This window comes from Equus asinus, chromosome 15, assembly GCF_041296235.1.
Source record: "Equus asinus isolate D_3611 breed Donkey chromosome 15, EquAss-T2T_v2, whole genome shotgun sequence".
In the NCBI taxonomy this organism is placed as follows: domain Eukaryota; kingdom Metazoa; phylum Chordata; class Mammalia; order Perissodactyla; family Equidae; genus Equus; species Equus asinus.
In genome coordinates this window covers 34,871,332-35,014,963 of record NC_091804.1, presented here as the reverse complement: position 1 = coordinate 35,014,963, position 143,632 = coordinate 34,871,332, and the positions used below count along the sequence as shown (strand labels likewise).

The following is a 143,632-nucleotide window of genomic DNA, read 5'->3' as shown; positions in this document are numbered from 1 at the left end:
ACAAATGGAAACATCCCTCATACACTGTTCTCCTCTTGGTTTTTATTACTCATTATGTCTTGAATATTCTTTCTCAACTTTCCTTATAGGCATCTCACTTTTAAAAGATTTTTAATTTCAGTAAAATACGAATAACATCAAATTTACCATTTTTAAGTGCGCAGTTCCGTGGTTTGAAGTACATTCATGTCGCTGTGCCGCCAGCACCACCATCCGTCTCCAGAATGCTTTTCCTTTGCCCAAACTGAACGTCGGCACCCATCTAACAAGAATTCCCCATGCACCCTCCTCCCCGGCCCCGGGCAACACCCTTCTGCCTCTGTCTCCGTGAATTTGCCTGCTCTGGGGACCTGGTACGAGCAGAATCCCGCAGTGTTGGTCCTTTTGTGACTTGCTTATTTCACTTAGCATAATGTCCTCAAAGTCTATCCAGGTTGTAACATGCGTCAGAATTTCCTTCCTTTTTAGGGCTAGATAACATTCCATTATTATACAAACGTTTCGTTGATCATTTCCTCTGTTGATGGACGCTTGAGCTGCTTCCACCTTTTGGCTACTGTGAATAACGCTGCTGTGAACATGGGTGGACAAATATCTGTTCAAGATCCTGCTTTCAAGTCTTTGGGTCGTATGCCCAGAAGCAGAAGTGCTGAATAATACGGTAGCCCTAGCTTTCAGTTTTTGAGGAACTGTCATTCTGTTTTCCATAGCGGTTGCACCGCTTCATAATCCCATCAACAGCGGAGGATGGTTCCGGTTTCTCCCCATCCTCATCAGCACTTTTTACTCTAGTTTTTTGGATAGCAGCCATCCTGATGGGTGTGAGGTGGTGTGTTTCCAATTTTTTGCTGTGATGAAAACTGCAGTGGATAACCTTGTACACACTTCACACACATGAAAATGTACTTATAGTTTAATTAATTAAGTGGACTCGCTGGATCAAAGGGTATCTGCATTTGAGGAGAACTTTTTCTGGTAGCCCAATGTTTATACAAAACTGAGCACAAATCCTGAGTGTTTAGTGTGATGAAGTTTCACGACGTGGGCACACTCCTGAAGACAGTGCCAGATCCATAGAACGTTGTCGGTCCTCAGAAGGCCCCTGCTGGCCCCCAGAGAGAGCCATCATCCTGACTTCTAGCATCACAGCTTAGCTGTGCCCCTTTTGAACTTAGTGTAAGTGGAATTGACGTGGGCTCGGTGAGCCGAGGAGTCGAAAGAAAGATTTCTTGGACTCTCAAGATCTGGTGCTAGTGCTCCTTTATTCAGAGAATATCTTGGGGACAGGACCCATGGGCAGGGAAGGGCTGCAACGTGTTGAGGGTTACGGCTAAATTTATAAGGCATGGGTGCATGACTTATTTTTACTAGACAAAGGAAAGATGATGTAAAAAGTCCTTAAAATGGCATCAGTGCAGGTGGGTCTGGTTATTGTGTGGTCATACAACTTTAGATATGAATCGAGTCATATAGATCAGCATGTAGGCCAGGACGCCTTGGGCTTCTCTCTGGGGCAACCTTGATCCCCATCAGAATTGCACCATGGGTGCTGTTTTGAATGTGGCTTCTTCTGCTCCACACTACGTGGGGGCTTCCTCCACTCTGCTGCGTGTAACTGTTCATCATTCTCACTGAAGGGCTCCCTGGAATGGACCACAGTCTGTTTATCGTTCTACCGTTGATGGGCATTTGTGTAGTTCCCAGTTTCAGATATATTTCAAATAGTGCTGCTGTGGAACTTACTAGCACAGTGCTGTCCAAAGAAATATACTATAACATATACAAAGGACTTGAAAGCAGGACTCGAACAGATATTTCATACAAATGTTCACAGCAGCATTATTCACAGCAAGCCAAAAGGTGGAAGCAACCCAAGCGTCCATCAACTGACGAGTGGATAAACAAAACGTGGTCTACATACATATATATATCCACACACAAACACAGACACACAATGGAATATCTTTCAACCCTCACAAGAAATGAAATTCTGACACACGCTACAACATGGATGAAAATTGAGGACAGCATGCTAAATGAAACAAGCCAGAGACAAAAGGACAAATACTGTATGATTCACTTATATGAGGTACCCAGAGCAGTCAGATTCACAGAAACAGAAAGTAGAATGGTGTTTCCTGGGGCCTGGGAGAAGGAGGGAGCAGAGAGTCACTGTCTAATGGTGCAGAGTTTCTGTTTGGGATGACGAGAAAGTTCTGGAGATGGATTGTGGTGATGGTTGCACCGCAGCGTGAATGTACTTAATGCCACTGAGCTGTACAGTTAAAAAAAATGGTTAAAATGGGGCTGGTCAGTGGCTGCTGTATTGGACAGTGCCAATACACGCCTTTCATTAGCGCATGCTGTGTTTCTGTTAGAGGCACGTGCATTTTAATTTTGACAGATATTACCAGATTGCCTTCCATGGGTGTTAAACCAAGTTTTAATCCCGCTAGCCATGTGTGAGTGTGTTTCTCCACACCCTCATCTGGATGACCACTGCAAGGGAGGAAGACATTTCCTCTACCCACTGGGTCCTTCTGGCTGGGCTACGAATTAGATTGACACGAGACAGAATAGCAAGAGAAAATCAAACAAAGCTTTATAACACATGTACATGGGAGAGACCCAGGAAAAGGGAGTAACTCACCAAAATGGTGGAAGCTGCTCCCTGAAATACCATCTTCAGCTAAAGACAGCGGAGGGTGTTGGGGGTAGTGGTTTGGGGCTTCAAAGGGGAGGAAGGCATCTCACACGGAGATGGAAAAGAAAATGTTTGGTAGAAAAGAACGGGCTTAGCAAGGACCCTCTGCAGTCTCCCGGCTGCCCAGAGTCATCTACAGTGATGGCCTTTCCCGGGGACCAGGCTTTATCTTAAATTTCTTTTAGGCAGTTAGGGGGAAGGTCAGAGTTTCTTTCAGTCTTTTCTTCTTAAAAATAATCAAGGCAAAGAGATGCATTTTAGGGTGGCCAGTTCTGATCCCCCACACTGCCGATATGACAGATAAAAAGTGCCTGCTCGCTGTGGATTTCACACAGTTTTCTCTTGTTAAGAGTGAAACTAGGCATCTTTTTACATGTTAAAAGCCATTGCAGTTCCTTTTCTGTGAGCCATGGGCTCACCTCATTTGAGGGCTGTGTTTCAGATTCCTTGACATACCTCTCCATGCTCCCCAGGCTCCTCCAGAACCCGGGACTCAGTGGGCGCTCAAGGCCGGACCGTTCAGCATTGTGCAGTAACGGGGCGCAGGGCTGCTCTCAGCTGGGAGAATTCTGGCAGCTGGAGTTCCAGGGATCAGGGCTTATCTCTGGGGCAATAGCACCCTCTGCAGGCAAAGCTGAGTTTCTCCGGTCAGCCTGGACCAGGAAAGAAGGCCAGGCAGCTGGCGACCAAGGGGGCTGCCTCTGGAGTCTGGGTTTGATCTCACTTCTGCCATTTACTGCTGGGTGACCTGGGGTAAGCAACTTCACCCCTCTGGGCTCTCCACCTCCTCATCTGTAAAATGGGAATAATAACCATTCTTCTGGGGCTGGCCTGGTGGCACAGTGGTTAAGTGCGCGTGTTCCACTTCTTGGCAGCCCAGGGTTCATAGGTTCGGATCCCAGGTGCAGACATGGCACCGCTTGGCAAAAGCCATGCTGTGGTAGGCGTCCCACATATAAAGTAGAGGAAGATGGGCACAGATGTTAGCTCAGGACCAGTCTTCCTCAGCAAAAAGAGGAGAATTGGCAGTAGTTAGCTCAGGGCTAATCTTCCTCAAAAAAAAAAAAACAACATTCTTCTAACTCACAAGGTTGCTGGAGGAACAGGCAGGTGCCGGAACATGACAGTGCCTAACAGAGGGTGTAGCACAAAATAAGTGCTAAATAAATGTTAGCTGGGGTTCTTTTGTCTTTCCTTTCTTTTCTTTTTTTTTTTTGGTGGCTGGAATTCTTGCCATTCACAAAGACCTAGGGAAGAGAGAAAGGATGGCCTGAGCCTAGCAAAGGAGGCAGCTGGCACCGCTGGATGTTCACGGGTGCAGCGCTGCCAAGCCAGCTTCGAGACCTCAGTTTCCTCTTCTGCGAATGGCCACCTCGCTTCACAGCAAGGGGCTGGGACGTGCTGCCCTGCCTGGGACCCTCGTGGCCGTGTGACCCCCGCCTATCCTGGGCAGGCTCCAGCCCTTCCCCCACCTTGGGCTGGGCGCACAGGCTGTTGAGCAAATCCAGGCTTAACACCGTGGAGGTATTTGGACTCTCCTGGCCTGGACTCCCCCTCTCGGGGACTGCAGACACCCTGGCAAGGGCCTTCCGGAGACATTTCTCCCTGAGGAGCACCCCAATGGAGGGTGCCCCTGTGATCGCCTCACCTGAGCACCAGCTCTTCGGCGAAGCTGGGTTAGGGCAGTTTTATCTGGTCTGGGCCGCCCCCACCATCCACACCATAGGATCCTGTCCTCTTATCTGACGTTCAACTCTGCCTCAAATCTTTCCTCTGCTCTCAAACCTCCCATGGCTCCCTACTGCCTGCCAAATAAGTTCAGATTCCTCGGCCTGGCATTCAAGGCCACCCATGGCCTAAGTTCAGTCTGTCTCTGCAGGGCACCCCTAGACTTGCATGAGAACTACATACTAAAATCCTCCCCTTCCTTCACAGTTTCCTTTTTTTTTTTTTTTTTGGTGAGGAAGATGGGCCCTGAGCTAACGTCTGTTGCCAATCTTCCTCTTTTTTTTCTTCCCCAAATCCTCAGTACATAGTTGTATATCCTAGTTGTAAGTCCTTCTAGATCTTCCATGTGGGATGCCACCAGAGCATGGCTTGACAAGTGGTGCTAGGTTCACGCCCAGGATCCAAACCAGCGAACCCTGGGCTGCTGAAATGGAGCGTGTGAACTGAACCACTACACCACCAGGCTGGCCCCTTCCCCTTCCTTCAAAATTGAACTAAAGCCCACTTCATTCATTCATGCCTCTATCATCCATCCATTTATTTAACACAATTTATTAAACATTATTTATTTATTAATAGGTATTTATCACCTCCTATGTGAAGACATTATTCTAGGCACTGGAGCAGAAAGAGACAAGGATCTTAACCAATTGCAAAGTCTTAGTTTTGCAAATTTTTAAAAAACATATGGCCATGTGAATGCATCGTAGGGCCCTCCCAAAGGTCTTGGAGGGGACATGCAGGTGAGGCGTCCCGAGGCGTCATGAGCCTCGGGGTAAATCCACCTTGTGTCCAACCACATGAGCTTGTCTCCTGGTGCAGGAAGCTCTCCTTGACGATGCTGCCTTCCTCCTCTGAGCTCCAAGGGCTTGACTCCCGGCTCTGCCACCGACCAGCTATGTGTCCTTGAAAAGTCATTTTCCCGAGTCTCAGATTATTTATATCAAGTGGTGATGATGACTCCTACTTTGCAGGAGTTATTTCAGGACTTCTATTAGATTCGGTGTAAAAGCACCTGCACGTGGTAAGTATTCCCTGCCTGGCAACCCTCATTAGCAGCAGGAGCAGCTGACTTCAAGGCTGGCTCCCAGCTCCCGAGGGATCCGGAGGTTTGCTCTCTTTGCCCACTAGAGGGCACCAGAATTCACCAACGACGACCAGCACTCTGGACCGACTAAGCAGCCCTCCCAAGCTCCCAAGGGGACAAGAGAGAGGGGCTTCCGCACTCCAAAGAGACCCCCAAGGCCAGCCAAGAGCCCAAAGGTTTCCTGTGTTCCTACGTCCGGCTACCAGTGGTGGGGGCGGGCTGCACTGGCCCACAAGGGCTCCCCAAACCCTGAGCTCCAGGGGATGGAGCAGCAGCCAGGTCATCCTGCCAGAGCCCCACTGTCCATCCCTCGCTGCAGCCCACCCCACCCCCCAGCGCAGGACAGAGTGGGCAAAAGAGCCCTGGCTTCCAGAGCCGGCTCTTCACAGTTCTGTCCGTGCGACCTTGGGCAAGTGATTTGCCCTCTCTGAGCCTGTTTCCTTTCCTATAAAATGGAAATGTTACTGGTCCCAAAGAAGCGAAAAGCCTCAGGGTGCAGAGGGAGGGCCGTGACTGCTTGTGTCGCTCTCCATCAAGTAAATGTGCTGCAGGGGGACGAGCTGTCTCCTGCTGGTCACACATGTCATCTGTCCATCAACTCCAATGTTTTATTGAGCACCTTACCATGAGCCAAGCCCTGTCCCAGCTTATGCAACCTGCAGAAATGAAGCTAGTAGTTTTGTTCGGGGTGGTGGGATTCTGGGTAACAGGTTTCCCTCGCTCAGCCCCCATCGATTCTCCAAACTCTCTATATGTGGGTGCATCGCCTTTACCATGGTGAAAGAGAGGAAGCACGACTGGGCACCTCCCATGTACCAGATGTTGCCCCCTCATCCTCCCTCTGACTCTATAGGCTCCATGCAGGTGGGGACCGTCTGGCTTGCTCACCGCTGTATTCTCTGTGTCTAGCACTGTGCCTGGCACGTAGTAGGTCCTCAAGAGATATGTGTTTAATGATCAAGAATGATTTGTGCAAAGTTTACAAATGAGGAATTGAGGTACAGAGAGGTTGTGTGACTCCTCCAAGGTTACCCAGCTAGTGGGATACAAGGCCAGAATCCTGAGGGAGTTCTTTCTGCTCAGTGTCTGTCCCTCCTCCCCATATGCCTACACCCCCTTTACCCAAAACAGCTTAGTGTACAAATATGTGCAGTCATGCGTCACTTAACGACAGGGGTGTGTTCTGAGAAACGAGTCATTAGTCGATTTCGTTGTTGTGTGAACACCACGGAGTGCACTTACACAAACCTAGATGGTAGCACCTCCTACACACCTGGGCTGTATGGGACCATCGCCCGATATGCGGTCCATCGTTGATAGAAATGTCATTATGCAGTGTGTGACTGTACTTATTTAGTACTTGTTAAGCAGTGATCCTAAGAGGCAGGTGTTAGAATTTTCCCCATTTTCCAGACCACTTGGGAACCCTGGAGGCCTGGATCGTGGCTTCTTTTGCGAGCCCCGGAAGCCCCTGGCACAAGCTGGGGCACAGTTCAGGCCATCCAGCTGGCAGTTTGTCCAGCAGACGAGGCCCCTTAGTTGCTGTCGCTCTGTCTGGAAGTCAGTGGGTGGCCCTGGGTTTCTAGTGCAAGATCATCTCTGCCCTTTGAGCCTAGAGCCACCCGCCCATGCCCCACCTCATCCTGTGCACACCTGCCAGCAGTGGACAGCACTTTGAGGATACGGGGAGGGGGCCGCTTTGTCTGCACCGCTTTCCCCACTCTTAGACAGACATGTGTCCAAAAGCACACGGCCTGTCTGCACGTGGGTATATACAGATGCACGCGAGCCCACACGGACTCACGTGTCCCCATGCACATACCTGCGGGTACGAACCGTCCTGTACGTGAGCACACATGTGGGTCTGTGTGTGCTATGTGCGCTCCCGTGTGTGTCTGAGAGTGCAGATGTGGACCTGAGTGTGAACACCAGCTTGTGTGCAGCTCTGCACACGTGTGAGTAATGTGAAAAGACAGACACCGAAGCGGAAGGGTGTCTCCTTGCCCAACCTCAGTTTCCTCATCTGTAAAATGGGGACAGTAATGGTACCTCACAGGTGGGGCAGCCCCAGACACACAGTAAGTGCCATAATATTAGCTATTATTATTATTATTAACCTTCCGAGGGTTGTGTGGAGATTCCATGAAATAACAGCTTTCAGGATCTGGCTCAAGAAAGGTCTCTCCCATCATCCTTAGATCAATCATTTTTCCTTCTTTCTCTCGGTTTTATCACTGCAGAGACAATATAACAGTAGTCGAGAGAGTTTGGAAAATAGAGGTGGGGAAGAGTGGGGCATCTCACCCAGAACCCACCACCTCCACCACTAGTGGTATTTTCATTGTTGCTCTTCTTTTCCAGACTTTGTCCATAAGTAAGCTAGCTCGGGACTTGCCACGTAGTGCATTGGTCAATATACATTTGGGTGAAATAACATATCTTTTTCGGCTGTCATGACTAAACTGAGTATTTTTTTTTCCTGCTTTTGTTCACTTATCATGGGCATTTTCCACATGACAACCAGTCTTTATAATTATTAGAGATAACAGAAGAAAATTAGAAACTTACCAATGCCCCCAAACTGGGAACTAGTTAATTCATTTATGGAAAAGTCACTTTAAGAAATGTTGTGAGTCAATAAGGGACATCTTTTTCCGTATAGATTCTTTTCTTTCTTTGGGACAAGTTAGTGTTTCCATATTGGGAATGGGGTGTCCCAGGATTTATCTGTCCCTGGACATGAAGTCGATTCCATGAAAAAGATGGAGACACTAGCCATCAAGGAAATACACATCAAGACATCAATCAAGCAATGAGACACGTCTACACACCCACTAGGATGGTTACAATCAAAAAGACAAGAACAAGGGTTGGAGGATGTGGAGAAATGAGAACACTTATACATTGCTGGTGGGAATGTAAAATGGTGCAGCTGCTTTAGAAAACATTTTGACAATTCCTCAAAAGATTAAAAATAGAGGGGCAAGCCCAGTGGCACAGTGGTTAAGTTTGCACGTTGAGCTTCAGCGGCCTGGGGTTCACCAGTTTGGATCCCGGGTGCGGACATGGCACCACTTGTCAAGCCATGCTGTGGCAGACGTCCCACAAGCAAAGTAGAGGAAGATGGGCATGGATGTTGGCTAAGGGCCAGTCTTCCTCAGCGAAAAAGAGGAGGATTGGCAGCAGATGTTACATCAGGGCTAATCTTCCTCAAAAGAAAAAAAAAGATTCAAAATAGAGTCACCACATGATCCAGCAATTCCACTCCTAGGTATATACACAAGAGAAATGAAAACATATCCACACACAAATGTTCACAGCTGCATTATTCATAAAAGCCGAAAGGTGGAAAGAACCCAGATGTCCATCAACTGAAGAACAGATATATTTAATGTGGTACATCCCTACAATGGAATATTATCTGGCAACATAAAGGAATGAAGGACTGACACATGCTACAACATGGACAGACCTTGAAAACATTGTGCTAAGTGAAACAAGCCAGTCACAAAAGATTTTGTATGATTTCCATTTTGTATGATTTCATTTATATGTAATGTCCAGAATAGGCGATCCATAGAGACAGAAAGAAAATTGGTGGTTGCCCAGGGCTGGGAGGGGAGGGGCATGAGCAGGGCGTGGGGGAGTGGCTGGGGAATGACTACTAATGGGTGCACGGTTTCTTTTGGGGAATGAAGAGAAAATTCCAAAACTGATTGTGATAAATATAGTAAAAACTAGTGAACTGTATATTTTAAATGGGTAAATTGTATGGTATGTGAATTTTATCTCAATAAAGCTGTCATAATAATGATTTTTTTTAAGAAATATGGAGACCCAGGATGACAATGAAAAGACATCCCATGAGGAGCATGGACTATGGGCCAAGTACTTGTTAATCTCATTTCACTTGCACAATAACCCTGTTAGATTATTTTCCCCATGGTACAGATGAGGACACTGAGATTCAGAGAGTTTGAGTAAGTGGCCCGAGGTCACTCAGCTCTTTAGTGGTAGAGCTGTGCTTTGAACCAATGCTCATTTTGAAGGTCCACGCTCAATTTGAAGCACTTTTGCTGGAGTTCAGGTTCAAGATGGTGGTGCAGGAGGATCCTGAACTCACCTCCTCCCACAGTCGCACCGAATCTACAGCTGCATACGGAACAACTAGCTGAACGTCTTGTACACATCAGATGAATAGAAAAAACCCACATCAAAGCCAGTAGGAGAGGCTGAGACCATCGCGCCATAAACCCCACCCTTGGCACCGTGACCCACAGTCGGGAGGGAACTCAAAACCCTGAGCTTCTCCCTGAGGATCAAAGGTTTGAAGCCCCCATCTGGCACCCCAGCTTTTAAAACCTGCGCCTGAAATACTTTTGTTACCTCCCTGGAGGGGGCCAGGAGCTGGTGCACCAGGTCGGCTGGACAGACAAACACACAGCCGACAGGCCGTGTGGGGCCCCAGATCTGAGCTGCTCCCTGCCCCTTATCTCACCTGGGCAGCCCGGGCTCCTGGTCAGGGCTCTTTATCGCTCCCTCAGGCCTTCCCCCCGCATCTCCCTGTTTAGGGCCCCTTTAATGGACACCCAGCAAAGGGCTCCCAAAAGGCCCCGGTGTTACTGGCTCTTAATGCCAGCCCTGATATCGCTTCCCCTACAGTGAACCCAGCATGTATGGGGTTAAAACTAAAAGCACACGTTCCCACTTCCCTGGGTCTTTAGCTACACTCTTATGTGAATGTTTGTTTCTTTAGCCTCTGACTCCCTGAGCTTTACAACCAAGTGGGAGTTAGAAACCCTCAAAGCCCAGCTGGCCTGGCAATGGGCTCGCATTAAACTTTCAGCTAGTCCCGTGTCCTTGAACTCCGCCACAGGGAAACCGAGGTCCAGAGAATATCAGAAAGCTGACGCTCCCCAGGCCCAGCTCCTCCACTTCCTGGCGCCAGAGTCCACCACGGAGCCTGGAGCCGACAGCCAAGGAGGAAATGCCTTCTCTCCGCCTCCCCACATTCCTCGAAAACCTTTAAAACCCTTCACCCATTTCTTGACGGGCAGCGAGCAGTTCTTGAGGCACCAGCTTTGCTCCCTCTGCCTGGCAAAGTAAAGTTGTCTTTCCTTTTCACTCAAGACTCTGTTCTTGCTATTTGGATTGGCATTCGGTTCAGAGACTGAACTTTCGGTGACACCGGGACTGGTGTGGCAAACGTCCGACTCAGGCCCCTCCCAGGCAGTGCTCAAGCTTGTCCACCGGGCAGCCCCCCAGACTTCCCGTCTTTAGCAGACAGAGATAATCATACATGTGGCAAAGATGTTGGGATACAGATGTTCATCACAGCACTGTTGAGAATAGGGAAAAACCAGAAAGAACCTAAATGCCCAACACCTGGGGACTGGTTACTATGCAACAGAAGGTCCAGTGGAAAGACGTGATGCAGCCCTCAGAGCTGCTACAGCAGAAGCGTGCTTACCGGCACAGGAAAGGTTCACAATACATCAAGTGAGAGAAGCAGACCCCTGCTGGCCACCCCAACCCTCTGCCACCACCCAGGCCAGCCCCCACTTGCATCCCACCCTCTGGCCACATTCAACTTCTTATGGTCCCCAAATGCCCCAGGCTTTCTCTCTTCTCAGGGTTTGTATTTGCTGCTCCTGGCAGGCCACTCCTGTCCCCTCCCTTGTAATTCTCTTTCACACCAGCTCTGCTTCCGCCTTCAGGTCTCTTCCTCTGGGAAGTGCTCTTGGGCTCTGGGGCTGGGGCAAGGCCCCTCCCTTGTGCTCTTGCAGCCCCAGTGGGTCCCCGATCATGGCATGGGTCACACTGTGACAGCAGAAGATAAGGAGAGTCATGTCTTACTATTTTCTTCTCAGTGTCTGGTCTCGGAGTAGGCACCTTCCAGTGACTTCCTCTGCCACTGGAACGAAAGGTCTGCAAGGTCTTACGTGATCTGGTGACGCCTGCTTCTCCAGCTCATGCCCTGTGGTTCTCACTCCCTCTGCTCCCTGACCTATACGGTCTCCAACACGCCGCCGAATGCACTCCTGCCTCAGGCCTGTTGCATTCGCTGTTTCCTTGCCTGGAAGGAATGACCGAATGACCAAGACCTAACCCTTCACCTCAAGTTGCTTATAGTCCAGTGGGGGAGCCAGACACATAAACAGGCCCTCCTCGGGCCTGATCTCCTCGCCTATAAAACGGAGGTGGTCATCTGCCCAGCCTCTCTCTCTTTCTCTCTCTCTCTCTCTCTCTTTCTCTCTCTCGCCTCCCCGCCCCTCCCTTGCAGGCTATTAGGAGGGTTTCCTGAGGCCCAGTGTGGAGCATGTTTATTGAACCGCACAGGGCAGAGCAAGTGTGAATGGATGTCATTATAACAGGGCTGAGAGCTGGGGGCCCAGCTTCTGATGGATCAGGAGGGGTAGGGGCTGGGAGGAGGGAACACAAAGGCAGGCTGTTTCCCACTTTGCCCCACGCTGCACCTGGCTAGGGTCCACAGACCCTGCTCTGAGATCTTTGCCACCAGGTGCAGCCCGGCCTGGAGCAGGGACCAGCTGAGGCTGGCCGGGCCCTCTATGGGGTCAGGTAATGATTGCCGATCTGCCTTCCTGAGCCAGGAGGGCCTGCAGCAGGCTGCAGGCTACACCAGCCCCAGCGCCTGTCCCATCGTGAGTGTCTCTGCCGCCCATTGGACTCCTCTCCTCCCAGGAGGAGCTCCAGGGAGCCATAGGATGCCAGAGGCCCCTCAGAATCGGTTCTCAGGTGCTCCCCTCTGCCCTTTTGGCCCATTCCTGGCCCCCTAGTGCTCAAGGGAGCGGAGTGTGTATCCTTCACCTAGCCTCATCTACTGCCCTCCAGAATCCTTCTATTCTTGTTCCCCCAGCGGGAAAGACATTCCTGGCCTTTCCATTTGTCCAGCAGGGAGTTTGCAGTGACCTAAAGCAGTATGTGACATTGTTAAGACTGTAATGAGTAGGGTTCCTTGTTCCCACTTGATCTGTGAGGAAGCAGAAGCTTTGAAAGATTGTGGCCACATGGATTCAGGGAGAAAAGAAGCTGAAAAACTCATCCGACACCTAAGATGTGATGGGCACTTTCCAGTGAGGATCTCATTTGATCCTCACTGCAGTCCTCTGAGGTAGGGACAGCTGTCTTCATTTAGCAGATAAGGAAACTGAGGCTGAGGGAGGTGAGTGCATGGCCCAGGGTGTCCACATAGCTAAACAGTGTGGGGTTGGGGCTCAAAGTCAAGTGTGGCCAACTGCTAAGGCTGGTGCCCTTCATCACGGTGATTCCCGCCTCTGGTTGCCATTCAGCTGCACGGCAGTGCTAACGTGAGGAAGGCTATTAGCTCTGTTTCTCAAGGAAGAAAACTGAGGATAAGAGCGATTAAGAGACCGGTCAATTCCGCGTTGGCAAGACATGGAGTTCTGACTATTTATAAAAGCTCAGGATTAGAAGGAATGATAGAGGCTCTGAAGGTCCTCGTACCTAGCCCTCTCATCTTACAGATGAGAAAGCAGAGATCTGGAGAAGGAAAGGGACTGACCAACATCATATGGTTGCAAAGTCATACTCAGGCTCTTTCTCCTCATCTGGAGTAGCTCGATTTCCTTGGCAGGGTCAGCAGCTCAGCTTCACCACCACCACCTTCCTTCAATCCAAGGTCAGTCCCTCGGCCCTGTGTGACCATCTCACCATCCCACATGTATCATAGTGGACCGATTTATTGATGACATCATGCTCATAGGAATTGACGATCAGGAAATATTAGGCATCTTAGGTGCCTCACTAAGACACACGCAGGCTAGATATGGGGAGACAAGACCCTTGTATCAGCCAGGTTTCTCCAGAGAAACAGGACCAATGGCAGACATACATACACACACATACGCACACATATGTGTGTATATATCTATATGTGTGTATGTACATGGGGTGGAGGGGAGAAGGAGAAGAAAGAGATTGATTTTAAGGTTTGGCTCACACAATTGTGGGAGGTGGCAGGTCCACCCACAGTCCACAGGACAGGTCAGCAGACTAGAAACTCAGGATGTCTATGTTGCCGTCTTGAAGCAGAGTTAATCTCATATACACGGACCGGAATCCCCTACTTCCAGCTATTGAATGCAGTGATTAAAATCATGAGCTCTAAAGTCAGGGAGTCCGATTACACCACCCGTGTGCTATGTAACCCAGGCAGGTTATTTAATCTCTTTAAACCTTGGTTTCCTCGTATGTAAAATAGGCTTCGTAATTGTTCCTGTTTCCTACGATTGCCATACAGGTCAAGCATAAACAGCACCCAGCACGGAGCCTAGTATACAGTAATCACTCAGTGTGTGTTAGCTATTATCATCACCATCATCATCATCACCATCATCATCATCATCATCATCATCATCGTCATCATCATATGTACGGGTGGGTGAGACATCTTTGAGATGATGGGTGAGGAAGACTTTGGAAGTCAAGTCATAAGAGGAATCTCGGAAGGAGGCCAGGTTATTCTGGGCAAGGACAGAACTTGAGCACTGCTCTCAAATCCACAGAGCTATAATGAGACGGGAAGACGCAGCCAATTATTTCCAAGACCCCTAGAGAAGATCAGGACCCCAGGGGAACCACAGACAGTTAGTGGTCAGCTTGACAGAGGAATTTCCCAAACCACAGTTTTGACCTATGATAGTGTAGGATTTGGAAGACAGAGCAAGCTCCCCCCTGAGGAGGTATGCAAAGCCAAGGCTCAGTGGGCAGCTATCAGGGAGAGGGTTCCCGCACTGGTGGGAGGTTGAGGAAATGCTTTATGAGGTCCTTTCTTTTGCTTTGGTCTCTCTGGATAAGGGTCCCAAGATTCCCTCCCCTGTTTGGCCACACAGCCAGTGCGAGGTCAAGTCAGGATTATGGGCAATACCCTCCCCTCCTCCTCTGCCTGTCCTCTCTGTGCTTCTGGTCCTCGAATACGGCCAAGCTCTCACCCACTACCACTGGGCCTTTGCACATGCCGTATCCTCTCCATAGAGGTGCATCCAGCTTTTGGGGGCCTGAAACGTAAAAGCTGGGAGGTCTTCTTTAAGAAAAAAGAATACAAAATCAGATAAGACTGTGAATATTTAGAATAAGACACAAAACCACAATAAACTTTTGAAAGCTGATAAACACTATACCATGTCCAGAAAAATGACATAATATTTACATTTACCACCTGATACACCTCTATAATACTTTTATTTCTACACTTTGGTTGTGTATTTTAGGATAGTCTCTTCATGTGACATTGATTCTATAATGTCATTTTCTTCAGAGAGAATAAGAAGATAATTTAATCTTTTCTCTAGCACAGTGGACCAGAGGTTTTTTTTTTATTGTTGATAGTTTAGAAAAGTTTCTTTCAACTTCACAACTCATTATTGGTAGTGTCATAAGATTTTAGGATTCTGGTCAAATTTAGAAACACCTCTATCAACTTTCTTTCATATAGGAGCTGTAAGATTTCAGGACTTTTCACGTCTCCTTAATCACTCATCTTAAAAATTCTTCAAGAGGCCGGCCCAGTGGTGCAGTGGTTAAGTTTGAAAGTTCTGCTTCAGCAGCCCGAGGTTTGTCGGTTTGGATCCCAGCTGCGGACCCGCACACTGCTTGGCAAGCCATGCTGTGGCAGGCGTCCCACACATAAAGTAGAGGATGATGGGCACGGATATTAGCTCAGAGCCAGTCTTCTTCAGCAAAAAGAGGAGGATTGGCATCAGTTAGCTCAGGGCTAATCTTCCTCAAAAAAAAAAAAATTCTTCAAATTGCTGCCACCTATTAATCAGTTTATGTTAATGTCCTCTTTGCAACGACGTATTTCGAGTTTTGTTATTTTCATCGATGGCAGTATTCCATGACAACGTCCTCCTAGCTAGATCCCCCAAAATGTCCCAGTCACCCCAGCGATATCTGAAGTGAGAGGAAGTGTGACGGAAGGGGAAGTCACAAAGGAAAGAGGCAGCATTCTTAATCAATTGCTGGGAAAATAGCTTACTATGGCAAACTCTCCAACAGCATGCAATGCTGAGTGTGCATCTCAAGGGCCCCTCCCAGGTCAGGGGAGCCTGGCCAATGACGCGCTCCATAACTTAAGCTTCTGGAGCTCCACGGTGAGCCAGGTAAATCTGCTTCTGCCTCTCCCCGGAATGACAACCCTGCCCCACCCACCCTCCCATGAATGTGGTTCACAGCTCCCCATTTTGTCTACCTCCCTGCAGATGTCGCTTCTTCCAGGAAGCCTCCAGAATCGGTTAGCTGCCCATGATGCTGGAGGCCACGTCTGTCTGTCCAGCTCAACTTGTACCCTCAGTACACTTTGAGCAGTGCCTGGTACAGAGTAGAATTGTAGGCTCAGAAGGCTGAAGCCACCTGCCAAGGTCACCCAGACAGTAATCGCCAGGGCTGGGAATCAACCTGGAAGGGAGGCAGGAAGAAAGGAGGGAAGGAAGAATGGGAGGCAAGGAGGGAGGGACAAGGCGGGGGAGGGAGGGAGGGAGGAATGCCAGACAGGATGCGAGCCTCAGATAGAGAAATTCGTTTCTCGCCAGACCCCTCCTTCAGAGCCCTAAGCTGGCCTGCTTCCCTCTCTCCGCCCTGGACGCCTGGCCAGGAAGCCCTGGAGGAGATCTTCTGAGCCTGAGTAGGAATCTCCGTCCCAGGCACGGCGGTGAGGCATAGGAACGAGTGTGGACCTGTGTTTGAATCTCCAGGCCACTCTGGCAGCCACGTAGCTTTGGGCGAGCTGGCGTCACGTCTCTGCTCCTCGATGTCTTCATCTCTCACGTGGCTGCTCCACGGGGTTGGAGCACCGCAGACAGTGCTGGATCAGAGGAAGCCTCTGGCCCTCAAATCAGCGTCAAGCGGCAGCACTATCTTTGTGAACTGGGGCCTAAGCAGAAGCCCTTTCTTCCTCTCTATAGTCTGAGCCTGTCTCTACCCCCCACCCCGACCCCCACCTCAGTCATCCGGGGTGCCCCCCAGGCTTCCGCTGATGCTTCTTTGTTGATGTCAACCAAGAGGACGGACGTGTTATGGTAAAGTAACTGTGGAGTGAGCATGCATTCCTCCCTCCCGCCTCTTGCTTTGAGGGATGAAGGGCACACTTCCATCACGGCCGGTGAGGACCAGCCTCACACTCACTGAGGTCAGAATGCAGCTGCCCCCAGACTGTGAGTTCCCCTCAGCGGGCCAGACCGTTCTCAGCATGCGTCGCCAGCATCAGCGTGGCCCAGGGTTACACTCAGGAAATGTGGATGGGAATTAAAGGAGATGTTGAGACACTGCCTGTCCCAAAGCAATCACCTCAGGTCCACCACTGTGGCCACTGGGGAAAAGGAGCTGTGCACCTGCTGGGTGCCAGGCACGGTGCTCAGCATTCCCGCACGCTGCTCTGGTTTCCCAGCAGCCCATCATCCTCGCTTCTCAGAGGTGGAGACCCAGGCTGAGCCAGGACGAGCCACTTGCCTGGGCCACCCACACGCTGACTGTAAAGCTTGGAGGGGGCGTGCAGCCAGGGCTCCTGACGGTCCACTGCTCTTCCCACTAGTCCTTACACCCAGAATTTCCCCCTTAGGAAGTCATTCTTTCAGTTAGGGAATTCTCCCCTCTTAAAATGTAACACTATGGCAAATAACTCTAAAACTTAGTTTCAAAAACTGAACACTCTTTTCTACCCAGGGGTAAAAACAGCTGTGAGCTCTTCAAGAGAAGCAATGGATTTTTGTTCTTCTTATGTCCTCGCTGCCTGTCACAGGGCCTGGCATGGAGTAGGATTTCAATAGATGTTTCTTGAATGACTATGTGAATGACTATGTCACCTGGCCAATCATCGTCCCTGTAGAATCATGGCTCATTTGGACAGGAAGAGACCTCTAACCCAGAGGTCACACACAGACTGATAGCATGTGGACGGTATGGCTCACAAGCACGTTTTGTTTAATCCACACAATGTCTTTTTAAAATTTGAATTATTTGCCAATATTTAAAAATTAGAAGGTTTCACATAAAATCCACATTCCCAGCTTGTGGCAGAGTCTGGCTAGCTTTCCCCAAACCCATATCCTTTTCCTCCCGGTACATAGCCTCACTTGCAGTTGGGTGGGACCACGTGACCACATTCTAACCAGTGGAGTGTAGGCAGAAGTAATACGCACCACTTCCTGCCTGGTCCCTCAAACCTCCCTCCCATCCTCCTCGCTCTCTTCCCTGACTGCTGGCCAGAAGCAGAAGATCCAGGCGAGGACTCCTAGGCCCTAGGAGACGGCAGAGCCGCAAGACCAAAGGAGTGGGGCCCCTCCATGCCATGCAGAGGCTCCTGCGGGGCCACACTGGACTGTGGTGGGATCAGGAAATAATCCTTTACTGTATTAAGGCCCTGAGCTTTGGGTTTGTTTGTTATAGCAGCCTCTCCTGCCAATACAGCTTCTCTGGAAAAATCAGAAATCTGGCAACACTTTTCCACGTGGCGATGGAAGTTTGTAACTGCCGCCCCCTTCAGCCCGGCTGGCATTTTCTAGTTCCCCCGATCCCTGAACTTAATCTCCCTGGCTCCTAGAGTTATTTGATTTTGCAGCTCCTGATCAAATTCAATCTCTTCCTCAAAGATATGGGGAAATTGAGGCACAGAGAGGACAGGGGACCAGCCCAAGGTCACAGTGTGTTGGGGGCAGAGCTGGAACTTGGACTGGAGTCTCCTGACTCCTCCCCAGGGTTCCTTCTTGGGATCTTTCTTTCCTGTGAGCAGAGAGGAGATTGGATTACGGGGTGAGGATCACACCAGCCCTGACAGTGGTTCCCCCACATGGAACCCAGCATATGTGGGGCTCAAACCAAAGTGCTCATCCCCTTTCCCGCTTACTCCCTGACTTCCTGGCACCAGAACCCACCATCCCCGCCACAGAGGCCGACAACCAAGGACAGCCGCCTGGATTTCATTATCATCTCCTCCTCCTCCCTGTAAGAAGCCTCCCAAAGCCAGATGCAGGCTGGTGGGGAGGCTCCGACCAGCCAGGCCACAGGCTCCCCTCCACTCCCACACTCCCCTCCACCCCTGCCCCCACCCCCACACAAGCAGACACATTCCTTGCAACCTTTGAACCCCCTGGCTTCTCATCTTTCCAGGAGATGAGACGAATTTGAGGGCTCACTCTCATCTCCTGGCTGGCATCACCCGAAATCGAAACCCTTTCCTGGCCATAGCCTAGCGTTCCAGTTGTTATTCGACCCCTTTTGTGTGGCAGGTAAAGAACCAACGTTTGTAGCCCGTAACAATCAAAAGAGGGAGATGTTCAAAGTCTAGGGCCCTTTTGAGGTGGTGGGGTCAAGAGGGGAAGGGGACACCCAGATGGCGGAGGGGATGAAAAGAGGAGGGGGAAGCCATGGCTTCTGGGTGATTCTACAGTTTGCATAAGGCTTGGAAATGCCTGACAGGCAAAATAAGGTTCCCTCCCCAAGGGGGTAGAGCCACGCGTCTGGTGTGGAAGCCCGACCCCAATCCTCCCCTTCTCTCTCGGTTTGGGGAAAGGCCCATGTCCTTGATGGCTGAAGCTCCACTGACAAGAAGCAGGAGTCCATTTTCCCTCCCAGACAATTGAATCCTGAAAGAAATGAACTTGCAAGATAATCCCATGTTGAGGTGGCTGCGACAGGAATGTCCCTGTCCGGAGGGCTGGGAGGAGCCCTGTGAGGCCAGTGAGGGGTTCCAGGTGACCCTCTCCCCATGGCTATGCTGGGGCCTTCTCCTTCCCCTCTCGTAGTGCTGTAACTCCCCAATACCTTGAGTACCTGTCAGCCATGCTTCGCCTGGAGTGCTCAGAGAAAACGCACCCCAACTGAGGACACTTCTAGATTCCCCTCCGACGCTTTTCTGTAGATGCCGCCGTGGAGATGTTTGTAGACACCCAGGAGCTGCTGAGAGGCTCCTCTTGGGCTCCACTATCTCGTCTGCCCAGACCAGACCACTGCCTGGAACCATGGCGGCTTTGCCAGAAACGCAGCTTCTTGGTCATTTCTCCACTGCGTACGTCCCCTCTCCCATTGGGAGCCAGCTGGCTCCCCCAGCTCAGACTGGGAAAGGCTCCTGGAGACTTGAGTTTGCCATCACCCCCACCCCCACCACCACCTGCCAACTACCAACTACCGCCACCCCACCCCCACCCCCACCCACCACCCACCAACTACCACCACCACTATCACCACCATCACCACCACCACCCCACCACCCACCACCCACCATCAACAACGACCACCACCACCACCGCCACTACCATCAGCATATTGGAAGGAACAGAGAGAAATCACTAAATTGAGGGCCTGGGTAGAGAAAGAAGAAAAGAGTGTCGCCTCAGCCTTCACAAAGCTATTGGTACACAGAGGCCCTGCTAAGAAACTCCTTGAACCCACAGGGGCCATGGGCACAAAAGTTCTGAGTTGTCCTCAAGAAGAGAGTCCACGGTGGTTACACCAGATGTCCTCAGACAATAATGACAGCAAATCTTACACAGGCCTACATGCCTCACTTATGCCCCTGAGAACCGAAAAGTTCTGAACAAAATACTTTACGTTTAGCACCAAAACTCATTTGGTGGCAAAAACCTAAATTGAACAGATATATGAATATTCATACATTATTCTCTGCAGAAATATTAATGTGTTTAATTATGGGATGCTAACCCCGACCCCACTGGTATGTTATATAACATATGGCATGTGCTTTTTTATTTTAAAGATCGGCACCTGAGCTAACATCTGTTGCCAATCTTTTTTTTCCTCTCTCCCCAAAGCCCCCCACTACATAGTTGTATAATTTTAGTTGTGGGTCCTTCTAGTCGTGGCATGTGGGACGCCGTTCTGGCGTGGCCTGATGAGCGGTTCCATGACCGCGCCCGGGATTCGAACCGGCAAAAGCCTGGGTCGCTGAGGGGGCTGGCCCCGTGGCCGAGTGGTTAAGTTCGCGCGCTCCGCTGCAGGCGGCTAGTGTTTTGTTGGTTCGAATCCTGGGCGCGGACATGGCACTGCTCATCAAACCACGCTGAGGCAGCATCCCACATGCCACAACTAGAAGGATCCACAACTAAAATATACAACTATGTACCGGGGGGCTTTGGGGAAAAAAAGGAAAAAATAAAATCTTTAAAAAAAAAATAAAAGCCTGGGTCGCTGAAGCGGAGCATGCGAACTTAACCACTCAGCCATGGGGCTGGCCCTGGTATGTGCTTTGTAAAACCCAAAAACGCCCCAAATCCCAAAGCTCATGAGGGCCCTGAGACATCAGGTTTTAGATAAGGGACCTGTGTGTGTTCCAAGTGTTCCACATCTATTAACTCACTTAATCCTTGCAACAACCCTATGGGGTAGAACTTGTTCTTATGATTCCCATTTTATAGAAACTGAGGCAGAGAGAGGTGAAGTGACTTACTTCACAGCCAGCAAGTGTTGGAGCTGGGGTTTGGACGCAGGCATCCTGGTCTCTCTGAACCCCTCCATCACCTGCCTTGCTAGGCAAGGTGGGGTGGGGCGGGGTGGGGCAGGTGGGGTGGTAAACAGCAGGGAATAACTATTCGAAGCTGCATGTGCAATAAGTACCTGCCACGGAGGGTGTACGAGGAGCGAACTGCTGTTACAGGTGTTCTCACAGGGGGACCAACCATCCCGGTTTCCCCAGAACTGTCTTGGTTTTAGCACTGAAAGTCCTGCATCCCAGGAAACTCCTCAGTCCCACCAAACCAGGATGCTGCTCCCCCTAGTTCTTGGGGATCATGTGCCTCTTATGAGCATCATGAGGGGGATTCTAGGGTCTCAAGATGTCTGTTGTTCATACAACATGGCTTCTCAACCCAAACCAGGATCTCCTGCAGGCACTTAACCAAGACACGGGGAGGAAACCTGGAGGAAGTGCAGGTTGTGTCAGAGTCACCAAGAGCCAGTGTGTCTGTGTCCAACCCGACACCTTCCTCAGGGGTTTGCAAGGACAAGTGCGACTCCATCCAGCTTTTCTCTTGAGCATTGACTTTGGACGCCGTTGTAAACACAGTGGGAGTATGCCTTTGGGCGTCGATTTGCTCTGAGATTCCAATTTAGAAATGACTGGCTGTCATCCCCAGCTTTGAATTTTAACTCATTAAAGCCCACACCTAACTTCTCAGTAATGAGTCACACCAAGGACTCATAGCCACCTGCCACAGGCCTGCCCAGTCCCGTCTGGGTGCAGAGAAGAGGGAGGCAGGACCCCTGGGGCTGTGGAGGTGGGAGAGAAACAGGCCTGTGCTCAGAGAGGGAGAAAGAGGGCCCCATGCGCTGCGAGTCCCGGGGCCTGTGGGGCTGAGTGAGGGAGGAGGAGGCGGGATGTGAATGCTGTACCATCCTCCTGATGGCTGAGGGCTCCCCCCCATCAAGAATGCAGGCTGGAGGCTGCCAGTTCAACACGGCAGCCTGAATACATTTATTTACCTCCACTGTTCTCTGAAATGCCAATAAGATGACATAAAGGCAATGTGAAAAAAAGCACACCTATTCACTGGGAGAAAGAGACCACGTGAGCAGATAACAGCAGATAAGAGGAGTTGACTGAATTCTGGAAGCTGGGAAGCAGATGGTGAGTGGGAACTGACTTAAGAAACCCGAGAAGCTGAAAGCTTACTGTTCATGGGGAGCCATCAGGACTCAAGGCAATTTATAGATCCTCAGAAAGCCTCAGGACTGGAGGGACCAGGACTCTCCAAAGACCAAGGTGCAGAGCAGAACTAAAACAGAAGGGCTGGCTGGTTACCCGTCTGGGGGACAACTGGGTTTCTAGTCTCCTACTCCAGCTGGCACAGGCAGGACATGACCCCTCCCAGCCACAGCAGGAGGCTCCCATGCGGGAGAGACGGGAAGAAGATAATCTGAGATGGTGTTCACACAGGGCGCAGCACCGGGCCTGGGACGCAGCAGGTCCTTGGTAAGTTGCTGTTTCCATTCTTATGTTCAGCTGGCATCTTTCTGTCTTGTCCTCCTCTTTTCGTCTCTTGGTCAGACAGAGGCTCAAAGACACATGAGGCAGGAGAGGTGAAGTGGACGGCAGAGTCCGGCTGCCTGGTAACACCTATCCACACACACTCCCCACTCACCAGGCTCTTTTATGTGGCAGAAATGGCCAGTTGCCTTCCAGGATCCATTATCGTCCTCTTCTTTAGTAACAGGACCTCCCCTTTTAACTAGCTACCTTGCCTCCCAGCTACAAGCCATTTCCCAGTCTCTTTTGTCATTACACGTGGCCATGTGACTATATAAGTGGAAACATTATGAGGAAATCAGGAAGTATCTTTAAAAGAAGAAGGCTCTTCTTCCATGCTGCTCATTGAAACAGTGATGTGATGGCCAATGCTCCAGCAGCCAGCCTGGACAATGAGGATAAGGGTCACATGCCGGAGATGACAGAGCAGAGAGATGGAAGAAGCCATCTTCAAAGAGTTGCCATGCCAGCCCTGCATTGCCCACCTTTGGACTTCTTTTACATGACAGAGAAATCAACTTTTTTCTTGTTTTTGGCCACTGTTATTTTATGGTTTTCTGTTGTATGCAGCTGATCCTAATGCTGTCTGATAAATTCAAGTTGTGTACAACCCCTCACTTTTCCTCTTTCTATTTGGAGATACTAGAAGATCAGAATCTGCAGAGACCTTAGCTATTATGGAGTCCACAGGGCTGGGGCAAAATCTGGCCCACAGATGTTGTCTTTAGCTCATACCAAGTTTTAAAAATTCAAACATGTTTTAAACATTAAAATTGAGGTTTCTGGCTGTTCTTGAGTAATTGGAGGATCTGACAACACTGGATTCATGCTTCAGGATGGCAGCATTCAAATAGGGCATCTGCTCCCCTACTTCACCGTCTCTGAGCTAGGTATGTATATACAGGTTATCCTATGATCTAGGTATATAAATGGGGTATCCTATGAGCTAGGTATATATATGGGTTATTCCAGGAGCTGGATATGGATGTGTATTATCCTGTGAGCTTGCTCTCATGGTTATCCGCACTCAGCAGGTGAGGAAGTCAAGGCTCAGAGAGGACTTGCCCAACGTCACGGAACTTGGATGGAGCGCAAACTCCAGACTCTCTGCATCCCGTGCTTGCTCTGTCAGCATTTGAGTTTGCAACTGTTGACTTCCCAATCCCTTGCTTGAAGTTTCACAGAGGAAGTCAGTAGAGCCAAGGAGGAAGAAATACTTCATGACCCTTGTCATACTGTATCAAGTTGACGGCCGGGCTCTGTCCGACCTAACCCGCTTTCTCCTGGAGACCGACAGAAGTCAAGAGCACAGGCTCCGAGGTCTAGCATAGTCACACCCAAATCTAGTTTCACCTCTCACCAGTGATCACTTGGAGCCTTGGTTTCCTCACTAGCAAATGAGATTAATCACAGTACCCAGCTCACAGGGCCACTGGGAGGACTAGATGACATCACACACGTGAATCCCTTCTCATGGTGATCAGCACATAATTGGTGCTCAATAAATGATAGCCTTTATTGTGACACATATTTTGTATAAGTGTGTGGGGTGAGGAGGGATTAATTTGCTTTGTGGTCAAATCCTTTCCCTGAGACATCCACTCGCCCTCCCTCAGCCCAAGGCAGCCTGAGCCTGCACAGCGCTGTACACAAGGTCGTGCTCAGGTGAGGGCTTCCCATATATCTCAGGAGCTCGAGAACAACGACCTGAATTGCCCACTTACATTTCATCATTCCACCAACACGTAAGAAGCTCCTCCTCTCCACCAGGCCCTGGGCCAGGACTGGAGATCCAGGAGCAGTGGAACCTGTCCTGCCTTTGAAGACCATCCAGTTGGCCGGTAAAATTAGACAACGCCACGTGACTCTCCGATATAGGGAAGATGATGACAAGTATTGTGGGAAGGGGAGCAAAAGGGCTTCCTCGAGTGAGATGCACTCCTGCTCCAGCAGAAACTGCCAGAAGCTCACCCACATCCCTACTCTCCCCTCCTTCCCCGGCAGCTGCTGGACTACATTTCCCAGTCTCCTCCGTGATTCAGTGGGCCATACGACCCGGCTGTGCCGTGACTGAGAGTGGGCTCAAGGGGCCTTCTGAGCCTGGGCCCTTGAACCCCAAACACTCCTTAACCCTCTCTTCCCCCTCTGAATGGCGGAATAAAGATGAACTCCAGGGTGACCTTGAGACCCACACGTTATAGATTCAGCCTGAGTCCCAGAAAGAATAGAGAGTTGCCATCCACCCAGAATTGTTACAGAAGCAAGAACTCTATTTCTAGCTTATTTGCCAGGTATTTGTAACATTCTATGTGTTACAGTAGCTAAGGTTACCCCAGCTAATGCATCTACCTTGAAAGCCTGATTTTTTTTCATTATGTAACCTTTCCCCTTCACAACTTTAACAATTACATTTATGCTGTTGTCCTAAGTTATCAATGTTATTGTCACAACCTAATTCTTTGTTTAACTGGAGATAATCCCTCCGACCAGTATTCTTTCAGATTGGGATATTCTTATTCATGAGTTCTCTGTTTTCATTTATTTCTCGTTGTTGGCCGGAATTAGATCTTGAGCTAGATTTTTCAGGAATGATGAGAGTTAGAACTCCTGCATGTTTGAGAATGTAGCTCTCTTGTCTTCACACACGAACGACGTGCTGTGTGGATAATGAATTTGGGGGAGGGTATCTCTCTCCATCCCTCCTCCAACTCTGTCGACATTGACTCACTGTGTATTGATGCGGAGAAGTTCAAGACCAGCCTGGATCACCCAGGGTCCTGGCAGGAACCGGGTGACCCCCTCAAATTGAGTGAGTTTAATAAAGGAATTATTTACATTCTGTTATTAGATGAATAAGGAATGAGGATCTGATGCATAAAAAGGTGACTATAGTTGATAACACTGTTGTACAACTGAAATATGCTAAGAAAGTAGAACTTAAATGTTCTCACCAAAAAAAAACCAGAGGTAAATATGTGACATGATGGGTGTGTTAATTAACTCAATGGGAGGAATCCTTTCACGATGAATATGTATATCAAATCATCACATTGTACATTTTAAATATCCTACAATTTTGTCAGTGATACCTCAATAGGGCTGAAAAATAAAAAACAAAGCATTATTTACAAAGGTGTGGGCAGGTGTAGCTGTCAGTGCCCCACCCACGTGCCTGCAGCATCACCTCTATGCAACAGCTGCTTACTGCTAATTCCTGCGTCAGTCTCTTGAGCTGTTTCTGCCGCAGGGGTTTGCCAGCCAGGGGAGCAAGCTTAGCAGTGGGTTGAGCACAGGAAGTTAACATCCCGGAAGCAGCCCTCAATGTCAGAGGGCAGGGGGTGGATAAACCCCCTCAGCGTCCTCACTCCTCAATTGGGTTAACTCTGAGACAGATGCTACATCACCTCCCAGAGTCCCCCTGAGGGACTGAGCTCCAGGTGTCTGTCTGGCCACCCACTCATAGCGGCTTCTCTCACTTCCTGTCCTACTTCCGCATTCCCCTTCCGGTGTTTCCTGGGATCTCTCCCCACAAAAACTACTTGCACTCAAATCTTGATCTCAGGCTCTGCTGCTGGGGGAACTCTAACTCAGAGCAGGGTTTAGGGAAAGGGCAGTGCAGTGGCCCGAGGCTAGTAACAAAAGGAATCATTGCCTTTCAAGAAAGGGGTAGGAGGGAAGAGTATGGTAAGGAGAGGACCTGCCAGGAGCTGTTGCCTTGGTAGAGAGGCCCTGTTGACCCAGTAATTGTGCAAGAAGAAGAGAGGGAATAAACTTCCTAACTTCTCCATCCTCCCACTTTCTGATCTCCTGCTGGTGCCCTCTATCTGCCAAACCCAACCAGAAGCCAGAGGGCAACAGAGCCCATTGGCGTTTCCACCGTGGTCAGGCTGCTTGACACAGAGCAGCGTGGAAGAGGGTAGAGAGTGCATCTGGTGAGGCAACTAGGAGATCTGCAGCACACGGCCTGATCATTTTCCTTTGGGTTTGACCTGCTTGGAAAGCACAAGTCCAGGAACAGGGAAGAGGCTTTTCCAGTGTCAGGATGGAGCAAACTAAGGTGCAGAGACTGGAGGGGTTGGGGTGGGGATGAGCTAGCATCCCTGTTATTTGCTGCTGCATAACAATCCACCCCGAGACTTAGTGGCTTCAAATAACAACCATTGTCTTTTCTGTCACAATTTTGTAGGTCAAGATTCGGGCTGGGCTCACCTAGGTAATTCTTCTGTTCCTCACGGCATGACTGAAGTCACGTATTCAGCAGGCAGCTGTTCTGGTCTGGAGGGTTCACTAACATGCTTGGTTTCCTGGTAGGGATGGCAGACAGGCTGCACTGAGCTGGACTGTCGACTAGAGTGACTGCGTGGATTCTCCAGGGTGACGGCCTCCAGGTAGTCGGACTTTCCACATAGCGACTCAGGGTTTCTGGAGAGAATGTTCAAGAGGCCTCGATGGAAGCTGCAAGGCTTCTTATGACCTAGGCTCCAAGTCCAGGAATATAATTTCCACTACATTCCATCAATCAGATAAGTCATTCAGTCCAGCCCAGGTACAAAAGGAGGAACATTAAACTCCATCTCACAATGGGAGAAATAGCAAAGAACTTGTGTCACCTTTAATCAACCAGCAAGTCATCCAGGTTGACTTGCCTTTGAGGAACGTGCTGGGAATCGGTGGGACTGATGTTGGAGAGGGACTTGAATGTCACGACAGGGGCTGAGGAGATAGTAACAAGGTGGGGAGTGAAGGTTCTGGAGTCAGATTCAAATTGGAATCCCAGCTCTGCCACTTACAACACATGCACCAAGCAGGCTGTTCCTTTCTCTGAGCCTCAGTGTTCTCATCTGTAAAACGAGGAGCTCAGTTCCTATTTCACAGCATTGCTGTAAAGAGTAAATGGGATGGTGCTTATAAAGTGCTTCTCAGAGTACCTGGCTCTGAGTATGTCTCAATAAATGGAGCCGTTATTATTCATCCTGAGTAACATGGAGAGCCAGGCAAGGGTCTTACAAAAAAACCCTTTGAAGAATCATTTTTGACCCACTCTCTCCCCCACTCCCACTACAACCCAACCCAAGTCCAGCTGATTTCACCTCTTAAATGTAGCCTGAATCCAGTGTTCCCCGTCTCCCCCACCGTCACCAGCATCTCCACCTGGACCACTGGGTTGCCTCCTTCCTGCTTCATCTGGCCCCTCTGTCAGGCCTTCCCCTCACAGCAGCGAGCCCAGGCTTAACCTGCAACGTGCACACAAGCCACCTGGGGTGCTTGGTAAAATACAGATTCCAGTTCAGTAGGTCTATGGTGGGGTCTGAGAGTCTGCGGGTCTAGCGGGCTCCCAGATGATCTCAATGCTGATGATTCCTGGACCACACTTCGAGTAGCTGGAGAGTATTTTTCCAAATAAAAGTTTGACTCTATCATGCCTCTCTTTTCTCTTTATTTATGGACTTGTTAATTTCTTTATAATATAATGAAATGAAATAAAACCACCATCCCATCCAAGTACTGGAAGAGGATCAACAACCCGAGTGCACCTGTGTGTGCCTCCTCCCCCACTCCATTCCCCTGAGATAACCATTCTTCTCAAACTGGTGTTTAACTTTCCCTTGCTTTAAATTTTTCTACTGATGTATGTGTCTAAACATGCATATTTTTGATTTTGCTTTTATTATACATTCTCAAAGTTGCGTGATAATCTATAGTTTCCTGTGACTTATTTTTTCACCCAACATTTTTTTCTGAGCCAGATCTGCGTCGTTGTCTACAGCTGAAGTTCAGTCAATTTCGCTGCTGTGTAATAGTCCATGGTGTGAAATGCCCACTCGCCTGTGGATCGGCATTTGGGGTGTCTCCATTGTTTTTGTTAACAAAAACAGCATTGCGTGAACATTCTCCAAGATGCTCTCTGGCTGCAGGGGCTCAGGTTTCTCGAGGGTAAATGCCTAGGAGGGGATTTGCTGTGCCCCCGTCCCCTGCTTGCATTCCCCATCTCCTGGGGTCTCACATAGGATGGCCTCTCCACCCGGGCTGCCCTCTTCCACTCCACCCCCACCCGCCCCAACCCCCTTCGCCGGGAAACTCCTTCAAGTCCTCAGAGAAGCCTTCCCCCGATCTGCAGGCCCCGGCTGGTCCCCATTAAAGCTCCCTAATTACACATTTGTGTTGTGTGATTAGGTGTGGAGCGTGTGACTCGCCCAGTAGAGTGCAAGCCCCACGAGGTTTGTGATGCGCGCAGGTTCCCAGCGCGGGCCTGGCACGCAGCAGGCGCGGGGGCAGCAGCGTGAGCGGGCTTCAGGGGCCAGGCCGGAGGCAGGGCCCGGCCGGACGGCTGCAGCCTGAGCTCACAGGTGGCTGCAAGTCCGCGTCCCGGGCCGGGGTTTTCGGGCTGACCACGGCCCGGAGAGAACTTGGGTTTGTCCCGGGTGCTGGGCGGGAATTGCAGGAAAGCGCAGCTGGGCACGGCGGGGCGGGGGCTTCGGGAGGGGCGGGCCCGGGGCGGGCCCGGGGGCGGGGCCGGGCCCGGTTAAGAGGAGCGTGGCGGGCCGCCCGGGAAGCGTTCCGGCCACCCACCGTGCAGGGACCTTCGGCCTCCGGCGGAGAGCGCAGCGCCGCCGCGCACACCTGGCACCATGACCCCGACGCCGGCTTTCGACAAGCCCAAAGTGAGCGGGGGCGGGGCCTCGGGGTCCGGGGGTCTGCTTCCTTGTCTGGCTGGCGGGCCCAGGGGTGAAGTGGGCCCCTGCAGGCGCTTCCTTCCGTTAGTTCAGGCCCTTGCCCGCCTCCAGGCTGTCGAACGAGAGCCAACGAGGCAGGGAGGGTCCTGAATCCGGGGCGCCCCTAGCTGGCCTCCGAGTTCTGCTTCTGCCCCTGACTTAGACCATGTGGGTTTCAGTTTCACTAGATAGATCTCTCAAATGGGCTTCCAGCCCTGCCCTGAGCAGCTGTGTGAGCCTAGGCATGGGGCTTGACTTCTCTGAACCGCACCTGTAAAATGGGGCCCAGTGTCCACACCTCTAGGCACTTAGTGTTGTAGACAAGGCATCCTGAGCGCTCAGTGAACAGTAACAGGTTTAGACTCCAACACTGTGATTGCTTCATAAGCGGGGAAGAGCCCACACTGTTGGATGTGCCCAAGAATCATGAGCCATGCCGGGGAGGGGAGGGTGGGGAGCAGGGCCCCCTCTCTCCACGCTAGGGGCAGAGGGGCTGGGTGGGCCCTGGGCCCTGGTAGAGTTCACTTGGGGCTAAGCCACAGCTGCTGGCTCTGGGGGATAACTTCCTGTCCCTCCTCCCACCAGCTGTGGTGCCTTGGGAATGGTGCAGTCAGGGAGGGTCCGGGCCCACTTGGCGAGCTTGGGAGCACTGGGATTCAGCCCAGGGAGGGGGGGGACCCAGGAATCCACCCAGCAGAGTGAATCAGCTAGTGGGGTTTGAGACAGCTGGGGGGCTTGGGAAGGAGTGAGCTTCAGTCGGCCTCAGCTTCCCTCTCCGAGAGACAGATGTGAGGGATGATGATGGCTACTACAAAGTGTTGGTGACAAGCCTGTGTGTGAGTTGGAGGGGAAGAGAGGGGACGCTCTGTGGAGTAAGCCCTGGCCCCCACTGCTGATGCCCCCACCACAGGGCAGATGTTCAGCTACTCCCTGCCAGATGTTTCAAGTGTGAGGGCAGCACTCCTGCCCCGACCTCATGCCTCCTCCACACCCCGTCTGGATGCCCCGTGCCCGGACATTAGTGCCTCTTCGCTTTGAAGGCTTTTTTTTTTTTTTTAATGCTTTTGAATTCTCTCTGCCTTTGGGCTGGGGAAGCATCTTACCCTGATATGAATCCTAAGACAGCAGACAAAGCCCCTTGATTGGGAATGAAATGGGAGTTATGAAGGTAAAAAGCAACACTTCTGTAGAACTTGCTGTATACGCCAATTTGATCCTTGCAACACGTTTATAATAGCCCCACGAGGGAGGGACTATTATCCCCATTTTTTTGGCTTCACCCAATCTTCTCCTCTGACTCAAGGTGGCAGATGCTTCTGCTCTCTGGGCCTCAGCTCCCACCCCTGGGAAATGAGCCCCACCTGCTTGTGGGAGGGTCTGGAAGTTATGGTTGATGCTTGCCAGGATACCCGCTGTGCACGTGAGGTGTGATAACTTTTATATTATCATGAGGCAGGAACGTGCCTGAGCTGGTAGGGGAAGCCAGCAGGAGCATGAATCTCGGAGCCCCTGTAACCAGAGCCAGCTCCTTGCCCTCCCGTGGGTGGAGCAGATAATAATGAGGATATTAGTATTGATAGCTGGGGCTTACCGAGTTATTGCTCTGTGCCAGGCACCATTCTGAACACGTTACCTGCATTAATTCACTTGATCCTAGCAGTGACTCTGCAAGGTAACTGATGTCATCTCATTTTATAGATGAAGAAACAGAGGCACAGAGAGGTTAACTAGACCCAAGATCACAGCTAGGAAGTGGCCCAGCTGAGCCCAGGGAGGCTGGCTTCAGAAATGCCGTGCCCCTAACCAGCTTCCCTGAACTGCCTCTGCAGAAGCCTTTGGGGCCGTGGAGATGCCAGAGCCCCAGGTGCAGGCCTCTGGGACAGGAGCCTCTGCTGGGCTCTCTGGCTTCTCATACTGACCACCAGGTGAGGCCCAGGACCTGGCCAGCTTTAAGAAGGCAGAGCGGGGCCGTGCTTTCCGGACCTTATGTGTACTCAAATCACCTGACTTCTGTTACTGTTCACACTGTGAGTCAGGAGGTCTGGGTGGGGCCTAAGATGCTGCACTTCTAACAAGCTCCCAGAGGATGCTGATGCTGCTGGTTCATGGACCACGCTTGGAGTAGCAAGCCCCTAGGCAGCTGCCTACCTGGTTTGATTGTGTCATTCCATCAAATGCTTCCTGAGCACCTGTTGGGCCTTGGAGGAAGCACAAAGAGGGACAGAGGGATGGCCCTTATCAGCGTGTTTCCACAGGAGGGAAGGCTGGAAAACTCCGCAGGCATCAGGAGTTCTTTGTCACGGAGGGCAGTGCTTGTCGCGTGTCTGTTATTGTAACAGTACTAACAGTGGCTGTCATCTGAGTGTTTGTGGGTACCAGGCACCTTCCGTGACTTATCTCACGGATTCCTCTGGACAGCTCAACAAGGCAGATGTCTTCATCTCATCTACAGATGAGGGAACTGAGCTGGAGAAGCGAAGTGACCTGCCCAAGGCTGCTCAAAAGCTGAGAGCCTCGAAGCTGTGGACTGGCGAGTGAGCTGGCTCGGGTCAGAACCGCAGGGTCTCAAAACTGCCCCTTCCTGATGCAGAGGCGAGTGGGAGCTAAGTCCCAGTGTACTTGCTTCTTTCTCATGTTTGAATGTTTGCTCCGAATCAGGTGCTGTTCTGATTGCTTTGCATATATTAACTCCCTCACTGCTCACAACCGTCCTCTGAAGTGGGTCCTATCATCTTCATTTACATATGAAGAAACTGAGGCTCAGAGAGGGGAAGGAACTTGCCAGTCACACAGCCGGAAAGCAGCAGAGCTTGCAGAGCTTGATGTGAACCCAGATCTCCCTAAAACTCAAGTCGAAGCTGTTAACTTTGCTGATTTGCCACTGCGCTTTGGGGTGGGTGTGGGGGCAGGAGTTAGAATCAGGGTGGCCTTGGGCTTCAGATGGACTGAGACTGGATCCCTTCCTGGCTCTTAGCAGCTGAGAGCTCAGGTGGACAATTCCCTGAACCCCAGCTCCCTTCTCTGTGAAATAGGCTGATAAAACCAAGGTCCTGGGGTCCCGGGGGAATCGATGTGCTGACTGGCTGGCAAGCAGCAGGCCCTCAGGTGTGTACATTCCCTCCCCCGGGCTGCAGTGGGTGATGGAAGTGGGGTGTCTGTGGTCATACAGTGAGGCGGGGGGGCCAGCCAGCCTCCTGATTCCACATCCGGCCTCAGGGTGGGCTTGGCTCGGGCAGGAAGGGGCCCTGTGAGCTGGGAGAAACTTGTCCACTTGCCCAGTTGTCCTAGGGGGTGCCCCTGGGGCAGGGGAGGGTAGGCCCGGGGCCTGGCTTTGGGAAGGAGTGAAGTTTGAGTCTGTACCGACCCAAGTGTTGGGCAGGTTCACCCGCATCCCCTAGGGCTCTGAGGCCCCAGAGCAGCAGGATGGAGAAAGAAAGAACCTCTGGTGTCCTTGTGACCACGGAAGGAGAACAGCAAGGAACTGAAACTAGTTGGGGCCAGGCTGACTGGGCCCACTTTTCAGCTGGGGGGCGCTTGAGTGAGTTACTTAACTGCTCTGTGCCTCAATTTCCCGGCTGTAAAATGGGAATCATACTCGTATTCACCCCACGTAAAACACCAAGTGCAGGCCTGGCCGGGGGCAGGGGGCCCGCCAATGCTAGCTGCCATCCATCAACATCCTCCACCTGTTTACTCATCAGTCTGCTTAGATTTGAGCAGCACTGACTCAGCACTGATGTGCAGGAGGAAGGGAGTGTATCGCGTGCGATTGTGGCCTCTGGCTTTAGGGTCAAACAGCTTACTGACCGGGCTCTAGGGCAAGTTCCTTCATCTCTCCGAGCCTCAGTCTTCTATAAAATGGATAACTGTGCTGAGTTCCTAGGCTGTTGCCACGCAGGATGTCCCCCTTGGTGAAGACTCACCTTGCCTTCCTGAAACCTCTGGGGAAGCTCACAGCAGCGGCAGCTGAGAGCTCAGTCAGGCCCTGAGTCAGCAGGAGGCCCCAAGGGACTGCGGGCCCCTTCAGCTCTGCACCTCGGAGCTACAGGAGCCCCGGTGGCTGACCACAGAGGACTTCCTGGAGGAGGTGTGGCTGAAACAATTTGTCAGCCCTGGGGCTGCTCTGTCTTCTGACCTCGCCCCAAAAGTCTGCAGCGAGGCCACAGGGGCATGAGAGCACTGCCCAGCTCATTGCCAAGAGCAGGGCGGAGAAGGGGAGGGGACATCTGCCTGAAAGTGGGCCCCCATGGCTCATCCAGGTTCTGAGTGCGGTGCCCAGGTTATGGGGGCTGGTCAAGAAACCCTGGCTACTCTGCCTTGACCAGGTTCTCTGCGAGGCCCGAGGGGGTAGGTCAGCCCCTTCCTCAGAGCAGGGAGAGGACGCAGCACTGCTGACGGCTAACAGGGAGAGGAGGAAACCAACACTTGGTCATTCAACACCTACTGAGCACTTTTGCTGTGCCAGGCACTGTCCTAGGTGCTTGCCGTCTGCCCAGGTGCGCCACACACCGCTGAGCTCGTTGTACTGAGCACCTACCGTGTCTGGCGCCACTGTGCCTCCCTGTCACCCTTGTCTCCCTCTGCACCGCCGCCTCAGCTCTCTGCCTTCTGCTCTGGCTTCCCTCCAACCCATTCTCCACACAGCAGCCAGAAAAAGCTTTTAAAAGGTGACTCCCCATTTTAAAACTCTAGTGGATTCCTTAAGTGTGACCCGTGAGATCTCCCTGACTTTCTCTCTGGCCTCATCTCTCGCCACCAACCTCATTCTCTGCGCTCGAGCCGTTTCCCTCACAGCTCCCTGATCCAGACACTTAGCACGTGCAGCTCCCTCTGCCTGGAACCATTCTCTCTCCCTCCTTCCTTCTCCCTGACACTAACTCTTCCTCTATTTGTCTCCTTCTCAAAGTGATCTTTTCTGGACACACTTTCTAAATCGCCCCCCTTCTGTGGATGTTTTCTTTTTCTCATGACACTTGGTGCATTTTCCCAGCATGATCTATAACTATGAGTTCAGAGAGGTGTGTTTGCTTGTTGTCGGCGGGATAGGCTGCGGTGCGCTGCGGTAGCCAACATTCCCAGATCCGCAGGGCCTCAAACAGCTGAGGTAGGCGTCGTTTCCTCACACCGTGTGCCCATCACAGGCCTTCAGTGGGGTTTCTCTTCCTCAGTCATTCGGGGACCCAGTCAGATGGGTGACACCATCCTGAACATTGCCAGTCGCTGTGCCAGAGTGGAGAGAGGGCTCTGGGGAGTCTGGCATTGGCATCTAAATGCTTTGGCCAGGAGGAGCCATGGAGGCCCACCGAGTTGCAGGGGGCAGGGCAGGGCAGCAGAGACAACCGCCCCGATTCATTGCCTGACTTTCCTACTCCGAGGCTCTGCCGCCAGGCTTGATTTTCACCTTCTGACTTCTCCTGGCTGCTCAGTGACGTCACGCAGCTCTTCACCCAGCTTCCGTCTTCCCCATCGACGTTTAAACGTGCTCAAGTCATTCCCACCTTGAGACACAGCTCTCTTGACCCACACCCACCTCCAGCCCCATCCCAGGTTCCTTCTCCGCGTTCAGGGGTGAAATTCTTGAAAGAGTGGTCTGAACTGGCTCCGTTTTCTTACCCTGCTCCAGTGTGGGTTCTGTCCCCTCCGGCCTCTGGAATGATTCTAGGGCAGTGGTTCTCAACTTGGCCCCCTGTTTTTATTTTTAAAGTGGATTATTTAAAAAACAAATGGGCTGGCTGGTGGCGCAGCAGTTAAGTGCGCACGTTCCACTTCGGCGGCCCAGGGTTCACCAGTTTGGATCCCGTGTGCAGACATGGCTCCGCTTGGCAAGCCATGCTGTGGTAGGCGTCCCACGTATAAAGTAGAGGAAGATGGGCATGGATGTTAGCTCAGGGCCAGTCTTCCTCAGCAAAAAGAGGAGAATTGGCAGCAGATGTTAGCTCAAGGCTAATCTTCCTCAAAAAAAACCCCAAAAAACAAACACCACAAAAAAACATGTCCCCAGGCCCACCTCCAAGGATTGTGATTTAATTGATCTGGGGTGAACCCAAGCATGGGTAACTTTGTGAAGCTTCCCCAGGCCTCCTGATGGGCCTCTGGGTGGAGAACTCCTCCCGGGGTCCCCGTGCCCAGCGGCCTTAGCCCCAGGGACGTTTCTGCTCTCCTCCTCCTCCACCCCTGGCAGGAACCAACGGTATTTGTTTCCTGTAGCTGCTGTAACAAATGACCACACCCTGAGCAGCTTAAAACAACAAACTTATTTTCTGTCGGTTCTGAAGGCTCAAGTCCACGGTTCTGGGGGAGAATCGACTCGGTGCCACTTCCAGCTTCTCGGGACTCTGGGCGTTCCTTGGCAGCATCGCTCCAGTCTGCCTCCTGTCCCGTTGCTGCTTCCTCTTGTGTGTGTGGGTTTCAAACAGCCTGCCCTCCTCATAAGGAGGCAGGAGATTGCATGCAGGGCCCACCCAGCTAATCCGGATAAACTCTTCTCGAGATTCTTAATCACGTCTTTTGCCTCCTAAGGTAATTCAGGTTCTGGGGATTGGGACATAGACGTCTTTGGGGGGCTACCATTCAGCCTACACCTCGCGGGGGGCCACTCCTCCTTGAAACCTGGTGGCCCCTTGCCTTCTGCGCGCCACACGCTCCAGTTTCCTTCCCGCCTCTCTGGCAACTCTTCCCAGGGCTCCCTCTCCTCTGTAAGGCCATGGGGTGCTGGCGCTCGTCAAGGCTTTGTCCCAGGCCCTTTCCTCGACATGCCCTCCTGGGTGAGCTCACTCGAGACCACAGCCTCGGTCATCCATGTTCTTGCTACATCTCCAGCCTCAGTCTCCCTGAGAGCTCCAAACCCTCATGTCCATTGGCTCCCTCCCTTTCCGTTTGGAGGTCTCACAGGCATCCCTGTGTAACTGCTCGTGCCTCTCCCTGCACCCCACCCCTCCTGATGCCCTTTGCACTGGGTCTTCTTCCCGAGTTCTCTGACTCAGCGTGGGAATCACTGTCCACTCGGGTCCAGCCTGAAGCTTCATCCTAGACGCTCCTGTCCACCTGCTTTTCCACATCCGCCTCGCCACCCTGGTCCGAGGCACTGTCACCTCTCCTAAACTTGCCCGCAGGAGCCTCTCTGGTCTCACTGCGAGTCGTCCTCTTCAGCTTCACACCTCGTCGTGGCTTCTCTGCATGCTCAGGAGAAAACCCACCTGCTCCTCGAGGCCCACACGGCCCTCCCTTCTCTGAACCCGTGCTTCAGTTCCTCACACGCACGTCCTCTCCCACCACACGACCTTTGCACACGCTGCTCCCTCTGCCTGGGATGTCCTTCCTGCCTCCGCCTCACCTCTGCCCGCTTGGCCCCTCTCCATCCTTCCGATCTCAGCTCGAGCTCTGCTTTCTCGGGAAGCCACTGTTGGCCCGCTGGCTGGGTCAGTCCTTTTGTTTGTTACCTCTCTCAGGACCGTGTGTGCACATCCTGAGGGATTGTCTTGGCTCGTGATTGTACATTTATCAATGTGACACTTCATGTCTCCCTTTCTGGACTGTAGGCGTCACAGGAGGGGGACTGTGTCCCTTTGTCTTACCTCTGCATTCCTACCGCCAGCAGGGCCGCGACAGTTTGGTGAATGAAGGATTCTGAGTTGAGGCTTTAGTATTTACTACACGTCAAGCACTGGTCTAAGCACACTACAGTCACGTGCCACATAACGTTCCTGGCAATGATGGACCACGTAGGTGATGGCGGTGCCGTAAGGTCGGGACCATGGAGCCTGGGTGTGTAGTAGGCTCCGCCATCTAGGTTGGTGTAAGTGCACTCTGTGATGTTTGCACAGTGATGAAATGGCCTAATGACGCAGTTCTCAGAATGTGGCCCTGCCGACACCTTGATCTTGGACTTCCAGCCTCCAGAACTGTGAGAAAATGGTTCTGGTTTAAGTCACCTGATGTGTGGTATTTTGTTTCGGCAGCTACAGGAAACGAATACGGTCGGTTTCTGCCAGAGGTGGAGGGTAGGAGAGCAGAAACATGTCCCTGGGGCTAAGGCCACAGGATGCTGGGACCCCTGGGGCAGGGGTTCGCAACCCAGCTACCCATTAGGAGCCTCCGGGAAGCTCTGGAAAGTTATCCACGCTGGGCCCACCCCAGGTCAATTAAATCATAATCCTTGGAGGTGGGCCCGGGCCCAGGTTCCTTGTTTTGCTTTGTTTTAAATTATCTGCTGCTTTAAAATACATGTGTGCATGCGTAGCACACACACACACACGCATCCATGCACGCACAACACATGGAGCCAAGGTTGAGAAGGCTGCCCTAAAGGAACCATTGAGAGGCCAAGGGGGCAGGACCTATAGCGGAGCAGGGTAAGGAATAAGTGGAGGTAAGGAAACGGAGAAAGTTCATTCTTTCAAGAATTTTACGCCTGAAGGGGGAGAAAGGGCCTAGGATGGGGCTGGAGGTGGAGGCGGAGGTGGGTCAAGAGAATTGTGTGTTTTTAAGGTGGGAATGACTTGGCATCGTTAAGCGATGCGTGACTGTGCGTTAACACAGTTAAGCCTCAAGGAGCCGTAGGAGGAAAGCATGTTGTCCTCCCCATTGGACAGATGAGGACGCCGGAGCACTGCAAGTGAAGTAACTGTCCCCAGGGGTGAGTGGAGGAGTCAGATTCCAGCTCTAACCACAATGCTTCCCTGCCTCTCTGGCTGAATCCAACCCACGGCCATGTGAAGGTTAAGGATACGAAAATGGAGGTTCAGAGAGGTGAGGTCACCTCTTCAAGGTCACACAGCTGGTCGGCAGTTCCCTGGACTGGAAGCTTCTGTGCTCCCAATGCTGAGCATTTTTTGAGAACCCAGTAAACATTTGGCTGGGTGGGCCTTGAACTCATTTTGTCAGGGAATCCATAACTAACTTGACTCCGAGTCTGGGAGTCTGGGTAGCGTGCTGCTCTGTCCTTTGCTGGCTGGATGACTTCCAGAGAGATCTGATTACTCAGATGTCCTGCTGATAGGAGGGCTGGGTGGCTCTGTTCCTGCCGTGTCCCTGGCCCCAGGCCGGGTTTCCTCTGCAGGAGGCAGCTCTGTAGGTGCTCCCGGGATGCCCTTGGGCCAACAGCTCCCTGACCACTCCCTACCTCCCCAGCCAGGGCAGCCACTTTCTTGTCCAAGTCCCCAAGTTCCAGAGAAGGCACCACCCTGGGGGAGATGTCAATTGAGAGTTTTCTGGATCTCTCTCCCCCTGGCGGGGGAGCATTTCCTCCGTGACCTGGAACGGGCGGATGGCAGAGTCGCTTTCCCATTGTCTCCTAGTGTCGGCTGTGCTTCTCTTAACAGCTCACGGAAAACAACGGGCTGTTTCCTGTGGGCCACGCGTGTCCACTACACTGTTTTTTTAAAGCCGTGCAGTTGTTCTTGGACAGGGAGGTGGTCTTTCCTGCTGCTTTTCAGTTGAGGAAATAGGTTCAGAGAGATAAGCGTGTTATCTAGGATCACACAGCAGGAGAAGGGGCAGAGCTGGGAGCCCAAGCCTGACGGGATTGTCTCCACAGTCCTTGTGCTTACACTCTTGGTTTTGTGTGCGGGGTGGTGCCCGTGGGGCTGAGCACGTGGGAGGTGATCGCTAAGTTGGCCACAGATTGATGCCGTTTCTAGAGCACTGGAGAGGTCTTGTGTGGCCTGGTACTGATTCCTGGTAAGCTATGCTTAAGTAACACCTGCTTTTGAAAATGGAGCCTGATTTTTGAATTGCATTGTGTTATTCACTAGTCCAAGAAGTCAGGTCAACCCTTTTTGTTCAAGTTGGATTTTGTTGAGTGAGTTGGGTGAGAGCAGCATCGGCCTGTGTGGTGGCTGGGGGCTCTGTAGTTCCTACGGGACCATGGCTGGCCTCATGTTTAAGACCACCAGCTTCAGAAATGGGCTGGGGTTAGAATTCCCATCTGCCACTTAGCAGCTGTGGTGGAGAGCAAAGGCACTGGGTTGGGTTTCTGCTTCCATCACTTGCTTGCTGTGTGGCCTTGGACAAGTTAGTTAACCTCTCTGAACCTCACTGTTCTCAGCTAGGAAAGATAGAGATTACAGTTAAATCCACCCTACGGACAAGGATCACATGAGATGGTGTGTGTAAGGAGTCTGGTGGTGTATGTGAAGCGTCCTGTAAGTGGTGACCAGTGGTTATCATGGTTTGTACTAACACGAACCCTCTCACGGGTCCTTCAGGCCTTCACGGAGGTGTGTGTTCTCATCTGTCTCTTCCCTCTGCCCCTGCAGGTGGAACTGCATGTCCACCTGGATGGAGCCATCAGGCCCGAGACCATCTTATACTATGGCAGGTGAGTCCGTGGATGAGAGGCCTTCCTCCCCAGGATTTGGGCGGGGTCCACAGTTGGACGAAGAAGCCTCTGGAGAATTCCAGGGTCGGTGCTCCTTCCTGTATCCCTGTGGGATCAAGCCAGCCCCCAGCCAGAAGAGGGGGTGTGTGGGGACACGGGGACCTCAGCCCTGAGCTGGAGACCCACAGCCCAATTCTTCTGCCTTCTGTGCCTTGGACTCTTGTCCTCTAGCTGCCAGGTGAGCCAGGAGGAGCTTGCCTCACCTTGCACACCTGCGCACACGTACACACACGTGGAGGCAGTTCCCAGAGCCGAAGTGGTCACTGTTTTTTGACTTGGTCAAGAGCTCGTGGCAGGTGACACCCCCACACAAGATTCTGGTACACATTTGCTGAACATCTCCCAGTGCTGGGCCGGGCCCTCTCCTTGAGTCAGCGATTTAATCCCTCCCCACCTGGAGGAGGCAGGTGTTGCTGTCTCCATCTCCCTGAGGAGAGAGCAGGCTCAGAAGTGAAGGCAGTTGCCCAAGGCCACATGACAAGGAAATAGGATGGTCAGTGACCCCGCATGGTCTGACCCCGAAGCTCTTCCTGCACCATCATGGTGGTAACCTACTGGGAGGCGTAGAGAGCCGGCTCCCCTCTCTGGGCCCAAACCCCTCATCTTCCAAATGAGAAGGCACCTCCTGCCTCAGCTCTCGTGGATGCTGCTGGGCCCAAGGGTCCCCAGGGCCCCCCAGTAAGGGAGATCCACCCCTCCCTCCCCCACCTCAAGGGCTCATCATGGCCCCTCTCTTAGGTCCAGCACTTAAGAACAGGGACTTTGGGGGCCAGTGGATCTGGATTCAAATCTGGACACATTGTTTCCTCGCTGTGGCCTTGGCCTCGGTAGTTTGAGGATTAGAATAGGGCCTTCCTCCAGAGCTGACCTGGGAGATGGGGCCCCTCCTCCACTCCACCCCGCCTCTCCCTCAGCAGACGGTGTCCTTCCTGTATTTACCCAACGTTCATTTTGTTTGGAGCTGGGAGGGCTCCACCTCTCCCTCATTGCCTTGAGCAGCTCAGCTCTGGACCCAGATTTGGACGCTCTGCTCCCTAAGCCAGAATCCCCTCGGTGAGCCTCAGAAGGGAATTGGGAAATCCTGGGAATTTGCCCCCAATTCCTGGGAGCATCTCTTCCAAGCCCCTGAGAGAGTACTGGCGAGAACACTTGTCTCCATCTCATCGTACTTCCACTGACCTTTTTCTGCCCTAGGAAGCAACAATTGATTTAACTTCCGTTTAACTATATAAGAATATTAGCATTTACTGCATGCCAAGCATCGCTTTAAGCGCTGTACCTGGGTTAACATAACTGAGTCCTCACGACAGCTTGTGAGGTAGGTCTGTAATTCTCCCCATTTTATGGATGAGAAACTGAGTCCTGATAGGTGAGGCTACTTGTCCAGTAAGCACAGGTGTGACCCTGAGTCCATGCCTGGACCCTTACCCTGCCAGCTGGAGGTAAGGTGAAGTCATGTAGGAAAAATGCTTACCCAGGGCTGAGCGTGCTAAGTGATCCATCAGTGTCTCTTGACCATGATAGCATTAACTACAACATATGGCTCTGGCTAAATGGGGTGAAGCCATTGGTTTCCCTCTGCCTGTCCTTTGCACATGTCAAGCCACTGACCTTTGCTGCAGGCCCCTAATGAGGCCATTAGGGCAGGTCGCTAGCCACCAAGATGAGATCTAATTGCTGTGCTCATTAGGGGGTCATAGGGCACTCATTAGTGGAGCAAGAGGCCAGAATGTCTGGGGTGGGGTGGAGGGAAGAGGGCAAGGAGACGCCAGCCTGGGCGGCTGGTTGGATTTCCCCTATTCCATGTCGCCTCGGTGTCCGGGGAGCAGTCTAGGCCCTGGAGGAGGGGGTGGCCACCAGCTGGAGTTTGATCTCGAGGTCAGCAGGAGGGGGACCTGGGAGTTGGCCAGACTCAGATATGGACACCCATAAACACGCTGGAGGACGCCGGGTGGGGCCAGGGCTGGGAGGGAAGGTGGGGCATCTGGCCTCTGAGCCCTCTGCCTCCGGGCCAAATCAGTGGCCCTTTTTCTGCCTCAGTTGACTGTTCTCACTTGTTTCTTCTTCCTTCAGCTCTGCGATTCCATCCTCCCCGGGGCCTTCTTCCTCCTCTTTCTCAAGCTCCTTCACGCCCTGTCGGCTGTTTCTCCAAAGCACATTCTGAATCTGGTCACTCGCTCCTCTCTGTCACCACCCTGGCCTGAGTCCCCAGCATCCCTCATCTGAGCTATTCCAGTGGCCTCTTGACTGGTCTCCAGGTGTCCGCTCTGGCCTTCTCCATCTGCGATCCCTATACTACTGTAGTCAGAACAATGGTCTTAAAACACAGTCTGATCAGCTCACACCTCTGTTCAAAACCCACCCACACTCCCATCTTGCTCAGGGTCAAAGCCAAAGTCTGCACGTGGCCCCTAAGTCCTACAAAGCCCTCATTAACTCTCTGACCTCTTTTACTACTCTTTGCTTAGCCACACCGGGTGTTTCTCAAACATGCTAGACCTAGTAAACAGAGAGATTGGGTAACTTTCCGAAGGTCACACAGCCTTTATAGCAGAGCTGGGATTCAAACCCAGGCCGTTTGGCTTCAGAGTCAGCTATCTTTCCCAGGACACATAAGTAGCCTCATCTGTTTCTCTCTCCACCCTCCAAAAGAAATCCTTTTCCTGAGAGGATCTGGCGGTCCACAGAGGGGAGAGCTCTTGCCCATGGTGATATGGCACCCACAGGAGGGAGATGGACTTTGAACTCCAAAACCTGAGCTCGTCCTGCTCACTGGGCTCCTTGTAGGAGCATCGCCCACTGTGATGTTATGCTACCGGAACAACTTACCTGCCAAGGCGGGCAAAGGGCTGGACAGCGCCCCAGGGCGTGGCTGTGCTGACTGGGAGAGAGGGCACCCTCTAAGAACTGAGCTTGGCCCCAGGAGGAGCCCCGGCTGCTGTGAGTGGCTGTGGTGGCAGCAGGACCCAGGGCCCTAGAACAACAACTTCCTGCCTCAACTTTGGGCCCCAGGCAGGAGCGTTCTGGCTTAGTCTGAGCAGCTTCTGGAGGCCAAGGCCTGTGTCACACTGCACGGAGAGTCTGTGCTGTTTGTCCCCTAGTGGGACCACTGTGGGAGCTCTCCATCTTCTGCTCTGGTTTCCCTCTGACCTGACCCTCACATGGCAGCCAGAAGGAGCTCGTAAATTTTTTCATGCTGCTCCCCTGAGCAAAATCCTTGAGTGGCTTCCTGGTGCTTTCAGGATAAAGTCCCCACTCCTGTGAAGCCCGCCCTCTGGTCCTTGACCCGTCATCCACCGCTGACCCCGCCTGCCCTCCCATTCCCTCACTGAGTCTGTGGAGCCCTTGGCCTAGGCTCTTCCCCTTCCTGGAACCCTCTTCCTGCTCCCTCCTTCTCTCTTCCCCTCTCTAGCTCTCCTGCTTAAATGTTACCTCCCCAGGCCACTCTGGGGGGGGTGGGAGGGGGGTGAAAAGAGCTTTCTTGGTGGCTGTTGAGAGAGGTTGGGAGAAATATTTAGAAAGTAAAATAGGATTTGGGGACCGGCTGTTGGTGGGCAAGGGAGCCAGAGTGTGGGGGAGGCCCCATCTCTGGTCTGGGCAGCTACGTGGACGGAGGAGCTGTATTTGGAAGTGTGGAGCCTGGGAGGGGGAGGGAGGTGGCTCATGTGCCCTGCCTTTCAGAGGTGGTCAGACACACGGGTCTGTCTGAGTCACTGCCATCCATCCAGCGCCCAGCACATCATAGGCCCTCAGACGGTGGTGTGTAGAGGGAGAGAATTGGAAAGTGGGGACCTGTGGATCCTCAGTTGAAATCCATGACAGGAGATGACATCTGGGCAGGAAGAGAAAGAGTCTGGAAGACAATGGTCAGAGGAAGAGCGCCACCAGGAGCAAAGGGGTCATGGGAACTGGAAGAAGACCATCGGGCGAATCACGCACAATGGGCCCAGGGCAGATGTGGCCGCCATGGTTGGCAGTGTGGCAGCCAGAGACTCAGTGTCGCCTCCTCTGCCTTCCACCCACTGGCTCCCAGAAAGATATTCAAACTGTGGTATTGAACAACTGGCGCACGCTCTGCAGAGGCCATGGTTCCTGGGGACGGCCTCGTGAGGGCAACTCTGGGGCAGGGTGGCCAGCTGTGGGCACTGAGCATCTGACCTCTGGGTGCCAGAACGGTACCAGAGCCGCCATCTCCCCCATGGTGTCTCCCGGGGACGGGGGGCCAGAGAGGGACCACAGCGGGCGGACTGGTAGGCACCAGGGTGACCCCTTGGTGGTATCTGCTGAGCACCTGTAGGGCCTAGAGCCACCAGAGGGGAAGGGGCTTTAGGGGCTCAGGGAACAGGTATTCATGCAGGGAAACATCCTAGCACTTTAATAAGGGAGCTATCCAAGGACCTGAACACTATTTGGTCACACTTCCATTTCTTTGGCGATTTCCTCCCTTCTGTCTTCTCATCTTCTGGATAACATGATGCTTGAACCTCCTGACTTAATCCTCTAACTTTCTTAACCGTCTGCTCCTATTTTTTATCTTCTAGTCTTTTCTACTTGCTAGAGGATCTTCTCGCCTTTGTTTTCCATTCCTTTTATTATATCCTGACAGTTGCTGTCATATTCTTTTAAATTTCCAAGAGTTCTTTCTTAGCCTCTGAATGCCCCTTTTGAAAAAGGGGTAGTGGTGTTTTAAGGATGTGCGTCTTCTCGTCCTCTTGAGGGTGTTTTAGGGTCTTCTCTTCTCTCATCGTTTGTTCCCTCAGAGTCCCTTTCATTGCCTTTTGTCCCTCATGGTAGAAGCACTTGTTCTGTGTCAGGTGTTCTTTGCCTGTCCCTTTATCTTAAAAGTGGGGAAACTGAGGCCCAGGGTGACCCGTGAGTCAGGGTGGAGCGTGCAGAAGCAGGAGCCAGCCCCGCCTCGCACCTGCTGCCTTAGCTCGGGTAGGCAGAGAGCTGATGGCGGGAAGGGGCTCTGGGCCAGAGGGCCGTTCTGGGAAAGTCCTTCCTGTGTGATGGCCGCAGTCCAGCCGCAGGCGGGAGGCTGTGGGCAGGGAGGGGAGAGAGCTCTGAGGTGACGGCCAGCTCACCCGGCCCTCTCCTGGCACGCTGGGCCAGGCAAGGCTCTGTGATGTGCCGGCCAGATGGAGGGCGGAGAAGGGAGGTCTGGCCCCTGCCCCTGCCCCCCCCCGGGCATGACATGTTGCAGATATTGCCCCTGATAACCCCTGACCTGGCAGAGGACCAGCGGCTCTCCCCCTACCTGGGGCTGAGGAGGAAGTCATGCACTTATCCTGGCACATTCCCCGTCCCCAGGTGTGTGTGTGTGTGTGTGTGTGTCTGTGTGTGTGTCTGTGTGTGTGTTCATGCGCACAAATGGATTTAACCCCTGTGTGACCCCTTGAGATTTGCTGGCTGGTCATGGTCTTGGGGACGGGAAGCACTGGAAGGATTCTGGTCCTGGTTCTGTACGCCCTGGGTCTCGGTTTTCCTATCTGCCCACTGGGAGGGGTTGGGTGAAGAGCTCCTGGTGTCCTGCCTTGTCTTCCGAGGAGGCTGGGCTCTGGGTCTGTCTGGTCCTGCCCGGGGCAGCCCACCACCCACATTGTCTGATCCCCAGGAAGAGGGGGATCCCCCTCCCAGCTGACACAGCAGAGGGGCTGAAGAACGCCATCGGCATGGATGAGCCGCTCAGCCTCCCAGGCTTCCTGGCCAAGTTCGACAGCTACATGCCAGCCATTGCGTGAGTCACCCCCTCTCCCCCCACCCCAGGGCAGCGTTGACCCCTGTGCCCGTGGGAGGCTGCCAGCCCCGGCCTGCACTTCAGCCTGTGGGAGGAGAGGGCTCTGACACCCCAGCTCTGCTTCTCACCATCGTGTGTATTTGTGTAAATCTCTCCATGCCTTTGGGCCTTGGTTTTCCCTTCTGGAAAGTGGGTGTGATGGACTGAGATTCTGTCAACTTCTACAGAGAAGTGACAGAACGTGGGCTGAGAACACAGATCCTAGGATCAGACTCTTCTGTGAAATACCTGTGATGACGGGCACATTTTCCCTCTCTGGGCTTCAGTTCCCTCACCTCGACAATGGGCTGATTGGGACAATGGGTGATCCTACTTACCTCTGAGGCCTGGGAAGAGGACACTGCCCTCAGCAAGCCCCTCTTACTGTGAAGACGATGGCTCGCTTTATTGACAGCCTGGCGCTAGTTCTCTCCTGTTACCTCTTAGTCCTTCTTCTTTTTTTTTTTTTTTTTTTGAGGAAGATTAGCCCTGAGCTAACTACTGCCAATCCTCTTCTTCTTGCTGAGGAAGACTGGCCCTGAGCTAACATCCGTGCCCATCTTCCTCTACTTTATATGTGGGACGCCTGCCACAGCATGGCTTGCCAAGTGGTGCCATGTCCACTCCTGGGATCCAAACCAGCAAACCCCGGGCCGCCGAAGCGGAAGGTGCGCACTTAACCACTGTGCCACCGGGCCGGCCCCAGTCCTATTTTTTAATCGCAGAATATCTTACATATGGAAGAATGTAATATGTATAGAGCTCACGGAATTATACTTCTGGTAGTTGTCAAAAGGCTTGCCAAGTGGACACACTGCTCGTTTGCAGAGGAGGAAACCAAGGTTCAAGGAAGTGAAGGAGCTTGCCCGAGACCACAAAGCTGGCAAGGGGTGAAGCCCAGATTCTTGCCCCAGTGCCACCTCACCCTTCCTGGCACGAGGCAGAGTTTCCCAAGGCAGGCAATCATCGGGCGTTGGCAGTCAGTGCTGCAGGAGCTCAGGAGGGGGAAGAGGCTAAGGGGCTGGGACCAGTCAGGGAAGGCTGCCTGGAGGTGGAAATGTGGACTGGGCCTTGTGGGGAGAGGGTGTGATACGGTCCAGAGGGCTTAGGCCTGAGGAAGGGTTTGGAGGACCAGTGGAGAAGATGGAGGCCGTTGGCTAGATAAGTGGCAGGACAGGTATGGCGAGTCCTGGGGAAGGACGATTGTGTGCCAAGGCTGCTGGCTTCTTGCTAGCAGGAATCTTTGGGGCACAGTGTGGAAGGCACCAACTGCCCCATCCTTGCCCCTGGTAAGGAGACACTAGCACGTGCGAGTGTCTCCCTGCTGCCTCTCCCCCAGCACCCCTACCAGAGCGTACGTACAGGTGGATCCTGTACAGGCCGAGGTGCCTCTCCCACACCACCCGCAAGGCTGCTCCTGTTTCTCTGGCCACAAGATGGAAGAGGCCTAGCTCCCTGAAGGCCCAAGCTGGCCAGGCTGTTAGACGTTGTCATCTTCAGAGCTGCCTGGCCTTCAGGCCACGGCCTCTGATGTTCTGACCTCCCTGTCTGCTTGCCACCATCCGCGGGTGTCAGATGAGAGCCCTCATCTCCTGCCACTCACCCCTTTGCTTGCCCCTCTCCAGTCATATCAGCCTCCTGTGACATCTCGGACACCAAGTGCACCCCGGACCTCGGGTCCTCTGCACTTGCTGTTCCCTCTGCCTGGAATGCTGATCCGGTAGATGCCCCACGGCTCGCTTCCTCACCTCCTTCACATCTCTGCTCAAATGCCTTCCCTGGCTGTACTACTGGAAATGGCAGTGCCTTCCCAGCCGCTGTGCTGCCCCCCCTCCCCTGCTGTATTTGTGTCTATAGAAATTCGCACCATCTGCCCTGCTGTCTGTTTTGTATTTTACTTGTTTACTTGCTTGTCTCTCTTGCTAGACTGTGGGCTCCTTGTCACCTTGTTTGCTGTGTCATCTGTTCCTAGGACAGCTGTGGGGGAGGTCGGGCCACCAGATGTCTGGGAAGGAAGAGGAGCGCCAGCTCCCCTGCAGCGGCGCTGAGACCCGGGTCCAGGCCCCGACCCCGCCCTCAGGGCTTTCCTTGCAGGAGAGGCCGGAGCTCCTCAACTGCATCAGCAGCGGCACCCTGGCTTCCAAGGACGCTCCTCCTGGGAGGCCAGTTCCCCAGCGCAGGGCTCCCGGGGCGCTTGCACACCCTCCCTCACACACTCTGCGTCCTAGTAACCTAATTCCACTCTCCTCTTCACGGTGGAAACTTCCAGCTAGGCACGGCCCACTGTCATTTGATCAAGACTCACAGTAGCCCTTGCAGGTTAACTTGCACCTGGCTTCTGGAGCCAACACGCAGAAATAGTGACTAAAATACTTTGAGCACTTGTCTGCTCTGCTCCAAGCACTGGCCTGAGTGAGTTTTATGAGTTTTAATTCATTTGTCCTCACAATAACCCTTTGATGTAGGGGTCAGAGAGGGTGACTAACAGACCAGGAGTCACACAGCAGATAAACATGGGAACCAGGATTCAGGTCTGAGTCCCAGGTGTCTTCCATCTCAGAGTTTCATTGTCCATCTGTGTCTTTTTCTCTCTCTCTTTTTTTCAGTCTCATTGGGGTATAATTGACAAATAGGAACCATATATATTTAAAGTGTACAACTTGATGATTTGGTAGAGATACAAACTGTGAAATGATCACAGTCAGGCTAGCTGACATCTGTCACCTCACATGGTTACCTTTGTGTGAGTGTGTGTGTGCTGAGAGCACTGCAGATCTGTCCTCTCAGCAAATTCAAGTAGGCAATACAGTATTGTTAGCCAGAGTCATCATGCTGTGCATCAGATCGCCAGAACTTACTCATCTTGTGTAACTGAAAGTTTGTACCCTTTGACCAACCTTTCCCCACAGGCCCTGGTGGCCACTATCCTACTTTCTGCTTTGACGAGTTTGACTATTTGAGATTTCATATATAAGTGAAATCACGCAGTGTTTGTCTTTCTATGTCTGGCTTATTTCACTTAGCATAATGTCCTCCATCTGTCCATGTTGTTGCAAATGGCAGGATTTTCTTCTTTAAGGCCAAGTAATATTCCTGTGTGTCTGCATATCACATTTGCTTTTTCCCTTCATTTGTCAACAGATGCTTAAGGGGTTTCCATGTCTTGGCTGTTGTGAATAATACTGCAGTGAACATGGGGGTGCAGATAACTCTTCAAGATCCTGATTTCATTTCCTTTGGGTATTTACCCAGGAGTGGGACTGCTAGATTGTATGGTAGTTCTATTTTTAATTTTTTGAGGAACCGCCATACTGTTTTACATAGTGGCTGCACCAATTTACATTCCTACCAACAGTGCCCAAGGATCGCCTTTTCTCCACATTCCCACCCACACTTGCCGTCTCCTGTCTTTTTGATAATAGCCATTCTAACAGGTGTGAGGGGATGTTGTGGTTTGATTTGCATCCCCTGATCATTCATGATGTGGAAACCATCTCATATTGCTGGTGGTGTCTGGGTCTTGTCTTTTACGAAATGTCTATTCTCAGGTCCTTTCCCCATTTCTCAATTGGGTTATTTGGGGTTTTTTGCCATTGAGATATATGAGTTCCTTATATATTTTGGATACTAACCCCTTATCTGATAGATGGTTGGCAAATATTTTCCCCTAAAGGTTGCCTTTTCACTCTTGATGGGTTTCTTTGCTGGACAGAAGCTTTTTAGTTTGGTGCAATCCCACTTGTCTGTTTTTGTTTTTGTTGCCTCGGTGTGTCCTCCTCTTTTCTCTTCCCTGCCAGCCTACATCCATCACTCAACAAATATTTGAGTGGCCACCATGTCCTAGGTTCTGTTCTCAGCTCAGGGGTCATAACCATGACGAGACAGATGGCAGGGGGATCCTTGCCTCATGGAGGCCAGGGGAAATGGAAAACCGGCCAGTAAAGCAACCCATGTGCTCTGTAATGTCAGTGGTGATGAGGGCCACAGGAAAAACTAAAGCTCGGGAAGAGGGGGAGAGTGATGGAGGGGCCATTTTAAGCTAAGGTGGTCCAGGAAGGCCTCTCTGAGGAGGTGAGGCTAGAGCTGACATCTAAGTGAGGGAGGCAAGGAGGACAGGATGATCTGGGGGAAGAGCATGTAGGCGGGGGTAGCTGCAAACACAGAGGCCTGGACGTGGGGACACGCCTGACTGTTCTTGGACAGAAAGAAGGCTCTGGTGGCCTCATGGAGTGAGTGAGACGGAAGGTGCGGGGCAGGGTGGCAGGCCCAGATTACGCAGGGCTGTGCACTGGGCCATGGGTTTGGAATTGTACTCTCCGTGGTAGGGAGCCATTAGGGTTCGGAGTGGAGGAGCGGTATGCTTACATGTCAGAGGTTGCTCTGGCTGCTGTGTGGAGAGCAGAGTCAGAGGCCATCTTGGAGATGGGGAGGCCAGTTAGGAGGTGGTTAGGACCAGGGTGGAAGGGTGAGAATTGGCACGTAGTTTGGAAGTAGACCTGGCAGGACTTGCTGTGCTTCTAGGATCTTCTCCAGAGGCCGCCCAGAGCTTGGGGCTGGGGGATGAGCGATTAGGGGCCAGAAGTGGGTTTGATCTGCCAAAGGTTGGGACAGCCTTGTGGCTCCTCCTGCTCCCAAGGGACTTGGGGAAGGTTGTCCCCAATCGCTCTCTTCTCTTCCCAGGGGTTCCCGGGAGGCTATCAAAAGGATTGCCTATGAGTTTGTCGAGATGAAGGCCAAGGAGGGCGTGGTCTATGTGGAGGTGCGCTACAGTCCACACCTGCTGGCCAACTCTAAAGTGGAGCCGATCCCCTGGAACCAGGCCGAGTGAGTGACCGCCTGGACGGGTGGTGCCGAGGCTGTGGCCGGGTGGTCCAACCTGAGACCTGAGGGACGGACAGTCAGGAGGCCTGACCCAAGCGAGACTTTGCTTTTGCCCCCGATCTGGTCCATGTCCTCAGAAAGATGGGCTGAACTCTGTCGTGAGAGATGTAGTTCCCATCCCTCCCCTGGGCTTCTGGTTTACCTTGGGCGAGAGCATTTGGCTGTCTTGCCACCCCTAGTTCTGGACTCAGGCCTGCAGTCTAGAATATTAACCTGCCTATCCAGTGACTTGCAGGGGTCCTGCTGTGACCTGTAGCTGAAGTGAGTCTGGTCCATTCCTGCCCCCTGCCTGGACCCCAGGGATCTCTAACTGCTATCACCCAACCACCCTGTCCCCCTTCTAGCCATGACACTCACACACGTGGACAAGTGAGAATCAGACCAGGCCCCAGCTTAGCGGTGCTCTCCATCTGGGGGGACGGCTGGGTCTGACCCCCCAACCCCACCCCAACACACACACTGGGACATCCACTGTGGGTCTGGAAGTGCCCAGGCAGTTCCGAGGAAGCTGGAAGGGGGTGTGCTGGGGCTTGGGGCCATCTCCCTCCCTCTTTCCTCAGAGGTAGTAAGTTAGAAGGGGAGGGGGCTTCTCCTGGAAGACTCCTCCTCCTCCTCCCCTTTCCATCCCTTCCCCCACCCCTTCTTCCTCCTCCCCCGACCCCCAGGAAAATAAGCCACAAATAACATTCTTGCTCAGGTAACAAACAATTCTGGGTGGATGGCAACTCTCCATTCCTTCTGGGGCTCGGGCTGAATCTATAATGTGTGGGTCTCAAGGTCACCGTGGAGTTCATCTCTATCCCAGCCATTCAGAGGGGGGAGGGAGGGTTAAGGAGTGTTTGGGGTTTCCAGGGGCCAAGCTCAGAAGGGGTACACATCCCTTGAGTCCACACTCAGTCACCGCACAGCTGGGTCATGTGGCCACACTGAATTGGGGAGGAGACGGGGAAATGTAGTCCAGCTGGGGAAGGAGGAGAGTGTGGGGATGTGAGTGAGCAGGCAGGCTCTGCTCGAGTGAGAGTGCCTCTCCCTCGAAAAGCCCTTGTGCTCCCCTTCCCACAAGACATCATCTTCCATGCATCGGAGGGTCACGTGACCTTGTCTAATGTTACCAGCCCTCCCCTCCTCCCCCTCCTCCCATCCTCTGTTCCCGTCCTGGGGCTGTCCTTTACACCTTTCTTTGTCTCAGGCCCATCCCTACTCTTCTCCCCACAGAGGGGATGTCACCCCAGACGAGGTGGTGGCCCTAGTGAGCCAGGGCCTGCAGGAGGGAGAGCGAGACTTTGGGGTGAAGGTGCGCTCCATCCTGTGCTGCATGCGCCACCAGCCCAGTGAGTATGACCTTGGCCCTGCCCTGGGCTGCCCATCTGACAACGGCCCCAACCTCCTGGCCTGGCACCGGGGCTGAACCTGGTCTCCCCATGCCCCTGCCACCCCAGGGTATCCCTGGAGCCCATCCGCAGGCCTTGGGGCTTCCTGAGGCCATCACAGCCCTCCTGGGCAGGCTCGGAACTTCCTGGCAACAGAGACTTCTCCCCAGGGAGACTGGGCCTGACAGCCACGTGACCTGAAGGAGGCTGCCAACCAAAGGAGCCCGAACAGTAGGCAAAAATCTAAGCCCACGGTCCTCCCTTGAGACCCTGTGGGCCAGGCCTTATCCTAGGTCTGATCTCCGGGATTTCTGAGGGGTCTCCCTTGTGACAGACACTGATCAAACCTCCAGGGCTTGAGCTTCCAAGGTGCAGAGCCTTACTGTGTGACCTTGGGCAAGTCACAGCACCTCTCTGGACCTCAGATACACATTGTCACAGGAGGTGGCTGTACTTACCTCATTCTCCGCCCTGAGGAATAGTGAGAACCAAGGGGTGAATGCCCCCTCTGGGGCCGACTTGCACGGGGCGACTTGCATGTATCTTCTCAATCTTGGCAGCAGCCTGTGAGGTGGGACCACCATTGTTTATCCCCAGTTGACAGATGACGAAACTGAGGCAGAGAGAGGTGAAGGCTCTTGTTCCTCAATCAGGAAGGCAGAACACCCAGATGTGAACCCAGGGCCATCTGGTTCCAAAGCCTGTGACTGCTCATTCTTTTTAAACACTTCATGAAAACTTTATTGGTTAAGGGTCCATAGTACATTAGCAGTATGTTTAGCAATAGCAGTTTAAGTTAGGTTTGAGATTCAAATGTTAAAGTGCGCAGGCCTCCACCTCCCCATCTGCCAGGTGGGGGTGAGCCCACCTTGAGGGCTGTTGGAAATCAAGTGCAAGAACACCCATGTGTCATTTACTGAGCCCACGCCCTGTCCTCGGTGCTGTTCACCCTGGCGTCGGCAGAGCCTTGCCGGGACCCTGTGCAGTAGCTGGAGGTGTGCCCTGAGAGGGGGCAAAAGGAAGCGCTGGGTGGAGCGGTTTGCTGAAGGCCACGTGGTTAGACCACAGCAGTCAGGATGTGAAGACACCGGGCCTTCTGTCGTGAGCTGGCCTCGGGGGGTGGGTAGGGGTGAGTGGGTGGGCCAGCTAGCAGGAGGGCTGGAGGGTCCTCTCTCCTTGGTGCTGCCAACAGAGGCCCAGCAGGCATCTCTCCGACAGACTGGTCCTCCGAGGTGGTGGAGCTGTGTAAGAAGTACCAGCAGCAGACTGTGGTAGCCGTGGACCTGGCTGGAGATGAGACCATCGAAGGAAGCAGCCTCTTCCCGGGACATGTGAAAGCCTATGAGGCAGGTCTCGGGGAAGGAGCGGGAGGAGAGGCTGGCACTGGGTGAGCGGTGGGAGCAGCTTGTCTCCAGCCACAGGAGGGAGAAATCACACACCCTGGGGTGTGTGAGACCTTCTGGGCTCCTCAGTGTGTCTTAGTTGCGTCTGGGAGCTCTAGAAATTGGGAATTTGGTATCAAGACCCCACTTGGTATTGGGAGTCCTGTGTTTGAGCCATTTCTGCCTATGATTTGCTGTGTGACCTCGGACAAGATGGTATCTTCTCTGGGTCTCTGTTTCGTCTGCTGGGATGACTGAGTTGGAGCAGATGTCTCAGAGCCTCCTGATGCCCTTCCCGTGGAAGGGGGGCAGCGTGGGGCTCAGAGTGGGGGCTCTGGAGTCTCACTGCCCAGGTCAAGCCTGGCTCCCCACGTCCTAGCTGTTTGACCTTGGTCATGTTACTTAATGTTCCTGAGTCTCAGTTTCCCCCACTGTAAGGTAGGGATTATAATAGCTATGAATATTAGATAATGTATACAAACCATTTCGTATAGTGCCTGACATGTATCTGTCTAATAAATGATAGCTACCATTTAAATAACGATAAAAAAGACCAGCCTTCCCTATCTTGCAGCAGGCCAGCCTGACTGTGGCCATGGTGCCAGCCTGCCCAAACTCCACACCCAAAGTGTCGTGAAGGCAGGCCCTGCGGGGGCCGTCCCCCGGGGCTGCCTGTGACCTGGCTCTTGCCCTTTCAGGAAGCTGTCAAGAGTGGCATCCACCGCACAGTCCACGCCGGGGAGGCGGGCTCAGCGGAGGTGGTGAGAGAGGTAAGGAGGCCGGGCTGGCTGTGGGGTGCTCCTCCCTGCTTCCTCCCCGCCCCATACTGGGCTCCACTCTGCTTCTCTGCAGGCTGTGGATATACTCAAGACGGAGAGGGTGGGGCATGGCTATGAAGTTGTGGAGGACGAGGCCCTTTATGACAAGCTGCGCCAGGAAAACATGCACTTTGAGGTGAGGGGGCCAGGGAGTGGGAGCTGAGAGAGGTGGAAAGCCAGGAGAGGGTCCCAGGAGCCAAAGAAGTGGGGCAAGCGATGGCGGGAGTGGGTGGTGGGCATTAAAGCAGCAAGGTGGTGGAGGCTGACCAGGACTGACGAGGTCGTGGGATTCAGCAGCAACGAGGCCAGGGTGACCATGGCAAGAACGGTGACGGAGTAGGTGGCTCCAGCCCCAGGGCATGGGGGGAGGGGAGGTCAGCATGGCCTGGGGGTGTCTGTGCCAGTCACACACCTGCTCTTCCAGGTCTGCCCCTGGTCCAGCTACCTCACAGGCGCCTGGAAGCCGGGCATGGAGCACGTGGTGGTTCGGTGAGGCCTGGTTCCCTGGGGCCCATTCAGTTTTGTACTAGGAAAGCCAAGGGTGGGAAGGAAACGCAGAGGCTAGGACTCTGGATATGAAATCTCTACGAATCTTCGGGAACAGGCAGGGTTAATGTGACCAAGGCCCCCCAGCTAATAGATAGCACAGCTGGGGCCCTATAGCTCATTCAGCGATAGCAGAATGCCCTGCCACCCCAAGGGAGACTTCCACACTCTAGATTCTGCCTCCTCGGCATCAGGAAGATGAGTGCCTCCTGCTCGCATGGTCTCTGCTCCCGGGACCTCTGGGCATTCCCCCGAGCACCATCTTGAAGCTTTCCCCCAGAGGGTCTGTCCCACCCTGCCCTGTGCCCACCCTGCAGTCTGTCTAGGGGGTCTTGGCCCTTCTTCAGGCTGTCCTATGACTGAGCCCTGGCAGTGGCATCAGGCCTCAAGAGGGCAAAGCAGCCTTTCCTTGACATAGGATAAGGACAGCAAGAACTTGGGATGACCATGGTCAGGCCAGCACTGGTCTGTCTGCCAAGCTTCTAAGAAGGGAAGGAGCGTGGGCTCTGATGTTCTGATCACAAGGAGTCCTAAGGCCTGCTCTAGGAACGTGGAGTGTGCGGTACCTCTGGGATGTCCAAGTGGAGGTTCTTAGAGGCACAAGGGTATACAGCCTATGGGCTGGAGAAAGATTCAAGAGTCTTCTACACAGATATGGTGGTTAAAGGAAAAGGGATGGCCTCAGGAGACAGAACAAGAGGGCCTAGGATAGAACCCAGCAGGACTGTGACACTTAAGGGATAGGCGGAAGAGACAGGTAGGGGAAAGGCAAGTGTGATGTCCAAGAAATGGACGGAAAGGGTTCCAAGAACATTCACCAGTGTAAAATTTTGCTCCATGAGTCAAGTAAGAGCTAGGAAAGGTGCACTGGATTTAACGAGACGGTAGTTGGGGATCGTGCCGAGAAGAGTTTCCATGGCGTGTCTCAAGAGCCAGGTCCCAGGGGGATTGATGATGACTGGGGTAGGTGCGCATGACTCCCGGAGTGTTGGCTGTGAAGGGGATGGCTAGCTGGAGGAGGGTGTTGCTTTTGTGGCCTCCTCAAGCCCCCATTCCACCTCGCTCCTCATCCGCCTTTGCCTGGCTCGGGCCTGGCTGGATGGGTTTCAGTCTCGAGTTGCTAGTTATGTCACAGGCCTTGGGCAAGTCACTCAAGTTCTCTGGATTTGTTTCTTGCTCTGTACAAGGAGATCTTCCAGGTGTATCTAAGGATGCCGCCGAGGCTCAAAGGAGGGTGGAGTCAGTGTGCGGCGACTGCAGACAGAACAGTAAAGGGGAGCTCTTCTCCCTCTCCCTGCATCCAGGTTCAAAAATGACCAGGCTAACTACTCGCTCAACACAGATGACCCGCTCATCTTCAAGTCCACCCTGGAGACTGATTACCAGATGACCAAACAGGACATGGGCTTTACCGAAGAGGAGTTCAAGAGACTGGTGAGTGGGTGCAAGCCCGGTCAGCCTCGACTCTGGGTCCTGGGAGTGGGAGGCCTCAAGGCCTGTCCAGGGCCTGGGACCTCTGGAGATGAGGAGTGAGTTTGCCTCAACAGGCCAAGCCACATCTAGGGTTAGACACCTTCCACGGAAGACAATATTTGGCTGATGAGAAGTGTGCTCTGTCACTTGGTGCCATGTGACCTTGGACAAGTCCTTCTCCCTCTGAGCTTAACTGCCCATATTTCATGAAGAGGATGGCCTGTCACTAGCCTGCCAGCGGCTCCCTTCCGTACTCTCTGGTTCCATGTTGTCTCCTGTGCTGGCCCTTCCAGAATATCAATGCAGCAAAGTCCTGTTTCCTCCCAGAAGATGAGAAGGGGGAGCTTCTTGAGCTGCTCTATAAAGCCTATGGGATGCTATCTTCAGCCTCTGCAGGTATGTTCTGTCTGAGCTTCAGGGCCATTGACTTGCCCTGGATCCAGCCTGGCTTTGTGGGACTTCTAGCAAGATGCCTTCCCTTCCTCTCTTGGGCAGCACCAAGGATGTGTGATGACTTCCTGGTTACAGGGCCCTGGCAGGTGACAACTTCTCATGAGATGGCTTATTTTCTGTATAATGCTGTCTTGAGGCGGCTGGTCTAAAAGAAGAGACTTTCTAAAGCCCAGTCCAAAAGGTCTTGGCAACCCTGGGGCATCTTCATGGCTGCCCAAAGCCAAGGTCCTGTCTCTGTTCCGCTCCTTCTTCCCTGTGTGTCCTTGGCAAGGCATTCCCTGGCTCTAAGCCTCAGTCTCCTCATCTATAGAAGGGGATTCCTCTCTGGCTCTGACGTTCTGTGACTTTTTTTACATCCTGGGTGCTACGAGTTGCCTAATCTGCTTCTTTGACCTGGCAAGCAGGGCAGCATCGGTGAAGACATCACGGCCGCCTCTCTGAGCCCTCACCCTGTGGATGGAGTCTTCACAACTCTGCGGTCAAGCAACACTCCTTCCTTTACCCCTTCCAGGAACACTATGATTTGCAGTCTCAGCTACTGACGTTCTTGAAGCTTGTGTGCCTGTCTCTCTCCACATGCACAGCTCAGCATGGCCACACTCTCTGATTATGTGCCCAGCTCAGGGGCAGGGCCTAGGTGAATCTGAAACCCTCCTCCTGTGGTGACTCATGCTGAAAATCTGGTGCTCAATAAAGAAGTCAATGGCTGGTGTTGTGTAGCACATGGTGTGAGGTGCTGTGGTCCTGGGTGAAGGGAGACTGGAGGGGACCTCAGGGACTCCTAGACCTAGGCAGCCCCCCCAACGGCAGGGCCCTGAGAGCCCCGTTGGGGCTGTGACTGGCTTCCACTACTGGGGGCTCAGAGGGGCCTCCAGCCCCCGCTCCCTCCAGAAGAAGTAAGGCTTCTCTTGAAGAGTTTTCTGTGGCATAAGTGCTCCCTGAACTCTCAGCCCCTCCTACTCTGGGTTTTAAGGGGAAAACCTTTCTTTTGGGTTCCTGAAGCTGTGGACTGGGGTGAGGCGGGGGTGTTGGAAGATTCATCAGACACTGGGCCAAGGAGTGGTGCCAACCTCTGTGGAACTTCATTCCATGGATGCCTGGGGCAGCTAATTGTGGACCTAGGGAAAACAGGGCCCAGCCCCTGCTTTTGTTGTTTAAAGGAGAAATAATCTTAAACCAGTCACACAAATCATCAGCATTTATTTTCTGGGTCCTAGGTGTCACTTATCTTGGTAGAAAGGGCAAAGGGTTGATGATAGTTTTGAGCACAAAATCCCTTCCCTAAAAATGGGTCTGAGAAGCTCCATGAGGGAACCTCAGAGCTGCATAGATGATCAAAGAGTTTAGCTTACCATGGCTTCCAAAAAAAGGTCAATTGTCAGCTCCCTCCCTCTGCTGAAAAAAGGTTTAAAGTTATTAAAAAGTTTAAAAGTGTTTTTTAAAAAAGGGATAAGAAGGTCTTGACCCAGAAGGTTAGGGCTGGAGAAGAGAGGGCAGAGCTGGGATGTGGTCCCTGCCCAGGCCGCCCGGGAGAGGAGCGTTCCTGGATGGGCTGTTCACTCAGGTGGGCAGGGCCCAGCCCCCGAGTCTCCATGCCCGCTGAATAAATAACACCCTGTGGTCAGTGTCTTGAAAGTGTATCAGGCCATGGTGAGGAGATGGTGGGAGCATGGACCCTGTGGGTGCGAGCGGAAGGCCTTGCCAGGGTAGGGGCCACGGTGGTCCCTGGAAGTGCCTTTCAGTCTGGCCTGGCTTGCCTGGGACACGGGCTCAGAGAAGAGGCTGCCGGGCCAGTGCCAGGGCTCCCCATTCACAGCAGGTCTCTCTTCCAGCCTCCTCGGGCAAGGTCAGACTCAAGACGAAGTGGTCCCATCACTGCTCACAGGCTGGTTGCTAGCTTCCTTGTCTGGGGTGCCCGCTTCTGCCTGTCCTTCTGGAGAGGGAGAAAAAGGAGCATGTACACAAACATAAAGCATAGGAGGAGGTCTGGAAGGGCCAGCCAAAGTGGTTAATAGTGGATAAGCCTGGGGAGCTGGATTGGGGGGTGGTAGCCACAGGGCACCTTAGTCTGGTCTATAACATTTTAATTTTTACAAAGAATATGCATGCAGTATTACTCGTATGATTAAAGTCAATTAAAGGCCAAGATGGATGCTGAAAGCATCAGATGAAGGGCTGTTGAGGGTCAGGGTACTTGTGCAGGCTCTCCAGAGAGGAAAACGTGAAGTCCCAGCAGGTACCAGGTGCTCGGCGAAAGGGAGTTCTTATAAAACAGAAAAGCGCCTGGAACTAGACCAGCTCAGGAGAGTCCCAGGGTGCAGGCTGGGGCTGGGAGGGAGCCCATGGCTGTTTCATTGTGCGGCGGCCTGGCCTGACCAGCCACACCTCCCTAGATTCCTTCTGCCTTTGCATCCTTAGGCTAAGCCGTTCAGATGACAAAGAAACACCACCTTGCACTGACCTCCATGCCTTGCACACAGCAGCCTGGAGGCGTGACCAGGGTCAGAACACAAAACGGAAAAAACCGAGCCTCACAGAGGTGACCTGATTTGCCCGAGATCAAGTGGTGGAGGGAGCCAGTGTCCCTCCCACTAAATGTAACTTCTGTTGAGCATGCAGCACTCCCAGCGCTGATGAGGCCTCATCATCCACAGGGCCTCACCTGGCCCTCGCGGCAGGCCTGAGCAGTGAGGGTCAGCGGAGTGAGGGATGCAGGCCGAATGCAGATGCCCACCCCAGGCTACCTCCTTTCCTAGGGTGGTGCTTGTAGCAAAGGCTCAGTCCCAGAGGGTCCTTCTGGCCCTCCAAAAGCCTGACAAACCAGACTGCACTTCAGGCACATTTCCCAGCTTCTGATGCTCCGGCCCTGACCAGCAGGAACATTCTCGCTAGATTTCTCAGTAACCTCTGCTCTGCCATTTCCTTGCTGTGGGACCTCAGGCAAGCGTTTAATCTTTCTGAGCCTCTGCTTCCTGATCCATAAAGGGAGGATGGTGACACTTCCGCCCATATGTGGTCATCTGGCACGTGGGAATAGCTCAGCCAGGGAAATTGCTTCCTCTGTGTCAGTCCTCCCTCTCCTAGCCTGGAGAGAAGGTCCTCAAGTACTTTCCTCTCCAACTAGCACCCTTGGGATGCCCCTGGAGTCAGCTTCCAAGCTTGATTCGAGAAGCTTTCGTGGTCACACACTCTCCCAGGCAGTGCACTCATATTTCTTCACGCCTTGCCTATTGTTTACCTCTATTAGGCAAGGGAAGGAAACATTTGTGCTCCCCATGTAAGGAACTCTCAAAGAAGACAAAGTTTTGCCCGTGACATGCTTGGGGAGTGTTAATAACCAGGACCAGGCCACAGACCTGGAGGCTGGGAGGCCAGGCCTTCAGGACAGCCTAAGGCCGCGGCTCCCCTTCCCTTGCCCTGGCCACGCACGGGTCTCCCGAGACCTTTCAGCAAACAGGGCCTCTGGGGCCCCATCCCGGGCCCATACTCCCACGCCCTTGGGGCGTCTGCGGGCCTGAGCGTGCCACGCGCCTGCCTGTGGAAGCTGCTCACTGCAGGGCCTGCTGGGAGGCTCCTTGGCCTGCCATCCACCAGGAGTGCTTCACCTCCCCGCAGCGAGTGCTGCTCCTTCCTCAGGGGCCCCTTTTAAAGGTCAGTCACCCTGGCAGGCAAATGTCATGCACCCAGAGGACCCAGATACCTCAGGGATTTCGAACTGGACAGGGGAAAAGGGGATTAGGGGTACATGGGTGGTGTCCCAGGGCTGGGGGGTGCAGACAGAGAGGCCCTGAGGCCAGCCCCCGGCAGCATGCCCAGGTGGCGGCTGGGCACGCTGGTCCTTTAGTTATTCACTGAACAGCCACTGACCAGGCACCTCTATCACGTGCCAAACGCCACCAGGCACTAAGGGCACAAGACACATCCCCTCAGGAGAAGCTCACAGCCTAGAGGAAGGGCATTGTGTTAAGTGGGATTACGGAGGCGGCCGGGAGAAGAGGCACCTCCCTGAGCCTGAGAAGGGGGACGCGGTCAGGCAAGGCCTCTCAGCAGGCGTTCTGTGTCTCCAAGAATGACGACAAGTGAGCCCGGCACGGGGAGGGCAGGAAGAGCTGAACAGAGGGAGCAGTGTGTTATGACCCATCGGGGACTGTCTAGAAATAAAAGTACTTTACTCTGGCTGGATCAGAGGCACTAGGGGAGAGAAGTGAGAGGGGAAGTGAGCAGGGTGAGACCCCGTGGAGGCTCATGTGCCTGGGTGAGGAGCTTTGGGGCCACATAATAAGGGAAGGCTGACAGACCACTCGAGCAGGGAAGGTATGGGGGTGGGGTTCCTTGGGAAGAGTGTCAGGGGCAGCCACCTTCTTGTTCTAACTATGTTATGCTGGGTGACCCTGGCAAGCCACCGAACTTCTCTGGGAGTGTTTGTCCATCTATAACAGAGGGTTGGGGCCATACCCCCACCAAATCTTCTCTGTTCTGTACTCACAGGTCATTTCTGGCCAGCAAGGGCCAAGGGCTCTGGACTGGGGGGGCTACACAGGGAAAAACAGGGTTGTAGCCCTCTTAAGGACAGCCTCAGTGGTGCTGTGAGACAGGGAGGAGAGGGCCCTAGCCAGTGCAGGGGGACCAGGGCAGGCTCCCAAAGGAAGGTCCCAGGGCTGACCAGTGGCTTGAGCTGAGCGGACTTCACTGGGAGCACAGAGGGAGGAGAGGAGGGCTGTCCCAGGCAACACGTGAGGTGGCAGACGCTACTTCCTCCATTCATTCATTCATTCAGCCAGTGCTTTCCAAGCACCTGCTATGTGCCAGCAGAACAGAAGGCCCCTGTTCTCCGGGAGCTCGTATTTAACCACATGAGACCCTGTCAGAGAGTGATGAGGGTCATGTGATTGGGGAGGGATGGGTTAGCCATCAGGGAAGGCCCCTCTGAGCACCTGCAGGAGCTCCGGCCTGAGGGTGAGGAGGCAGCAGCCACAGGGCTGGGTGGGGAGTGATCCAGCAGAGGAAACAAATGAAACAGAGCAACGGCGGGTGTGGCTGGAGGGCAGAAGGTGAGGGGATAGTGGCATCGGTGAGATCCCAGAGGCAGGCAGGCAAGGCCTGGTCACTTGGCAGGGCAATGTGACAAGTTTGGCTTCACTCTGCGTGTGATTGGGGATTTTTTGGGCAGAAGCAGGATGGGATCAGACAGTTTAAACGAGTCCCGCTAGCTGTTGTGTAGAGCAAGATGGGAGGGGTGGGAGTGATGCAGGGGGGCCAGGGAAGAGGCTGCTGCAGTCGGCCAGGATGGGCTAGCAGTGGCCTGAGCCAGGAGTTGGCTGTGGGGATGCAGAGAAGTGGAGGGGCCTGGGAGGGACCCTGGAGGAAAACTGACAGGACTTGTGGATGGATGGGGTGAGTGGGAGGGGAAGAACCCAGGATGCCCAGCCAGAGTCCTCCTGCCAGGGCCCTTCAGCCGAGAGACTGGCTGGACTCTCTGCCGCTGCCCGTGGGACCAGGGCCTGATTCAATGCTGTCTCTTCTCTGAGTGAGCGGGCAGTCTAGGAGCCCAGCAGAGGGTTTCTGATATGCAGGAGTGCTGAAGACGCGTGGGTTCTGACCTGCCCCCTCGAGTGCCAGCTCGCCCATGTCTCCAGCCAGCTTCCTCACGCTCACAGCCTCAGAGTCTCCCTGGATGTCAGGGACCGCGTTCCGACGGCCTGTCCGGTCACAGGAGATGAAGTCCGAGTAGGAGGACTCGACCTCCATCATGCCTGTTGCATCGCTCTTCAGGCCTGTGGGGCAGGGGCAGGAGGGCAGAGGTGAGTCCAGAGGCATTCTGCAGAGAAGACTCAGCTCTGCTCCCAGCACTGATGTCTTTTGACCAAATGACAGTTATTGCCTTGATCACTGAAGACGAAACAGCACAGAAAAGTACAAAGAACAAAAGGAGTCACCCGTAATTTCACACCTGGGAAACCACCATCAACATTTTACAGAACATCTTTTGCCTTTTCTTGAAGTAAAGTTATCGATAAATATCTACACACTTAGCAATACCATGTGCCAGGCACTGGCTTAAGTGCCACAAATGCAGCAAAGAACAAATGAGCTGTGGTCCCTGCCACGGCTTATAGTCTATTGGGGGCTAATCCGAATACCTAATACCTAAGTAATGATCACGGGGCCCAGGGCCTCCAGGGAGAAGGCAGGGTGCGGAGTGACTACCCAAGCCTGACCAAGTCACGTTTTAGCTGAGATCCAAGGAGGACTAGGCATTAACTGCACAAAGAGAGGAAGAACATTTCAGAGAGGAGAACAGCATGTGTGAAGGCTCTGAGGAGGGAAGGGCTTGGTGGGACAGAAGGACTGAAAAAGGGGTGTAGTGGGAGAGAGGCAGTGACACTGAGGATGCTGCTGGGCTGGGCAGGGGCCAGATCCCATCTGTAACTTGGTCCTGAGGGGGCTAGGGCAGGTCACGAAGGATCAGATCTGCATTTTCAAAGATGACTCTGACATCTGGGTCAAGCAGGGCCCAGAAGGGGGCAAGTCAGGGAGCTCCTGTAGTAATTCATGTGCCAGAAGATGGTGTGTGGAGGACGGGGGTGGTGGTGGTGGGTGGACAGATTCTAGATGTAATCTGGAGGACAAATGAACAGGACTTGGTATTCGATGCAAAAGTGACCTTTCTGACGTGAATACGTAGGTGGACAGAAGTGCGCTTTGTAAGATGAGGAGTAACAGAGGAGGAATATTTTGGGGAGTGACGGTGGGGCGAAGATTAAGAGTTCTGTCTCACACGTTAACTCTGAGGTGCCCGTGAGCCATCCCGGGGAGGTAGAGTAGGCCACGGAGGTGGGGGCGGGAGCTCAGCCGAGAGATGGCATGCGAAGGAAAGACAGTAAATTAGGAGTTATCGCTACAGGGATGGCGGTTAACAGCCCTGGTGGTTGACAGCACAGTTGAGAGAGCAAAGAGAACCTTACATATAGAAAGGCAAGCTATATACATTTAAAAAATTATTCTGGGATCACACCACACATTGTATTTTATAGCCTGCTCTCTGAAACACTCTCGAACATGTTATTAAAGTTCCCTGCACATGACTTTTGTATACGTATACTGGCATGTACCATGATTTACATGATCAGTCCCCTAGAAATGAACATGGAGGTACTTTCCAATTTTCCCCCATTACAGGAGCACTGGGTCTTTATGTAAATCTTTGTGCCTATCTCTAGTTACTCCCTTGGAACATATTCCTAGGGGTAGAACTGCTGGGCTAAACGGAAGGGTGAAATAATTTTTAAGACATCTTTTGACACTTTTCCAAGTCGCCTTCCAGAATGGCACGGTGGTATTTATAATGACAAAAAATTGAGGGGGAAAACCTTATAAACCTAGTACTGTTCCTCTTTATATTCCTACCAGCAGCACACGAGACTGTGCATGCATCTGCACGCTTGCCAACAACAGGCATTGCTACAAAAAAGGCTAACCTGCCAGGGGACACTAGAATGTCTCATTGAGCACCGACGACCTTCTGAAGGCAATCAAATCACAGCCACTGCACGGACTCTGGCAACTTGGCAGACCCTGGGTTAGGAAGTGGAAGGGGGGTCTAAGCCCCTGACCGCCCATAGGTGTTCACAGTCCTCCTAACTGGTGTGGGCCCAGCAAACCCCAGTTCTAGACACACTGAGGCAAATGCCAACGCTCTCTACTATGCTGTGAGGATATTTACTGCGCGTAGTCAGTAACAGCAAGCTGTAGGGAGCCACCCACATGTCCCTCAGGAGACTGGGCATTACATGAATTATAAAGTATTCATAAAGAAATGTGCTAGACGGACCTGTACTGACATAGCAAAATGTAGGTTGCAAAACAACACCTAAAATAAAACCCAATTTCTTTGGGGAAAGATGGCAGATACAAGAAAAAATCTTGTCAAGGTTCTTTGTGATTAAGGGGAACTTACTTCACTTTCTAAGACTACCTTTTTGTAAGACTTGAAGTTTTTATAAGCCCCAGTTGTCACGTAGTGCTTTCAGGAAGTAAGTGACATTGGCAGGAAGGGCTGGAAAGTGCTCAGGGTGGGGCTCAGACAGTAAGGGGGGGGGAGTTTGTGCATAAGGAGGGGCTGGCCAGGATAGAGGGCTGGGCCCACACCTCCCCACAACGCCTAGCTCTGAAAAGACACCTAAAGAATAATTTAGGGGCACTCAACAATCAGAGGAGACAGGGTGGTGTCCTGTAGCAGAAAGAGAAAAGAATGAGAGACGTGACCTTGTGTTTTGAACCTGGCTCTGCCACCGGACCGTGAGCAAGACTACCCCTCTCTGAGAGGGCCTCCAAAAGTCCCCCACCCTGTAAAATAAAGACAGGGCCAGAATTCCGTCTAGGGCAATCCCCCCACGCTTCAGCAGAGGGCGCGCCCAGCCTATTCTCTCCCGGCTGCCCTGAGAGAAAGAAGTTGCCCTAGATGTGCTTTGGCTCCTCCTCAGTAAAAAGCGGCATTCCCAGGAGTTCCAGAGGTGGTTCCTTCTGCCGGTCACAGAAGTTTCACTCCCGCAATCTCCCTCTGAGGAGACCGCTCCAAGCTTCAGAACAGGGGAATGGCCTATTGCAATAACCACACAGAATAAAAATTATGACGACAACTCTAACAATAACAGCAAAGGGGACATTTACCAAGTGCTTACCTGTTTTCTGTATCTCATTTACTTAATTGCCAAAACAGCCCTCTGAGGTCAGTGAGGTGAGTTCATAACTGTGACTCAGAAAGGTCTCAAGCAGCCCCATCTGGCTCCTCGGCCCAGGGTCATCCTCTCTGTTACACCTGCCACTGCTGAGGGAAGGAACAGGCCTGGGCAGGCCACACCACCTCCCTGAGCCTGTCTCCTTAGCTCTTTTCTTCCAATGAGAATGCTGGCTCCATGAGATGAGGGATCTGTGAGTGGACTCTCACCACACCATACACAGGCCTTGTCCTGGCAGCTGAGCCTACAGGCTCTGGCCTTGTTGAATTAAATTTGAATCTATCCATCTGTCTATCTTCCTCCCTCTCTCCCTATCTGTGGGGATGATAAAAGCACGTCTTCCTTCTCAGGACTGTTGAGACAGGCCTCCGTATACTGTCGACTGCCCTGCTGATGCTCCTGTCTGGTGGCTCTAGGATGTGACACCATGGGATGGAATTACAGGCTCCACCTTAAAAGGCCAGCTTCCTGCTGGAACAGACACCCTAGGGCTTCAGCTCCCGCCTTTGCCTGTCTGACCTCACAAGCTGCCCAGTGCAGGAAGCTGACCCTACCGGCTTGGGGAGGGCAGTGTGCCAAGCTCAAAGCCCAATCCTGGAAATCACCAACCGAGCCAACGTGCTCTGGCTGCCCCATCTCCATCCCCTGAGGGAATAGCGATTCCAAAGAGTCTAGGGTTTGTGTCTGGGAAGCGCTCTGACCCACAGTGCAAGCACAAAATTTCACTTTTCTTCAACATTTGCATCCTTTCTTCACTCTCTGCTCTTTAAAGTCAACAGCAAAGCGGGACAAGAAAGCAAGAATCCTCAGAGTTGGAAACTGTCAGCAAATGTCGTTCTCAGACTCGGTTAATGAGGGTGTAACCCGCCAGGATCTCTCTGGGGAGTGACTTGACAAGATGCACCAAAAACCTCAACTTTTTCATATCTTTGAGCCACTAACTCAGCTTATAATAATTTATTCTAAAACAATAATCCAAGTTGTGCACGAAGATAAATGTACAAGGATGTTCATCACAGTATTACTTATAATAGTTAAAAACTAAAGACACAAAAATGAGCTCCTAAACGGACAACAGAGAAATATATACATATTTAACTAATTTATATTCAAATGAAATATCATTCAGGAATTAAAATGTTTGTGAATATTTTTTAAAGACATGGGAAAATGTTCACGAATATTCTTTTTTTTTTTTCTGGGGATTAGGATGCGGCTATCTTTTTGTGTGTGTGTGTGAAGAGGACTGGCCCTGAGCTAACATCCATGCCAACCTTCCTCTACTTTGTGTGTGGGATGCCGCCACAGCATGGCTTGATGAGCGGTATGTAAGTCCACGCCCAGAATCCGAACCTGTGAACCCCGGTCTGTTGAAGCAGAGCATGGGAACTTAACCACTACACCACCAGGCCGGCCCCCGAAAATTATTTCATTTTTGAATATGTGGTATAAAACTCAAAAGGTACAGAAGGAAAAAGAGTAAGCTTGGTGGCCTCTTTCTCACAGATCCCCTCCCCTGCCCAAAGCAGGGACTGTCTTGTGTCCTTCCAGGGATAGTTGATGCTACACAGTTATGCGTCGCTTAATGACAGCGATAACTCTGAGAAATGCATCATCAGGCAATTTGTCACCATCCAAATATCACAGTCGTTATGCAGCACATGACTATACATATTCCCTCCCTCCCTTTCCTTTTTCTTTTATTTAAAACAAAGAGTTGTTTTCCATCTTGCTTTTTTCATTTAAAAATACATCCAGAGGGGGCCGGTCCAGTGGCGCAGCAGTTAAGGGTGCAGGTTCTGCTTCGGTGGCCTGGGGTTCGCCGGTTTGGATCCCAGGTGTGGACATGGCACCGCTTGGCAAGCCATGCTGTGGGAGGCGTCCCACATATAAAGTAGAGGAAGATGGGCATGGATGTTAGCTCAGGGCCAGTCTTCCTCAGCAAAAAGAGGAGGATTGGCAGCAGATGTTAGCTCAGGGCTAATCTTCCTCAAAAAAATAAATAAATAAAAATACATCCTGGAAACAATTCCAGATTACCCTGAGGCCACTGCTGCACTGATTCTATCAAAACACTAGAAAGAAACTCAAAGTCTTTAAAGAACTGAATCTTTAAAAAGAACAATTTATTGGCTGCTGCACAGACTCTGTTGTCTCACTATTGTAAACTGATTTAATTATCTCCCTCTTGATGGGCTTCGGGGTTGCTTCACATAAGCAGAAGTGCTGCATTAAAGGATCTGTGAATTTTTTTTCTGTACTAGATATTGCCAAATTTTCCTCCACAGAGGTTATTTAATTCCCATTAGGTATATATGAGGAGTACTTTGTTTCACTACCTTCTCATCAACATTTTTCCCCAATCTGAAAGGTGACAACAGTATCTGATTGTTGGTACCGCTCCTGCAAGTGAAGCTGACCATCTTTCCATGTATATTTCCTTTTCTATGCACTGTTTGTTCAAATCCATTTGCCCATTTCTATTGGATTGTAGCTCTTTTTCTTATTGATTTGTAAGAGGCTTTATATACCAAGGAAATTAGTCTTTTGCCTTAAGAAGTTACAAGTATTTTTTACTTGTTACTTGTTCTTTGACTTTATTTCTGGCATTTCTCCCCAGGCACACATTTTTTATATTCCTGTAGTCAAATTGATCCATATTTTATTTTATGGTTTCTGTGTTCTGGATCATACTTAGAAACGTCTTCCCTACTCTGAGATTAGTAAAGAATTCTCTCTTGTTTATTTCTTGTACTTTTACGGCCTTACTTTTCACATTTTAATCTTTGATCAATCTGGAATTTATTTGCTATAAAGTATGAGTTAGAGATCCACCTTAATTTATTTTTTCCACTTAACTCAAAACCATTTGTAGAATAATCACACTGAAAGGGATCCCAGAGCTCATCTAGACAAGCCTCTCATAACAGCTGGGGAAGCTGAGGTTCAGAAAATGAAGTGACTTGCGCAAAGTTCTTGAATTCAGGGGTCCTACCTCCTGGTCTAGAGCTCCTTCTCCCACACCATGCTGCCCTCTCAGGAGTCCGCAGGGACAGGACAAATCTCTAAGGGGCGTGCGTGGTGTGGGAGAAGGCATGCAGCACGGGCCTCCAGCCCAGTGTCTGTTTACTGGTGTGGAGATCCTGGACAACTCCCTTCACCTCTCTGCACTCAGTTTCCTCCTCGGCAATGTGGGGATAACAGCCACAACCTGCGGCTCAGGGGGCTGTTGTGAGATTCAGTGAGACGACATGCGTGGAGTCTCACAAGGTACATGGAACATAAGAGGCATGCAACTAATAAATCATGAGTATGCTCCGTTTTTGTTGGGTGACTTACCAGTAAAACTGTCCTTTTGACATTTTCATTAAACTCCTTTGTTTTTACTCTATGTTTAATGGTGCTTAGAAGGCCCAAACTTATACTTCCTTCTTTACTGCTTTACAGGGCTGAGTGGAATATAAGTTCCACAAAAACGGCTGCCCTGGCTGCCACATGCAGTGGGTGTGCAGCTCTATCTACATCATATCAGTGGCCAAAGGTCTAGCTCAATCAGACCCCTGATGAGTCCCTTTCTCCCAGCTTCCTTTCCCCTCATCTGAATAATGAAGGTTGAAATACGATCTGAGTCTCCTCCAGTCCTGACATTGCATTCATTCATTGTTTAGTGAGGACCTTCCGTACACTGGCACCGTGCCAGTATGGGGTATACATTGGAGACTAAAAGACATTTACAATTTGATAAGAGAAAAAGGCATCGAACAGTAAATGAATCTAGCATCACCGACTGTGATAAGGGCTATGGAAGAATAGAGTTTTCTGTATGTGAATAGTTCAGTTAAAGGTTGCATGGTTGGGAAAGGCCTCCTTGAGGAGGTGACCGTGGGCTGGGTCAACAGCCAATCTGGGTCTAGAGAGATGCAGCAGTAGCTCCTGTCTCAGCCCGAGCCCTCTGGGGCGCTGAAGAGTAAAGATGCTCTTTCACTCCTCACCCTCAGGTCTTAGTGCCTTCCTGGGGTCTGAACGCTTATGAGGCATTGGACCCTGAACGTCCTGGATGGAAGGGAGGAGCCCCTGTACTCAGCTTCCCAGACCCTGGTGCCCGGGCTCAGAGGCTGCGGTTCCCGCAGGTGCTTGCTCTGGGCACTGTCAGGCTTCCCCACAGGAAGCCACCTTCTCCCTTGGTCTTTAATTCTCCCCTAGTTTTGAAAACTGAAGAGGCCCCAGGCTCTGCCAAGAGCTACACGGTCTGTTCCAAGTCTGCAGCTATTAGTCCTCATTGCTCAGGCAGATTCCATTACTGCTCCAAACTGTTTTCCAAATATACCAGAAAGGTCATTTCCTGTTTTCTTTTTTTTTTTTTAATTAAATATTTGCAGAGACCATACAAAAAGAAAGCAGACCATTTCACAGAGGACACAGAGCACAGAGTGGGATTTGGTCCCATGGGAGAGGCCTCCTGGGGATGGGGGAAATGCTCTCTAAGGCCTCTCTGAGGGATGAAAGGGCTGTGGACACCTGATGGAAATACCAGGGCCTAGTGAGCTGGCATTCCCCAAATTCAAAGGGAAGCAGCTCTTCTCTGTGATGGGCAGCCAAAACCAGAGAGGCACGGAGGCCGGCAGGAAACTCAGGGCCCCAGACTGAGTACATTCCAAGAACCTGGGAAAGGGCAGGGCGGCTGGTCTAGCCATGTGCAGCCTGCTGGGGACCAGCACCAAGCTCTATCTAGTGCCCTAGGGGCACACCCAGAGCCGAGTCACCAGAGAGGCGCCCGCCTCCTGCCAGAGCGGTGCCTGATGCCCTTCAGAGAACGGCCCCGAGAAAGGCCTCACTTGGAGGCAGTCAGGCAGGGCCTTGGCCTTGGCAGCCAAAGGGCCAGAGGGCCAGAGCCACAAAGCCCCGAGTATAGGAGTGGAGACCAACTTTGGGGGCCACTCAGGGAGGAAGAAAGGGCAGGGTGCTGGAGTCAAGCAAGGTCCTCAGTGACTTCTGGGTGGCTGGCCCTTCTTCTCACATCACTCTCCTCCAGGGGCCTCCAAACACCACACCCTCTGGGCCTCCCTCCAACCTCTCGGGGCCACTTCTCAACCCTCCTCCACAGAGGCGCCTCCTCCCTTAGGGACCTTGGTGTTAGAGGGCCCCCAGGACCAGGACCAGGCCTGGGTCCTCTTCTCTCTATTTGCTCCCTGGGAGTTCTTACCCTTTCCCTTAATAGTATATGTTGGGGTCAGCCCGGGGGTGCAGCGGTTAAGTGCGCATGTTCCGCTTCGGCAGCCCGGGGTTCGCCGGTTCGGATCCCGGGTGCGGACACTGCACCGCTTGGCGAGCCATGCTGTGGCAGGCGTCCCACATATAAAGTAGAGGAAGATGGGCATGGATGTTGGGTCAGGGCCAGTCTTCCTCAGCAAAAAGAGGAGGACTGGCAGCAGATGTTAGCTCAGGGCTAACCTTCCTCAAAGGAAAAAAGAATAGTATATGTTGATGATTCCCAAAGAGCCCCAGGCCTCTTCTAGACTTGCCAGTCTAACTGCCTACTTAACTCCCTTGGGCATCTCACCAGCATTTCAAACTTCACATGTCAAGTCATAAGCCTACCCCCTCCTGCCTTCCCGAGCTCAGCAAAGGCACCATCTGTCTCAACTGCTTGAGCTGGAAACCTGGAGCCATCCTGGATTCCTCCTCCTTTTTCACCACTCATGACTGTACTCATGTACAATCTGTCAACAGGTCCTGTCATTTCTACTTGCAAAACAGAGCCTGAATCTTCCCATCTCTCCCGTCCAGATGCACCACGTGGTCTCCATCATCTCTCATCTGCACCCCTGGTGCAGCCTCTTCACTGCATCCCTGCTTCCACCTTGCCCTCAGCCCAAGGTCTATTTTCTGCACAAGCTGCCAGGGTGATGTTCACAAATCAGGCATTGGGTCATGTGACTCCCCTGCTTCACTCAACCTTTGATGCTTTTCTATTCCACAGCTGGCAAAATCCAAACTCTCTGCACCAGCCCCCAAAGGCCTGCATTGATCTGGCCCTGCCTTCCTCTGCGTCCTTTTGTCTCATTTCTACTCTCTTTTGGTCCATTGTGTTCTTTAATTCCCCAAACCAGCTAAGTTCTTCCTGACCTCAGGGCCTTCACAAGACTGTTCCCTCTGTCTAGAACATTCTCTGTCACTCTGCTCTTTATAGAGCCTCATAAGTGGATTCCTGGCCCTGTGTTTTCAAATTTTCCTGCTTTAGGACGCTGACACAGGGGCCCTGTGGGGCAGGAAACCCCTGAGTCCCTCTGTCCACCACTACTGCATGTTGGGAAGGCCTGGCAGAGCCACCTGGAGTCTTGCATGGTGCAGTGGACACAGCAGGGCCTTTGGGGTCACTCAGCTTCTGCCCCTACAGCTTGGCAACTCACCTGACCACAGATTACTCTCCTGTAAAATGTGGGTCTAACAACTGCCTCGAAAGGTAGTGTGGGGAATAATGAGAGCCAGCTTTTATGGAGTCCTTACCGCATGCCAGCCTGTGCTAAGCCTCTTACAGGCATTATCTCATTTAATTTTACAGCAGGTCTATGAAGTAGAAAGCATTATTATTCCCGTTCTATAGAAAAAGAAACTGTGGTGCTGAGAGGTTAAGTGGCTTGCCCAAGGTCACGTACCCACCAGGTGAAGGGCGGGGCTGAGCCTGTACTGTTAGGCTGGAAAGCACGGAAATGAATAACATCACGCCTGGCACGTAGTAAGGGTTTTCTCCCCTTTTTCTCCTCTATCCCCAAGCTCAAAGTAAGGCATTTCTGAAGAAAGGGCAAGAAAGCAATGAAGTCTCAAGAAAACATTCTATGATGCTGCGAAAACATATAGGCACATGTATCTTACCCGTGCCTAAACAAAACTCTATTTAGAATTTTCAGCTGGATGTAAAAATATTCAGAACGTTTCCAGTGACATCGGGTTGATTCTCTGAATTCTGCCCCCAAATTCTATTTTTTGTTATCTAACTTCACAGAAACAGTAAAAATAATTATTTTTGGGTACAAATTTTAAAACTCTCACCCTCTCAGCAGCAGTATCTCACCCAGTGGCAGGGCACTGTCGGTACTTCGTGCAGGCCTGGGGCTGGGCACGGGGCCGTGATCCCGACTCTTCAATCCACGTGTGTGCTTCTGTGGAGGTCTTTGGAAAGAACCAGAACTATCCAGCTTGATTACTACTTGGGGACCAGGCATGCTGGGTCTCCCCAGGCCTCCTGCTGTTTACACATTATCTGAACCTGGTGAGGACGCAGCAAGGTTCCCAGAGACTGGCAGTCCCTGTCACACTGTGGAGGGCGGGCAGGAAGGGAAAGTGAGATCACTTCCAAGCAGGCCGGCCAAAGGTCCAGGGGCTGGACTGAGCTCCAGCTCTGCCGATGCCAGGCTGGGCGCCTCTGGGCAAGTTCTTCCCCCGCAAACCTCGGGGATCTCAAGTGTGGAATGAAGGGGTAAATTGTGCATCTCTGTGGTGGTTCTGAACTACGCCTGCAAATTCTTTGGCAGTCCTCCTATCAAGAAGTGGAATCTAATTTGCATACTCTAGAATGTGCTGGCCTTAGTGACTTGCTTCTAACCAGGAGAATGCACCAGAAGTGATGCTGTGTGACTTCCAAAGATGAGGTTAGAAAAGGTGACATGTCTTTCACCTGGTTCTCTCTTGGGACACTTGTCTTGGAACTTTGAGCTGCATGAAGGAAATCTGAGGCTGCCATGCTGCGAGGTAGCTCCAGCCCCATGAAGTGACCACATGGAGAGCCCCGAGACAGCACAGAGAGAGAGGCAGCTGGCAATCCCCAGCTGCGCTGGCCCAGAGCTACTCAGGCACCAGCCACTATCTAACTGCAACTGCAGGAGAGACCCAAGCCAGAACCGTCCAGCCAAGCTGTTCCAAAATTCCTGCCCACAGAAACCAGGAAAGACAACAAATTGCTGTTGTTTTAAACCACTAAGTACTGGGGGTGATGTGCTGCACAGTAACGGGTAACCAGTGAGCTCTACAGTTACCTCCAGCCCTGGAGAACCTCTCCAGTTCCTCTAGAATTCTGTAAAAAGCAAGCCAAAAATCCACTGTGGAGGATGAAAAGAAGCAAGGTATCATCTTTAAAATATTAATTCATTCATTCACTCACTCATCCAAAGACATTTTAGCGATCACTCCATGTGTACCAGGCTTGGGACTAGACGCCATGGATATGAAACCAGTAAGACACCACTGTGCCCCTGAGGGAAGTTCATGGTCTAGTTAGGGAGACTGACTCATAAACCATAATTCTCAGCCAGTGCTGGTGGTGGGACACATCAGAATTAGCAGAATCACGGGGCGACAGTTTCAAACTACACCCCTCGCCTTCCTCAGGGATTCTAATAACGCCAGCTGGGGAGATGCGGGTGTGCTTTCCAGCTGATGGTCACTGCCCTCGTCAGCCTCCGTCACCAACGGGAGCCTGGCAGAGCCCGCACGCGCGGTGAGAGAGAAAACAACTTAGGGACCACTTCTGAATATAAATCTTTAAAATAAGAATCTTTAAAAAGCTTGGTAGTTGAGAGCATGTGTATACGGCAGAGTGGGGCGCAGGGGCCAGCCACTGACACACAGTCACTAATTTTAAGGAAGTTACTCCCTCCTCTCCTTTATCTTTATAGTTATCGCCCACCGGGCACTGGGGACTCAGCAAAGAACAAAGACTCTGCTCCCATGAAGCTCACGTTCTAGTGGAGCAACTCACACTAACAAATAAACAGAGAATCAGGTGGCAAAGCGCTATGGGGATAGGAAGTGAGAGGGGAGTGCGGTTTTCTAGAGTGGACAAGGAGCCTCCGTGATAGAGGTGACACGGTACAGAGACCTGAGGGAAGGAGGCAGGCAAGTACGTGGGGAAAGTGTGCCAGGCAGAGGAAACAGCATGCAGGAGGCAGGCCTGCCTGGCGTCCAGAAAGATTCTAAGGAGGCCACTGGGCTGCGGGGCAGTGAGCTGGGGAGAGAGAAGAGTGAATGAGGCCGGGACCTTCCAGGGTGTTGGAAGACAAGGCTGACTCTGAACTCTGCTCTGATTTCGATTTTACCCTTTCACTGGCATTTCTAACTGGATGCTTTAATGCTTTCCTTGCGTGCCGGTTTTCAGAGTCTTCTCCCGAGTGTGGGGTGAGTGAAGCCTCGGGGGCAGCGAGGGCATCTCTTCACACGTCACTCACAGGCACAGACACCAGATGCCCAAAGGCACTGCCAACAGGGCTCGCGGCCCTCCTGTCTTAAGCTGAAGGAGAAACAAAGCTGTCTTCCATTCTTCCTGCCCGAGATAGAAGTAGAGTTCAGAATCCACAAACGCAACACAGGGAAAGACCAATTTATCAACAGCCTCCCTGGAAACCTGCAAGAGCGACATGTTTGCAGGCCAGGGACCACCCTACCTGAGCAGAGAGTGTAGATTCACCTGTGCCTTTGGCCCATATTAACAGTTTGCACAAGATTCCCAGACCACTTCCACCCCTGGCCTCCAGGCACTGAGGCTTCATGGGGCGGCCAGCCCTCAGCCTAAGTGTTCTGTGTGATTCCTAGTGGCCCAGGACAGAGATTCCTCAGCCTGCGCATCCTCTTCCCTGAGCCAGCAGAAAACACAAGAGCTCCCTGATCTGCCACAATGCAGCTGCTGATACAGGTTCAATGTTTGGCTTCTCAACTGGTTCCAAAAGGACAGGTACCCTGACTTTCTTGTTTGTCACTGTATCCCCAGCATCCAGCACAGCTCCTGACACATGGAAGATGCTCAATGAATATATTGCTATGAATGAATTAATGAACAAACAAAATAAGAATTTAAGAACATCAACACTCTCAAACCAGTGATTAAAATAACCAGCTAAGCCCTGGCTCCTGACCAAATAAACAACAATGGTAATAATAAAATAAAACAGCTACCGTTTACGAGGTACATATACTATGTATCACACATGGAAACAAATGCTTTCCATATGTCTCTCATCTATGCTGCACAGTAGCCCTGTGCAATTAGATGCCCTTTACACAGAGCCAGGACCTACCGGAGCCTGCATTCACACCCAGGCCTGGCTGCCTCCTAGGCCCAAGGCCCCAAAGGCAGCGCCTCTTTGGCTCAGGGAAGCAGAGGATGTGGGAGCCCTAGGAAAAGGTGAGCGGAAAGGGGCTGAGGTGGCAGGAGGGGACTGACTGGAAGAAGAAAGGGAGGTTGTCCTTTGTCTCCTCCTCGTCATCTGACCTGCTAGAGTTCTGCTCTAGCACTCAGATACAGACTATCCCTTCATTCCTTCAGGCATTCATTCAACATTTACTAAGTACGTACTCTTTCCAGAAATGGTACTGAAGGTATTTTGAGAGGCACTGCATTATTTCACCCTCACAACAGAGAGCCCATGGCTCAGAGAAGAGCATGGGTCCTCCAACCAGTCAGGAGCTGAATCAGGACTTGAATCTGTGTTTCTTCATCCTGATTCAGTGTGCATTCTTTAGGACAGTACGTTCTGGTGATGGCTTTGTCTTGAGGGGGATGATGCTGCGCCTGTCTCCTCCCTATCAGAGAATTGTTCTGTTACCAAACCCCCTGCCCCTGTGGCTTCTTTCAGCACAAGTGACTAACTCCATCTGGTCAAATAAGGCCAGGCACTGTAACGATGGGGACAAGACACTTTCAGAGTGATTTACTGAGCACCTACCACAGCACGTGCTGCATACATAGGCCTCCTAAACGTTTTCTAAAACAACGAATGAATGGGGTCAGCCCAGTGGTGTAGTGGTTAAGTTCGTGTGCTCCGCTTCAGCAGCCCAGGTTTGTGGATCCCGAGCGTGGACCTATGCACTGCTTATCAAGCCATGCTGTGGTGGCGTTCCACATACAAAATAGAGGAATATTGGCACGGATGTTAGCTCAACGGCAATCTTCCTCAAGCAAAAAACAAAGATTGGCCATATAGATGTTAGCTCAGGGCCAATCTTCCCTACCAAAAAAAAAAAAGTAGAAGAAAAGAAAGAAAGAAAAGGCGAAAAAGAATGAATGAATGAATCAGGAGAGATACACAGTGGATCTGCTAACATGAAATGTTCGAGACAACATGCAGTTGTAAGTTCTCCAGTGCCGGACAGGATCCCATGCTGCTGTCTCTTAAATTTCCAAGAGTGACAGGCAGCTACATGAGTGCCCTTCATATCAACAACCACAGTAGGGCAGAGAGAGAAACCAAGCCAGGGATTCAGATGACAGAAGAAAGATCCTGTGTTGAACTAGTCCTGGTTCTGACACCAGTGGAGAAACACAGCCCCGTGAAACCATCATCATTTTACAGTCACTTGCTGAGAAGAGCCTATTTGACAGGCGATGCTGACAAGTGGAAATTACTCACAAAAAAACTTGTCTTTTGCCTATGTCAACCCCAAATTCAGGAATATCAAAGACATGCTCGTAGCTTCTTAGCTAATAAAGCCATTTATAAAATACATTAGAGCCAAATTTCATTTGCCTAATTATTCCCCAGGGAATGACTCACTCCAGATCACTAAGATTCCCACACTGTTACTCTTTTAACATCAAAACCTTATCTGGAGACAGAAGGCAGATCAGTGGTTGCCTAGGACTCGGGAGGGCTGGGGGCTTGGGTGGGTGATGAGTAAAGGGTGTGGGGTTTCTTTCTGGTGTAATGAAAATGTTCTAAAATTGACTATGGTGACAGATGCACAACTCTGTGAATAGACCAAAGGCCATTAAGTTGTACACTTTAAATGGGAGAATTGCATGGTAGGTGAATTATATCCCAATAAAGCTGTTAAAAAAAAAAAACCCTTATCTGAATTATAATGGATAGAAATTCTTCTCACGTATTGCACTAATGGATTAATGCACTGTCCACTAACTTTTTCTTAATAATTTAAGATGACTGCCGTGAGCAGTTTTTCGGGTCTGCTATAACACAGCAATGTTCTCTGTATTACAATATACAGGGCAGTTTTTCGGGTCTGCTATAACACAGCAATGTTCTCTGTATTACAATATACAGAGCAGTTTTTCGGGTCTGCTATAACACAGCAATGTTCTCTGTATTACAATATACAGGGCAGTTTTTCGGGTCTGCTATAACACAGCAATGTTCTCTGTATTACAATATACAGGGCAGTTTTTCGGGTCTACTATAACACAGCAATGTTCTCTGTATTACAATATACAGGGCAGTTTTTCGGGTCTGCTATAACACAGCAATGTTCTCTGTATTACAATATACAGGGCAGTTTTTCGGGTCTGCTATAACACAGCAATGTTCTCTGTATTACAGTATACAGGGCAGTTTTTCGGGTCTGCTATAACACAGCAATGTTCTCTGTATTACAGTATACAGGGCAGTTTTTCGGGTCTGCTATAACACAGCAATGTTCTCTGTATTACAGTATACAGGGCAGTTTTTCGGGTCTGCTATAACACAGCAATGTTCTCTGTATTACAGTATACAGGGCAGTTTTTCGGGTCTGCTATAACACAGCAATGTTCTCTGTATTACAATATACAGGGCAGTTTTTCGGGTCTGCTATAACACAGCAATGTTCTCTGTATTACAGTATACAGGGCAGTTTTTCGGGTCTGCTATAACACAGCAATGTTCTCTGTATTACAGTATACAGGGCAGTTTTTCGGGTCTGCTATAACACAGCAATGTTCTCTGTATTACAATATACAGGGCAGTTTTTCGGGTCTGCTATAACACAGCAATGTTCTCTGTATTACAATATACAGGGCAGTTTTTCGGGTCTACTATAACACAGCAATGTTCTCTGTATTACAATATACAGGGCAGTTTTTCGGGTCTGCTATAACACAGCAATGTTCTCTGTATTACAATATACAGGGCAGTTTTTCGGGTCTGCTATAACACAGCAATGTTCTCTGTATTACAATATACAGGGCAGTTTTTCGGGTCTGCTATAACACAGCAATGTTCTCTGTATTACAGTATACAGGGCAGTTTTTCGGGTCTGCTATAGCACAGCAATGTTCTCTGTATTACAGTATACAGGGCAGTTTTTCGGGTCTGCTATAACACAGCAATGTTCTCTGTATTACAATATACAGGGCAGTTTTTCGGGTCTGCTATAACACAGCAATGTTCTCTGTATTACAATATACAGGGCAGTTTTTCGGGTCTGCTATAACACAGCAATGTTCTCTGTATTACAATATACAGGGCAGTTTTTCGGGTCTGCTATAACACAGCAATGTTCTCTGTATTACAGTATACAGGGCAGTTTGCCGTACACTAAATAGTCCCATATTTTTTCTGCTTGCTTTACTTTTTTCTAAAAATGCCCTTTACTTTCATCATAAAGCTTCATGGTTAAGCTCATGTGCTTAGGTCATGTGTCACTTACTGACTTATTGGCTATGTGATCTCTGATGAGTTACTAGATCTCTCTATGCCTCAGTTTCTCCATAGGTAAAATAAGAATACCAACCTCAGTGGAGGGTTGTGAGGATGAAAGAAGATAACATATATAAAATATTTAATGCTGTTCTTGGCAATGGTACACCAGATTGAATTTTAGCCACCACCACTATTCTCACTGTTGTCAGCGTAGCTGCCTGGAGCAGCCTTTCTGAGCTAGGGATTCAGGAACCCGAAAACTCGCATAGTGTGTTCAGTATACCTGGCGCGTTCAGTGAGATGCAACAGGGGCTGGGGTGCAATTTCATGATTTGACTTTGGGACATCCCATGGGATGGCTCCAAGGTTCAGTGATATCAGGTAATTTGTCCTAGTTCACCCCTAAACTTTCCATAAACTTTTCTAGAAAAACCTAGAGGTTTCTTGGATGACGTATCCCAAGATCCTGGCATCTGGGAGGCTGGTGCCCAAGGAGACACAGTGGCCCACAACACTTTAGGCTCTCTCTAGACCATTAGTTTTTAAAATTCAGAGGTTACAGACACATTTGTGAATCTGAGGAAAGCCACGGACACTTTGCCCAGAAAAGTATATATACACACACATACAAAACTGTACCCATGATTACAGGGGAATCTTGAATTCCAGAAGCCAACTATAAACCCCTAGTTAAAAACCCCTGCTCTAGACTTCATACAACCCCAGCATCCTCAAGGTTCGGTGGCTCTGGGCCCCAGGGCTCTCACAGCAGCCGGAACAGGAGGCCCTCTAGAGGCTTGCCCTCCTAACTGGCCTTGGTCAGATAAACAGTCCTGGGAGCGGACTGCTGCATCCTAGTCCCTGCAAACATCTGCATCCAGGGGATTCCCAGGGGGCACTGAGTCAGAACAGGATGCAAGCCTGGTGGCTTGGGAAGCTAGGGTAGGGCAAGGCCCAGAAGCCTTGCTGATAAGATAAGCAGCTGGGGAGTTCCAATGCCAGGGCAGCTGCCCGCCAGGCAATACTCTCACTCTGCCAACAGCGAACAGGAATCTTAGGAGAGGTGTTAGAGGCAGGCTAGGCTAGAGGGAATTCAAAGGAGCTCAAAATCCCCCAAATTCCTGGGACTGCTAGGTCTTGGACAGAGAAATAAAGGCTGGAGATTCTGCCCTAACTACAAGGAGACAGAGCTGAAAGGGGGTAGGCGGGTTGGGGGCAGGGGAGGTGGGTGAATCACGGATCAGAGACTTAAAAATTAACTTATGCCAGAAACATTTAGATACCACAAAAATATGAACACTGATCCAAAGGGGCCGTACTTCCAGGCAGGCCACTCATGTTCTATGAACTGCAACTTTCTTCCAACTGGAAGGGACCCTCACAAACCCTCCTCATCAGACCACTGGGCTGTGCTTATTTCTTCTTCTTCTTCTTCTTTTTTCTTTTTTCTTTTTTTTCGCTGAGGAAGATTGGCCCTGAGCTAACATCTGTTGCCAATCTTCCTCTATTTTATATGTGGGACGCCACCACAGCATGGCTTGATGAGTGGTGTGTAGGTCTGCACCCAGGATCTGAACCTGCAAACCCCAGGCCACCAAAGGGGAGCACACAAACTTAACCACTATGCCACCAGGCCAGCCCCTGTGCTTGTATCTTTGGGCTGAGTTTTGCTTGCTTTTGCTCCTCTATCACAGTATTAAAATTCCCATAATGTACCCTAGTCTTTATGAAAATAGCATTACAACAAACAAATGGTGGACAGGAAAGTTGGCATCATGCCCAAATTTGCTACTAACGCCTATGTATGATTCCTTCTGCTTCAGAAGATGGTTGCAGAAACCCATTCTCTTGTAAGCCACCAGACGTAAACTGTCTTTCTGACGCTGTAAAGAAAGCGTCTGTGAAATTGCAGCATGACGTTGCACACCTTCTGAACAGGGCCATCCTGCCTGTGCTTCGCGAGGCAGGGACCTATTCCTATTAGAACCTATTTCTTTTCCTTCTTGAAACAAACGTATTTGCACAAACACTTGCGGTGCTATGACAGAGTGGTATGAACAATGCAACTACCCACCTGGTTTAGTTTCTTTTTCCTGCTCGCATCTCTTCAGATTTTCCACTGTTGACTAATCAGTGTGGAAATTCTAAGGAACCAGAAGAAAAACAAAAGTTAGAGGCAGACATACTCTAGCATTGTAAACTGAAACAATATTTTGGGACAAGTTAACAATATCTCCTAAGATTTTAAAGGGCACATCCTCTGGGTGAGTCAAATACCTAGGATTTATACTATAGATATGTTCAGAGAAGTAAAAGGATGCTCAGTAAAACATATTGTGTAATAGCAAAAAAAGAGGAAACAACTTAAATGTCTGTTAAGAGGAAAAGAATTTAACTATGGTGTATCAATACAATGAGAAACTATACAGCCACTATAAAGAATGAGGGAGATTTTGTCGTACTGACATGGAAAAATGGACATGCTTTGTTCTTTAAAAATAGTGTAAAATTGCATACATTATCATTTTTACTAAAAAATACGGACATGATTGTTTATGCTTAGAAAAAAAGTACGGCATTTGTGTACAGACACATTTTTTTGTTTCCACATAGAAAAAGGCAGGAACAGTGGCTCTCTCTGGGACTCAGCAACTGAGGGAAAAGGAGTGAAAAATTTTCACTTTTTACATTAACTATTTGTGTTTTGGTTGAAAACTTTTAAGGAGGCAGACATAACTTTCATAATCATTAAACACACTGTCTATCTAAAATTCTAAAATATCAAGAGTAAGGGCAAAAGATATTTTCAGACAAAGACTGAGCAAGGTCATCATTCCCAGACTTCAAGAACATTCTCCAACAGAAAGGAAACTGAACACAGAAAATAAGTGAAATTTTTAGGATAAACAGTGGGCAAAGAAATTAGTAAGTATATTGGTAAATTTAATGAAGTACTGATTTAGCGAAACAAAGCTAAATGGGGAAATAAAAACAATTTTGACAATATTATATATTTGATAATAACAACACTGAAAACGGAAGAGACCAGAGTTAAAACTTTCTAAGGTCTTTGATTATTCACTTATATAGAAATATTATTTCACTTTAGAATATGTCCATGATGCATATTAAAATTTTAAAGGTAAAAACAACAAAATATAGAAATAGAATGCGTAAGTCCCACACTAGTTAGCATGCTCCTAGGTAGAAAAGCCTAATTGTCTAAAAATGCCAATCCTTCCCAAATTCCTACATAATTTCAATAAGAATACCAATAGTTTTTTTGGAGGGGGGAAATAGATAAAATTACTTTAAAGTTCATATGCAATAATAAATATCCAAAAAAATTAGCCAAGAAATAGTAAAGAAAGCTATAAAAAATGAATACCTAGGGGATTTGTCTTATGAGATAATAAAAATTTATTATAAACACATTATAAGTAAAAGATACGGTATTAACATAAAAATAGACAAATAGGCCTATGGATGAGAATGGCAAGTTCAGAAATTGATACAATAAAGGAACTTATTTATGACAAAGATGAGATTTCAATGTATAATAGAAAAGACGGCTTTTCTTTCTTACTATTATAAACATAAATTTCAAAGGGATTTAAGGTTCAGGATGAAATTAATTAAAAGCACAGGAGTATGAGAAGAACATTTAGGAAAATATTTATATAACTTTGAGGTGGGGAAATTATTCTTAACAAGAGAAATACAGACACTACGAAGAGAAAAATAGAAAAAAATCTAATGAATAACAGATGAGGAGAAATATTTGCAACAGATATGGAATCCTTAATATATAAAAATATATTGAGTTTGGCCCTGTGGCCGAGTGGTTACGTTTGCGCGCTCCGCTTTGGTGGCCCAGGGTTTTGCCGGTTCGGATCCTGGGCGTGGACATGGCACCGCTCATCAGGCTATGTTGAGGCAGCATCCCACATGCCACAACTAGAAGGACCTGCAACTAAAATATGTAACTATGTACTGGGGGTATTTGGGGGAGAAAAAGCAGGACAAAAAAGATTGGCAACAGTTGTTAGCGTGGGTGCCAATCTTAAAAAAAAAAAAAAAAATATATATATATATATATATATATAAAGAGCCCCTATAACTTGTTGAGAAAAAGACAAAAAATTCATAAGAAAAATGGGTGAAAGAAATTCACAGAAAAGGAAAATGGAAAGTCCAATGAACATGAAACAATGTTCAATTTCACTAGAGGTAAAGAATATACAAAGTAAGCAACTATGAGATACCATTTCCTCCCATCAGCTTGGTCACAAAATAAAAGAACAGAGATAGATGGAGGCACAGATAGAGGGAGAGATGGAGGGTGGGAAGGAAGAAGGGAAAGAATATCTAATATTGGTAAAGATTTAGGGAAATGGAAGTACTCATACTGCTGGGGAGAATGTAAATTACTAGAACTTTTTGTAAAGTAGGATGGTATTATCTATTAAAATGTCATATACATACACCTTTTGACCCAGCAATACTATTTTGAAAAATGTAACCTATAAAAATAAAAGCACCAGTAAAGAAGGATATGCATATAAAGTTATTTAATACAACAAGATTTGTAGTGGAAAAAAATAGGTAACAACTTGAGTGTCTGTCAAAGGAGAAATGGTTGAATACATTGTGGTACCTCTAGATCCACAGCCCTGAAGCTATTTAAAAGAGTGAACTGGATTCACACCTACCCATGATGTATTATCTAGTGGGAAAAATAAATTGAAAAATAATTGACAAAGTATGATCCCACTTCTGACAAAACAAATAACCACATACATACACAAATCCTATATCCATTTAAACAGAAGCTTGGAGAAAGGTATGGAAGGATATACATCAAACTGATTACGGTGGTTATCTCAGAAGGATCGAAATGGGGAGTAGGGGGAGGGGAGAGATTATAACTTTTTCTTTATACATCTTCAAATTGTTTAATTAGTTACAAGGAGCACATGTATTACTTTAGGGAAAATTAATGAAGAAAATAAAAACAATAACAAAGAAATAAGCATATGAAAGCGCAGAAAGAACTATGTTACACACTACCGACTTATTTTTACATGGGCTAGTTAACTGCACTTATTGTCACCTGGTTTTTTGGTCAAAATAGAACAGATCCTCCAATCTATCATTTTAGTAACTGGAAGACGAATTTTTTTAAAAAAAAAGCTTCATAGAGGGAAAAAAGTGCACTTTATTTCCTAAGTATTTATGCCTTTTATTTAAAAAGGGGGGAAAAATCTTACTTTAAAAAAAAAGAGAATTTCCCCCTTTAAAATCCAAAAGAAAGCCCAACGCTTTGGCTTGAAACTGCCCTGTTGAGGTGGTGTGTGGGCTGGTTCTGCGCTGTTGACTGTTTTCCACGGCTTAGTGCCCTTGACTGCCTTCCTCCCCCAAACCTAATTAAATACACTCCTGGGAGCGCACCAGCTGCTGGGGACCAGAGCCCTGCAAACCACGGAGCTCTGCTCACAAAGCTCTCTTGGTCTCCAAGCAAATGCTCTGGCTTCTCTATCAAATGGGTCCTGCAATCTAGAGAAGTGAAATGGACTGTTTTGCAAACCATTCTGATGGAAGGAGAAAGGAGAGGAAATGGTTTATCCCAGTGGACGAAATAAAGGAGAAAAGAAGAGGAAGGGCATTCCCGACGAGCTCTTGAAGGAGAGCCACCTATGCTGAACATGCCATTTCAGAGTTACCTGTAAGGGGCACTCTGCCTTTCCCCGGTGGAACGCTTTGCTTTTAACTTTTGTTGTCTTATTTCATTGATGATAAATATTTCATTGAAATAATAACGATACCTCACATTACAGCACGTCGTATTTTACAAAGCACTGTAAGATATCTTACTTGATCTTCACAATGACCCTGGGATCAGATCAGTATCAGTCCCATTTACAGATGAAAATGCGGCCCAGAGGAATTAAGGATCTTTTTAGGTCACACAGCAGCTTGGTAACAGAGCTGCAACACAGTCAGGCCTCCAAACCCCAAATCCCGTAGGGAGCTCAGATTTGAAATCAGACAGAAAGAGAAACCACAGGCAAGTCAAGGAATAAAAACAGGCTCTTGGGAGTAACAGACTCTTCCTGCCCCTTACGAGAAAATTATAGACTAGGAGAAACATTCTATGCCACCTCAGACAGAAACTGTCCTCGTATACTGGAACACAGCTGAATAAGGGCAGGAAATCCCCTTTAAAGACATCCCACGTCTGCCCAGCCACAACCTTCAATGCCGCTAGACCTCTAAGGCCCTGGGGGACAGAGGACCTCTTTCTTCTCTGTGCCCTCAGGGCCCAGCCCTGGGTCTGGCACAGACTAGAAACCACTAAGTTTCTACCTCCATTACAGTTTCAAATCCATCTACATCTTTCAACTCCACCTCACCCTCCAGTCCTCCCCAGCATCAGTCATCTCCCCCTAACTACTGCGACTGCCTCCTCATTCTGCTCCACTCTTGCCTCCAGATCCATTCTCCACACAGCAGGCACAGCCTACATCCCCAGGCCCCTGCCTAATTCTCCCAACCTTAACCTGCACTCATTTCCCTCGTCCTTACCCCTCTATGCTTTAGCCACGCTGGCCTCCTTTCAGGTTCTCCAACGTTCCACATGCTTTCCTGCCTTGGGCCCTTTCACATGTGTCCCTCTCTCTACCTGGATTCTTCCTTCCCAATCCACAGCACCACTCCGCCCCCGCTCCTGCCTTAGCTCTTAGCATAACTGACTCCTCAAGTCAGTCTAAACAGCACCTCTTCAAGTAAGCCTGCCCTGACCACAACCTCCTCCTCGTCCATCACTCCCCATTTATTTCATAACCCTCCTTTTTGTCCTCGTAACACTGTCCACCTATCAACTTGCCCAGTGCCTGGCAGATATTAGCTGCTCACTAAATATTGGCTGACTTCATGAAAAATTTATTGATGTGGATTGAAGGCTCGGCTCAAATGCTACTGTCCTCCACTTTCTCAGGCTTTCCACAGCATGTCCCTCTCTTGGGGCACAGAATCATGAGTTAAGAGTTACCTGAGTCTTTTTTCTTATCAGATTATGAGCTACTTATAAGTCGTATTTACCTTTGTGTCCCCCCATAGCACCTCGCATAATGCCTAACATATGAAAGGTTCTTTACCAGTAGATGAATTCATGCATCCACACAAGAAAGTACAAATGGCTGCAGCGCTATTCAACGACAGATAATGGTTTCTCCTCCCCAAGGGACTGCAGCCCAGAAAAGGAGTACCTTTGAAATTTGCAAACAAACAGAGACTCTGCCCAGGAAGAAATTAAAATTAGAGCTAAACTTGAAATGCAATGGCAGTGTGTGGGTGAGGGGATGGCGGACAAGCATGTACTGCTAATGAGAGCTCTCACAGGCAAAAACCTTCTGGTGCCAAACTGGAAATGTGTATCAGAGATCTATAAAAAGTCATGCCCTCTGACCTAGCCACGCCTTTTTAAAAACTCAGAGCAGTGAAATCACTTGGTGATGACTTTAAGTGTTTTTCTGTACTGTCTAGTTTTCCTTCCATGAAGATCCTTTAATTTGTAGTCAGAAAAAAAAACACACGCACAATAAATGTTGTTAAGAACAAACCAAGAGAAAATCCAGTGGTGATTTTAGACAACAAAATCGCCCATCCCTGTTTCCTTACTACACCTGGGACTGCAGAGTCAGGGTTCGCTAAGGTGGGGCCACTGCATTTCATGAAGAGTTCCTTGCTTCTGTCTGAAGCCATGGGGCATAGGAAGGTACCAGCCGTGAAAGCTTCGGCAGGGGGCAGCCCTCACTTCTCCCTAATACAAATGCTGGTAAAGCTCTGAGAGTCAGGAAACGGAGGGAGGTGTGGAGGTGATCAGCCAGCTCCAGAGCAGGTCCTCCACCCACTGGACACTGATCCACTGTAAGGATTCATTCACCTGCCTGTCTTCCCTGGTGCACTGAGAACTCCGCAAGACCAGAGGCTGTCTCATCAGTCTGCTCCTCTAGCCTCGTGCTTAGTACTCGTTGGCCCTCAGTACAGTTTACTGAATGTTAGAGACCACACCTATAAAGCACTAAACATAATGACTGACTCAGGTCCCTGCGACATAATAAGAATGCATTAGCTAACAAATACTTCATTTCTTTAGTGCCCTGAAGGTCCATTATTCAATTTGGAAAAGCCAAGCCGAAGACCAGTAATTTCTTGGAAGATTAGAGACTTCTGTGAAATAAAATCAGGAAATGCTGGCTTCTTCCAGTAAGAGTGGACACATTTTCACCTGCAATTTGGAATCACTTAGCATCACGCAGCTGACTGAAACTTCTAAAGAAACCACTCTTTGAAGGAGCACTACTCAAAGTTTTCACAAGGCATTTCTGAAAGATTTCCAGGAGGTAGTGAGCTCAGCCTTGGGTCATGATTAATGACTTGTTTCCAAGAACTTTAGATTTTCCACATCTGTCTCCACTTAGGATCACTTCTGGCCCCTCGTGAAAACACTCAGCAGAGTTAATTGGGCGAGCTCAGCTCCTTGTCACACTCAGAAAGTAACACCTGCCACCAGCTTCTTCCTTAAGTGGCTGGGCCAGGGTCCTCTGTCCCAGGAGAATAGCACTCACTTCTGCTTTCGGCCTCAGTGCCTGACTGGGTGACAGGAAACAGCACTGACACTTGGTTCAAAGAGCCAGCAGGGCAGCTCCAGGGCCCATCACAGGGGGTTTCAACATTGATGAGTTGAGATGACTCCAGCTTCCTCATACGAACCCCATCCTATGACTGAGGGAGCAGGTGCCTGTGTACACTGGCCAACATTTTCTTTCTGGAAACCATCAAGTGGCTAACCCTGAGCATGTATTTTTGTGCCAACTAAAGAGTGTTATGAGCTCTACCCTATTTCATCCTCGTGGTACCCCTGTGAGGAAGGTATAATTGTGACCCCCACTTTACAGAAGACAACCAGCTTCTCTGAGAGGAGGTCATCCATCCAGGAAGTCTGAGCTAAGAGGTGGTGAGAGCAGAGCTCTTGTCTCCTACATTCCCCACTTCTCATTGAACTCTAGACAGTCTAAAGTGACAGAGACTGTCGACACCAACCAGCCCAGGGGTCACAAATGCAAATACCCAGAGGGTCAAAGGGGCAGGCAGGAGACTAAAGAGTGCAACAGACTGGGTAAGTGAATGGTGCAGAAGGTAACTGGAGGACACACCTGCCTAAAGGCATTCAAATTAAACAGAAATAAAATCCAAAAGCAGGTACCCTTCCTTCCTTCCAGAATATCACCTCCTCACCACCACCTTAGGAAGAGGAATGACTTTTCTAATTAGCCAAAGTCTCAAGATCCTGGAGGACTGGGGTGAGGCAGAGGTGAGACCCGGGCCTTCCACTGCCCATGACCACGGGTGGTTTCATGGCAGCAATGGTCCACCTCCAAAAGGCTGAGTTGCTGGGGAAGACCATAGCTCTCAGATATGCCAAGGGGGCTTTGAGAATCCTCCTGTTAACTAATCTTAATTCAAACAAATAGTTTTTAAATACTGCATCCTCCTGAGGGTTAGGGTCTCTGATAGCCTTTAAGATAAAATCCCTTAAATTGCCAAGACCTGGAACTTTGGAACTCAAAATCCAAGGTTTGACAACTTCTTTTGCTTTTCTCTGTATTCCGGTTCTGGCCATCCTTTCCCTGCAGCAGCGGAGGCCAAGTCTCAGTGAAGGAAGGTGGAGGGGGGGCAAGTAGAGATTTTCCCTCTCTTTTGCCAAGGTAGGAACCAGGATGGTGGGCTTTAAGTTAAAACCGAGTATGATGTGTCTCCTCTGTCCCTAGGGGCCAGGCTTTCTACCAGGTAATGGGGTGACAGCGACAGACGAGACAGACTCACAAGAGAGGGTGCACACGGTCTTGCAGAGACACGGTGAACTAAAGTTAGGCCAGTAATCACGGAAGCACAGCTCAGATAAATACGAGGAAGGCACTGAGGATAATACGGGAAGATAGAGTGGAGATGCCCCCGGTCAGTGGAGTTAGGGAATGATACTGACCACCTCGGTATGTAAAAGACTGAGCATAACGTGGGGCCTGGCCCTTACAAGGTGCTGAATACTGTTACTTCTTTTTCTCCTCCCTCCCTGTTGTGTGCACACATGCACACACACATCACACTGAGACCTTCTCCTTCTGCAGAGACCCAAAACCGGACAAAGCTATAAAAAACTCAGAAGTAACTTAATATTGCCTGTTTTACGTGGAAGGGGTTCAGAACAGGCCTCCCAAGATGTGCCACTTCGGCATGTGGAATATTTCGAGCTAAAGGCAGCTGAGACCCTATGGGCTCAAGAGAACCTCCTGCCTCTCCCTTAAAGAACTGAAATTGGAGCCTTGCCCATAATAAGAGTTATCTCCAGAAATAACTTTTTATGACCTATCTGTACGGCAGGGCCAACTTCTAATTACTGAACATCTGCTCTGCTTATCGTCCTGTGAATTCCCCTCCTCCCCTCTGAAGCCTCAGGCCCCATCCCATTCCTTAGTTCATATATACGTCCTCTACCTTTCTGTCTCTGAGTCTCTCATGTATGTGGGGTTCCTGTATGTACACAATTAAATTTGATTTTCTCCTATTAATCTGTCTCATGTCAATTTAATTCTTAGAACAGCCAGAAGACCCTAGAAAGGAAGAGGAAAATTTTTCCTCCTCCACAACGTCCTCTTTTAAGTGTCTTAAAGGTACCAGTTTTTAGCCACTACAGGATACTGAAAATCAACAGCACTTTGCTCCTCAAGCCCTGAGGGTTCTCCTCAAAGGGGCCAGAGATATGGATGGTTCAAACTTTCAAGATGAATTTGGAAATATAGCGATCATCTAGTTTCACCCCCTCATCTAGGTACAAAAAGGAAACTGAGGCCCAGAGAGTGTGAAACCATTGCTCAGTTCACATAGTATCCTTTGGTAGCCCTTCTATTATATGGTGGCTCTTTGTTTTTTAAAGCTGGAGTCTTTCCCCTTTAACTAGGAGTTTTCAACTATTTTTACCTGCTAGCAGGGGAGGTGGGTCACACACAGCAGCTAGAAGCCATTTACCTCAAGCCACGTGAGAACACCCACCCAGTACCAGTTCGACATCCTGAAAACAGACCCCAACAAATAAAATGCGCGAGGGCCTACATGTTCTGTTTATTCTCTAGGCATAAACAGCAAATTTTAAAAAGAAAGTAATAAAAACATCACAAAGCCAAAGTTAAAGATTTCCAACACTTCTTTCCATCTTGGAATTCTCCATGCAGGTACTGCAGTACTGGGGTATATGTGATTAACTTCAGGAAATCTAATCATATGTGTATCTTAAATTTTTTTTTTCTGAGGAAGATTAGCCCTGAGCTAACATCCACCACCAATCCTCCTCTTTCTGCTGAGGAAGATCGGCCCTGAGCTAACATCTGTGCCGATCTTCCTCTATGTTATATGTGGGTCGCCTGCCACAGCATGGCTTGATGAGTGGTGTGTAGGTTCGTGCTGGGGACCGAACTGGTGAAGCCCAGGCCGCGAAAGCGGAGTGCGCAAATTTAACTGCTACGCCGCCGGGCTGGCCCCTGTATCATAAATTTAAAATATCAATTTTATATTTATGAGGGGAAGATTAGAGGGAATTTTCACGTTCAGAGACATTTCTCTCTAGAATATTCAAAATTTTTTCTACCATCTTTGTAAACAGAAGAAAAATAAAGGTTTACAAACACCAATTTCTAAGGGAGTATTTATTTCTTCATCTATATTTGGGGCAAGGAGCTGCTTTTAAAGCTCTAGATAATCTGTCAGAGTTCTCCGGGTAAAAAAGGAAAAATGCATTTGACCGGAGCCCATCTGTGAGACTTGAGGCTCAGTCTCCAGCCCTAGGCAGTTTCAGACAAAGTCATAATTTCCAGAACAATAATATATCATAATATAAAAATAGACACTTTGTGACCAGCAAACTGGAAAGCAAGCTCTCCAGAGAGCTCTGCCTCCGAGCTCTGCTTCTCCCTGGGGGTGGGGACCAGCAGAGGAGAATAAAGTTCTACTTACAAGAGCAAAGTTTCTTCAAAGTCCAGTGGTCCTCAGTCAGAAGTGAAGGCAGAATTCAAGAAACCTCCCTTTTGAGGGTAAGCAAGATTAGCAGAGCAGGCCGGTGGGGACAGGCAGGATTCTCTCTCACCCTTTATCTCTCCCGCTCCCTCCCTCCTTGTCTGCTAAATGAAATGCACTTCGAGGTTTTAGTGGGTGTTTCCCACGTCTCGGGCCAAGTCAGTCCCCATTTGTTGTAACCCAATGCTCAGCCTGATGATGTCAACCACTCAGCTCCCTTGCTCAGTTTCCACCTCTCCGTCCACAGGAGAGATCCATTTCCTTTGCACAATGAGCCAAGGGGGCTGTAACTGCATCCCAGGCCGTCACATTTGCCTAACATCCTTCCTTCAATTTTTAACAGGCAGCCTTAGTGACAAAAGGCTTCCTATCCACTCACTGGGCTCCCGACGTAAATCCCTTTGCCTTAGTCATGCTGACTGTAGGCTATCTAGTTTGCTTTGCTGAGTTTTAATTCATTTCTTTGGTGTATAACATAGTAGTTAGGGTGGAGATCTGCACCCTCACCCAACCCCACCACGCCCCACCCCCATCTCTTTCTTCCTGCCCAATTTTCTGAGTGAATTTCTCCATAAAGTTTCCTAGGTGCATGCTGAGCACAGTGCATGAGTCTGCCCTCCACTTACGGGAGATGACACACCCCCGTGCAAAAGGCTGGGAAAGAGCACTGGTCTGCCGCCTGGGGAAGTGGGTTCCGGTCTTGTTCACACTCCTAACTGAATGAATGGCCTTAAGCAGGCCACCTCTCTCTCTGGACCTCAGTTTCCCCATCAATAAAGTGATGGCTCGGCGTCTCCACTTCTGAAATCCAGTGACTGAGAAACTTACCAACAAATGCAACATAAGGAATTTTACTAAAAGTTGGCTAACTATATGCTTGAGGGAGGAAAGACCCTGAAGGTGTCAGAGGCCGCTGCTCAAGATGCCAGGCTCAGCCTAGCTCCTTCAACACCCTTTATGGTGGAGCTGAACTGTTTCTCTGGGTGAAAACCCCAAAGAATTCACTGAACCAGTCTGGGGGACATGAAAAGAGGCAGCGTATACTGCTAGAAAAGATAAAGCAGCAAGAGAATTTAACTGTCCTTAGGGACTAACATGGAACAGCAGTGGTTACAAGAGATAATAACTACAGTCGTGCGTTGCTTAACGACAGGGATACATTCTGAGAAATGCGCCGTTAGCCGATTTTGTCGCTGTGTGAACATGAAAGAGAGCAAGCACTTACACAAACCTAGATGGTACAGCGTGCTACACGCCTAGGCTCTATGGTAAGAATCTTAAGGGACCACTGTCATATATGTGGTCCATCATTGATTGAAACGTCCTTTGCAGCACGCATGACTGTAATCTCTTGCCATTTGTAGAGTACTTGATGGCAAAGCCATGAAACATCTCTGCTTTTGTGTACAGTGGATAGCAATGTGACATGCAGCGTGATCATGAGCATCAGTTTGAAAGCCAGAGATGTGGATCTGAGTCCTGTGTGACTTAACTTCTCTGAACTTTTTTTTAAACTATAAAATGAAATACTAGGGCCTCCATTTTAGGACTGTGATAATTAAATAACACATCTAAGGGAATTGAAAGTATTTGGCCCATAGTAAGTGTTGATAGATGGTAGTTCTCACTGTTGTATATAATCTCCTTTGATTCTCATTTTAGGCGAATTACGTACCCAGGGGTTGCATTATTAATCGCCTTTTCCAGGATGGGAAAATGAAACAGAGAAGTTAAGTGACATGCCCAAGGTCACACAGTTCAAGATTAAAGGGCTAGATTTGGAAACTGAGTCTTTTAACTCCTATTTAGCCCAGCACACATGTCAATGCTGCTGCCAAAATACTGTGTGGCCTGAGGCAAGCCTGGGCTTCGATCGCCCCTCCCCCAAAGAGGCAGCTCTGATTTGTCTTAAAACTACTTAGATGGGAAGCTGGGACTAGAACTCTATTAGGGCTGGGGCTGGAGCTCTATTAGGGCAGAAAAAGTTATTTATAGGTGGGGGTAGGGCTGGGGCAGTTTGTGACCTAACAAGAATTTTAATTAGTTCTCAGAGAACTGTGATGCTAATCAGGAAAGACCCAAGCAAACCGGCTATATATTAGGAGGGATTTCGCCAATCTGAAGACTTTCCTACAAATTGGTGTGGGACTGTAATGGAATCAAAAGAACACCAGCCTAGCAACCCATGGAGACGAGGTTCACAGCCTGGAGAGACCTGGGTCTCCTTCCTGTCCCTAGACTTGGGCAGGTTAACATCTTTGCGCCTTGCTTTCCCAAAGTAAAATGGGAATAATCACATTTACCCTACAGGGTTCTCGTGTGCATTAAGTGCCTGGCACATACAGTAAGTTCAAAAATACATGTAAAAATAAGCTGGAAGATTCTAAAGTAAAGACATCATTTTCTAATTCTGACTCAGTGTCACCATCCTCTGCCCTAAGGATGACATGACAATGAATGAATAAGTTCAAGAATGCCGAGAAGCCAGAAGAAGGGCCTGGTATTTCTCTACAATGTCAGGATGAATGAGGGACAAAAGGTGACTGAGAGCTATCAGGCATGCTCTCACCTGGAGCTGGAGCCATCATTTGGCTACACCTTTATTCCAGAAGCCCAAGTGGGTGTCAGGAAATGAAGCTGGGCTCCTGACAGCTCGGTTTACTGACATCACCCTCAGTGCTCTGAATCATGTTTTGTTACTTGAATAAATAGTAAGGAGCCCATTCATAAACACAAGGATGGTTTTCTTCAACAACACGTATTTTGTAACACTTGCCATGCAGCTTGAATAACTGTACATCTGTGACAGGACCCATGAACAGAACCGTGACAACACCAGCATACTCATTTTGTCTCCTGACAATGGTAGCTGCACTTTGTGGACTGGGGCCCTGCTCTGTGCTGAGCACTCTGTAAACATACTTCAGGCTTTCTTTACAACGATCAGGAGCAGGAGGGGTTATTAACATTCTCATCTTTCGGTCATGGAAGCGGACGTATGCAGAACCTGCCCACAGGTCCCTGGAGTAAGTGACAGGGCCAGTGCTCTGAGCCAGGGCTATCCGGGTCAGGCCTGTGTCGCCCAGTCCCGTCCTCCACTGCCTTTTAAAGGGTTTTCCTGAAATTTGACAGTTCTTCCCAGACAGCAGTATCAGCTCCACTGGAGGAGAAGGGAAACTGGCTGCTTCAGGGCGCAGAGCTGGTCTGAGGGGCTCAGACAGCCCCTCTGCCACAAAGCTGCCCTAATTCCCACCGGCTCATTGCTCATCTCCAGTCTGGAAGGGGTGTCTCCTGAATTTCCTTAGTGCTTTATCTGTTTCTCTCTTTAGAAATTTATCCTTTTCTCCTTTGAGGCATATTTATTTCTGGGCTGATCTTATTCTGCTGCTAGAATTTGAGCTTCTTAAGGAAAAGATGTGTCTAATTTACAAGCATTTTGTGCATGAGACACTTATTAAAATAAGGAAATCTATAAATAACGTAAACTTTTATTGCATGTTTACCATACGCCAGATAATATTCTAACTGCTTTATACAAATTACCTCATTTCATCCCCACAAGGAACCATATGAGGTAGGTATATTATCATTTCCACTTGACACATGAGGAAATTCGAGACCCAAGTCAACTGGGTAACTTGGTCACCTAGTAGCTGACAGCTATCTGTTGAAAGGAGTGGATGAATGAATAAACTCTGGCCACCACCGCCCACCTTCCAGGCCAAACAGCTGCTACGAAGCGTCATGAGCTTTCCACCCTATCAAAGGTGGGCTCCAGTTGTCATGCCTTTTCAAACTCACTTACCCACCGTGCCACACAGCTAGAAGGTCCCCAGATTTTCTAGACACGATTAATTGAGAAGCATATTGACTGAGACAAAAATAAAAGGTTTTTTCTTTCCAATTATAATCATAATTGCTTATTGTAAAAAACAGGAAAATACAGAAGAGCAGGAAAAAAGGGAGGAAAGCCATCCATCACCCTACCACCCAGAAATAAGCAGTTCGCCTTGCGGGGTGTGGACCCAAAAAGAACCACACCAACACTCAAAGCAAGGTTTTGAAATCAGACGCTTAAGTCATTTTTGGGGGGGAGGAAATAACCCCACAAAAGGTGACAAAGAAAAGTCTGATATTGGTTTTTGGTTTGGGAGTACACCTGGCTGCTTTTAACAGGGTGTGACGTCCTGAGGCTCCATTCCTGGCCCCCTCGGACAGCGGCTGATGTGACTGACAGAGATCCGGCAGGAGAAGAGGGGCCTGATCACAGTGAGTATCCATCCAGAAAATGGGTGAGTGGATGTGCAGGATACCACACTGCCCCTTCCTGCTTTTTGTGGCCTTCTTGAGACCTGCTCCCCACCAGCTGGAGAGAAGCTTCAGATTGGGGCAGTTATGGGAGAGATGGAGCTCCACGCGAGTCAATTTTAAACAATCTTAGATTGGTTGGTTTTTACAGCTGAAAAGAGCATGTGGTCTCCTCATTTTTGAGGTGAGGCATGCCAGGCCCAGAGAAGGCAAGGGATTCCCTGACACTGCACAGCCTGGGTGCTCTAACAGTAGGAAGACCTCCTACTGGTTCCAGGCTCTCCCTTGCCACTGCAGTCTGAAACACAATCTGAGTGGCCCTTCCTTTTTGTCTTGGTTAACTCCTGGTCAGCTATCTGATCTCAGACTGAATGTCACGAAGGCCTTCCCTCTGAGCCAAGCTAGCTCCCCCTGCTGTCTGAGTCCCATGACACCCTCTTCCTCCTCTTAGAGCCCTTAACACACGTTACTGTAAATACACATTACATGTGTTTCCCTGCCAGACTGTAAGCTCCATGAGGTCAACATGTCTCCCTTGTTCACTGGTATAGAGTAGGAAACTCAGTAAGTATTTTCTAAACACACACACACACACCCTCCTTGGGTAATTCGGTCTGGGGTAAAGTGTGTTTAAAAAAAGCATCATGTCTTCTAAACTACAAACCAGGCTTTCCCTCTTGGGGGTAGGATCATTAGAGAACAAGAGATTTCATTTCAAATAATTTCTAAAAGAGAGAGAAAGTTCATAGAAGAATGATGACAGACAGAAGCTGAAGTCCAGAGCACAGGGACAAGAAAGCAGCAGGGGGAACGGTAGACAAACTGCCGTATGGAAGCCCAGGGAGGCTCTGGGCTTGGAGATGGCAGGTATGAAGAGGACTAAGGAAGAAGGCTGAAAATCAGGGGATGCACGGAAGGTCTGTGTGAGTCAGCTCCCCGCCCACCCCTGCAGCACACAGAGGGTCAGCAAGCTCTGCAGAACCCCAGGCAAAGACAGGAGAGCTCCTGAAAGAAATGGAAAGATCGGCCTGGGATGATCCAGGGCATCTAGTGAGAGACCAGGCAGCCCTCTTCTGACTTTTGAAGGGCCCTCAGTTGAACTCCTGCTCAGGTGGCCTAAAGCAAACTGCACCCTTCATCGTGGTACGGAGAGCTTCCAGCAGCTTCCCAGGCAGGGGCAGGGCCTATGGGGCAAACAGACAACCAATTCCAGAGGAAACCAAGGCCTATCGCCTAAAAGAAGTCTTTCATTATTCATTACGAATGGCAAAAAAAAAAGCATCAGAGGGCATCTGAGGAAAACCAACAGCATGACAAAGACTAAAATCAAGAGAAAATTGACCCTATAACGGAAAAGCAGCTTTGAAAAAAATTCTTATGTCTTCAGAGAGATTCTGAAGATACCGTGCCCATAAAACATAAAGTAAACTGACAAAACTGGGCTCTTAGAAATTAACAATATGAATACTGAAATTAATGATTCAGTAGAATGACTGGAAAGTAAGAAAAGGAAATCTTTCAAAATATAGGGAAAAAATACTCACAGGATAAAAAACGATCTTGATATAGAACAACAATCCAGGAAGTCCAATGTCAGACTAAACAGGAATTCCTGAAAAAGAATAGAAAGAAAAAAAAGTACAATAGGAAATTATCTAAGAAATAATGAGGAAAATTTCCCAGAGCTGAAGGAAAACCGCATCTTCAAACTGAAAAGTTTAAAAAGTGCTGAGAAGAGATGAAAAGAGAGTCCCCTAAACTTTCAGAGTTCAAAAGGAAAAATCCCACAAGGTCCTAGAGAGACAAACAGGCTGTTTCAAAAGAAAAGACTAAGACTGGTGTCAGACTTCTCAGCAGCAACACTGGGGGCCTGCAGACAACGGAGCAATGCTTTCGAAGGGAAACATTCTAAAGTAAAATGACTTGGAGCCTAGATTTTATACTCAGCTAGGCAATAAAGACATTTTCAGACATACAAGGACTTAGAACAATTTATCTCTCACGCACTGTTTTCTCAGTAAATTCCTGAAGAATACCTTACCTAAACGAGGGTTTAAACTCAGAAGTAGGATTTGAAAAACAGATCTAGGAAGAGAGGTGAAAGGAACACTAAGGATGATGAGGAAGGTTCCCTGGGACCTCGACTGACCCGCAGGCCTAGAGAATGCCGGTCTGACTAGAGCAGGAGGGTGGAAGGCTCCAGGAAAACAGAACGGACGGGCTCCTTAGTGGGTTTGCGGAAAACCGTATGGAAAGTCTACGGGAAAGTGTGGAAAGACTTACCAATAAGGAACAAGGAACACTAGCATATTAAAGAAGAAATTATTAAGTCCGGGAAAGACAGTCACACAGAAAGGAAAAATAATCAGAACGTTAGTGGCTCAGCAGTAGACAATATTTACAATGCCATAACACTGTAAAACACTAAATGCTGACCTAACCAAAAACTGTGATATGGGGAGAAAAGGAGCAGTGTTGGGTGGGGCTGTGGTGTTTCTAAAACAGCAAAAGCCTCATGTACCACCCCAGGAGGTCAATAGGTCACACCAAAAAGTGATGAATAATCAAAGAGCAGTATGGTAGTGTCTGGTCTTTGTTTGGATCTGATTTGAACAAAAAAATACTTGAGTTAATTGGACACCTTTGCTAATAATAAGGAATTATTAATTATTCTATGTGTGATAATGGTAGTGAAGTTATATATATATATAAAAGGAGTCCTTATTCTCTTAGAGATACATGCTAAAGTAGTTACTGATGAAATGATATAATGTCTAGAATTTACTCCAAAAGTATCTAGTAGCAGGAGGAAAATGGCTGCAGGCACAGACGACACAAGATTGGTCATGATTCTTGAAGGAGGGTAATGGGTGGTACACGAGGATTCATTATACTCTTCTCTTTAGTTTTGCATATGTTTGAAATTTTCCACAATACAAAAACTTTTAAAGAGAGAGATTGCTGTATAAGCATATTATTTAAGATATACGGAGAAAAGTACTGGAACGAACAGCTAACAGGATCCAAAGCATATGCTCTCGGGAGCAGGACAGGCGGGAAGGGAAAAGGGGTGGGGGCAGGGGAGAGCTGTTTTTTAGCATAAGTTTTTAATGATATTTGACTTTAAAAATAACAAAGCAAAACTATCTGCACACGCCATTTTAACAAAAACAAAATTAATTTTAAAAAAGAAACGGAGGGAACATTATTTAGAGAAAAGGAGGTAACCACCTAAAGAGCTAAAAACAGAAAAATTACATGGCTGCCCCAGGGTGAGGGGGTGAGTAGGAGACTGATGCCTTTCTGGATTTGAAGACGTTTTGAATGATGTTCACGTATTACTTTTATTTTAAAAATGCTTTCTATGATTATCAGTTCTTGCCATCAGCTTTGTGCAGGACCTTTTGCTAATCTTGACACCTACAAATGGAATGTTTCTCCAGGTGAAGAATCCTAACCCTCCAGAGTATCTTCATGTTAAATGTAGTAATAACTACTACTGCCATTCTTGCCTGCCATTCATCAGTGCTTTATGGTTGTTATTTCTAATCTCCTGCAAGGCAGCTTTTGCTGTTCCCATTTTACAGATGAAAACATGGAGGCAGAGAGACGTGAGCCATTTGCTTGAGGTCAGAGAGGAAGGCCAGGCTTGCGAGACTCTCTCCACTACCCTACCTCTCCCACAGTCCTCTAGTTTGGTATAGTCCAGAAAGGACTTTTATATAATTTCCTCATCAACTCCATGAAACAGGAGAGACAAGATTATCGTTACTTGACAGATAAAGAAACTAAAGCTAAGAAAAGTTAGGCAACTTGCCCAAGAATCCAGGTTTCCTGATCCTTAATCCAGTACTTTCAATCATTCCTTATCATCTGTCCCCTCACAAACAAAATGTCGAGTTATTCACGACCTCCTCACGGGCATTCGCCATAAGAGTCACTGGAAATGAATGCAGCTGAAGCAGGAATTTTAAAAACAGAGACTTATTTTTGCCAAAGGAAATATAGTAATAAACCGTGGAACGTCCTCAGTTGCTCTAATGCCAGCATTTGCTTGCGTCCTCAAAGGGGCTCTTGAAATGTCAGCAGCCTGCCGCCTGGCATACCGCACATCAGCGGCTGGCACAGGCAGCTTGCAGCAGTTCTGACAACCGGTGCCGGCTCCAAAAGAAAGGAATGAGCCATGCATGCTTCTGCCCTAAAAAGAGAATGTCTGTGTCTCCTAACATCTACTTTAGTCGATGGCCATGTGGCTCCAGGGCTGTTACAGTTGCCAGGAATCCTAGATCAGTGCTACTCTGGAGCAGATAAGAGTCTGTAAAGCTGAACAACAGGCTGGGTAGGATGGGAGCCAAAAGTGGGGAACTGAAAGGCCTGAATATCTGCTCCCCGGTCACCTCAAGCCCTGGGTAGCTGACGGCTCTGCCTGGAAGAGAAGCAGCCAAGAGTTGGGCACAAGTGCCATGAGCACGGTGTGAAATGTTGCTTCCTGGGCTGTTCTGGCATCTGAACAATGGCAAAGCAGCAGCTAGAGGGAAGAAGCTGTTTACTTGAGTTCAAACTATTTATAGCACCAGCAATCTGCACATATTTGGATAACCAATCTCTGGGCTTCAAGTGAGCGTGCTTTGCTCCTGGACAATTTCACCCAACACGTTCCCTCCCTACACCACCCCCAGGCCCCCTTGCTAACACATGTTGCCCTCAGGATGTTTAATTTAAGTTGCTGAGTTTAAAAAGATTATAAAAATAAATCACATTTTTAATCCATTTGTCTAGGAGTTTAAACTACATAGTATCATTTCCTGTAAGGCTCGAATCAGAGATTAAATTCTAATACATGTGTATTCTATAAAAAATACAACTGAAATAAAAACAGCATCTGAATGAGGTCTATAACTTAACATGTACTAGATTGTTGTAATGATGCTGAACTCCACTCAAGACCTACAAAGAGAATGTTTCTTATGACAGAGTTTATGTAGGATGATAGAAGCCTTTACGGAACAGATCCACAAACAATATGTCATCATATACACGTTCCAAACAAACAAAAGAGGTCTTATTCCCACTGGTTCTGGGGCAGAGGCAGCTGTCGTGTCCGGTGCTCAGCAATGCCCTCTCCTCCCTGCCGCCAACTGCACGCCATAGAGGAGAGGGGTTTGACGGTAGCAAAAAGATGTGCAGAGCCTTCCGCACAGTTTTAACTCACAGAAGGTATTACACTCTTGCCAAAAAATTCGTTCAGAAAAACCAGCCTACCTCTAAAAGCTGCCTTGTTTTTATAGCAAAAGCCATGCTGATCAGCCACCTCCCCTAAGCCAAGCATTGCCTAACTTGAAAGGGGAAAAGTGGTTGTTAATCAACATGTATATTGGCTAAAATGTTGGCTTTCAGTCCTATCACACAATGCAGGCAGGAAATGGCAGAGAGAAAAAGGGCAGCAGGTGAGAAGAAAGGCTTACCTTGTACCAGGTGATGCTGCACAATTAATTTAGGGAGAGGAAACAAGGGATTCCTCAAAGCGACTAACTTGTTTTCTTATCTTTTCCCTTTGCTAATGAAGCTCATTAGAATACAAACCAAGGTCTCTAAGATAATTTCGATAACCCTACTTTTTAAAATTAGGAGAAAAGTGCTGGTGAGGGTGAAGGAAAGCAACATGTCTATACAGAGACGGAATGAAAACTATTTTGGAAATTGCTGCAGGTCAATTTGTCAATACTACATTGACCAAAACTTTCAATGCATGTAATCTTTGATCCCACGATTCTACTTCTAAGAATTTAAAGAATATCCTCATCATTCAGACCTTGGCTAAAATGTCACCTCTTGAGAAGACTTCCCCAACCCACCCACCTTAAGAGAACCACCATCTATCACATCACTTTAACTGTCTGCACAGCGCTGCTATTCCTCTTGTTCATTAATTTGTTTACTGCCTGCCTTTCACAGCTGCTTCCCCCTTCCCACACTGAAACGTCAGCTTTATGAGAGCAGGGACCAGGGCTAACACACCGTCCTTCCTTTGAGTTGGATACTAGCTAGGGACGTTACACGCATCCTCACAACCATATGAGGTTGCTATTATCATCCCATTTTACACATGAGCAAACTGAGGCACAGTTTAAGACTAGTGAGCGGCCAGCAAGTGGCAGTGGGAATGTGAACACTAGAGACAACAAAGCCCATGCTCTTAACTACTTCTCTCAAAAAGAACCAGAAGTTTCAATGTGCACAGGTTTTGACCAGGAAATTCTGGTTTTGGAAATTTATCACATGGAGATAATCGGACAAGAATATATAGTCAGATACATCGTTATTGCAGATTGCTTACGGTAGTAAACTGGAAATATGTTTAGGCGAGCCAGCCGTCAGCTGTAAGCCTCAAGTTTACTTTTTGGTAAACTTTTTGGCCCCCATCTCAGAGACTCTGAGGATTTAATGAGACAATGCACAGAACCTGGCTCGTAGTCAGTGTGTTGCTGTTGTTGCTATATGCATTTAAATCTGTAGGCTACACAATATCCCGAATGGTTAACAGAGGCTATTTCTGGGCAGCGGGATTATCGGGGGGGTTTCATTAACTAAATTGTGTACTTCCATGTTCTAATTTTTATAAGATGCACATTAATGTTATACTCATCAAAAATAAACATATTACTATTTTTTAAAAAAAGGATAATGAAAATAAAACTGGAGGAACTTAGAGGAGAAACCTCAGTTTATGGGACACCGAAGAAAACCAGTTCAGTTGATCTCAAAATAAAAATGTTCCTCCTCTTTTGTTCTATGTAAGAAGAACTTCAATGTGCTTATAGGTCCAACCCCATTGCAAGGGCCCACATTCACAGTGAAATGAAGGAGATTTTTAATAAGACTATAGACCTACAGAATTTATTAAGACGGCTTCATGAAATTTGAGAAGACGCTGAAACATATACACAAGGGGCCGGTCTGGTGGTGCAGTGGTTAAGTGTGCACACTCACCTTTGGCAGCCCAGGGTCTGTGGGTTTGGATGCTGGGCATGGACCTGCACATTGCTCATTAAGCCATGCTGTGGCGGCATCCCACAAATAAATAGAGGAAGACTGGCACAGATGTTAGCTTAGGGCCAATCTTCCTGACCAAACAAACAAACAAGACACATATATACAAAAAGAAAAAATATTCTTTATGATCACAACTGCATTCCGAAGAGAAAGGCTCCTATCAAATAAAAGGTTGCTGATCACCTTTTTGGGTTCAGCCATGCAAAAAACAACAGAAATAAAAGCTGAAGCTTGCTATGTAGCTCTGCAAAGAAAGAAAGAAGAACCGGATTTCCAGGGGAAATCTGTGAGGAATGAAAAAAGGAGAGGGGCAAAGAGCCAGGAAGATGGATTTTCTGCTATGTGACCCCTTTCTGTGACTTCCAAATCATCAGCAAGTTAAAAATAACACTCAGAAATGCTCTCTGGGAGTGTATTCTTTGTTCTTGATGGAAATCAAGGAAAGGACTGAGTTTCAGTTCTCAGCTGACAGGCTGACAAACAGAGAAAGAGGACGCAGAGATGACTAGGGGAACATAAGCCACAACTTCACCCCCACGGAGTCTACAGAATCTTGGGGAAACTGTGGACTTCCACAGGACATGAAACAGGGGTCAAGCTGATCTGATCTAGATCTTAAAGTGCTAACTATCTGGGTTACATATAGTTTATCAAGTGGGACCAAGGAACAAAGTGGTATGTGTGTGTGCAAAAGTAAGCTGACAAGACTACTTCGCACCACTGAAAAGTTTTTCACAATCTGTGCCATGATTCCTACTCGTTTTAGGTCACATATTCCTTTGAGAATGTGACGAAAGCTAAGATCTTGCTCTTCAGAAAATGGATATCTTCAAATGAATGTAATTCCAAGGGGGCTATGGAACCCCTGAAGGTCATCTCTGGGTCCATTTCAGGTCCACAGACCAAGTTCCAGAACTCTCGCTCTAGGGAAACTGCAACAGTGATGATGGACACTGCCGACATTCACTCATTTATAAACATTTGTTGGACCACACTGGATTCTGAAGGGATAAAGATAAATGCAGTGTGATCCCTGTATTCACAGTTACAGTCAACTGACAGAAGGAAATAACAAAACAGCCCACCACACTAGCATGAGATAAGTCAGACTAGACATTTCAGGCTAACCTCACCCCTTGACTTCCTTTTTGGCTCCAGGACTCGCTAAGCACAAATGAAACACCACGTGGAAACGACTGACATGAATACTGAGCAGAAGCAGAGGAAAGTACCAAGGGCCAGGATGCTGGTGCCATTTTAAATAGCCAGCCTGCTTCTCTGTGGACTTTTGATTTTGTTGCGCGTCTGCATAAAAATACCTCAAAACAAAACAAAAAGACACCAAACCTACAGTTCTTTTCTCTAATAAGCAGGAACCATGGATTTTCTTTTTAAATGACACTTTAAGAAAAAGGAATTAACAAACTGAAAAACTGTTCTGAAAAACTCATCTACGTAAGAGAAGCCTGCAGTCTACACCGCTTGTTTGCACCGTTAGATCAGCAAATATTTATGAGCTCTGAAATAATAACGACGTCTCAGACTTGCCTCGCACGGGGGACTCTCACATAGATGGTCTCCTTTCTTCTGCAACACATATCTTGCTGTAAGTGCTCATGTCCCCATTTAATAGAAACAGAAATGGAGGCAAAAAGGGGAAAGTGACTCGCCTAGAGTCACTTATAGCTTGTAAGTTCTGCAGCCAAAATCAGAATACAGACTGACCTAGCTTTTCCTAAGCTTGCAGGGAAACACGACAGTAATGACAGAAACAGGAAGGTCATGGAAGGTGGGGGCAGGGATAGAGAGTGGTGGGAATACGTTCATGCAGCACTGCCAACACAGGGGCGTTGAAATCAGATGGACTTGAGGAAAAATCCTGGCTCCATCCTCCACTTACTAGCTGTGTGACCTCAGGCAAATCACTTAACTTCTCTGAATTCTGGTATCTCATTTGTAAAGTGAAGAAAATAACAGTGTCTATCTCATTTGAATGTAGGAAGGTGGAGGGAAGAAGAGGAGGCAGTGTGAGGCAGAGGGGTGCTAATTCCTTCATCTTTCACAAAGGGGAGCCAAGAGATAAAAAGTGAGGACATTACGACTGCCACTTCAGCCAGTATGATGGACTAAATATCCGGAAACCTTCTTCCCAAAACACCTCAAGCGATGGGCACCATCACCCTAGCAAACACAAGTGCGTGCCTGAGCTTCAACAAGCAAGCATGGGAAATCTTCTGAGGCCAAAGAAGCAGCACAAATCCGGTGAGATAAGAAGCACCCGAGCCTTTAACGACATCTGCAAGTCTAATCATACACGGCTACTTATCAACGTTAACTGTCTCAAAAGACTAACGAAGAAAAAATATGTGTGTGTGTGTATATATCTTATTTAGAATTTTGGAGGTAATCACCACAATTAACTAAAAACCATTAAAGTAAAAAACAAGTGGCTTTCAGGAGAAAGACTGAGTAAGTGGGAGGGAGATATTTTTACTTTTTTCTTTATATCTTTCTGTTCTATCTGGATGTTTATTTTTGTGTACATGTATTACTTTTATAGTTTTTGTTAAATTGGCAAGGAAAGAAGGTTGGTGGAACTCTGCCATCAACCATAATAAACAGTAATGGAATGGATAACATAAATATAAATTTCAGAAGGAAAAAAAATCAGTCTTACGATGGCTAGAATAAGTACTCTGGTTTAAATGTGCCTTATCAAAGATTTCTTTTTAATGATGATACCTAGTGTCATGGAGATATGGGCAAATGTAGGTGAGAATGGAAAATGGTACAACATCCTAAAAGGCAATTTAACAACACATACTGAAATCCTTAAAAATCTACATGCACGGAGGATATATGGGAATCCCTGTACTTTCTGCTCAATTTTGCTTGAACCTAAAACTGGCCTAAAAAATAAAGTTACTAATTAAAAAAAAAGTGTGCATGCCCTTTGACCCAGTCATTTCACTTCCAAAAATTTATCCTAGAGAAACACTTATGGATGTGTGCAAAGACTTGACTCAAGGTTGTTCACTTCAGCACTGCTTAGAATAGTGAAAAACTGAAAACAATCCTAAAAGTCCACAATTAGGGAGTGGCTAACGAAACTTCAGTACATCTAGAGAATGGAATATTATACAGTCATAATAAGTGATGCCATAGAAGAACAGTGAATGACATAAAAAAAATAGGCTCCTTTTAATGTTAAGCTTCTATAGTAGGGACTCTTGATGCTTGTAAAAGGGAAAATAGTATTTACGTAAAAAATGGATGAAACTATTAGCCAGTAACAACACAGGTGATTTTTATTTTCTTCTTTTAGTTTATTAGTATTTTAAATTTTTTCTGCAAAGCATTATTTGTGTAATAAAAATATAGTTTTAATTCTATAAAAAGAAATATAAAAAGTTATTTTTATGTTGCTTTAGACAATATATACCAAGTGCTACAAATATGTACATACTCTGACTTACAAGTATGAGAGACATTTATAGCAGTTATAACAGGGGAAAAATGGAAACAATCAAAATATCAAACACATGTGGCCACCATAAATGGTGGAGAGACACATGAGCCACACTCTGCCAGCCGAGCACAGTCTCCAGGGCCCTGCTCCTGCCCTCTACTCCCCTGGCCTGGTCCAGAAGGTGTTTTGCCAGCCTGTGCCTGGCACAGGAGGAGGCACTGAGGCCATTCTGACACGTGGAAGATGCACAAGAACACAAGCCCGAAGAAGATCTATATGAGGAGCAGGGAGAGAAGCCCTTGAAACGGCACCTGAAAGCAGGAGGAAATGAAATCTCCAAGTTCCGTTCAGGCACTGCAGCCAGGATTCAGGCCACCTGATGACAGGAACGATCATGACAAGCATAAGCACACAGAAAGGAAAAAGAGAAAGAGGGGGAAAGGTAGGCCCCTTGGGGAAAAAGAAGGAAAATAAAATAAGAGAAGAAAAAGGAGGATTTTTAGAAAAGCAAGATGGAAATGACAGAGCATGAGGCAGGATCCTGTAAGACGGAAATGCCTTGAACAGCCTTGGAGCTCCTTAGCCAGAGCCCTCCTTCAAAAGCTTTGATGAGACAATCACAGAGAAAGGACCTCGGAGCTTTCTTTGCATTTCCCATGACTGCTCCTGGCAGCTCAATGACGACTATACATCCAGTGGATTTTAGTATAATGAAAGATTAGATCAAGAACAAGGCTATCAGTCCACAGAAGGTAATTTCAAACTAATGTGCATCAATGCCATGGTTTATAACAAACAGAGACTATTTATTAAAGAGCAGCAAAGTCTCAGATGAAAATTCTTCACCAGGAAAAAATTCCAGGCCTGAAGCAGAGCAGTCTACAAAACAGAGCAGACTTGCAAAAGATAAAAGAGATCCTCTCCTCCCCCTCAGGAAGGGCAAATGCTGTTGGCCAGAGATAAGAAGACTCTGAAGATACTTATGTGGAAGTTTCTAAAAGTCTCAGTAAGGAAAACAAAATGAAAGACGATACACTCGAAGATAAATTTAAACAACAAATTAGAAAGAGCACAAAAGCAGACCAGCTGCTTCTGTTAGAGGAACTGGAGGAAGCTGACTACAAAGCTCCTTAATAGTCAGCGTGAATCTGAAAGAAGAAAATCAGATGGAACAATAACACTGGGACTTCTCCATCCCTCCATCAGAGGATCCCATGATAGGAGAACCAAGGCTACTGCCTTCTAAAATGGGAGATAAAACCAGAAGACTTCAGCGTGGACTGAATATATTACATGGGTTCAAGGAAGAGAAGAACAAACTTATACCTGAATCACCATCCCTACAATTCTTACGCACTCAACTACTAACTCAGGTTCACGTGCCTGATGCGCAGTAAGCCAAGCACTGGACATGGTGCTTGGAGAGGAAGAAAGTTTTATTTGAACTGGCCAAAAAGAGAAGGTGAGAAAGCAGGAGGATAGGTTCTCTCAAATTCGCCTTCACAAGAGAAGAAAGCAGGGGGTTTTATAGAGCTAAGGGGCTTGGCAGGAGGAGTTTCAGAGAAACAAAGGGGTAATCTGTGTTTCTTTCACCCCAGATAACCCCTGGGCAATCTGACTTCTGGGTGTCAACAGCAGCAGGAGGCTGGTTATCCGGCGGTTGTAACCTCCTTGAAGGCATTCTTTTTCTTCTGCAACAGAAGCTAATAATCCTTGTGACCCTTGAGTCACCCCTCAGGCTACCCAAGAAAACAGCAAATTGACAAGATTAACTTCTTTTCATCTATGGCTGTGCTGGGAACAAGGCCGAAAGGCAATCATGTTCTTATTAAATATTTACACAAACTCTCAGGTACCTGGTTTCAACTCCATATTTGCAAATATCAGCGAGGATGATTCTGATTTAATTGACTTAACTTACATGAAAGACTGATCTTCCAAGTACTCTTCAGCATCCATTAATTTCTAGCCATCGCCCAAGATTATCCATATCTTATGGTAGAGAGTTTACTGGACTTCTAACAACTGAATCTTCTATGAGCTGGACACACCATCATCTGAAGATGAGGACTAGAAATGACACTTAACAGAGCAAAAGGCAAAAAAATAAAATTAATTAACTACAGAAACAGAGCCGATAGCCTCTTGGGACTCCTGCAGTCAAGACAGGCTCACAGCACTCAATGCACAAATAAATGCTGGCACTCCAGTTGAGGTTTTTAACTGAAGGGGCTGGACTGTTCCAAAGAAACCTTCGTGAAGACATCATATTACTCAGGGAGCTGCAAGCGGCCAAATGAATGTCTGAGCACTGACTCCCTGTCCCAGTCTCTTAGGAACCTCTTATGCAGACAGTATCTCCTTGAACAAGTAACTGATCATCTTACTGAACTAGCACAGCAAGTAACTCGATCATCTTACTGAACTAGCACAGCAAGTAACTCGTGTTGCAACTCCTCAACTCTGCCGCTGTCATGCAAAAGCAGCCAGAGACAATGTGTAAACAAATAAACATGGCTGTATCACAATAAAACTTTATATACAAAAACAAGTGGCAGGCCATATTTGGCCTGTAGGATATAGTTTGCAGATCCCTGTGTTAGAGGATGGGATGCTGGTAGTCAATGACATGCAGTGTTGAAAGAGTTTTTAAAATAATCACCTATGGTTATCTGAAGCAAAGTCCACATTGAAGGCAAAGCTATTTCAAACTCAGTGGTTGCTACTATAGAGTCCATGAGGGGTGTGAGGACTACAAAGATCACGAAATGGGCCAACTGCATTTAAGAGCACTGGAGACCTTAAAGAAAATTATAAGCTCATATTATAGGGCTGTCTTGGGGCACAGTTTCTGACGTCGAATGTCTAATGCCATTTGTGCTGAAGAAGTGAGTAAAGGCAGCAGTGGAGTTTTCTCCAAAACAATCCCCCTTAGTGTAATTGGGCATTTCTCATGGAAACATTGTCCCTGATTGCTTTGTTTCCATCTGTGTAACATTCAAGCCCAGATCTATCGACTTCCTGGGGACTCTGTACCTTTCTGCTTAAATCAGCTAGAGCAGATTTTAAAATGCTTCCTTTTTGGGGGGTGGGAGGGGAGATTAGCCCTGAGCTAACATCTCCTCTTTTTGCTGAGGAAGACTGGCCCTAAGCTAACATCCGTGCCCATCTTCTTCTACTCTATATGTGGGACACCTGCCACAGTATGGCTTGCCAAGTGGCGCCATCTCCACACCTGGGATCCGAACCAGCGAACCCCTGGCCGCCAAAGCAGAACATGCGAACTTAACCGCTGTGCCACCAGGCCGGCCCCCTGGCTAGAGTAGATTTTGTTTCTTGCTACTAAGAATGTTGACTCTTATAGTACCCAGCACAGTACATTATGATTACTTCTTATATTTGTCTCCCTTGGTAAACAGTGAATGTATTTTATTCAACTCTGTAGCCCCAGCACTTACCACAATGCCTTGCAAAACAGAAGACACTTAATAAATGAGTATAGATGAATAGACACATCAGAAAAAACTCACAAACACATGAAAACTATTGCTTTAGTTAGAATGGTGAGATGAGTAATTTTTTTTGTTTTTGTGAGGAAGATTAGCCCTGAGCTAACTGCTGCCAATCCTCCTCTTTTTGCTGTGGAAGACTGGCCCTGAGCTAACATCCATGCCCATCTTCCTCTACTTTATATTTGGGACGCCTACCACGGCATGGCTTTTGCCAAGCGGCGCCATGTCCGCATCCGGGATCCGAACCGGCGAACCCCGGGCCACTGAAGCAGAATGTGAGAATTTGACCGCTGCGCCACCCGGCCGGCTTGAGATGAGTAATTTTTAAATGATGTTGTAATGTACTTCCTTACGTGCCCAGGTCAAAGTTAGTACCATTCATCCAAGACCAACTAGCACAGTAGTATTCACATCAGGGACCACAAGTCCTAATGAAGAAAAATGATTGCTAATTCTCTTTATTTCCAGTGACAAGTTTGAACTGAGTTACAAAGGTTTGACAGGTTTGTACATTTATGTCTGGAACAATGACCAGAACATGAAATCGTGATCAGGAAAGTGTGTTTTCTACAAGAGATTTTCACATACTGAGGTACATGGGTATCTATTTGGGTTCAAAACGGACTCGAACTAAAAAGCCTGACTTTGGCCTATCAAACACTGTACACCTGCTTTAATGACTCACGAAGGCTCTCTCTTAAGATAAGAACGCATCCTTCCTCTCCTAACCCGTATTAGTAAAGCCTATATTCGTCCCTTTTCCAACATCAAGGTCATGTTGACCTGCAAATCTGCAACTGAATGCCTCTTTAAAACTTTGATGAATATGTGTCCTGGGTGTGTTTAACGTACGCTCTTTGTTCTAAAGATATAAGACTGTACTGAAAATCATACTTATCCAGAACGCTTTCTTCCTTTCTGGAAAAGGCCTTCCTGGGTTACACTCCTCAGTGTGGCTCAAGTAAAACCTCTCTCTCATCTACAGAATGGTTATTGGTTATCTTGTATTGACAGCTCACAAGTCTTATAAAGTAATAAATGAACGGAGAGTTACAAAAAGTTAAAGAAAGATCACTGGATTAAGATAGACTTGGCATCAGGCAAACAAAATCAAAAAGGATCGTGCTCTGAAACTGATGATCGTAAAAATAATGGCTAAAATTCACTACAACTCATGCTATATCACAATTTAGAGAAAGCTTACAAATGAAACAAAGCTGTGTCCTTTCATGACATCAGAAAACAGTCACTTTAAAATGGAACAAAAATGAGATCAAAATTGTAACACGTCATGCGGCCTATGGTACTGCAGTAATAGAAAGTTTTGGGAAATGAAAAGAAATATTGAAAAAGGACTCATTTTAAAACTATTTTCCAGGGCCCGCCCAGTGGCGCAGTGGTTAAGTGTGCACGTTTCACTTCTTGGCGGCCCGGGGTTCGCTGGTCAGGATCCCAGGCGCGGACATGGCACCACTTGGCAAAAGCCATGTTGTGGTAGGCGTCCCACATATAAAGTGGAGGAAGATGGGCACGGATGTTAGCTCAGGGCCAGTCTTCCTCAGCCAAAAAGAGGAATATTGGCGGCAGATGTTAGCTCAGGGCTAATCTTCCTCAAAAAAAAATAAATGAATAAATAAAAAGGAAAAAAAAAAACTATTTTCCCCACCTTGTGTGGGGAAGAGGAAGCTCTGTCTTCGGATGCTCATTCCAATTCTTTTGAGTGAAAGGAATTCCATACCCTAAAAGATGGTCAAGACTCTTTACCAGATCCCCTTTCCCCCACAGTCAAAATCACTCTCTCCACCTGCCTGAGAAAGGTGAGGTTAATAAGGAGAGTCTTATACCTCACATTAAAAAGGGTTCCTGATGGATCTACAGATTTAAATGCAAAGATATTGAACCATATAAGTAATAGAAAAATACACAGTACATTTTATAGCCTCATAATGGGGAAGGTCTTTCCAAGTATGATATAAAACCCAGAAGTTATTAAAGAAAATATTGATAAATTTGACCATGTATAAATAAAAATACTCTGCATGGCAAAAATCATGATCAGCAAAGTAAAAATCAAGTGTCAAACTGGAAAAAATTAGATTTCATATCATGAATGGCCTATTTCCTTAACCTATAAAGACCTTCGAGAAATTGATAAGACAAAGGCCAACAATGCAAGAGGAAAATAAGCTAAGAATGTGAACAGGGAATTTACAGAAAGGGAAATACATACAGCTCTGAATACATGAAAAGTACTCAACCTTAGTCAATATTCTCTTTTCATCTAGAGGCATACCTCGTTTCATTGCGAGTCACTTTATTGCACTTTGCAGATACCACTTCAACATAATAAAGGCCATCTATGACAAGCCCACAGCTAACATCACACTGAAGAGTGAAAACCTGAAAGCTTTTCCTCTAAGATCAGGAACAAGACAAGAGTACCCGACTCCTGCTACTTGTATTCAACATAGTACTGGAAATTCCAGCGACAGCAATTAGATAAGAAAAAGAAATGAAAGATATCCAAATTGGAAAGGAAGAAGTAAAACTGTCTGTCTGCAAATAACATGATTTTATACATAGAAAACCCTAAAGACTCCACCAAAAAATTCAGAACTAATAAACAAATTAAGGCGGTAGGATGCAAAAATCAGTTGCATTTTTATATATTAACAACAAACTATCTGAAAGGGAAATTAAGAAAATAACTCTACTTACAATTATGTCAAAAAAAATAACATATTTAAGAATAAATTTAACTAAGGAGGTGTAAGACCTCTACACTGAAAACTCTAAGAAACTGATGAAAGAAATTGAGGAAGACACAAATCAATGGAAAGATATTCCATGTTCATGATTAGAAGAATTAATATTATTAAAATGTCCATACTACCCAAGCGATCTACAAATTCAATACAATCTCTATAAAAATTCCATTGGCATTTTTCACAGAAATACAAAAAGCAATCCTAAAATCTGTATGAACCCATAAAAGACCACAAATAGCCAAAATAATCTTGAGAAAGAAGAACAAAGCTGGAAGCATCACACTTCCTGATTTCACACTATAGTACAAAGCTACAGTAATCAAAATAGTATGGTACTTGCATAAAAAAACAGACACATGCACCTCTATGTTCATTACAGCATTATTCACAACAGCCGAGATATAGAAACAACCTAAATGTCTTTCAGTGAATGAATGGATAAAGAATATCCAATGGAACAGAATAGACAGCCCAGATATAAACTCAAACATATATGGTTAACTAATCTTTGATAAGGCACCAAGAACATCTGATGGGGAAAGGATAGTATTTTCAATAAACAGTGTTGGGAAAACTGGATATCCATGTGCAAAATAATGAAGCTAGATCCCTATCTTATATCACCCACAAAAGTTAACTCAAAATGGATTAAAGACTTAAATGTAAGACCTAAAACTGTAAAACTCCTAAGAGAAAACAGAAAAAGCTCCTTGACATTGGTTTTGGCAATGATTTTTTGGATACAACACCAAAAGCAAAAGTAAACAAGTGAAACTACATCAAACTAAAAAGCTTCTGCGTAACAAAGGAAACCATCGACCGAATGAAAAGGCAACCTATCAAATAGGAGAAAATATTTACAAACCATACATCTGATAAGGGGCTGATATCCGTCTAAAACATATAAGGAACTTACATAACCCAAGAGCAAAATACCCAAACAATTCAATTTAAAAATGGGCAATGGAGGGGCTGGCCTGGTGGCATAGTGGTTGAGTTTGGCACACACTGCTTCAGCAGCCCAGGTTCACGGGTTTGGATCCCAGGCGCAGACCTACACCACTCATCAAGCCATGTTGTGGTGGCGACCCACATACAAGATAGAGGGAGATGGGCACAAATGTTAGCTCAGGGCCACTCTTAAGCAAAAAGAGGAAGATTGGCAACAGACGTTAGCTCAGAGCCAATCTTCCTCACCAAAAATTAAAAAAAAAAAATGGGCAATTGAGCTGAATAGACATTTTTCTAGAGAAATACAAATGGCCAACAGGTACATGAAAAGGAGCTCAACATCACTGATCATCAGGAAAATGCATACCAAAACCACACTGAGGTATCACCTCACAGGTATTAGAATAGCTTTTATCAAAAAGATAACAGATAACACGTGTTGCTGAGGATATGGAAAAAAGAGGAACACTTGTGCACTGCTGGTGGGAATGTAAATTGGTACAATCACTATGAATAATAGTATAGAGCTTCCTTGAAAAAATCAAAAACAGAACTACCATATGATCTAACAACCCCACTTCTGGATAGAGTCACGTGCCTCAATGATGGACCACATGTACAACGGTCATCTCATAAGATGAGCACCACACAGCCTAGGTGTATAGGAGGCTACACCATCTAGGTTTGTGTAAGTAAATTTTATGATGTTTGCACAATGAAAAACATCACCTAATGACACACTTCGCAGAATGTATCCCTGTCATTAAGCGACGCACAACCATGTATATCCAAAGGAAAAGAAATCAGTATCTCAAAGAGATATCTGCACCTCCATGTTCATTACAGCATTATTCACAACAGCCGAGATATAGAAACAACCTAAATGTCTGTCAGTGAATGAATGGATAAAGAATATCTGATAAATATATATACACATAAATACACACACACACACACACACACACACACCAATGGAATATTATTTGGCCAAGAAAAAGAAGTAAATCCTGCCATTTGAAACAACATGGAATAACCTAGAGGACATTATGCTAAGTGAAATTAGCCAGACACAAAAAGATAAATACTCTATGATCTCACTTACATGTGGAATTAAAAAGAAATTTGAACTCAGAGAAATAGAGTAGAATGGTGATTATGAAACTGGGTTACCGTAGATATTCAAGAACATGATTGCCTTTTGACCTTGTTCCCAACAGACATAGAGGAATCTTGTCAATTTGCTCTTTTCTTGTTTAACTTGAGGGGTGACTCACGGGTCTCTGAGGACTTGTGAGCTTGTTTTGTAGAAGAAAGAGAATGCCTTTGAGGAGGTTGGGGTCACCAGCCAGCCAGGCCCCAGCTGCTGTGGAAGCCCAGGAATCAGACTGCCCAGGGGCTTATTGGGAGTGACCTCTTTGCTTCTGCGAAGCTCCTCCTGTCAAGCCCCTCAGCTCTATAAAACCCCTTGCTTTCTGCTCTTGTTAAGGTGGATCTGAGCAAACCCAAGCTCCCATCTTCTTATTTTGGCCAATTCAAATAAATCTTTCTCCATCTCCAAGCACCAATGTCTCAGTGTTTACCTTACTGTGCATCAGGGCACAGGAACTTGAGATTAAGAGGTTCAGTCTGAGTTACCAGGGGCTTGGGAGTAGAGGAGATGCTGGTCAAAGGGTACAAGCCTTCAGTTAGAATATGATTAAGCTCTAGAGATCTAACATACAGCATGGTGACTGTAGTTCATAATACCATGTGTGTACTTGAAATTTGCTAAGAGTAAACCTTAAGCATTCTTAGAACACACACACACAAAGCTAACTATTTGAGGTGATGGATGTGTTAATTAAGCAGATTGTGGCAATTATTTCATAAAGTCTATGTATATCAAATCATCACATTGTACACTTGGAATATATAGAATTTTAATTGTCAATTCTAAATAAAGCAGTTACAAGGCAGAAAAAAATTCAAAATTAAAAAAAGCTTTTAAACATATAAGACAATAAACAAAATAATCTACACACACACACACACAAAATAGGTGGGCATACTAAAATGAAAGAAATATTTCCAGAGTTTGAGCAGGATTCTTTTCAGATGAAATCCTCAAGTATTACTAAAGAACCATGGGCGAACTTAAACTATGTGGGCCTAAACTACTCTGTAATTTACCCCAAACCAACAGGATGGTATCTCTGCATTTAGACAGAGAAAGATACAAGACAGTTTGGACTCCAAATATAAGATTATTTAGATTAAGGCCAATGTGTACAAAAATATTTATAAACTTATATAAAACCTATTGAGCTTAGAGGCTCTGGAGAAACAAACAAAAAATCTAACGAGAAACAAACTTCCTGTAAAGGAATTTCAGAATGTTGTGGCAGTAAACTATTTTTAAGCACTATTTCTTACAGTTTTTTAAAAGGTAAAAAGGGAAGTAGAGAACAGACCTGGATATCTCAATACTTTTGTATGTTTGCATGTTTATAATAGAAACAAAAACTCTTCCCAATTAGAAACACTGAGGATAATTCTATCCATAATATCTTTCCTTTCTTCCTTTAAGAATAACAACACCAGCGGCCAGCCCGGTGGCGCAGTGGTTAAGTGCGCACGTTCTGCTTCGGCGGCCTGGGGTTCGTCGGTTCGGATCCCGGGTGCGGACATGGCACTGCTTGCCAAGCCATGCTGTGGCAGGCATCCCACATATCAAGTAGAGGAAGATGGGCACGGAGGTTAGCTCAGGGCCAGTCTTCCTCAGCAAAAAGAGGAGGATGGGCAGCAGTTAGCTCAGGGCTAATCTTCCTCAAAAAAAAAAAAAAGAATAACAACAACAACAATAATAGTAGCACAGAAAGACACTAAATAAGTTCTGGCACCACGTCAAAAACCCAGATATTAAATTGTCAGAACACTTAAATGAGATAAGCTTCAGTAAATCCCTAAAACCCAAAACCGTAACAATATTTTTAATGCCTTGCTCAGAAGAGGAAAATGTCACATGTAGTGTGGGTAACAAAAATAAATCAGTGAGGTGATCATTTCCCTGTGTTTCGTCAATGAAGTCAGGTGAAACACTGCCTCCGGAGCCTGGCATGCTTTCGGGAGGCTTTCTTCAGAATGCAGGCGGCCTGGGAGTCTTTCCAGGAAGACCTGGAAAAACCGCAGTCTTCTGTGCTCTGTGTAGACTCTTCGGTCCCTACAGAGTACTTAGGGGTTTGTCCTCTGCTAAAAATATCTCAGGAAACCAAGATCTTGGTCCATGCCCAAGCTAGGTTCTCCTGCCCACCTGCGAACAACCATCCATTCCAGTCCTGTCCTACTGGTGCCCCTCCCATCCAAGGGGGTTCTCAGCTACAATTAGCATCCAGTCTGGGCCCTGCTCAAAACCCATCCCTCCGGCTGCTCTCAGTTTCAAGCTAAAAGTCCTTACTCATAATGAGGTGTTGGTTACATCGGTATATGTACTTGTCATGAGCAGTTCATCGTGTGTGAAATTTATCTCAGTTAAAAAAAAAATTTTCAATTAATAAACTGATCCACAATGCTCCGAATGATCTGGCCCTGCCAGCTTCTCCAAATGTATCTTGTGCCAAATATCCCCCTCACTCGACTGTCCTTCGGTCACACTGGAACTTAGTTCCTCTCCAAGCAAGCTCTTTCCCACCTCTAGGCTGTCACACATGCGGCTCTTTCTGCCTGGAATCTCTTCAGCCATCCCTGCCCCACCCTATCCTCTTTCTTCCAGTTAACTCCTACTCATCCGGCCAGTCTCTGCTTGGGTGCCTTTTCCTCCAAGAAGCCTTCCTTCCTCCCTTCATCCTCATGCAGAAGCGTGTGCTCACACCTGTGGCCCAAGGCACTTCTCCACTCCCTCAGCATCGTCTGCTTCCACCACCACAGCACTTATTACAAACACGCGTTGGATTATACGGTGCATGACAACAGGCACCGTTATCTTTACGATTCACTGTTGTAGCCCTAGCACCAGGCACAGCACAGATGATCAGTAAATATGCATTTAATGAATGTCAAAGGAAGGCATAAGGATGTCAGTCACTCTGACCCATAGCCTGCCTTCCGCATTTTGCTGACTCTAATGTGCTGCCTTAATTCTGTATCTGTCATCTCGAATCCAACAGAGCTCTAGCTCTAATTCTGCTCAGGTTTCTTATCTTAGAAAAAGGAATTTTCTAGGTGCAACAGAATTTAAGTTAAAGTGACAACATGCGTTTAGTGGATTAACTGTACATTTTGGGCACTTGTCTAATCTCTCAGCCAAAAGAACTGGTATGTCTAGACAGTTTTATGTGAGATGTTTGGCTATATGGCACTGGTCATTCTGGCCACTCCAGGGCAGCACAGAATTTAGCCTTTCCTAAGACAGAATCAATGACGTAACACCTTCAAGCTTTCGGCTTTGGAAAGTAGATATAAAGAAAAGTAACTCGACTGAATTCCTTAAAAATCTCTCCTTTGCACGGTTGTTATGAGGGATGGGAAGGAAAGTGAGGATGAGTCAGTGTGAGTCAGTGTTAAGAAAAAATCTCTGCTTCTGGTAAACAGTTTGCTCTTTTACAGACAAGATTAGGATTAGCCGACTCCCACTGCTAAAAATACACAAATAACAGGTGGTATACATTATATAAGTAGTTCCAAACAGAGATTCAGATAATTGATTCCAAAAAGGAAACGGTTAAGCCAGACCCTCCCCAGGGCTTGTTTTTTGTGGAGAAGCCCCAGACTAAGTAAGCATCTCCTTTAAGACAATTAAGATCCTAAATACTCCTACTGCTCGCTCAAGTGACTTAAAGGAATGACTGAGCTTTCCCAACAATAACTACCATGGAATGGGCACCTACTGTGTGCTAATAAGTGTGCCTGGCACTTCATATAATTCACCTTTAAACTTACAACAATCCTGTAAGATGGGTATTATTATCAACATTTTATACATTAAAAACCTGGTGCTCACAGAGATTAAGTGATTTACGCAAGGGTGCACAGTGGCAGCACCATAACATGAACTCAGATCTGACTTGGAAGTGCTTGTTGCCTGTATCCCAAACTCAATTCAGAAATACCTACAAATCACCACATGCAAGGCAATGTACCCGGTATCACAGGGGATATAAGGGAATAAAGGGCCACTCTAATTCTTAAGAAAGCAAAATGAGGGCTGGCCCAGTGCCATAGTGGTTAAGTTCACACACTCCGCTTCGGCGGCCTGGGGTTTGCAGGTTCAGATCCCAGGCTCGGACCTACACACTGCTCAACAAGCCATGCTATGGGCGGTGTCCCACATGAAAAATAGAATAAGACTGGCACAGACTTTAGCTCAGAGACAATGTTCCTCAAGCAAAAAGAGGAAGAATGGCAACTGATGTTAGCTCAGGGCCAATGTTCCTCAGCAAAAGAAAGAAAGAAAACAAAGTGAGAAGAAAATGGAGCTATCTAGGAAAGATTCATCTCTATTTCCAGAATCTTGAAAAAGGCCTGCCGCGTAGGGACTGTCTGGGAAATTATTACTGAAATATATGTGGAAGATAAGGTAAGCACACAATCAAACGTAACATAAGGCAGTCTGTGGTTAGTGTGTCATGAGAACATGCTGTGGGGATTAAGATTACATCTTGCCGCAGGGCTCGAGGAAGATAGGGCTGGAGGAAGATCCTCGAACAACAGGGCATTTGAGATAAGCTTGACAAACGGACTCTGACAGGCAACAGTGAGAAGTAAGGAGACTGGTGGAGTACAGGGGGCAACAGAGTTGGGATAAACCCTTACGAATCTCCAGCAAAACAGGGAGAAAATAAGGCTGGAAAAGCAAATTGTGTGGGCCGTGGGTCTGCTTCAAGTCTCTTTATATAGAAAAGCACCAGAATCACAAATATTTCTGAGTTGATTCAGATCAATACATGAGCAGACACACTTAACGGTTAAATAAATCAAGAACTGACCATCAGCCTTTCTTGGACAAAGGGGTGATGGTGGTGGTAGTGGGGGTGTAACTGAATAAGTGAATGCATGTATATAAATCTAGAACATACATGATTATATGACAAAAGGAACATTACAGATAAGTTCCACCACTTTCATTACCTCAACACTAAATCACTGTAGTATGGGTTCTGTGAGCGTACACTTTCTTTTAATTTAACCTACAGCTCCTTTATTAGGGGTCTAGTTAGGTCAATGACTCTCAACAGGCACAGTCGATAAGACGGCTTTCTGGAAATGGGGGAGGATAGGAGGGCATTTTGGGTTGTCACAATATTTGATTGCCCCCTCGCTCAAATGGGTACTCAGTAGTTTGGGACCAGCATGTTAAACGTCCAGCAAATTGTGAGGTCTTATAGAAACAAAAATTGCCCTTACTCTGCCTGACTTTCAAATACCAAAATATTTGTGTAAGTGGAAATCTGTTTATAATTATCAGAGCCTAGAACTTAACTCCTTTGTACATGTAACGAAGTACTTCTGCATGGTTTCTTTCTTTGTTTTTGAGGAAGATTAGCCCTGAGCTAACATCTGCTGCCAATCCTCCTCTTTTCGCTGAGGAAGACTGGCCCTGAGCTAACCTCTGTGCCCATCTTCCTCTACTTTATATGTGGGACGCCTACTACAGCATGGCTTGCCAAGTGGTGCCACGTCCGAACCCAGGATCCGAACTGCTGAACCCCGGGCCGCCGAAGCAGAACAAGCACACTTTACGACTGCGCCACTGGGCCAGCTCGTGCACACTTTTAAAGGCAATGTATTTTCCAAGAATGCATGGAAAAGGAAAGATGTAAATACCATGGAAAAGGAAGATGATGCTCTGTTTTGTATTTAGGAGTGAATCAGAACGTCTGTAACACACTTTCAAATAGTTCGGTGAAAAACTGAGACACACACATATACAGATAAAACACATGCAGCAAAATGTTAACACTGCTGGAGCTAGGTATTTGGTACAAACACTCACTGTACTCTTTTATTTTTTTCTAAATGTTTGAAATTTTTCGTAATAAAAGCTGGGGGAAAACTCCATCTGGCCCTCATTAAGTGAGAGGTTATAATAGAGGCTAAGAGCACCAACTCTAGAGCTCTGTGACTATAAGCAGTTTACTTTCCCTCCCTGTGCCTCAGTTTCCCCATCTGTATGTAACATGAGGATAATAACAGCATCTACCTCATAGAGCCGTTACAAAGATTAAATATGCTAACAAATGGAAGCTGCTTAGAACAGAGCCTGGCGCAGAGTAGGCCCTACTGCAGTCATAGCTATTATCATCAGATCTCAGCAAACGGCCGCCCACCCAAGCACCTGCCCATCTCGCCAACCTCAGAGCCTTGAACAAGCAGAAAGGTTGGAAATTCTTGACCAAGAGTCGTTTTTTCACTATTTCCTTTCAACCAGATCCTTTCCCTCAGCTCCCCTTCTTGAATCTGCTCAGCCAGATAGATCCTACTTAGCCTCTGACTCTCTGGTGCATTTTTTTCTCAGACATCTCCCGACCTTATTCTCTCCCCATCCCACCTGAACACCTTCCTCCCTCCTACTTCTTACTCATCCTTCAGGACTCAGGCCCAGCACCAGCTCCTTCGTGAGCCTTCCCAGGCTCAGCCATCACTTGGCTGTCCTCCTTTGCAGTCGTCCCAGACACTTAGCATAAGACTGCCTCGAAGTGTCAATTACCTTTCAATTTGCATCTGTCTCTCTAAACAGACTTTGAAACTCCTTGAGAACAAGGGCTATACCCTTCTTTGCTATAAATTTTCTTAGGCTTCTCACAGCCCCTCACAGAGGAGGCATGATGAAATCTTTCTTTGATCTAGGTGGTTGCATTTGCTCTCTGAAGAACTTGCCCTTGTTTTCAATGCTGCCTCAGATAAAAACTTGCTCCAAAGGCTTTGCCCCAAACAGAACACTTCACTTGACAATATCTTTCATGCTAATATAAAGTCAAAGGTGGTCCCAAAGAGTTCCAAGCTGCATGTGCTATGTTCAGAAGCCAGGGCACACTGAAGTACTGATCTGGGTGTCACCTGGTGCTTCCTCCTGAATATACCCAAAGCCCAGTCCCAGCTGCATCTTCCTTTCTCTCCCAGCAAACCCATCACTCTGCCTGAATTCCCTGTGGGGAGGACCAACGTGATGAATGGATGATACTCTGAAGGTGACAGGACAGACTCCTTTTCCTGAAGTGGTCTCTAAGAAAAATCTCTACACATAGGAGGAAAGCAAGGGAAAGGGAAGCATCATTCCAGACTGAGACTTTGGTTCCGGCACCAGAGCAGAATTCCAGTGAGCTACGCTGGACCATGCTGTTGATAGAGTTCCCTTGCTTAGAACCTTCCAACACCTCCCACAGTACTCAGAATGAGAACCAAACTCCTCGTCACAGTCTACAAAGCCTGGGATGAGCCAGGCCCTTTCTCTAGCCTAACACTGTACCACTCTCTCTCTCATTGCCTATCCTCCAGCATCATGGTCCTAGCTGTTCTCTAAAGAGGACAAACTCAACTCTACCTCAGGGCGTTTGTGCCTGCGGCTTCCAGTGGTGGTTCTACCACTTACCGGCTGTGTGACCACGAAAAGTTACTCAATCTCTTTGAAATTCAGTTTCCTTATCCATAAAGTTCTATCACTCAGGAAATATTTATCACGTGCTTATTACAGGCATGCCCTGTTCTAGGCACCGGAGATAAAGCAATGACAAGAATAGACAAGGTTCCCACTCTCTTTAGCTCGCCTTCTACCAGACAAAAGGCAACTAAACAAACAAATAAATAAATAATTTCATACAGTAGCAAATTCTATGAAGAAAATTAAACAGAGTAATGGGACAGATAAATGAAAGTGGGGAGAGCAGGCTACATTACAGTGGTCAGGGAAGGCAGCCTTGAGGAGGTGACATTTGAGCTGAGATCTATTGTTTAGGAAAACTGGGTAAAGGATACATGCGATTTCACAAATGCATATGAATCTACAATTACCCCAAAAAGTTAAAAAAAAAATCACACTGGCTACTATGTGGAGATTTATATACATACATACATACATAATATGTACACACACACAAAATCTTTTTTTTTCTTTTTTTTTTGGAAGATTAGCCCTGAGCTAACATCTGCCGCCAATCCTCTTTTTGCTGAGGAAGACTGGCCCTGAGAGCTAACATCCATGCCCATCTTCCTCTACTTTATATGTGGGACGCCTGCCACAGCGTGGCTTGACAAGCGGTGCCATGTCAGCACCCGGGATCCAAATTGGTGAACCCTGGGCCACCAAAGCAGAACGTGCGAACTTAACCCACTGTGCCACCGGGCCAGCCCCCATAATATCTTTTTTTAACTTTAATAATGTTTTATTTAACCCAGTATTTCCAAAACATTATCCTTTCAACATGCAATCAATATAAAAATTATTAATGACATACTCTTTATCTCTGTCCTAAGTCTCTGAAATCCTCTGGGTACAACACATCTCAGTTCAGACTAGCCCCATTTCAGGCGCTCAACAGCCACCTGCGGCTAATGGCTACCACAGTGAACAGTACAACCAGAGTTCCACCAAAGGCCTTTGATTGTGGGCATTTAACTTTGACCCTCATTTCTCTCTGTACTCACTCTCTTTCGTTTCCCCCCCAGTTTTATTGAGATATCGTCAACATATCACATTGTATTAGCTTTAGGTGTACAACCATAAATCTTGCAGTGAGACAAGAAGGGAACGAGGGAGACCGTGAGGAGTCTGCTGCTGTCTGACGGCTCACCCGTCGCAGCAGCGCGCAGGGTGTGTTTTTGCCACTGTGGCAACATAACCAAACGGACTGGGTATGGACCAAAGAGCCAGCGAAACCAAGGAAGGTTTTTTAGTTCAAGCAATTAGGTATTTACCTAAATCATATCTACCTAACAGTGCTTCCGTGAGAATTAAATGAACTCATACGCGTAAAATGCCCAACACAATGCTAAGCACACAGGAAATGCTCAATGTGTGTTGAAATGAAAAAAACAAAAATTGATCCTCAAGTTCCAGCACGTAAAAAGCTAAGGTACACCTCCACTGGATAAAATCCCCCAGTTCTTTCAGAAGCCAAAACTGTTCCAAACTTCATTTGTCAATGATTAACAAGGAAGACCCAGGAGTACATTTAGTCTCCTTTCTAACTTCCTTTTCACTCAAAGACACGTAAACGTGTGTCACTGAGAAGGGTTCCACAATTAAAAAATTCTAAGTTTTTCCTGTCAACTCTCTCAATTTAGAAGTTTAGATTTACATTAAATCTAAATTAGAAGCAGCCTATCTGCTAACACAACATACATGACTCGATGACTACCAGAAAAGATCTGCGCTGGACTCTTCGGAAAGAAGTATCAACAAAAATATACTGGAAATCCAGAGAAAAAGAGTCAAGAAAAGAGACTGTGTAATAAAACATTTAAATAGAACAGTCTATGGGAAATAAAGCTAAGAGTTCATGCATCATTGCAGCCAAGAGTGACATCAGGATATTGCTCTTTTTGAGATAAAACTGCATTTTGTATTTATTGGTTTTTGTTATTTGAGGGTATAGAATGGGGGTTTAGTTTGTTTGAATGAAGAAGTTTATAAAAGTACAAGATGCTATAAATCACAAATGGTAAGAAGGCCAAATTTTTACCAGCTAAAACAACAAAAATCCAACTTTTAAAGAGTCAAACCTAATGGCAAGTGGCAGTTCGAAAAGAGAAAATTTTCCTGAGAATTTAAGTTTGGGGCACTGACTTTGCGCCCTGGATTTCTATAGCTCTCATACCCGACAGCTGATTGTCCTGTCCAAACAAACTGCAGAAATAATTACAACCACCAGGGAGAGTCCATTTCTCTTCCCACAGTATCCACTGGTCCTTATCACAGACAGATACGTGTTTGTGTGGTTTGGATGAATGTTCTGCATAATTAGAATTCTTTGTAGTACCGAGCAGAAAGCAAAGTCTTTAAAACTTGTCATTTAAAAGAAAAGAAAACTGATTTTTTTTTAGAGGAATTCTGGCTTTGGGAAAGCTATTTTTAACTAGGAGTTGAGCACAGTGTTACAAGAAAAATATAGACAAATGAAGATACTGTTTATATTTCAAAGATGGTGAAACAGATTCTGCTACAAAATTTTTCCAATACTAATCTCCAGGAAATGCTTCCTTAGGAAAACTATTTTTATCCCTTTATCAACTTGGTGGATAAGCGTTTCATTTCCAGTACATATATGGACAAACTATATAAAGCAAAATTGTTTTCATGCTCTAGAAACAAACATTTTACAAATGGAAACGAAGTTTATTGTACTATAATGTTTATCTGCTAGGCTGACGAATGCCCTGGGGCCACTGATATCATGAAGTCTTAGAACAAGAGTCCATACAAGGAACAGGCTTGATTCCCAAGAAACTCCAGAAGCACGTCCTCCAGACCAGACGCCACACTGGAAAACCGTGATTAACGTTAACTAATCCAGACACATGTACATGTACTATCTTACTGCCTTATGTGGTATATAAGATGCTATATCACCCCCATTTTTCAGATAAAGAAATTGCAGCTCAGAAAGGTTGATGTCCAAGGTCACCAAGTTAGTAAGCGCCATGGCCACCAAACTTAGCTCTCTCCAGCTATGCAGTAGTGACAGTAATGCAGCGGCACTGGCAGGATTTAATTTGCATTCACCACGTGCTGGACACTGTTCTTTGTTCATATATTCTGAATAGTGTTCATATGTCAACTCCTGCAACCCTCACAACAACCTTATGAGGGAGGCAGGCAGGTTTGTTTCTGAGCCACCAGCCTCCTCTTTCTCCATCTTGCCCACCATATATGCAGTGCTTCTTTCCCCACAAAATCAAAATGGGCATCCCAAAGTCCTCACGTTCTCTCTACCAAAATCAAAACTGGCTCTAACGTGTTGATAATTATGGGCCAGCCCCAGTGGCCTAGGTGTTAAGTTCGGTATGCTCCACTTCAGCAACCCAGGGTGGGTTCCCAGGTGTGGACCTACACCACACATCTGTCAGTGGCCATGTTGATGCAGCAGCTCACATACAAAAAGAGGTAGACTACGGTAACAGATGTTAACTCAGGGTAAATCTTCCCCAGCAAAAAAAAAAAGAAAGAAAGAAAAAGAAAAACCCAACAGGACTTGATGGTTGCAATTTGTTAGGTTTGTTCAAAAAAATAATAATAATAAAATAAAATGTTGCTAAGTGTTGAAGCTGGATGACGGGTAATGAAAGTTTCTTTATACTATTCTCTCTACCTTTATGTTTGAAAATTACCTTATAAACACCAGTTTTTGTTCTAACGTGGAATATGACCTATTGAAGAGGCTAGAAGACTAGCCTCCACTAACAATGAATTCAAAGGAAGTGTTATGGAAGATGGCTATATAATAAGGAAGAAAGTGACACATTGATTCATTCATTCATTCCATGAAAATAAATTGAGCACCCATTACGTCAGGATATGTAAAGGTCCAATGAAGGACTCCAGTGCTCAAAAAGCTAAGAATTTAATAGCAGATACAAAACGAATGCAAAAACAATTACAGAGGAGGACTATTTATAAGAAATGCTATAAAAAGAAAAGTTCAAACAAAGTGTTACGTGAGAAAGAAGTCACATCAGGACAATCCATTACACTGAACTTTCTGGGACAGCCCAACCTTTTTGGTGTATTAAACACTAAACATTATCTAAAATCAGCAAGTGGCCCACAAGAAGAAATGGAGCTAAATGCAAAAGCAAAATTAGGGCTGGAATGTCCACACGTCCTCTTTTATGGAATTACAACAATGGTTTCCAGACTGAAATTCAGGCCTCTCAGAGAAGAGGAGCAGAATTCCTCTGAAGTCGGATCAAAACATACTGATTGGAAAAGATTTAGCTGTAAAGAAGCTCACCCAAGCACCATTTATAACACTGAAAACTGAGAAACAATGTAAATGTCCAACAATAGGGTTTGGTTGCCGGTAGCCGTGGCTACATCATTTGATGGGCTGTTTGACAGGGTCCAGCCGATTAACGCCGAGGGGTGCAGCGTCGCCCCTTGGTGAAGAACAACCGGCCAGCCCCTCACATAGTTCTGAAACCTGTGCTGCTTCTAATTGCCCTTCATTCCTTTTCCTTTCTTAACCTCCAGTTTTCACTCCTTTGGATGGCTGCTTGGGAGGCACTACCTCCCGGGAAAATTAGATATAGTAAGAGAATATGAGCACCTGCAGGTAACTTTCAAGATATTTTTCAGTTAATTAATGGAGGGGCACACAGTCCCCTTTGAGACAAGCAGAAAGGAATCCTGCCCAGATAAGATGTTGAATTAGGTTTATGGCCTCCATCTGGTTAATGCTTTCCTCTTCCTCCAGTTCTTTGTCTAAATATATATATGCATTGTCCTTCTAAGTTTGCTGGTTAATTGGATGATCAAGAAGTATCTATATATTATTCTTGACCTTCTGCTTTCTGTTAAAATGTTACAGAGGTTTTCTCCTAAAAGCAATAAATAATAAATAATTGATGAGTAGAAGGGCCGAGGGGTGCAGGGATGCCCCTCGGTGAAGAATGGCCGGCCGACACCCCTGATATTTTCTGAATTACATGCGTGCTTTCTATCAAGGTTATGTCTATACTTATTTGTGTTTTTCATTCTTGAAGATATATAGTTTAGCTTAGCTTTTCAGCCCTTTACTTTACTAACAAAATGATACTTTCTCTGGCAGTGTGCTTAAGGGACTGTTAGCTCTACAATCTAAAAGACAAAGGAATGCTTTCACCCAGTAAAGGGCGCGAAAATGTAAAGATGTTTAACTGCCCGCTGAGAATGCAGATAGCCCTGGGGATAAGATACCCTGGAGTCGCCTTTTTTTCCCATTAACCATCTACACTAATGGCGTAAATGATTGAGGGAGGCAGGGATGGCTCCACCAGAATGTAACCAGACGGACTGCTGTCCTGTCCGGAGGCCTGGACCTTCTCTCTTTGATTTAACTTTACCATGAATTACAACAGGTGTCTAGGTACCTATCTCTTTAAGCTTAGAGACAACAAACACTAGTTAATTGCGGAGAAGACTACCATTAACCTTATGCTCTATAGAATAGAATGCTAATAAATATTCTTGTGCTCGTTTTTTACTTCCTTATCTCCCTGAGAATATTTGTAGAACTATTTCTGTACTAATCCTAAAAAATATATAAACGACACTTGTGCACAGTAAAGTTGGACTTGCTAACACCAACCCAAGTCTCACGTCCTCTTTATTTTCCCCTCATTGCGCTGACGCCGCCCATCCCTCAGGAACCTGGACTCAGCTGGGGCGGGACTCCGGCATTTGGTGACATTTTTCATCTCAACTGATGCACAGTAATGCATACATAACAATCTAAAAAAGAAATAAAATAGAAGTTCTCTTCCTGACAGGATTTGGACTAATAATGGCAGAATTCATTAAAAAAAAAAAACAAACAGGGAGGAATCATTACAAAATGTACATTCACTTGCCAAATACTTGATAAAAGACCAAGGCTTTTTCTTTGAGAATAAATTCTGGCAATTAAAGTTCCTGCATGAACCACACCCATGATGCATGTCTATGAGTTCCAGTTTTTACCAGAAAGACACTTGCGAAGTAGTCTGAAGGCAAAATCCTACATTTTGATGAATTTTTTTCCCTCAATCTTTTCAGAGGTCTCTTCTGCCTCTAATTTGACAATAACTTTCTTTTAGTCATTTATCTTTATCAGGTGTTTCAAACACATTCAACTTATATTTTTTTTAACTGAGGTAACATCGGTTTATAACACTGTATAAATTTCAGGTGTATGTCATTATATTTCGATTTCTGTGTAGACATCCAACTAATTTTTCACAAAGACAGTGTCTGTTTTTCCTTTTTGTCCTCATATTTCATTATTTAACAAAACATCTAGTTATTGTGTAATTATAATAATAAAACTGGCATAAACAGGCTTGGGAACAAGCCCAGCTGACTCTTGTTGATCATTATCATCATGGCAAATACAATGTGTTTAATATGCGCCAGGCACTGTTCTAAGCACTCTACATCGATTTATAGTCCTTTAATCCTCACAGTCTAGGTACCACTGTGACTATCACTTTACAAATAAGGAAACTGAGGAACAGCGAAGTTAAGTAACTTGCCTGAGGTCACACAACTAGTAAATGGCAGAGTGAGAATTCTAACGCAGGCAGTCTGGTTCCAAGTCGGTGACTTTAATCACTATAAAACCAGACGGAAGAGAGCTGCAGTGTGCAGGCGCTCTAGAGCAGTGCTGTCCAACAGAAGTTTCTGCAGCAGTGGAAATGTTTTCTATCTGGGCTGTCCCATACAGTAATCACTAGTCACATTTGGCTATCGAGATTGAGAAACTGAATTTTAATTTAATTTTAATTAACTAAAATTTAAACAGCCACATGTGGTTAGTAGCTATTGCCTTGGACAGCACAGTAGAGAGCTGTCTACTAGCCGAGAACATTCAGAAGGCCATGGGAGTTAAACACTAACTTTTATAGTGAAAATGGAGAGATCTGTTAATCTAGCATCTGTTACGTGAGATTGGTTAAGAAGCTTCTATATGTTAACTGACATGAAAAGATACTCATGATGTGGTTAAACGGAAAATATCAATTATAAGACATTACATAAAGTACGATCTCATTATTTGATTCAAAAATTATGAATAGAAAGATAGTAAACATATACAAAATTGTGGTTTCCTCCAAATGGAGGGTACAGTGGCTGCCTTCTCTGGTGGCCACTTTCCCTTTCTCCCACCGCAACAGAATCCCTCTACTGTTGGGAACGGTGATGTGTCCAGCTAAGAAACGACATTCACCAGCCTTCCTCACGGACAAGAACGGACAATGAGAAGTAAACTGAACGTGTTGGTTGAGACTTCCAGTAATTTGAAGGGTGTCCTTCGCCCTCCCTTTCGTACTTCTTCCTGCCTCAAGGAAAGACTGTTCATCTAGAGAGCTAGAAGCCCACCTGTGACCACGAGGTGACCATGAGAGTGCCAGCCATGGTGAAGCAGAGAGAGAGAAAGATCTAGACTGCATGATGGCACTGTGGAACTGCCATGCCAGCAACACACTGCCTACTTTGGATTTAATGTTTTTTGAAAGAAAAATAACTTGTCTTATTCAAAGCACTGTTACCAGCAGCCAACACAATTCCGAGCCAACCAATGTACTCAGTGTCCATTTCTCCTGCTCACAGAAAAAGCTCCTTCCTCACAGAAACACAATTCTGTTCCTGATTGGCATAAAGATAATCTCATCCCCCCTGTAAACGCATGCAGTGAAGTGTTCAAGAACCAGGCCCAAGCCAATAAGCATGGCATTGCCCTGGTGACAGGAATTCGTTCAGGAATGAGCACATGACCCAATTCAGGCCAACGAGATTCTAGGATTCGTATTCGGGGGCTTCTGAGAAAAATTCTCACTCTTAGGAGAACAGAGGAGGAGAGAATCTTTCTACTCCTTTGGTGAGTGCCATACATGGATCTGGGGCCCAGAACTGCTACATCTGTTTTGCTGCTGGCCTGAGGATGAAGCCAACACACTGGGGAGGGCACAACCAAGAGAATCTTAGGGAAAGAAGACTGAGGCAGTGGACTAAGTTAATCTTGAAGTCTTTCCTACCTCTGGGACAAGTATAAGTTATACGAGCCAAAACATATCCACACTATAGTGATGTCATCTTACAGGCAATGGAATGGGTGCTAAGAGTTATTCAAACACTGTGAGGAAGGTGAGTAAGTCAGGTCTTCCCAGTGGGCATGCAAAGTTGGGCACTGGGTCTTCCAAACACTTCTGTGCCTTTTCCATGCCTCCTTTCCACAAGGTCTGATAAAGCTATTACAGGGGCTAAATTCGGCATGTCCTGCTTGGGCAATCTGGGTTCACGGGTTCGGATCCTGGGCATGGACCTACACCACTTATCAAGCCGTGGCGGCACAGATATTAGCTCAGGGCCACTCTTCCTCAAGCAAAAAAAAAGTTATTATATACTATGTGCCCAAATATTGAGTTATTTTAGAAGAGCTTTCATACACGCTTTTGCAAAAAAAGGTTACTGAATGAGTGTATATGTTTCAAAGGCTTCAAAATGATCACAACAGTTAACACTGATCTGTCAAGTGTACTGACTACTTTCCAGGCCCTGTGTTGAGCCCTCTCTCTCATGCAATCCTCACAAGAGACAAGGAACTCTCCTCACAGCCACTTTACAAGTGAAGAAACACCAAAGCTTAGAAAGGTTAAGTAACTTGTGCATGAAAGTAGAAAGTGCCTGGGCCAAGATCTGAACTCATGTCCAGAGGATTCCAGCACCTCCTAACCATGACTTTGTTCTATGTGCACTATTTTAACAACATTTTGGTCAATGATGGACTGCATATATGATGGTGGTCCCATAAGATCAGTACCATGTAGCCTAGGTGTGTAGTAAGCTATACCATCTAGGTTTAAGTACACTCTATTATGTTTGCACGACAGAATCAGCTAACAAGACATTTCTCAGAACATATTCCCATCCTTAAGTGACACGACTGTATTTCAAAATATTCTGACTGTATTTCAAAATATTCTTTTTTTTTTTTTAAGGATTGGCACCTGGGCTAACAATTGTTGCCAATCCTTTTTTTTTCTTTTTTCTGCTTTATCTCCCCAAACCCCCCCTGTACACAGCTGTACATCTTAGTTGCCAGTCCTTCTAGTTGTGGGATGTGGGACACCACCTCAACGTGGCCTGACGAGCAGTGCCATGTCCGCGCCCAGGATCTGAACCCTGGGCCACCACAGTGGAGCGCGCGAACTTAACCACTAGGCCACGGAGCTGGCCCCTCAAAATATTCTTGACTCTCTAAGTACACTATACTCATCAGACCACTAGTCCCAATTTTTTGGTTTGGAAAATATGGTCACCACATTTACTATGTTCCACATATAACATGCAGAGATCAAGAACCACTGACCGTTAGACTTATGCACACAAGAAAGCAATATAAGTACGTATGTTTAACTGATGCTGAAAATTAGGATTAGACCACCAACTTTTCTAAGTTTCCTTTTGGTGGTAAGTAGAAGCACACAGTAGGTAGGCTTGTGGAATTGGGAATGGAAGGAAAGAAGATAACACATTTATTAAGCCCCTTCTAGTGGCAAGTTCTATAATGGTTAACTCTCAAAAGACTTCATGAGGCATTTCACAGATAAGGGGACCAAGACTAAAAGACCTTGCCAAGGTAACCCTGATCTGCCTGAAACCCAAGTTCTTGTTCTTCCCACTATACAACTCTGCATTCCGATGAGTTCTAGTATCTTCCAAATATTGGCTAAAAAGAGAACAATGACTCTGAGGCCATAGGAAAACTATGCCATTTTATTAGCCTGCATGGAAATACCACTTTAATTTTCAGTTACTTTCAATCATGGTGCCTTCGGCTTTAATAAATTATCCATAAAAAATAACAAATTGAAAATAATGCCTCAGGTTTTAACTTAAAAACCACAAGGTAACAGGTATTATGTTTCAGATAAACTAATTTGGAATAATATATATAGCACTGATTTTCTTAGGTAGTAAAATACAATCAGTAAGCAGTAGAATGCTAAGCTTTGGTACAAATATTCAAACAAAAACACAGTCTAGTCTTAAAAGTACACTGGCCACAAAGTCTCATTTATAAAAAAAAATCACCCAAATCTACCTCACGTACAACTAAATGGTATCATATTAAAATATTTACGAAAACTTAGAAGTCCTATTTTTAAATGACATATGTATATGATACTGTCATTCTTTAGGCAGCTGAGATCCCCAAATAGAGAATATTATAGCATAGAATTAAGAAGGCTTTATTATTAGTTTGTTAAAAATAAAATTAAATTTAAAACAAAAAAAGGTTTATATGAAAAACATTCTGCAGTTTCTTTGTTCAAGAGGTATCGATCATCTGCCTATGTATCACCCCCAAATCCTCCCATGCTCAGAGCCACCCAGACTAAGTGCTAAGCTCTTTCTAATTCCTTGGAGCTATCAGTTGTCTCAAAGCAAAGGAGACTGCTAATCACCTTTTCAATAAGGAGGGCGTGTCACCAGTCCATACAGAAACAAAGGCAGCAGCTGAAAAATGAAACTGAGCAGGGCATGAGGTAGGAGCAGGCTTAACTACTCAACAAGGGAAAACATATTTCAGAAATAATAATAGCAGCTAATATTTACTGCATGGTTCTTCCAGGCAGGCACTGTGTTAAATGCTTTAACTACTTATTCAATCCTTACAACTCCATGCAGTACGTACTATTATTAAGCTTAACAGCACACGTTTGCTCAGAATATTTCCAGGATATGGTAAAGCCTTGAAATTTGGCTCCCCCACTTACTGGCTGATTCTGAGCAACTTACACTCTCTGAACCCCAGTTTTAAAATGTTAACTGTACACTGTAGTCCAACATCTGCATTTCCTAGTCCCTCATCTCTAGTGTCCAACTGCTTATGTCCTAAGCCAATCCTGAAAAGGGCAGGAACAATATTAGGGCGGCCTTTGTCACCATCGTGTGCACAGGAGGTCTGGGTGCCCCCGCCCCACTCCCACATCCGGAAGCCAGCCAAAGGGCTGAGTCAGTTTCTCTAACAGCCCAATCCTGACTTCTTTCCCGTTCCCAACCACCTAATACTGATGAGGCTCCAGCATGCCTTTTAATGATGCCAGAGCTGGTTGGAAGCATATTTACTACCTCAAGGGTAACAGAGAACCAAAAACATCAGTATGCGTGAAAACCCCTGGAGAGTTCACATTTCTTCACGTATTCAATTCAACTTGAATACTAGAGGATTAGGTCATCAGCGATAATGTAATTCTGGTTAACTGGCAGTCACCCAAAAAGTCTTTAAAGGAATTCTAAAAGGGATCGATAGACTGTACTATTTTATAAGTAGTAGATTTGAACATAATTGAATCCTTGGCTAAAGAACTTGCTATATTTCAGGGTGGTCATCTGAACACTGGAACAATATGGTTTTTGAACATGACTCCAATAAGAAATACATTTTATATCATGGCTCAGATAGACATACATAAAAAGAGCTGAAACACAAGTTTTACAAAACAAAGCTTATTCTTACTATACGATACACGCTCTGGGGTTTTTCTGTTCTTCCTATCCTGTTTTTTCACTTAAAAAACATGCTGGAACCTCTCCCTCAAATAATTCCTCAATCTACTAATACGTAACAACCTACAGTTAGAAAAACACTGCTATAGGCAGCCCTTCCACTGTGTGGTTTGGCCAATGCATAAGAACAACCCAGGAAAGCAATGTTGTGAGCAATGAGTGTTGGACAGAGCATACAGCTTCTGTCTTCTTTTCTTTTTTTTAATATATTAAGCTGAGCTATTAATTGAGGGATTTTTCTCCACCTACCAGAGGAGACAGTACACGACAGTGTGCAAAGGCTTCCTTTAACTGAGACAGTGGGATTTCACAGAGCACATGACTTGGCATCAGAAAACCTGGATTCATTTTGCAACTCCTAATGAAATAACAGATCTAGGAAATGATCATTAATAGCTGCTAAAACCATTCTGTGAAAGACTAATGAGAAACTTACAACGGATGGATCATGCAAACAATACCTAAACCCAATGGTCAATTTTAATATCACACAGAGAGAGAACTAGACTTTTCTGCCTGCTGATGTAATACACAACACCACCTATTAAGTATAATGGCCAAAAAAAATAAAGGGAATAGAGGAACACATTAAAGGGATGCAATCAGCCAAATCCAGAATGTGAGAAGTTGTACAGGACAAAAAACTTGATTTTTTCAACAAATAAAAGGAGGAAAAAAAAAGAGAAATTGACACAGATTAAGGGATGGTCAATCAGATGTAATAAGTGGACCTTATTTGGATCCCAGTTCAAACAAACTAATGGAAAAAAACATTTATGAGATAGTTGAACAAAGTGAATACTAAGTGGATATCAGGTAATATTTAGGAATTACAACTGTTCATTTTCTTAGGTGTGATAATGGTATTGTGATTATAGAGAAAAAAGAGTAAAAAAGTCCCTATCGCCTAGGTATGCATATAGAAGTATTTATGGGGCTGGCGCCGCGGCCCAGTGATTAAGTTTGCACACTCCGCTTTGGCGGCCCAGGATTTTGCTGGTTCGGATCCTGGGCATGGACACGGCACTGCTCGTCAGGCCACACTGAGGTGGCGTCCCACATGCCACAAATAGAAGGACTCACAACTAAAAATATGCAACTATGTACTGGGGGGATTTGGGGAAAAAAAGGAGGAAAAAAAACGAAGATTGGCAACAGTTGTTAGCTCAGGTGCCAATCTCTTAAAAAAAAAAGTAGTATTTATGAATGAAATGATATGATGTCTGGGATTTGCTTTAAAATAATCCAAAGTGAGGAAAGAGTGGGGGAGTATACTGAAATAAAATGGGCCACGTGTTGTTAACTGTTGAAACTGGGGTATGGGAATAAGGTATTTATTCTACTATCCTTTGTACTTTTGTATATTTTCAAAACTTTCCATAAGAAGAAGATATAATATAAAAAGAAAATAAGGAATCCTGGATTAAAACTCCAGGGTGTATTAGATGTCGGAGATGGGAGGTGTGCGGAATCCTCTGATTTCAATTTTCTCATCTGAAAACGGGAATGGGCTGAAGCTATTCCGACTCGTAAGAATTTCTGTTTTGTAGTAACTCCTCAATATGACACTGTTTTCTTCATAATGGCCTTTCTCTCCCAAAAGGACAGTGTCAAAGATATTTGCAATAAATTGAAGTTCTCTAACTGGAGTTGTTTATATTTCTTGTTTACTTTCCCAATTAGTCATATTTCCCCTACTAAAGGTAAAGGTAAAAAGTAAATTTACAGTAGACTGTATTGTTGAGATAAAACCCAACACAATTAACAATCAACGTAATCTAAATAGGACTCTGTTTAAAATATCCAGGTGCTTCTAGAAGAATAGATAGGTATCTTTCAGCACTAATGCTTCATCTCAAATAAAAGGAAATTAACAGAGGTTCAACTCTTAAGTAACACAAAGGGAAACTTGGCACTATCTGGCTTCAGCTTGCAGAATGAGTGAAGGGAGCCAGAGTGATCTTTCTATAACACAAATCTGATTAAGTCATTTCCCTTCCATCAAAGGCTTCCCTCTGCTTTCAGGAAAAAGTCCAAACTCCTGAACAAAGGCTCAGGGGCTCTCCAGCCTTATTTCCACCTTCCTTCCCTAGTCTAAGCCCTCCAAGATGAGGCCCCTTCACACCATAGGCAGGGAAGTCTTCGTCTTCCACTTGTCTCTCCCTTACCTCTTAGTTGTCAAGTCCTGTCAATTCTCCTGAAATGTCTCTCAAATCTGCCCTCTCCATTCCATTCCTGCTGCCACTACCCTAGATCAGACTTTTTTTACCTTTACTCCCTCATCTCCCAAAACAGAATATATACCTTTATTTCTTTTTCTGATTATGAAAGCAATTGATGCTCATAGAAAAAGAAAAGTAAAGCAATAAGGAAAGGAATAAACGTCTCCCCACGATCTCATGACGCAGACATAAAGAATTTATCTTTCTACTACACTCATGTTCATGGCAGCATTATTCACAATAGCCAAAGTGGGGAAGCAACTCAAAGGTTCATCTACGGAATGGATAAACAAAATGTGTTTATACACGTAAAGTACCTAGAAAGTGTATGGAATATTATTCAGCCTTAAAAAGGAAAGAAATTCTGACACATGCTACAACATAGATAAACCTTAAGGACATTAAGCTAAGTGAAATAAGCCGATCACAAAAAGACAAACATTGTATGATTCCACTTACATGAACTATTCAGAGTAGTCAAATTCACAGAAACAGAAAGTAGAATGGCAGTTGCCAGGGGCTAGAGGGAGGGGGAAAAGGGGAGTTGTTGTTTAATGGGTATAAAGTTTCAGTTTTGCAAGATGAAAAAATTCTGGAGGTTGATTGCACAACAATGTGAATATCCATCCTTAACACTACCAAACTGTACACTTAAAAATGGCTACAATGGGGGCTGGCCCAGTGGCCGAGTGGTTAAGCTCGCGCGCTCCGCACTCCGCTGCAGACAGCCCAGTGTTTCGTTGGTTCGAATCCTGGGCGCGGACATGGCACTGCTCATCAAACCATGCTGAGGCAGCGTCCCACATGCCACAACTAGAAGGATCCACAATGAAGAATATACAACTATGTACTGGGGGGCTTTGGGGAGAAAAAGGAAAAAAATAAAATCTTTTAAAAAAAATGGTTACGATGATAAATTTTATGTCATAGGTATTTTACCATAATTAAAAATAAAAAAAATTTTAAAGAATTAATCTTTCTAGACATTTTTCCTATAAATACATATGTATATACTTAAAAAAACAAATATAGGAACATACTGTACTATAATCTGCTTTTCACACCTAACATATGATGTAAACATCTTTCATCTTTCTCATATATATATATATAGCTCCCACCTCATTCTTTTAATGGCTGATAGCACCCATCATATGACTGCACCATAATTTAAGTTTTCAGTTTTTCAATATTATAAAAACATCATAGTCAACATCTTCACATATTTTCCCATGATATCTTATGATAAACATTGCTTTTTCCACATGCTCCTTTTCTAGTATGGAGTACCCTGATTTTCCCAAGGGAAAAATACCTCCTCTTCACCCAAACACCCATTCTGCCCCCTACCACCCCTACTCCAGTCAACTCTTATTTTATCTGGCTAGCCTGGGCACATTTATTTTAAAGTTTACTCCTGGGTATTTATTTTTCATGTTGCTATTGTCATTAACTACATTTTCTGACTATTACCGCTGACATAAAGCTAGTGCTTTTTGTCTATCTTGTAGCTGCTTGTTCACTTAACCTTATTATATCTAATTATTTTTAATTCAATTCTCTCGAATCTTCTCAGCAGATAATCAGATCATAGGTAGACAATCATATCATCTAGGTAGTGAGTAAGAATAAAAGCTCTGGGCTCAGGCAGACCTGGATTCAAATCCTGTATGACGGTGGTAAGCATTTTACCTCAATTTCCTCATCCATAAGCTGGAAATTATAACAGAGGCGATCTCTCAGGGTAGTTGTAAAGACCACATTATTAACTGAGACTAGCACATGAAACGTGCTGAACACAATATTAGTTCAATAAATGTCTGCTATCTGATGATATTGAAAATATAACTTTCTGTCCACACTTACACCTTGCATTTCTTTTTTCTTGTTGCATGACACTGATGCACTCCTTTTTGGCATTGACCTTACTTCCCACTTCTCCAAAAAAGTAGAAGCCTTCAGATTCCTTTTAAAGGACCTGTGCTGTGGATCTTACCACTCTCAGCTTCTCAGGAAAGTTGTGCCACTGATTTCCCCCTCATCTCCTGTATTTTCTCAGCCTCTCTCTCACTACTGGCTCTTTGCCATCAGCATTTAAATCTGCTCACATCTCTCTCATGCTTAAAAAGATTTCACCTTATTCCCCAATCGTTCTCCAGCCTTCTCTCTCTCCCTTCACAGCCAAACTTCTTTGAGCTGCCTACACTTTGTCTTTACTTTCTCACATCCCACTCTCTCCTCATCCCACTGATACATTATATTGAACCTTTGGAAGCTGCCGATATAGATTCCGCCTCCACCATTTCACCAAATCTGCTCAATTAGGTCCCCAGTGACCTCTATATTTATTTATCCAAAGGGCACATTTTAATATTTAACTTATTTTACTCGAAATCTCAGCAGCATCCAGCAAAGCTGACCTCTTCCTTGGGCTTTCATTACTGCACTCTCCTAATTTTCCTCCTACTTCTCTGGCCATTTCTTCTCGGTGTAGTCTAAGCGAATGGTTGTTCCAAGAGTGTGCCACACAGTGGCCCTGAATGATCCGGGCCTTTTTTTATCTCTCTGAATGGAACTCTTTCAATATTGATTAAGTTCCAGTTGTAACTGGACTGCTTTCGTCTCCATGAATGTACCTTTGAACGTGTCTGGAACACACGCCATGAGGGCAGGAACCTGATTCCTTACTACCTACACAGTGCCTGGCACACAGCAGAGGCTCAATAAATATTTTTTGAATCACCATAAATGAATGGCTGCAATGTGGAAAACAGATTGAAGGAGTGATGAGACCAAGAGAGCACCAAAAAACCCTGATCTTTCTGAAACCATACCTCTGGTCAACACACACTCACTGCCTGTTTAAAATCCTCTGATGGCTCCCACTGCCCCCAAGATAAAGTCCGAACTCCTCAAAACTCACTAGGAGATACAGGAAAGTGTTTCAGAAGGGGCACCAGCTTATCTCTCAAACACATCTAGCCAGACCACTTCCACTTCTCAGAATGTGTCTCCAGCCAGCCTATGAAATCCTTGCAGATGCCCAAGGAGCCTGCACTCTTTCCCCGGGGCTTTGCACGTGCCTGCTCTCTGCCTAGAACACTGTGCACTTCACCAGCCTCATCTTCTGGCCATTACAAAGGCAGGCTTCACGTCTCATTTTGGAAGTCATCTTCTTTTAGAATCTCTTCGACCATCCTCCCCCACTTCGTCTCCAGAAATCTGGGTTAACTGCCTTATTGGTGCATTCACAGTCTCCTGTATGTCCAAAATCATAGCTCGAATCATAATGAATTCCTATTTACGCCGTAAAACTATGGAGTTCCCTGAGGACAAGACGTCTCATTCAGTTTTTTACCCCTGGCGACCAGCCCAGGCCCTGGCACACAATAGATGCTCAGTAATGGACCTCCTTGTAGTAGTAGGAATAACAAAAGCTCTCAAGTATTGACGACTTACCTGCAAGGGCACTGAACATAAATTTACTTTGTAATAACCTTGTAAGACACGTGCTATCATCTCCATTTTGCAGATGGGAAAACTAATGCACAAAGAAGTCAATTCTCTCTGGCCCCCGAAGAGTCACACAGACATACATTTTCTGCAGTTTTGAGTTATTCCCCGATCCCCAAATAAGAAGGGCTTTTTTTTTTTTTTTTTAAGAAACTTTCGGATCAGGACAACGGCCCCCAAATAAAATCAACAGCCGACAGCTCACTCCAAGCCAGTGCCGAGCGGGGTTAAAGGGCACGAGGGGGCGCCGCCCGGGCGCGGCGGAGGGGGTTAAAGGTCCGACCCAAGCCTCCTTCGCGGGGGTCCCCCGCTGCCCAGCCCCTCGCCCGCTGCGACGAGTCGACGCCGGTACCCGCACGGCTGGGCCGCGACTGCCCGCTCGGCCCCTGCTCACCTGCCGTCCCGCCGCCTCGCCGAGCCGGGCCACCGGCCCGCAGCGCCTCCCCCGGGCTGCGAGGCGCTGGCAGCGCGCAGCGGAGCCCGTTGCCTTGGCGACCGGAGCTGCGGCGCTCCCGCGGCTCGCGCTACGGCGGCTCGGAAGGGACTGGAGGGTTCGCGTGCCCTTCGGCAGCCCCCGAGCGAGAGGAGGAGGGAAAGAGGGTGGGAGTCGGGGTCCTGAGCAATAAGGGACCCGGGTGGGGTTTAGCAGCCTGGAACTTAGTCCCTGGGGAGGGGAGAAGGAAGAGAATGCTAGGGGTGAGGGGGCCAGGAAGGCCGGGGGTGGGGTGGGGGGAGGACTTGTGCCACGGACGCTGCCTGTGCCTCACTTTACCCCTCTGTAACCTGACATGGGACCGTCGGGGAGAGGATGCGGCGTAGGCAGAAGCATGCTAGACTGGGATTATTTAAAGACGAGAAAACTGATGTGGGAGGGGTGGCAGATGCCCCACTCATTAATCTCTGAAGGGGTGGGGTGGCAAAGAATGAATAAACTTGTTTCTTTGGGCTCAAGGTGAGAATTAATCACCAGATTTCATTTCACTCTGGGAAATAATTTATTTTAACTTGTGACGAGCAATTATACTTCTTGGAACAATCCTTCAGATATACTGGAACATGAGCACAAGGGATATTGATTGCTCCGTTGTTTGTAGAAGCGAAGCGTTGAGACCAGTCTAAATGTCCATCAGTAGGGGATTGAGTAAATAAATTATGGTACATCCATAAAATGGATCACTATAATAATAAGAGGGACCCAGGTAGATACAGATGTAGATACAGTTTAGTACAGACCTCTCTTCAAGCTACGCATACAGCAATAGTCACCTAACTAGTCCTGTCTTTGCTCCAACCCTACCCCAATGCTGTCCCAGTCTATTCTCCACCCAGCAGCCAAAATGATGCTGTTAAAATGTAAGCATGATCATGTCCTTCCCCTGCTCAAAACCTCTCACTGTGCTGAATAAAGTGTAGAGTTACCAAGGCTGCCCACAATCCTCTAAGAGAACTTCCCCTGGGTACCATCCAACCTCATCTCTCACCATTTTCCCTCTTGTCTATGCTCCAGCCACCCTGGCCTTCTGGGTTTTAAGTTAAGCATGTGTCTGTTGCAGGGCCTTTCCTCTTGCTGTTCCATGTTGGGACCACTCTTCCTCCAGATATCCCCATGGATAGGAAGGAACCTCCTTCCTATCTCTGCTCAAATGTCAGGTCTTCAAAAAGACCACCTACCCTGACTCCTCTAAAATACCAGACCCCACCAACTCTGTATTCTCCTCTCCTGGCTTTTTTCTTCACAGTTCTTCTCAGTGTCTGACATATTATATATTAGTTTGTTTATTGCTCATCTCTTTTCATTACAGCATAAACTCTTAAGGGCAGGCATTTTCTTTTGTTCCCTGCTGTTTTCTCATCACCGGGAACAGTGTCTGGCACATAGTAAAAGCTTGATAAATATTTATTGAATGAATGAATAAGTTAAGTGAAAAAAGCAATGTGCAACACCATGTGGTTGGAATGCAACCACGTGTAAAAAGGGAGTGACAGATAATACATATAATGCTGGCATGTGCATATATGAACTCTGGAAAGCAATTTGGGAGATGGCGGGGGGTAGGGGAGATAATACATTTTCCTCATATGTTCTTTTATGCAGTATTTTTTAAAGCCAAGTACATGCATCATCTTTTCAGACGATATATAGGAGTGTAGGGGATCAGAATTTGCCACCCTAAAATATGCCACTTTGGCATAAGGATTATTTTGAGCTGAAAGCATTTGAGAAGTAGTCATAGAGAAGCTCTCTGCCTTCCCCCTATACATTTCCCTTTGTGAAGGTGTCCCCTCCTCCTCTGTACCAGGAAGGGCAGAAGTTGATCACAGGGAACAATTCTAGACTTTTATCAGTGAAAGGAATCATCATAACAAACCTTACTAAAACAATCCTTAACTTCAGTTAGTTTCTCCCATATATTTACCTTCTCACAGTCTGCCACCCCTAAAAGCCTAAACCCCTTTCCATTGTCTTACCACTCCTCTACAAATTTAAAATTTGTCGTCCTTTGTGCAATGGTTTAAAAGCCTAGCTGGTGTAGGGGAGGAAGGCAATTCCTCTCCCCTCTAGGTCCTTCTGGCTGGTCTAAGAATTTAACTGACATGAGACAGAATAATAGGAGAAAAACAAAGCTTTATAACACGCGTACTTGGGAGAAACCCAGGAAAACAGAGTAACTCTCCAGAATGGCCAAAGCTACCACCCTAAATAACATTTTCAGCTAAAGACTAAGGAAGATGTTGGGGGTAGTGGTTTGGGACTTCAAAGGAGAGGAAGGCAATTCACATGGAGATGGAAAAGCAAATGTTTGATAGACAGAACTTTGATAAGAATGAGTTTAGCAAGGACCCTCGCAGTCTACCGATACCCAGAGTTATCTCTGGTGATGGCCTGTCCTGGGCACAGGCATTCTATCTTAAATTCTTTTAGGCAGCCACAGGGAAGGTCAAAGTTTCTTTCAGAGTCTCTTGTCCTTAAAAATAATCAATCCAAAGAGACATATTTGGGTGGCCAATTCTGATCCCTCACACTGGCCTAGTCACTGAACCTAAGAGGAGAGAGGAAAATTGTTCCTCCAATACTGGGGCGGGGAACAACCTAGTTTTGACAATTGAAACGTAAATATGGGAGGGCTGTTTTGGGTCGCAGTGAGCTTCGCCCACCTCCCCAGAAAAGATGTTGCTGAAGGGTTCTTGCATGAGGTAGTAAATTGGAGTGGATGATCTCACAGATCTGCTCTCCCCCACATTTGCCACCTAGACAAGGCACACTTCATCACTTAAGGTCAGAAACAGTGAAAGATGGGCAGGATCCCACATTTGGGAGGACTAATGGTTGCAGGTCAGAAAATGAAAAGCTCTTCAGCTGCTAGCTAGACCCAAAGTCCCTCACTGAACATAAAGAGCACTTCCAGAATATAAACACATAGGAGACAAGGCCATTCTGTAGTTGGAACAAGGCAGAGACAAGGCCACTCCAGAACCACAAGATGACCCAACATCCTCCTCTAACACGAGTTTTCCAGTGACAGCTCTGGCCCTGCTTTAACCCTCGTACCTCCAGGATAAAAATGATTTAAGATACCTAATCACTGAATTGCCCCTGCTTCTTGACTGTGTCCGAGTCAAAACTGTTCCCCACCTCCTTAAACCCTCCGAAGAGGTACTCAGCACAAACCGGAAGTCTAAAATAAGCTCTACCCAATTTCCTTCACTAAGATACCTCATGACGTCTCTGGTGTGCGTTCTCCCTTGCTGAACAAGCTAAATAAATCTAACTCTTTTTGACTGCAGGTGTGTATCTGGTGGAATATGGTCACGGGCTTTATCATCTTAGCTTTCTTTCACCCAGTCCAGCAATGCCCAGACAGGAAGAAGCAACGATTGTACTGGCTACCTGGAAGATTCAGTGATCCTGAAGCAGCCTGACTTGGGCAGGTATTTTGAGGAAGCAGGGTGCAGAAGGGCTGAGGTCGTCTTGGGACCTAGGTCAGGCCACCCCAAAATATCCCACGATAGCATACTGATTATTTTGAATTGAAGTTCCTTGAAAAGCGAAAAGGGCATGCTGACCCTCCTGTCGCTGTTCCCCTGAGAGCAGGAAATAAATCTCCCCTGTGAAAAGGTGCTCTCCCTGCATCCTTATCCCCAGAGCTGGGGATTTGCCGAGAAGCCTGTGTCGACAAACCCTGCTAATTGACCACCTCGAGCTGAAACTCTGCTTAAATTCCTAATTACCTATCCCAAACCTAGTTTCTTTGTCCTGTCAATTCTTCACAAATTTACTGTTTCTTTGTGTAAAAGATATATATACTGCCTGCTTTGTTCACTCTCCAAGCATCATTTCCTTATGACCTCCAATACATATGTATTAAACTGGGTTTTTCTCCTGTTAATCTGATCTTGTGTCAGTTTTACTATTAGTCCAGCCGTAAGGATACAAGGAGGGAAGAAAGGGGATTTTCCCGCCCCGACAGTAGGAATTAGGAAAGTTTGGTAGTTCTTCTCACTCTGCCATCAACCCTTTTTGTGGCTTTGGGCAAACTATTACACTTTGAGCCTTTTTCCATTTCTCTAAAAGAAGCGATCAGAATATATTTCTAAGGCTTCTTCCAGCCTAAATATTCTAGGATTCCAAACTCCACAGGTTCTTATATTCCCAGGTGAATGTTCCCCTACACTAGTCATTTGTATAACATTGTCATCATTGTTGCCATACCTGCGTACCACCTGTGCTGTTATGTAAGTCAGTCATTTTTTTCTTTAAATGGACTCTGAATTTTTACTTAAATTTACATCACTGCTTAAATGGAAAACCAGCATTGCTTGGTAGAAATAGAATTTCTGCAAACACCCTCTCCCAACCAAAACACTGTTATTTAACTGTAGTTGTGGCTATTTTTGGAGAGATCTGGAAAAGGAAGCCTTCACTCTGTTAAAAAGGGAGATAAGCAAATGTTAGAAGAATGTTCAATGCGTACTAGTCTCAAACAAACTTCCTCTTTGGTTTGAAACAGCCCTTTCTCACTCTGC

The 143,632-nt window shown here is 47.3% G+C and overlaps 2 protein-coding genes across 9 annotated transcripts; one reads left to right on the top strand and one right to left on the bottom strand.

Moving 5' to 3' along the window:
- The first annotated feature begins 29,030 nt into the window (after nt 1-29,030).
- Nucleotides 29,031-57,042, top strand: ADA (adenosine deaminase). Of its 5 annotated transcripts, XM_070485982.1 has the most exons (13): nt 29,049-29,195; nt 31,699-31,838; nt 39,503-39,564; nt 45,239-45,361; nt 50,081-50,224; nt 51,497-51,612; nt 52,870-52,997; nt 53,732-53,803; nt 53,886-53,987; nt 54,276-54,340; nt 55,702-55,831; nt 56,164-56,266; nt 56,728-57,042. In XM_070485982.1, exons 4-13 carry the CDS (start codon nt 45,297-45,299, stop codon nt 56,739-56,741), a joined length of 939 nt encoding a protein of 312 aa, XP_070342083.1. In that variant the 5' UTR covers nt 29,049-29,195; nt 31,699-31,838; nt 39,503-39,564; nt 45,239-45,296; the 3' UTR covers nt 56,742-57,042. The 5 variants fall into 5 exon arrangements, with proteins under 5 accessions (XP_070342081.1, XP_070342080.1, XP_070342082.1 ...); XM_070485980.1 differs by lacking the exon at nt 31,699-31,838 and having other exon boundaries at nt 29,031-29,195; XM_070485979.1 differs by lacking the exon at nt 31,699-31,838 and having other exon boundaries at nt 29,041-29,195; nt 52,870-53,001; nt 53,736-53,803.
- Nucleotides 57,043-57,503: 461 nt separating this feature from the next.
- Nucleotides 57,504-139,092, bottom strand: PKIG (cAMP-dependent protein kinase inhibitor gamma). Of its 4 annotated transcripts, XM_044748525.2 has the most exons (5): nt 139,002-139,084; nt 96,446-96,513; nt 80,539-80,608; nt 61,924-62,097; nt 57,504-58,256 (listed from the first exon to the last, which is right to left on the bottom strand). In XM_044748525.2, the coding sequence occupies exons 4-5, from the start codon at nt 62,072-62,074 to the stop codon at nt 58,177-58,179; spliced, it is 231 nt and encodes a 76-aa protein (XP_044604460.1). In that variant the 5' UTR covers nt 62,075-62,097; nt 80,539-80,608; nt 96,446-96,513; nt 139,002-139,084; the 3' UTR covers nt 57,504-58,176. The 4 variants fall into 4 exon arrangements, with proteins under 4 accessions (XP_044604460.1, XP_044604459.1, XP_014701395.1 ...); XM_044748524.2 differs by lacking the exon at nt 96,446-96,513 and having other exon boundaries at nt 139,002-139,092; XM_014845909.3 differs by lacking the exons at nt 96,446-96,513; nt 139,002-139,084 and adding an exon at nt 90,534-90,739.
- Nucleotides 139,093-143,632: the final 4,540 nt, after the last annotated feature.

Coding starts and splice junctions, on each gene's coding strand:
- ADA (XM_070485980.1), top strand. CDS start 29,163: ATGACCCCGACGCCGGCTTTCGACAAGCCCAAA. Junction 51,613..52,869: donor CTGCATGCGCCACCAGCCCA/GTGAGTATGACC, acceptor TCTCTCCGACAG/ACTGGTCCTCCGAGGTGGTG. Junction 52,998..53,731: donor GACATGTGAAAGCCTATGAG/GCAGGTCTCGGG, acceptor TTGCCCTTTCAG/GAAGCTGTCAAGAGTGGCAT.
- PKIG (XM_044748524.2), bottom strand. CDS start 62,074: ATGATGGAGGTCGAGTCCTCCTACTCGGACTTCATCTCCTGTGACCGG. Junction 58,257..61,923: donor GCTGGCACTCGAGGGGGCAG/GTCAGAACCCAC, acceptor CTCCCTCTCCAG/AAGGACAGGCAGAAGCGGGC.